Source organism: Diabrotica virgifera, chromosome 7 (assembly GCF_917563875.1).
Source record: "Diabrotica virgifera virgifera chromosome 7, PGI_DIABVI_V3a".
NCBI lineage: Eukaryota > Metazoa > Arthropoda > Insecta > Coleoptera > Chrysomelidae > Diabrotica > Diabrotica virgifera.
The window spans coordinates 137,993,168-138,099,331 of record NC_065449.1 but is presented as its reverse complement, the minus strand read 5'-3'; the positions used below and the strand labels follow the sequence as shown (position 1 = coordinate 138,099,331).

The 106,164-nt window shown below is 31.8% G+C and overlaps 2 protein-coding genes across 2 annotated transcripts in view; both read right to left on the bottom strand.

The window, feature by feature from the left end:
- Positions 1 to 14,966: 14,966 nt before the first annotated feature.
- On the bottom strand, positions 14,967 to 103,241 carry LOC114331038 (uncharacterized). Its single transcript, XM_028280501.2, has 6 exons — positions 103,096 to 103,241; positions 102,898 to 103,027; positions 62,780 to 63,210; positions 49,620 to 49,739; positions 44,851 to 45,130; positions 14,967 to 18,438 (listed from the first exon to the last, which is right to left on the bottom strand). The coding sequence occupies exons 1-6, from the start codon at positions 103,149 to 103,151 to the stop codon at positions 18,184 to 18,186; spliced, it is 1,272 nt and encodes a 423-aa protein (XP_028136302.2). The 5' UTR covers positions 103,152 to 103,241; the 3' UTR covers positions 14,967 to 18,183.
- Positions 103,242 to 104,762: 1,521 nt separating this feature from the next.
- Positions 104,763 to 106,164, bottom strand: part of LOC126888053 (uncharacterized) — a 3,559-nt gene continuing 2,157 nt past the window's right edge. The window contains exons 1-2 of the mRNA XM_050656061.1: positions 105,597 to 106,164; positions 104,763 to 105,510 (exon numbers count right to left, since the gene is read on the bottom strand). The exon at positions 105,597 to 106,164 is cut by the window's right edge and continues 2,157 nt beyond it. Of these exons, the coding sequence (XP_050512018.1) occupies positions 105,317 to 105,510; positions 105,597 to 106,164 (762 nt within the window). The 3' untranslated portion in view covers positions 104,763 to 105,316. The remainder of the gene's footprint in view (positions 105,511 to 105,596) is intronic.

Genomic DNA, 106,164 nt, shown 5'->3' with positions numbered 1-106,164 from the left:
AAGGATCCCAAAGGATTGGGAAAACAATTTAATACTACCAATATATAAGAAGGGCGAGGAAACTCTTTTTGACAAGTATAGAGCAATCTGCCTAGCTCAAGTAACTTATAAAATATACACAAAAATATTGGAAAAAAGACTTAAAGAATATGTCGAACTAAATCTGGAAGAAGACCAAGCAGCATTCAGACCTGGAAGACAGACTAATGACAAAATATTTAATTTGAGAAGACTGATAGAGAGAAAAATAGCAAAAGGACAAGAGTTGTTCTTAACATTCATAGACTTGAAAGTTGCCTTCGATTCAATAGATAGAGAGAAAATTTGGAAATGCTTATAGACGGAGAGGCAGCGCTGAAAAATCTATTTGAATTTACTAAAGCTAGATTTTTCACAGTTGATTACTGTGGGTATGTAGAGAAACATACTGCGGTCGGTCAAGCGAAACGTAGAACAGGGGTTACTGAGGGGGTATCAAAATTGCTTTCCTACGAAGGTAATTATTTCCATTTACTAAGGCTGACAAGCAGTACACACATTCTAAATTAAATATAAATAAAAGTTATTTTAGTCGGTCAGCTGTATGACGGGACAAAGCCGGTCGGTCGACCCCAATAGTCGATTGAGGAAATGAAGCATTTTGGCTCGCAATTTTTTCATCCAGCATGGATTTACTTGAAATTTTCACAGAAGTTAGGAAATAGTCCAAGGATCATTTTCTATATAATGTCGCTATCATACGCTAAAACCTTGGGGGTGGTTGCCACCCCATCTCGGGGGTGGGAATTTTTTATTACATTTTAACCATGTAATTCGATGGAAAATGTGATTCTAAGAAAAAATGTTTTTTACATTTTCTTCGTAAAACTAATATTTTTCGAGTTATTCGCGCTTGAAAATAACAGTTTTTCGACGAAAAAATCGACTTTTTTAGTGGGTTTTTTGAGAATACCCCGAAAAATATTCTATATATTTTTGGCGATAAAAAGTTTCTTCAAAAATGATTTAGTAGGATTTTTAAAGAGCTATAAGACTTTGTAAATTAAATTCCGTAAGATCCCTTAGTTTTTAATTGGGGCGGGTTTAAAAGGCTCGAACAAGGGGGTGTTTGCTGGTAAATAGAGGTTTTAAACAGCTATATCTGGCTAACTATTCACTGTGATGAAAATCTATGCACAGGGTAATTTTAGTCATTAAAAAAGCTATAATTTAGTCGTTTACAATTTTTTTCGGATCTTCAGTATTTTCGGAGATATTTTGAAGTAAAAGGTGAACATTACCAAATTGCAAAAAATCAATTTTTCTTTAAACTCCAATTTTTCCAAAATTAGGCATTTTAAATGTGTCAAACTCCGTAAGTGTATTGATAATATAAATATAAAAGGAACTGCAGAAAGGTGAAGACCAATTTTGAATTAGGAAGGTAGTTAGGGGGTTGTTTTCACTGATTTTTTCGTAGAGAAAAGCAGGTACCGACATTTTTTTGATTATAAGTCGCTTAATTTTCATGCTAAAAACTTTTTAATTTTTTTTTTGAAAAGTCTAATTGTATACTTGAAAAAAGATTATTTAAGTTTTCCTCGACAAATGCAAATTTTTCCCATTATTTGGCTTTGAATATTTCAAATTATGCATTTGACGAAAAAAGCGAACTTTTAACATGCCGTATCTCGGTTTGTGTTGGTCTTAAAGATATTATAGGAAAATAATTTGGTTTGTGTTACTAAAAGATACAATTTTAATATCTACAGTTTTTTGATTAAATGCATATTTTTCGAGGTATTCTCAAAAAACCCTCTAAATAAGTCGATTTTTTCGTCGAAAAACTGTTATTTTCAAGCGCGAATAACTCGAAAAATATTAGTTTTACGAAGAAAATGTAAAAAACTTTTTTCTTAGAATCACTTTTTCCATCGAATTGCATGGTTAAAATGTAATAAAAAATTCCCACCCCCGAGATGGGGTGGCAACCACCCCCAAGGTTTTAGCGTATGATAGCAGCATGATATATAAAAAGATCCTTGGACTATTCGCTACCTTCTGTGATCAAGTAAATCCATGCTGGACGAAAAAATTGCGAGCCAAAATGCTTCATTTCCTCAATCGACTATTGCGGCCGACCGACCGGCTCTGTCCCGTCATACAGCTGACCGACCATAATAACTTTTATTTATATTTAATTTAGAATGTGTGTACTGATTTTCAGCCTTAGTAAATGGAAATAATTACCTTCGTAGGAAAGCAACTTTGATACCCCCTCAGTAACCCCTGTTCTACGTTTCGCTTGACCAACCGCAGTATGTTTCTCTACACACTCACAGTAATGAACTGTGAAAAATCTAGCTTTAGTAAATTCAAATAGATTTTTCAGCGCTGCCTCTTGGTCTATTAGGACTTGGAAGTACCCACAGAATTAAGATTATCAAAAGTACATAGGTACGACGTAATGAAAGCTAAAGTACAAATTGGAGGTCAGCGGTCAGAACAGTTTCTAATGGACAAAAGACTAAAACAAGGCGACAGTCTCAGCCCCTTACTCTTTGTAATAATAATGGACCGAATAATAAAAAAATCAGAGCAAGGGGACAAGAAGTTAACACCATAATCGGCTACAGAAATTTGCAACCAGTAAAAATAAAAAGTTTACTATACGCAAATGATATAGTGCTTATAACCAATAACAAAAATAAAATGCAGCAAAACCTTAATATATGGACTGAAGAAATTGAAATGATGGGAATGAAAATAAACATAGACAAAACCAAAACAATGATAATAAATAACAAGGAGGACCTACACAACAAAAAGATAAAGTGCAATCAGATAACATTAGAAAAAGTATTAACCTATGAATACCTAGGGAGTATAATAACTGACGACGGGAGAATAGACGCTGAAATAGCAAACTGAGGAAACAAATCGACACGAATATTTTATGCCTTAGCCTTAAATAAACCCATACTAGGACATAAAGACATACAAATGGAAGTGAAAAGGAAGATTCACAATACAATAACAAGACCAGTAATAACCTATGCAAGTGAAAATTGGACAATACAGAAGAAACATGAGTCAAAAATAGAAGCCATGGATATAAAACACTCAAGAAAGATCGCAGGAAAATCAAAATGGGATAGAATAAGAAATGAAGAAATAAGAAGAACGGAAATAGAGCCAATATTATATCACATCCAAAATAAACTAGAATGGTATGGACATTTGATAAGAATGAAACCAGAAAGGATGTCCAGGAAAATTCTGGAAATGGGAAACACGACAAAAAGGAGAAGAGGGCGTGCTTAAAAGAATTGGAGGGATCAAATAGAGGACATAGAAAATGCACGAGGGAAAACGAAAGAAGAAATGAAACGCCTAGCCAAAAACAGAATAGAGTGGAAAAAATGGGTGAAAGAAACAACCGACCATAATTCGACGCCGTAATAGGCATAAGGAAAAAGACAAGAAGAAGAAGGGAGACGAACGGTTCAAATAGTAAATTGTGACAGCTTTGCTTGGCGGTGACTTGATTGTATCCATGCATTCAATATGTAAAGAATTACGTTTCTTGATTATCACGACTAAAACTAGAAGAACTAACTGAACCAAATTTAAGCAGACAATGACTTAAACTGCCAATATAAGAAGGGGGATTTCTTGAGTTCTTTATTGTTTAACCTGATCATAGATGAAATAATAAATAAAAAAAGTGAGAACTAAAAAATGATACTAAATGGGAGAAAAACAACTTATGCAGACGACGCAATACTAATCTCTCAAAGTGAAGATGATTTACAACGTATGCTGTACCAATTTAATATAACCGTCGGAAAATTTAACATGCTAATCTCCCCATAAAAGACAAAATGCATGGTTATAACGGCAAATCTACTAAGATGTAAATTAGAGGTGGAGGGTCAGATAATAGAACAAGTGACTTTAAATATCTAAACATTACACTATCTACCTACGAAAAGCTCGAAACGAGTGAAAAATCACGTGAATAATTATTGAGCAAACAGAGCCGCAAGTTGCCTGAATGAAACAATATGGAGAGAAAAATATCGGGAAAGAAACGATAGGCAGAATTTACAAAACAGTGATTATACCAATAATGATCCGATACAATGAGGACAAAAATAATGCTAGAAACAGCAGAGATGAAAGCGATTAGAAAAATGGGTAGGCAACTATGGGACAGAGCTAGAATTCCATATATACGACGGTGATCTTGAAATGGGTAATAAATACAAGAGTAGAATGAAATGATCATATAAGCCGAATGGCAACAAATAGGATAGTAAAGATGCCGAGAGAAGGTTCCCCAATAGGAAGACGATCAGTGGGAAGACCATGAAAACGATGGTACAACTTACTGAAGGCTCATTGAAAAACAGACGTAGTTATGTCTATACAAAACGAAGAAAAAGATTATCATGACTAAGCAGAATACCAATATTCGTGGGCAAGGTGACGAATATTGCAAATATATTGGCCAAATCGGATAAGTAACAAGGAACTTTGGAGAAAAACTAATCAAGAGCCGATAGCCAAAACGATAAATAGACGCAAATGGAAGTTTATTGGACACACATTAAGGAAAAATGAAGATGATATAACCAAACAAGCCCTGGATTACCAACCAACTGAAAAAAGAAAACAAGGCAGACCAATGACATACTGGAAAAGAAATATTACCAGAGAGCTAGAAGACAATGGGTTAACATGGAAAGAAGTGAAAGCCCTGGCCAGAAACAGAGGAGAATGGAGGGGGACTGTAGAGGCCCTATGTTCCAAATGGAATCAAGAGGAGTAAAGTAAGTAGTAAGCAGAATACCAAAGTTATACTTCAGTGTCATAAAAAACTAAACTACAGTGGATCCCAAACCCTTTTTTCCGTGCGTCATAGTTTGTCGAATTCGCTCTAACTCATTAAGCTCTAAGTAAAAAAACGTACATCCGTGATTATTATACATACAACTTCGAAAACTATGTGTTCGTTGGAAGGGTATTTTCATATTAAAGTGACTTATACTTGGAGATGTATAATTGGTTAACAATTACAGTACTCTAAATAGATAACAAATTCATGATGCGAATAAAGATAATTTTGAACAAAATTAATCTATCGTGACGGTACTTTTACAATATTAATGGATAAAATGACAATTTTGTAATTCTAGGTTAGGAATTTGTCAACGTCGTAAATATAAATATTTTATGTCATTGGTATATTCGGACATTGTGTAGTGAATATTGTATTTTATATTTATTTATTTTTTCCTTAAAATATTTTAAATATTAATATTCTGGAAAATATTTTTATAAATATTGATATTTATATAAACAAATATAAAATATTCTGACAACTGAAGACATAAGTTTATAAAGGTCATATGTCACATTTTTTGGGAAAATTGTTTTATTAGGTTTTTGTTATTCTAATATGTTGTTTTACCTTTTAAAATTTTAAAATAACCTATTTTTAGCTAAACAAAAAATAACAGGAAGGTATTAAAGCAATATGTCCCACTAGATTTTCGAATTCTAGTGGATAAAGGTATTTTGTCCAAAATTGCATTTGGACATAATACCTTTATCCATGTGAAATGTGTAAATATGGAGAATTTTTTCTACTACTTTGAAGATATGCTGACGAACCTATATTTATGTAAAAAGCAAACAAACACTTCAAATCAAAAGGTTAATTTTCGTGTTCCGTAAAATGGATAAGGGTGGACGAATTTGATTCTATCTCTATAAGACATAGATACCCTAATGACTACATGTCATTTCAGCAAGTAGATTTAAGAAAAAAAAAGTACAGCACATCTGACCACAACTGAATATAGACCAAGAAGACTGGAAAATAAAACTGGTAGTTTGAGTTTGGAAAAACTGGGAAATTTAAGAGACAGATTAAAATTTGTTCCCGAAGAGTATAGATGGTTTTATGAATACGCTATAGAGGAAAATAAAAAAAAATCCCAAAAAGAAAAGAAGAACCTACTAAAAAATATGTTTTTATTAATTTTGCAGTTTGTATTGCAATTTTTTTGACAATAAATGCTCATTTTTATACTAACTCTTTTATCCACTTAACCCTAATATTTTTTAATTATTTTTACTATGTGGATAAAGGTAATATGTCCACAAAATTTAAAATATTAGGCTTAAAGTAACTTTTTTTAAATTCAATTTAAAGTGTGAAAAAAGTATCTTCAAATACCTGTTTAAAAAAGTGTAGCAATGCAAATTTACAAAATAAATAACTAACTTGGAACAAAAGACACTAAAATGCTCATTACTCAAAAACATTATTTTGTGACATATGACCTTTATCCACGTATGTCTTCAACTGTCAGATTTAATAAAATGTCATGCAGCGATTCTCGGCACGATTCTCGAAATTAATGACGCACTGAAAAAAAGGTTTGGGGGTTAACTGTACTTCATTTATCCAAATACCGTGGAATTGTAGTATTATTAATACAATAGTCCAATAACTGGCAAATATAAAAATTGTTGTTTTTAAACACAAAATCGTATATTCCTGAATAGGGAATTAAAGCGCTACCTTTTTGCATTAAAAAAAAATTAAAAAATTATGGGGGAGATAAATCGTTTTATTTAGAAAGTGTAATCTTAGAACTAAAAATCGAATCTAATTGAAACCATAATAATAAAGGACAGTATTATTTATATTATATGTATTATATTACATTATAATATATGATATATAGATAACATATAATATATATTTAATATATAATATATAATGTATATGAATTTATATATAATATATATAAATTCAATTATGGTAGCAAAAAACTTTTCTAACATTAAGTTTAAAAGTATTTTTTTCTACAATATAATTGTACTGCTATTAATTTTAAATCTAAAGCGCATTAAAAATATATAATAGAGCGCAAATAAATTTAAATTGGCAATTTGAAATTATTCTGATTTAATCTCGAATATTTCTCTTATTTTAAGTTAAAACAATATTTATTAATTAATTTTATTTAACTTTAGAATACTTTTTTACAATATCTAACAACAATTAAATTCGATCAAAGATAAGAATTATTGTTTTTACTTTTAATGCTGAATGCAATTTATATGTAAGAAAATAAGATCAGTGTGGAAAAATTATCTCATTTTAAGCTTAATGAAGTACCAATGTGATCTGTTTTACCAATTTTTTTAAATTTGAATTGTGTTAATGAGTAACTACTTTAAAATTTTCGTTTCGTTGTAAATATAGATAAAAAAGGCTTTTTTAATCGAGATTATTTAAATAAATATAGAAATGTAACCTATGATGACATTGAATTACACGTTTTTCTTTTTCACTGAAATGATTAGTGAAAAGTAAAGAATATTCGCAACAATCCATTTTGTACACACTGTAACAGGATAATGTATGGATCAAACAAGAAAACATAGTTTAAGTTGAGTATAGCTTTATAATATAAAGCCTATATTGGCAATGTTGCACTTTAGTTTAGTTTAGATGTATGGAACTAAACACAGCAATTATATGTTTAGAACATTTTAAACTTCAAAATACAGTGAACCTTGGAAAATTCGAATCTCAGGGGACCGTTAAAAAAATTCGAATTATCTAAAAATTCGAATTAAAAAATATATCTACAAAAACAAGGAGTACCTACAAAAACATCTGCAAATAATGATAAATATCAGTAGTTGATCAGCAAAAAACAGTAGTTGATCATTTTTATCGCTGGAAATGTTTTTGTTCCTATTCTTACCCGAGTTTTGTTAACCTAAAAAAATGGGCCAACAAAATTCGGACAAAAATACCAATTAAAACATTTGCAAGCTATAAAAAGGACCGACTTTATTTTTTTCCAAAGAGGTCCGAAATTTTTAGCTGCTTTTTAGAATTTAGCTTCTCAGTAATGACAAAAGATTCTAAGATATTCAGAAAATATAGTAGAAAAGTTCGAATTATCCAAAATAGAATTCGAATTATTCACGACTTTTGACCATTACTTATATAGGAAATGCTAGGGACCAGAATAAAAATTCGAATTAAAGAAGATTTCGAATTATGGAAGTTCGAATTAAGCAGGTTCCACTGTATTATAATTAAAGGTGCTAGTAATAGCATAACATTTTATTTCTTTAATTTTAACAAACATTGAAATACATAAAACTTTTATTTCTTTAAATAATTCTGATCTCCATTCTTTAAATTGTACCAATAAATTAAATATTTTGAAAGGATTAAATAGTGTTTAATTACAATCGTAACACTGTAAAAACGGGTTAAAATATACAGCATTTTGAACAATTAATTAATTCAAAAATGAAAATAATCGGTTTCGTTTTGATTCAAATCGAGTCTCTTGCCATCCTCTGACACCGTGTTTCGGGATCTACCCTTTATCAAAAAGGCTTCGTTATAGACATTCAGTTCACTCATTTCAATTAATTAATTTCTAGTTATTCAATGATTTTACATTTTCACACAAAAATATATTTTATAGAAAATCCAAAGATTTGTGATCGTATTTTAGTAACGTAATCATAAAAAATGGTACATACAGATATGCCGGTAACGGTATTTTTCGTAAATGACGTTATATATATGTATGTGTTATATTATTTGAAAGTTACTGTGTCATTCAGTATGTTAGGTACTAGAATCGAAGAGTGTCAGATAAATTTTCTCTACTCGGTGGTTCCCATTTTAAAAAGAATCGCACAAAAATCTAATATTCTTTTTCTCATGATCATCTTTCAGTGCATCACAGTTTTTCGATTTCTCTCTAACGCATTAAATTGTATGTGACAGAAAAAAAGGCACGTCTGTGAATACTTTGGTAATTATTCTAGTTTGGTGATTATTCTAGTTGTCGATAGATGGCGCCATAATCAAAAAAGAATTATTTATTAAATAAAATAATATTATTATCAATATAATCTGTACAATTTATAAGACTATACAAATGAAAGAAAATACCATTTTATAAATGCAATAGACACAATTGATTTGGTTTTATTCCAAATTGAAAATAAAATTTGACAACTGTCAGATTTAACTAAAATGTCACGTTAGAATAAATGTCATAAATGTGTATTATCACGGACTTACCTTTTTTTCTATAATTTGTGACGCACTGAAAAATGTTCATGAAAAGGAGAATAGCATACTGAGTGACTGAAGATCTTTCAAATCACGAATCATGTGCCATATATTTTATTTTACAAAAATGTCGATGAAGTTATTAGTTGGGTTGAAAAGTTCATATTCTAACATAGAAAAAAATTGTTTTTGATGAAATTTCATTTTATTATTTAATATAGTTACCTTCGAGGGCGATACAATTTGCCTTTAACCTCAAAATATGCCTCAGTTTCGGCGATTACCTCTTCATTGGTTCTAAATTTCTTTCCAGCGAGTGTTCTCTTGAGCCATATCTGGTGAATACAGTGACTGTCCAATTCGTAAAATTAGAGGCCAAATTCGTAAAATCTTACCATTGTTTTCATTGATTTGTGACACGGTCTGTTGTTTTGATGAAATAGCACTTTCTTCTTCTTCTTCAAATGGGGCCGTTTTTTCGCGATTTCGTCCTTCAAACGTTCCAGTAACGCAATATACTAGTCACTGTCAATGGTTTTTCCCTTTCAAGGTAGTCGATGAATATTATATCATTCGCGTCCCAAAATACTGATGCCATAACCTTGCCAGCCGACTGTTGCGTCTTTCCACGCTTTGTAGTAGGTTCATCATGTGCAGTCAACTCGACGGACTGTCGATTGGATTCCGGTGTAAAATGATGCAGCCATGTTTCATCCATTGTAACATATCGACGCAAAAATTAGGTTTTATTACGATTGAACAACTTCAAATACTTCTCAGAATCATCAGTTCGTTGTTGTTTTTGATCAATTGTGAGCTCTCGCGGCACCCACTTTGCACAGAGCTTTCGCATACTCAAATATTCATGCACAATATATCCAACACGTTCTTTTGATATCTTTATAGTCTCAGCAATCTCGAGCAACTTACTTTACGGTTATCCAAAATGATTTCGTGGATGTTTTGATGTTTTCGTCGGTACAGTACAGATGATTCCAAACCCTTTTTTCAGTGAGTCATAGTTTGTCGAATTCGCTCTAACGCATTAAGCTCGAAGTGACAGAAAAAAAAACGTACAAAACCGTGATTATTGTACGTAGAACTTCGAAAATTATGTATTCGTTGAAGGGTATATTTAAAACTGCTTATACTTATAGATGTAAATTGGTTGAGAATTACAATACTCTAAATACATAACTAATCCATGATGCGAATAAAGATAACTTGAAACAAAAGTAATCTATGGTGACAGTAGGTTTCACAATTTTGACAATTAAAATGACAATTGGAATTCTAGGTTAGAAATTTGTCAACGACATAAATATAAGTCCAAGGAGAATATCAAGCCGGTTTTAGGCCAAACAGATCCACAATAGATCAACTATTCACACTGAGACAGCTTCTAGAAAAGGGATGGGAGTATAACAGACCCATACACAATCTCTTCATAGACTTTCGACAGGCATATGACAGCGTAGAAAGAAGCCAAGTATGGAATGCCATGGCGGAGTTCTCAATACCAAAGAAACTCATTCGGATGACTAAAGTCTGTATGGAGGGTGGAATATCAAAAGTACGTGTAAATAATAAACTGTCTGACAGCTTCGAAATCAACAGTGGACTCAAACAGGGTGATGCATTATCTCCACTACTTTTTAACCTTGTATTAGAGAAAGCCATGAGGTCGGCCGAAATAAAAACAGAACTGCTATCGGTTCAAGGTCCCAAGTTATTACTAGCATACGCAGATGACATTGATCTCGTTGGAGACTCCATCCTATCCACAAAAGCCATTTTCAACAAGGTGGAAGGAGCAACAAGCGAAGTAGGGCTGAGGATTAATGAAGAGAAGACGAAATATATGTGTATAAATAGAACGACACGAAGAGACAGGATAGGACAAAATGTGACGGTCAACACCTTCGATTTCGAAAGAGTACAACGTTTCTGGGGACCGTAATCACAGCTGACAATTATGTTACTGAAGAAATAAAAGACAGAATTCAATCAGCAAATCGCTGTCTATTCGCACTGGATAAGCTTATAAAATCAAAAAATCTTACAAGAAGTTCTAAGATCAAAATCTATAAATCCATCGTCAGACCTGTACTAACATATGGTTGCGAAACGTGGACCATGACCAAATCAAACGAAGAAAAGCTCAGACGTTTTGAACGAAAAATACTTAAAAAAATTTTCGGACCTCACCACGACATTAACACAAACCAGTATAGGATCAGAACCAACTTCGAATTAAAAGAACTCTACAATGACACCGATATTGTCCAAGAAATTAAATCACAGCGGCGAAGATGGGCAGGCCACATGCACAGACTTCATAACGAGAGGCTTGTAAGACTGGTATGGAAGGAGATTCCTACAGGCAAAAGACCACTCGGACGTCCCAGAATGCGATGGAGAGATAACATCCAAGCAGATCTCCGAAAAATGAACATCCCATTTGACCCAGGGTTGTAGCGCTACGTGATGATGATAAATATAAACATGTTGTCATTGGTATATTCGGAAATTTTATAGTGAAATTGTATTCTATATTTATTTTTTCCTCAAAATGTTTTAAATATTAATATTCTGGCAAATATTTATGTAAATATTAATATTTATATAAACATAAAAAATATAAATATTCTGACAACCGTCAGATTTAACTAAAATGTCATGGCTCGATTAGCGACATTCTTAAAATCTTATATGACGTCAAAATTAATGACACACTGAAAAAAGGATTTGGTGTCATCTGTACACACTATATGTAAGTTTGTTTTTTCAAACCGTACAATTAAAAAACAGTCGAATTTAATTATATACTGTACGGTGATTCTATTTTTTACTTACTCACCGAATAAAGGTTCGGAGTCAACTGTAGGAATACATAATAATTTACACAATCGCCGTTGAATATCAAACGAAGGCTATTTGAAAATTCGCGACAGAATCCCACAATAATCTACAAAGCATTGAATTGTACATTTTTTATAGATACTAATAATCGAATACTGTCATAATGTGCAAAATGGGAAAAATGAATTTACCTCTCTAAAAGTTTTCCATAACAGCTAAGTACTACCCTACGCTACTGTGTTTAAACAACTTTATTTCCTCTCGGTCTAATAAGAGATATACTTATTATGTTGCCTGGTCCGAGAATGGGAAGAGGTATAAAAGGTCCGCTTCTGCTTTGGGTAGGTATTGATGTGACGATTTCATTAGTGAAAAAACCAACATCAAAATTCAAAGCAAAAATTACTCCATTAATACGTATCCACAAAAAAAAACAGCCCTGTGCACCGTTTACCATTTCGCAATATCTTAACACATTAATGAACTTCTTTAGACTCAACGAAAAGCTCGATTACACCGTATTGTAAATGAAAATTAGAACTTCTACTACGAATCTCGTAAACAGAAAAACAATTTTCGGGTGATAAATTAATGCCCGGAAATATTTTCTTCCATCCGTGTCTAACATTATGTTTTTAATGATTTTCTGTTTCTTTTATTATTTTATTATCTTATTATATTATTCTATATCAAACAATCGAGTAGGTATAAAAATAATTTCCACAAAGATTTTTTTTTCCCATAATCATCACTACGATGATGATTATTACAATTACAATCTGGTCATACTTGACCAATGAGCAATTTTAATCTAACCTAAATTATTACTGTTCCTTAAAATTAAGAGCTTGCCCCATAGCGTCCCTTATCTAACCTAACAAGATAGTGCACTATTCTAGCATACACACTAACGCGCACAAGCACTATGCTCTGCTTTTCACTATCACCTATCACTTAAACTAGTTCATAAGGTTTTGTCCTCTTCAGTCTTCTAACTTGCCCAGTAGTATCGAGGAGCTGGATTGCCTCAATATTCTCGTGCATGTGAAGTCGTTGCTCGTGACTTCCTGCCATCTTCTTGATGATTATCTCCACAGTTTCCATTCCTAGGTCCTTATGGAGATCACTGTTTGTAACATACCAAGGAGCATCTACAATATTTCTTAGTATTTTGTTCTGGAATCTTTGTATTACTGTTATATTACTTGGTCTAGTACACCCCCATAGTGGGCATCCATAAGTCCATACAGGTCTCAATATTTGTTTGTAAATTAGTAACTTATTATGTATCGACAGTGTGGAGTTTCTTCCAATTAGCCAATACATTTTTTTATATCTTATATTTAGTTCTTCCCTTTTTTTCTTAACATGCACCTTCCAGCGTAGTTTTGCATCTAATGTTATACCCAAATACTTAGCAGTATCTGCATATGGTACTTGGATATTGTTGATTATAACTGGTATATATTGTATTTTTTTGTTGGTGAAATTAACATGGACAGATTTAGCTTCATTTAGCCTCATTCTCCATTTTTGTGTCCACTTATAGATTTGGTTAACTGCTATTTGGACCTTGTTGGTCGCCTCTTCACTTGTCGTCCCTACTGCTTGAATAGCTGTATCATCAGCAAAGGTGGCAACTGTGTTGTTTTCCAGTACAGGTATATCACACGTGTATAGTAGGTATAGGACCGGACCCAACACACTGCCTTGTGGAACACCTGCTCTAATTTCTTTTAAGTCTGAAAAACAGTCTTCTTGCTTAATTCTAAAATGTCGTTCTTTTATGTATGACTGTAAAAGTTTTGAGTACTGTATAGGTAAAAAACATTTTAGTTTGTATGTTAAACCTTCATGCCAGACTTTATCAAAAGCCTGTGCAGCATCAAGGAATACAGTTGAACAGACTTTCTTTTCTTCTAGGGATCTTTCGATAATATTTGTGATTCTGTGCACCTGGTCAATTGCTGAATGCTTATTTCTAAATCCGAATTGAACTGAACTGAACAAAGATTTGAACTGATTTTCAGTAGTAATTGCACAAGAGCTCTAAAATTCTATATTAATTTTAGAGATCGAGTGCAATTTGTTGCGATTATTTCATGAATAAAACTGTTCAAAACCAAAATTTTATTGTAATTTATTTATGTAAGTACAAATTAGTTCAACTAAACACACAGTTGTTATAAATATTTTACGGTTAAAAGTCATCACTTTTATAATTTTTAAAACATTAATTGTCATTAATGTCACTGAATGTATTTTTTCGTAGCAACGAAGGGCAGCTGACGTAATATACTTGACGACGGACAATTATCAAAAATTATCAATTTAATTTAGATTTCTGTAGCTTTCTATTGGTCAGAATCTCCTATGAATGAAATAATCAATAAAGTTATGGTTGAAATATTTTAATTTTGACTATTATAGTTCAAGGAATTGTAATACACCAAATTAAATATTCCAAAGAAATAAAATTTTTATTTACTATTTTTATTTATTTTATTTATAAGTAAATAAATGCTGATTATTTTAACTAATACATTTTAATAACATAATATAGTTTATAATATACAATTTTATGTTTGCAATAATAATTTTAGGTTATTTTTATAAAATAAGTCTATTTATTACCTTTATTTTTCAGTAACCTTCTTATTATATATTTATGTATTTTTTTTTATAATTTGTCACGAGTAATCATTATTTTAAAGTTCCATTTTAAATAATTATTTTTAAAACTTTGTAGGTACTGTTTACTTCTTTCAGATGTAATTAAGATATTATTTACTATGTTTCATAACACAAAACAGTCGGTTTATTAAACTAAGTTTTGATATTTAACTTAAGAGGGTAGGCGAAAAATCTTGTTTCAATGCTATTTAAATGCGTTAATTTTTTCGAATCCTGAGAAAACTAATAAGTATTTTCGAAAAATTTAAACGCAGAATGAAAGATTGCATTATTACCGGGGTCCCTAAAAACTTCTATGTTTATTTTAATAAGTTACAGGAGTGAAAAAAGAAAGAAAATTTGGTGTGATTTTTAATTTCAAATATTTCATTCAAAAGAAACTTTTTGTTTATTCTAAGGGACTTTCGGCCCTGGTTAATCTTTTATTCTGCGTTTAATTTTTTCAAAAATATTTATTAGTTTTCTCAGGATTGGAAAAAAACGAATGCATTTATAAAAAGCATTGGACGAAGATTTTGCGCCTTCCCCTTAAATTTTATGTATAAGTGCAAAGTTTTTTTTTGTTTTCTTTTTTGGTCTAAAAGCAGTTAGTCTTCCATTGAATTGTTTTCATAAGGTAGTGCTCTGTACTAATAATTATTTTTGACTATCTAACTATACAAAATTAAATTTGCACAATTTAGCTTAAGGTACTAATACACTTTATAAGACCAGAAATAAGCATTTTTTCAAGATTTTTTTCTCAGAACCTTTATTAATAATGAACATAAAACTTTTTACATGTTAATACTTAACTCTTAGAGAATACAAAAAATATATCTTTATGCGCGTACACTAATATTGTAGGGGATGCAAAAAAATAGTTCCGATGGCAGACAGTTAATCTCAGGATTGGGATCTCCGAAAAAAGAAAATCTTACGTCATTTAAAAAAGGAAGGTTCTTTACGTGATAATTTACCACCGTTAGTAAAAAATTCCGCAAAAAAAAGATTTTACGGAAATTTGAAAAAATTTTGTGAAAAAATCGCTTGTTTTTCTTTAGTTTTTCATCGTTAAAAATATTTATTTTTTATTTTTTGGTCAAATTGTGGTAAATTGTCACGTAAAAAACAGTCATTTTTCAAATGCAGTACGATTTTTTTGTTTCAGATATCCCAATCCTGAGATTAACTGTCCTCCATCATTTTTCGAGGCCTTGAGTTTTGCGCCCTCTACAATATTAGTGTACGTGCATAAATGAAAAAAGATTTTTTTTTATAATCTCTAAGAGTTATATAGTAATATGTAAAAAGTTTTATGTTCATTAAGGTTCTGAGAAAAAATTTCTTGAAAAAATGATTATTTTTGGTCTTCTAAAGTGTACTAGTACCTTAAAAGACCCCGGCACTTTTTTTTTTTGTAAAAGTGGTTTCAGGTAAATTGCTGAAACTGTGCAGGTAGGTAGTTTTGGTCATGCTGATCAAAAGTTCTCAGAAAAGAAACGATAGCAACTGAACAATTCATCCAGTGAAGCGGGACGAAGAAAAATCTTTATTGGGCTAAGATAATGACAAATTAAAGGAAACATCCTGTGTTTCTAACATTTAATGTGCCTGTCCAGCATTCAGTCTTACATGATTCTAAGCTGATCTTATTGCGGTTTTATAGAATTTTCCCCTCAGTTTCATTGGAATCTTTCTACCACACAACACATTACGGGCTTTCTTCCACTTCAGTCCATTATAATTCTACTGCAAGCATTTCTATACATTTCCCCATTACATGAAATAACTTCTTCTTCTGGCAGTACCGTCTCCTATCGGAGGTTGGCTACCATCACAGCAATTTTAACTGTGTTGGCTGCAGCTCTGAACAATTGTATTGAACTGCACCCGTAGCACTCCCTTAAATTTCGCAACTAGGAAATACTTCTACGTCCCACATTTCTCTTTCCCGAGATTTTTCCTTGGATTATGAGCCTTAGCAGGGTGTACTTTTCACCTCTCATTATGTGGCCTAGATATTCCAGTTTTCTCGTCTTTCAGTCTTTTCAGTCGTTTTCAGTCTTATTTGTGTGGTACCTTTAAAACATTTTTAAATATGTACATTATTATGATTGTGTTTCCATTTGCTTCCTTCTTTAGTGATGTCTTTTCTGTGATTACATGGCCTTTCCTTCCTTTTTGCACCTTGTTTTTACTCCATTGAAGTCTATGTTGATAGATATTTATATAGGTTATCTCCAGTAGCCATGAGAGAGTAATAAGGGGGTTATGGATAAGACTAAATGCATGATGATGACTAAATCAGCACACGCAAACATCCAATGACTATTGAAGATACTGTAATTAAGAGTTTGTATAACTACAAATACTTGGGAACATGGATAACATCAAATATAGACCAAACCAAAGAAATTAAGACTAGTATTGAAATAGCACGTGCATCATTCATTAAACTTAAAAAAGTTACTTTGTTGTTGGGATATAAGGTTAGAACTACGTCCAAGAATGCTTCGGTGTTACGTGTTCTCTACTCTTTTTTATGGCTTGGAAGCGTGGACATTAAAACAAGTCCATCTGAATAAGTTGACCGCCTTTGAATTTTGGTGTTACAGAAGAATCCTACGAATATCATTGATTCAAAGAATGTCAAACGTGGAAGTAACTAGAAGGATAGGAAATAAAGCGGAAATAATATTAACTATCAAAAGACGAAGATTTGAGTACTTAAGACATGTAGATGAGAGGGCAAAAATACTCATTATTACAACTTATTATGTAAGGCAAAATTCGAGAAAAGCGAAATGGTGGATAATGTGGAAGAATATCCTGGCTTAAGAACTTAAGGAAATGGTTCGAATGCTTAGAGCGGCAGTCAACAGGATCCGCATTGCCATGATGGAACCTAAAGAAGAAGAAGGATAAGACATAAACGCGTCATGCAATCTCAAAAAATTCCGTTTATAAAATATTCGGCACTTTGTTCAGATCTTTTGACACTTTGATTCTAGTTATATAGACTCATGTCAATACTTTTGCTCATTTAGAACCCTTTGTATAAGATATTCGGTTGTATTTAAACTTCAAGTGTTAAGATCCCAAAAACCAAACGAGAATAAAAGTAAATCTTTGTAATGAAAAAATGATGTACCCAACTTTTAATAACACTACCTAATAAAAGTTGATGGTGAATTTATTACGTCCTAAAACTAATGTTGATCGTCAATTCCTATCTGACATTTTAAAATAATCTATTTAAAATGGAACTTCATAATTAAAAAATGAAAAATTTTATTTTGGAAAAAAAACTTGTTTCGGTACTAATAATTTATACTTAAGCTTATAAGATTTTCAGTTGGCTGTGTGATGTTTGCAATTTTTCATTCCTGAAATATGAATTTAATATTATGTATATAATACTTTATCACAATTAAATTCATACATATATTTTGCTTATTTATTATTCCCCACCACTTTGAACTTAATTTACTATAAAACGAACTATTGTTTTTTATCACTAATCGCTTTACATTTTAACGGTTGGTGAACTCTACATATTTTGCAATATCATTTTTTTTTACGGTTACATTGATACTGTCAAAAGCGTTCTCCAAGTCAGCGGGTTGAGCACTTCTAGCTCTTACAGAACAAGGTGGTAAATCATAGAGTTCGCTACAAATTATATCTTCTAAATCGAAATCATGTGATTCAATGGGTTCATACAAGCCGTCAGATGAAGGTTTCCAAATTTTTTTATCTTCTAATTCCAGAATTGGCAAATTTAGGGCCTACAATATAAAATTATTATATTATATATTATATACAGGGCGTCCCCGAAAATAGTGTGTTCCTTAAAGGTATAGGTAGAAAGCACAATGTAGAGCAAAAAAGGCTTATAACATTTTTTTTCTAAATTCAGCCGTTTGACCAAAAAACGAAAATATATGTTGATATGCAAATTGAAATCTGGCAACAACGTGTAATACAAAAATCTAAAGGTAGACAGTTACAATTAGAAATAGTAGGTTTGTAGGCCAATTGTATCTGGTAGGTAGTAAAGTAATAATGTAAATATCAACCAAACGCATGGGTCTAGTGTTTACATTTTTTTCACTCCGTCCGTGATCGTCCCCTCACATCAAACAAACCAGGAATTTGGTTGATGTTATTGATATTGGATATTTGGTATAATTGGTTAGTTTTACTGTACCAAAAGAACACGAGGCATTTGTAAAGGATACAGAAAGGATAAAGGGTGCAATATTTTATGAATTACTAGCACGAAATATAAATACATAATACCTACTAGTTTAGTTAAAAGATAGTGTTTCTTATTGTAAATAAATGACATTTTATGAATTCGTTTAAAATATCCCATATTTCAATATATTTCAGAAAAACATTAGGTACAGATCATTTTTCCTAGGTGCATTAATTGCATTAGAGGAATTAAACCATAGTTACTTACGTAAAAGTTATAATTTATGTAAAATTTCGAGCTTTAATCCAAAACCTTAAGTAATTCAGATAGTTGCAAAAATGCAACATTTTTAAAGCAAGAAATACTTATTTTGCAGGTAAGTAGCTTTGGGATGTCAACAACCCTAAAAATCACACCTCAAATAGTAAAGGGGTTGGATTAGGTTAAATTTCCATAGTCACAAACAAGTTCTACGTTCTACCATGTTGCCAGGTCATTTAAATTTATGAAAATAAAAATTCACTTATATTATAGAGAACAATGTTTTTTTTTTTTGGAAACGGTTAACTTTAGAAAATATATATGATTTTTTTGTTCTAAATTGTGTATTATATCCATACCTTAAAGGAACGCACTATTTTCGGGGACACCCTGTATAGTTTATAGTGCATGTTTTAATAATATTTAGTTTATTCAAATTAATAGCATATTAATTAAAAACATATTTTGGATACTTAATCAACTTGTATCAGCTATTAAAAAATATTTAATACATATGTAAAATCATGATAATTACAAGAAAAAAGAAAGGTAGACAAAATACGGTTTTGGTTTAAAAGAGATTAGGAGAATTTTTCTAGCATGTTGTTAAATATTTTAGAACAAGTATAGAATAGAATAGAAATATGCTTTATGGTCATGGAAAATTTAACAATTTTATAGACAAAGCTTACAAGAGTCATAAATAAAAACAATAACAAATACAATTTACTAAAATTATATAAATCGTCAATATAAATAAAAAATAATGAAGTGAAACAAAAAACAACACAATCTATTGCAAAATTAAAAAAAAATAAATTGCATAAACTACCTTAAGCAATTTAAAAAAAGTTAAGTTAAGCTACTGCATATGCCACTCAAATATAGATTAAAATTCTACTTATACATAAGAATACTGTAATTTCTTAGTTATTGGTTAAGAAACTCTGCTACTGTATAATATGGTCTTTCAGATAGGCTTTTGTCATTTTACGGAACTTTGGGAACAATGTTGCAGTTATTTCTTTACTAACTCAGTGGACGGAATGGGTAACTAGATGTTGTCAAAGGTAGAATTTCTGGTGGAATAGTCATGAATGGGTCTTGCTGGAGAGACATGTAGATGTTTACGAATTAATCAAACAGTTTCTATAATATATAAAGAATGCAGTGTTAGAGTCCTGTGATCTTTGAAGTAGCTTCTGCAATGTGTTGTTCTTCTGATGCCAAACAGATATCTTATTGCGCTTTTTTGTAATTTAAAAATAACATCGGATTGGGCAACTGTATCAGAACCCCAAAAAGGAAGACCATATCGAAGATGCGACTCAAAGGATATTAGAACGATTTATAACGAATCAATTATTTTCACCGTTTATATAGACAATAATAATCACGGGTTACTTCAAATTCAGACCAAACATGTTCTTGGTATCTGAGTCCGAAGTCTTGGTATCTGAAGATGTTGTTCTCTGCTCTCCTTGGCTGTAAGTAAGAGACTTACAAGAAGTCTAATCATCTTAATAGTTATAAATTTAATCCCGTGTAGTTGCTTAGAGATGTTAACTTTCTTATTATCCGTGATATAGAAGTTTATTCCAGTAAATGAGTCTAATATGATGGTATACCGAAAATATATTTTTAGTTGTGTTTTGCCGTTTTTTAGCTGTCGCTAAGTCGCTATATACATAAAAATGTATATCCCACTTTCATTAACAATCATCTTGGCATCGCTGTTAAATACAATATTATCCACAATTAAATACATAATTTGAGATGAAATTGTGTACATTTATTTATACTCTCCAGGGTCATCTTAACCATACTACCGTGCTTAGCGAAAACGCCGTATCTGCAAAAATCCGAAAAAATTAGATTTATACATTTTTCTAACCCAAATGTGCATTCAGTCGGAAAAATGAAAGAATATCCATGAACGATCACATCAATCACTTATTTTGTATTTGCTGTATTTTTCTATAAATAACAAACGTTTGTTATAGAAAAAGAAAGCAAATACAAAATAAGTGATTGATGTAATCGTTCATGGGTATTCTCTCATTTTTCCGACTGTATCTATCTTATTTGCTTACTAAAAATGACGTAAGTTAAGCCAAAATACATTAAACACAACGCATTTTATGCCGTATCTGCAAAAATGTTCATGAATACTTAGAATAAATGCGTCATCTGAAAAATACTTAGACAAAGCGCCGTATTTAAATGTCACTTGCCGCGTTTATCCTAAGTAGGCACTAGATGCGGCGTTCTACCTAAGCATTTGACAGATTTTTACAGCATGTGTAAAATTTTTAAGAAGGTTAGTTTGTTGCCATTTTTCAACGAGAACGGTTGTTTGATATAATTTTTTAAATATGTCAAATAAAACAAAGTTAATACTGCAGAAGGCTATTTCTTTATCAACAGAAAATCTAAACACATATGTTTGAGTTGTTGGTGATCAAGAAATAATGTGTGGTTTTAGAAACAATGCGGTACTACTGAGACAAATACTTCCATTAAATGTGGAGTTTCCTGAGGTACATATAGCGGAGTTTCCTATATTAGGGAAGTCAATGAGGGTAATTTGGCTCCGAATTCCATCCTACCACATCGATTTACTTGATATTTTCACAGTAAGTAGGGAATAGCTCAGGAAACAAAGTCTACCCTATGCCGATGTGCGCTTTTTTGGGGGTGGTTCCCAACCCTTCTCGGGGGTGAAAAATGTTTTGGTTAAAATAGCCACGGAAAAGGCTAGAGAACCTAATTTTAAGCAATAACTGTTCTATAATTATTTTTTGAAATTGAGTTATTCGTGGTTGAAAGTTGTCCATTTTCATTGAAAAATTACACATTTTCGGACGGATTTTTGCGAATACCTTAAAAACTATGCATCCAACAAAAACACTATATAAAATATTTCTGTAGGTTATAAAAAAACAAAAGATTTGTTCCTTCATAAATCTTCTAGTTACAATACAAAGAGGGGTATGGTAGGTAAGAAGAGTTTGTTTTTTTGCTGCATGCCCAAATCGGTTTATTCAACTTGAAATAACAGAGAAACTGTCGACTTTAGGTGTATAATTGTACTAATAACTTTTGTAGGGCTTGAAAAGACCTTTAAAATGAGCAATACTAAATGTCTATCACATTCAAACTAAGCGATATATTCTGCAAAAAAGTTGATGACTAATGTATTTTAAGAAGAAATGAGAAGTATATTTAACCCCTCATGCCTCAGAACTTAAATACATCGTTTTCCTTCTACAATACTTTTTATTATAGTGTTATTTCTATGTTCAAAAAGTTGGACTGGATTAAAATGAACGGTTTTAAAAAAAATAAGATTAAATTATATTTAAAAAATATACATTTTTAAATTTTCTTAAAAATCTTCCTTTTCCTCCATGTAACTCGAAAAAGATAAGATATACAAAAAAAAAAAGATACCACACAAAAATGTAGGACTTTTTCAGATATAAATTTCCTTTTTATTTTTAATTACTGCATCTCCTATCATTTTCAAGTTACATGGAGACAAAGGAAGATTTTTAAGAAAATTTAAAAATGCGCTCTATAATTTGATCTTTTTTTTTTCAAAAACCATTCATTTTAAACCCGTCCAACTTTTTGAACGTAGAAATAACACTATAATAAAAGGTATTGTAGAAGGAAAACGATGCATTTACATTTTGGTGGATGGGGGTTAAAATTACTTCTCATTTTTTCTTAAAATACATTAGTTATCAATTTTGTTTGCAGCATATCTCGCTTAGTTCTATAATCAATGTTTTAATGTAATTGACCTTTAATATAGCTCATTTTAAAGGTCTTTTCAAGCACTACAAAAGATATCAGTAGCATTATACACCTAAAGTTAACTGCTTCTCTGTTATTTCAAGTTGGAATACACCAATTTGAGAATGTACCAAAAAACAAATTATTTTCACCTACCCTACTCTTTTTGTATTATAACTAGAAGATTTATGAAGGCAAGTGTCTATTTGTTTTTTATAACCTACAAAAATGTTTAATATAGTTTTTTTAGTTAGATGTATAGTTTTCAAGGTATTCGCAAAAAACCGTTCGAAAAGGTATTGTTTCAATGAAAATGGCCAATTTTCAACCACGAATATCTCAAAAAGTATTGAGTTTTCAAAAAAAAATTATAGAACAGTTTTTGCTTAGAATTAAGTTCTCTAGCGAATTCCGTGGTAATTTTAACCAAAAATTTTTCAACCCGTAAGAAGGGGTGGTAACCACCCCCAAGATAAAAGCACACACCGGCATAGGGTAGACTTTGAATTAGCAGATAAGTAGAGGCTAGGCCCAAAATTTCATTAAAATCCATGCAGTATGATAGAATTTGGAGGTAATATCCTATTCTTGCTCCCATTGACTGGCGTATATGTATGTACATTGTTGTTGATGCGAGATTCTATTACTACGTTACATCAGGCATTTTAAACAGCGCAAATTTTATAAAGTTTGTTCGAAATACGAATTTTGATACGAAGTATTTTGGTCGCCGTAGGTCGTAGAATTTCCACATAAAAAATGTGTTATAAAAGTACATAGTTAAATCAATGTCTAATAATTAATAATTAAAAATAAACTTCATTGTAAATATTAATCGTTTCTGGAATGTTTTTAATTTTAAAATGCAAGAAACGCCCCTTAGCGACAAACTTATGAATTCCAAAATTATTTTCAGCACTTTTTTTGTCCATTTTCATGACACACTTTTATAAATAATTTTTTTTATTCTCCGTTTTCATCTTTATATTGTATTTATTATACCGCAGACTCCCTCTATAACGAGAATTGAAATGGCAGACTAATTACCTCGTTATTCGCGATCTCGTTAAATTAGACAACAATAATATTGTGCATACAAATGAATATTTATATAGTTTTCTAAAATATTAACTTTCTATAGTGAAGCCACTCGGAGCAATATAAGATGCTAGATATTGTTTCCTCGACAATAAGGTTTCGCCATCATAAATTATAATTTTTTTTCAATATTCAGTATCGGTCAATAGACAAACAGAACAGGAAGAAGTTTATTATAGGTAGGCTGTGGATTTTATTACAGCACTGCCCTCGATAAGCGCACAGTAGTTGGGGTATTTACTTATAGCCATTACAGCGGTAAAAATAGATAAAGAATAATAAAGATACATATTTTACGATTTCATTTTTCCTCGTTATATCTAAATATGCCTCGTTATAGAGGTGTTTAGTTCAATAGGAATTTCATAGGATATCTAGTGTACCTCGTTATAAGCGAAACCTCGTGATAACCGTGTTCGTTATAGAGAGAGTCTACTGTATTATAAAATAAAATGATTAGCACAAATGCAGTACTGCATTCTTCCTAAGTAGGAAGAAGTTAATTTATGTAGTTACTTAGAAAGAACTCAGTAACATGAGTTTTTAGAGTAAATAAGATATATTTTACCAATCTTATGTATAAATATGAATTCTATGATATTTATTATGTATATAAAGTAGAAAACAAAAAAAAATCTAAATAGTTTTCAACGGCTAGACATTTAAACAAAAACCGATTTTACTCGAATGTGATCTCTCAGCAGATATGGCGTTTTGGCTAAGCACGGCAGCATAACACAGCAATGTAAATGCAGTGAAAAATCTATTTTTTTTTCTTCATAAAGATAGAGGCTGTTTTAAGTGTTGACAAAAAAAAAACAAAAAGAAAAATAACATTGACCCAAAATACCGATATCAAATTGATTTAAATTAGTAATTAAATTAATTAAAAATATTAGTAAATCACTTTTTTACACATTTTATATAAAAAGACCCTTATTCAACTTCATAAACGCTTAAAGCCCAAAGTATTTTGATTTACGTTACAAGTAGTTTCATTCAATTTTGATAATAATTGGCAGTTTTCGCCCTTAAAAATAATGAGCGTATCGTTCATTTGGAAGAAGAGGGTTATAACTAAGAATTTTCACTTTTTCAGTAGAAACGTTTTAAGATTCATATTAGTTTATTTCATTTATTTTGTGCAGTGTTTATTGATATTATAGGATTTAATTATTGAGTATGATAGATTTCTGATCTTTTTATCGCTCTGACAAGAATTTTCTTTTTTAAGATATCAGGTTTAGAAAAAAAACTTAGATATAACCTTCTTGAATAAAGAATTATTATCTTTTTAATACACTATGTTTGCTTATAAAGTTATATTTTAGGAAATATATTAATAAAGTATTATTAAAAATGCCATTATATCAATTATGATTTAATAAAACTTATTAATAAAACATTAAAAAAAAACTAATTAAATAGTTCACAAAATGAAACATAAAGCAATAATAATAGTACCTAATAATTGTTTTTCTTTACAAATTTTTGTGAAAACTTAAATAGTACTCAGGACAACATTGCGTTTCTTTATTAAAGACAACAATAATTTATTGTTAAATTAAATTAATCCTTAAATAATACTACAGTTTAATTTATAATAATTTACCCAATGCAAAAAAAGATAATTCACATACCTATAACAAAATAACTATGGAGAATAAGGTTACATTTCACAAAACTACTTTTTACGCACATTATATTGCTTCTTTTTATGATGAAGTATCCAAAAAAAGTTACAACTAAGAAAGTATTCTTCTTTCAGAACATACTGTTCACTTTTAGTGTTATAACTTTTAAGAAAAATGGTTATATCTTTACTTATAACTCTATATCCCAAAAATAAATCACCCTTTTAATTAAATTAACTTATTTTTGTCTATTATATTCCAAGATATAACTGTTTTCGTTAAAGCAAACAACGTTCTGTAGAGAAAGTTAGGGAAAAACCAAAGAGTTACATCTGCCATCTCTCGGATACTACTGTACTTACAAATGCAACTATTTTTTCCATAGTAGAAGTCATTATTTGGAAGGTATTGATGCAATAAAAAAAACTTTTGAGATGTAACCCTCTTCTTCCAAATGAACGATATATTGGCATAGGGTAGACTTTAAATAAGGAGTTAAATATAGTATATTCCAAAAATTTCATCAAAATCAATGCATTAAGGGCATAGGCGCAAAATGTCGCCTGTCAATGTTCAATGTGTTTTACATGTATTCATTTTTTTCGAATCCTGAGAAAACTAATTAGTATTTTTGAAAAATTTAAACGCAGAATGAAAGATTGCATTATTACCGAGGGCCGAAAATCCCTTAGAATAACCAAAAAGTTTCTTTTGAATAAAACATTTGAAATTAAAAGTCACTAAATTTTCTCTTTTTTTTTCACCCCCAACTTATTAAAAACATAGAAGTTTTCAGAGACTTTCGGCCCTCTGTAATAACGTAATCTTTCATTCTGCGTTTAAATTTTTCAAAAATACTTAATAGGTTTCTCAGGATTCGAAAAAAAAAATAAATACATTTAAAACATATTGAACATTTTGACAGGCGACATTTTGCGCCTTTAAGGATAGAAATTGAAGTTATCATATTTTTGCTCTCATTTATTGACTTTTATTTGTAAAGAAAATTTCTGAACATGGATTGGAAAATCTAATTTTTAACACTGTAGGGAAGAGTGTTGCATCTTTGGGCGCTTGTACATCTGGACACTGTCGTTAAAATTGTTGTTTTCTCCGTGTTGGAAAGAATTTTTCTTCAACGTTCTGCTATTGACCACTAGAGGTCGGTACAATAGTTTCGCTTCATAAATATAAAGACTTTGGAATTTAGTCAGGCTTGTGAATTTTTCGTGTTAAAAGTAAATAATTAGCGAGAACATAAAGAGTCAGTGTGTTACAAAGTTGTGGCTGGTTTCATCTATAATTTCCCAGGTAAGAAATATATTATGTTTGCTATTTAAAACTTGTGTTCACCAATCCATAAAGTTTACATAACTTTAAAAAATTAATGTGTTTTGGTAGTCGTAAACATTGTTGTACCTTGGGACATTACGTTTGTTGTACCTTTGGCCTGGCCAGAGGTACAACTGGCAATGGCCAAAATACAACAAAACATTTTACTTTTTCTACTAGACACTAAAGTAACCGTAATAACACCAAACATTCTATGTATGTTCCTAGAATGTACACACAGGACATTGAAAACATTCCTGGAATGTCCTCAAAAACACAAGAACGTCCCCTAAATGCCCTGTGTCAGCATTTTAAACATTCCTTGAATGTCTTGTTGCAACATTCCATGAATGTCTACGAATGTTCTTTGGAAATTCACATTATATTTTTTAGACATTCCCTGGATATAGTCTCTGATGTGATATAATACCTCCGATTTGTTTTTTCATGAGTTTTGTAAGAGAGTCTAAAAACTTTTTTTACAGTCACCTCCTGTTTTCATATGATATTTTTTGAGATGTTTTGTAGTAAATTCAACTATCTATTTACTACAAAACATGTCAAAATTTACATGTGAAAACAGGAGATGACCCTAAAAATGGTTTTTCGTCTCCTACAAAATTCATGAAAAAGCAAATAGGAGGTATTGTCACATCACCGACGATATACCAGAAGTATATGTGGACATTGGTGGTTATTTAATAATATCTACTACATCCTTGATAAATATAAACATTTTTATTGCACAAAATATTGTCATATATTTTTTTCCATAATCATCACTACGATGATGATTCATTGTATTGAATTGTACATTACAATTACAATCTGGTCATAACTGACCAATGAGCAATTTTAATTTAACGTAAATTACTAGATACTGTTCCTTAAAATGAAGAGCTAACCCAATTGTGTCTCTTATCTAATCTAACAAGATCGTGCACTATTTTAACATACACCGGCACACAGGCACTCTGCTCTGCTTTTCACTATCACCTATCACTTAAACTAGTTCAAAAGGCTTTGTCCTCTTCAATCTTCTAGTTTGCCCAGTAGTATCGAGTAGCTGGATTTACTCAATATTCTCGTAGTTATGAAGTTGTAGCTCGTGACTTCCTGCCATCTTCTTGATGATTATATCCAGGTTCCATTTCTAGGTCCTTATGGAGATCACTGTTTGTCACATACCAAGGAGCATTTACAATATTTCTCAGTATTTTGTTCTGGAATCTTTGTATAATTTTTATATTACTTGGTCTAGTAAGTATACCCACATAGTGGGCATGCATAAGTCCATACAGATCTTAATATTTGTTTATAAAGTAATAACTTATTATGCATCGACAATGTGGAGTTTCTTCCAACTAGCCAATACACTTTTTATATATATCTTTCTTTTGCCTTTCATAGCCACAAGGCTATACGTTTCCTTCCTGTTTTTTTGTAGACCACTTTCAGCTGATTCTAAAAAAAATAAAAATGAATGGTAATTTTTCTATTCTTTACAATTAAAAATCAAAAGAAATAGGTACTATTTACAGGTAATAATATGCATAAATAATTCGTTTCATAAAGAATAAACAAAATTGAAAACGGATTTTATAATACTTACATAATTGATTAAACAAAAGAGATCCAGCCAGGGCAAAACTAACATACAGAACAGCAAAAAAAGCCACTAATTCTAATTTCCATTTTCCATCCAATCATAAATTTTTAGGTTATCATGAAATGTGAAAATGTGATGACCACGCGGCACGCGACCATACTTAATAGAACACGCGCGGCAAATTTGAAAATGAACGCAAATTAAATAGTAAATGGCCTCACTTAAAATATAGAACATTGGTAGTATGTTCATAGAATGTCTTGTGGTAATACTCCACCAATAATTTAATCAAACGTTCACCGAATGTTCCTTGAATGTCCAGGACATTCAAACTTTAATAGAACTTTGATAGTACATTCCTGGAATGTTTTGTGTTGTTAGGGAAGGCGAAATCGGCACTGACGTGTGTTTTTAATGCATAGGCAATAAATAATTTTCAAATCAGAGGAAGCTCAGTGGTCTCTTTGCTTTAATATGCATTGCGGCATTAAGGCAATTTTTATCGCTCATGTGATTTATTAACCTCACTGCACTCAGCTAATAAACTCTACAAAATTGAACTTTAATGCTTTTTTACTTAAATAACAAGTAAACTGACACCAAGCTTCTTTACAGAAAAAATGCCACGAAGCAAAAATGGAATAAAAAGAGACAAAGTGGATGTAGGTGCTTTGCAGAAAGCTGTCGAAGACGTCCTCGAAAATAAGATTCTGGTTCGACAAGCTGCCAAAAAATATGATATTTGTCGATCAACTTTATCTAATCATATTCGAATTCGTGTAAACTCCGAACGTCCTACATTCGAATACAGCCCGAACAACGGTGTTAAAAAAGTGTTTTCACTTGAACAAGAGTCACAGTTGGAGCAGTACTTGACACAGGCAGCGTCGTTTCATTATGGACTCACAAAAAAGGTGCAAGAATCTTAGCATTTCAATACGCACGTGAAAACAAGATAATAACACCAGACAGTTGGACTTCAAATGCAACTGCGGGCAAAGAATGGATAAGACACTTCATGAATCGACATCCATCATTGTCATTAAGCAAACCCGAGGCTACAAGCCTGCCAAGGTCAACTAATTTTAACAAAGAAAATATCTAAGCTCTTTTTAACAATCTTAAAACAGTAATGCCACCCTATAAGTTTTCCCCTGCCAATATCTATAATTTAGATGAAACAGAGAATTCTTCAGTCCATGCCCCACCTAAGATAATAGCCTTAAAAAGTGTAGACGAAGCAATGAAGCACTAAAAAGTCCAAAACATAGGAATTTTGTGCAGTAAGATGGATCGTCATGCAACTTTTTGCATTTGATTCTAGAGAGTGTCAGGCAATTTTGTGAACTAAATTGATCACCGGCAAAAATTTTGTGCATGAGAAAGTGAATTTTCAAAGTGCACCTCGAAGAGATGGAAAATGAAAAATTTAGAACTCGGGAAATATTGACGGAAATAGGTTCAATTTTTATATTTGTAGGTTTTGGAGGTTACTGAACACAAATTTCATGACGGCGATGGTCTCCAAGGTACCTGGTGCCCAGGGTGGAGATCGTTGCCTGGGACAATCGAATAATTCGAGAAATGAAGATTGGATCGAAAAACTGAAAAATACGTGTTCAATATTTTTCAGAAATCTATCGAATGACGCTAAAGAGGACCCCCACTCTACCCCCTGGAGGTGGGGTGGGGGTAACTTTAAAATCTTAAATGGAAACCCCCATTTGTTATTACATATTTGGATTGCTTGCGTAAAAATAAGCAACTTTTATTCGAGACATTTTTTCGAATTATGGATAGATGGCGCTATAATCGGAAAAAACGATTTATCGTGATACCTTGGTGTTCGGTGACCATAGGAAAATTATAGAATCGGTCTAATATCTCGAGGAGTACACTTCCAAATGAAAGACCAAAAGTATGTGTTTAATATTTTTCAAGAACCTATCGAACAACATCAAACACGACCCTGGAGGTGGGGTGGGGGGTAACTTTAAAATATTAAATTGGAATCCCCATGTTTTGTTGCAGATTTGGATTCCCCATGAAAAAATAAGTAACATTTATTGGAAACATTTTTTAGAATTGTTGATAGATGGTGCTAATAAATAGTGTTTTTCCGATTATAGCGCCATCTATCCATAATTCGAAAAATCGTCTCGAATAAAAGTTGCTTACTTTTACGTAAGGAATCCAAATTTGCAATAAAAAATGGGGGCTCCTATTAAGATTTTAAAGTTACCTTCCACCCCACCTTCAGCCCACCTTCAGGGGGTGGAGTGGAGGGTCGTGTTTTATGTTATCCGATAGGTTCTTGAAAAATATTAAAACTTGCTTCTTGGTTTTTTATTTGGAAGTGTATTTCTCGAGATATTAGACCGTTTCTATAATTTACGTATGGTATCACGAAAATATTGTTTTTTTTTTCGATTATAACGCCATGTATCCAGAATTCGTAAAAATGTCTCGAATAAAAGTTGCTTACTTTTAAGTTACTGCAATAACAAAAATGGGGTTCTGTTTAAGATTTGAAAGTTACCCCCGCCCACCTTATGGGGTGATTAGTGTCATTCGATAGATTTTTGAAAAATATTGAACACGTGTTTTTCGGTTTTTCGATCCAATCTTCATTTCACGAATTATTCGACCGTCCCGCGACTTATTCGGTCGTCCCAGGCGACGAGTTTCACCCTGTGCACCAGGTACCTCGGAGACCATCGCCATCATGAAAATCGTGTTCAGTCACCTCCAAAACCCCCCAAGGTTAGAAGTTAAACTCATTTCCGACAATATTTCCTGAGTTCTAAATTTTTTATTTTCCATCTCTTCGAGATGCACTTAAAGATGCATTTTCTCATGCACAAAATTTTTTGTCGGAGATCAATGTAGTTCACAAAATTGCCTGACATTCTATCGAATCGAATGTAAAAAGTTGCATGACGATTCATCTTACTGCACAAAATTTCTAGGTTTAATGCTTCGTTGCCTCGTCTAGTAAAGCAAACTGGGTAGTATGACATTCGGAAAAAGAAGGATCAATGCAACTTTGATTGCTGCGGTTAATGCCATCGATAACCATGTACCGCCCATGTTGATATTCCCTCGCGTGTTTTTCAAGGACCTTACATGGTGCACCACCGGGTTCAATTGGAGGCGCAAATCCATCAGGATGGTCAAACAAGAAGCTCTTCTTTTACACTACTTGCAGCATTGTATAGCCCACGTTAAGCCGAGAGAGCAAGAAAAAGTGCTACTAATACTCGATAATCACGAGTCCCAGATTGATTTGGCGAAGGCAAATAATATTGTGCTATTAACGTTGCTGCCACACACCTCGCACAGAACTCGACCTCTTGACTGGACTGTTTTTGGACCATACAAAACCTACTACTACACCTTAGCTAATGAGTGGATGATGACCCATCCTGGACATCCTATAAGCTTGTATGACGTAGCTGAACCCGTAGGCAAGGCATTTGCAAAAGCATTTACTCCTGCAAACATTGTCAAAGGATTTGAAAAAAACAGGGATATGGTCTGTTAATGAAAATATATTTGGCGACCATTGAATGTCGTCCCATGTAACAGATCGCCCAAATCCAGAATCGGAAGAGAATCCTAATGCGGCATCTTGCTCATCTAGCATCTAGCTCAGGGGTTCCCAAACTTTTTTGTACCACGCCCCCTTTTTTGAAAGAAAGCTTCTCGCGCCCCCCTTACAGTAAATTGTATGCGCCTAAATAGGAACAAAACAAAAACAAATAAGTATTAGCTTGAAAACAAAACATTTATTTATTCTGCCATAAGATACAACAATATCAGTTTCCATAAAATACAAAAATTATTAATAAAAGAAAAATAGATTATGTTGCTTAGTGAGATGAATGTGCTTGCATTTTATTTACTAGTATTCCTATTCGTGGCTGAGTTTTAGTAAGTGCACAGCACAAGTCACTAGCAACATCAAGTTTATTCCGATACTTTGTTTTAATTGCCACAAGTGTTGAAAATCGCACAAATAGTTACTTGAAAAAGGCAAATATAAATGAAGAGCTTCCCGTGATACACTAAGATACACTTTGAAATATTTTAACCAAAATGAAGGTTTGGCCATTATAACAAAGTATTTGGCAGAGGAATCGTGCAAAAAATCATTTGGATTTATTTGCAAAGCATCTTCTTGAAGTGATTCATGCAGGGAGTCTATGTTGACATGGAATGGATCAGTTGACATTCTGTAAATAAAATTGTCACAGGTGTTTGGGAAGTATTTCTGGAACTCTTCAATTAGGCTCTCCAAATGGTTTGATATTTGGATTTTCAAACTTGATCCTTCATAAATGTCCTTTCCTCTGCGTGCTTCTTCTGAGATTGGCTCTACTTCAGAGAAATTTGAATAATTTCAGGGGTTTGCTGATATTTTACGCCTCCAAAGTGGAAAGCCTCCATCACAATGAGTAACTACTATATTTGAGTCTCCACCCTGCAGTTTTAGGTTGAGGATGTTCAACGAGTCAAAGATGTCTGACAAATAAGCCAATATTACTTGGATACAATGTTTTTTGAAGGCCATGTTTAGCTCATTTTGCTTTTGATGTTTCAAGGTGATTACTTCATCTCAAAGGTCAAATAATCTTGCCAACATGTTTCCTTTTGAGAGCCATCGTACTTCTGTATGAAGTAGCAGTGTTTTGTGATCACTTTCTAAATTTTCACAAAGCGTTTTAAACAGTCGAGTATTCAACGAACTCTTTTTTTATGTACTTCACTACTTTAATACACAACTTTAAGACAGCCATACGTTCATTTGGAAGGGGTTTTGCTGCCAAGGCTTGTCGATGTATAAAACAATGTATCCCAATCACACCAGCATTTTTCTCTATTACTAATTGCAAATAGCCTGAGCGAAAACCTAGCATTGAAGGTGCGCCATCTGTACATAAACTGATCAGTTTTTGTCAAGAAAGTTCATGTTTGTCAAAAAACTCTCACACTGCTTTCATAACATTAATAGCTTTTGTCGTGGTCTCCAGTCTCCAACTCTGTAGAAAAGAGTAGCTTGTCTTTCATTCTTTCGTTTTGAATATACCGAACATAAACAATTAACTGATAACATTGTGCTATGTCAGTACTCTCGTCTAGCTGAATAGCATCAACTACCTGGTTTTGTACGTCTTCGGTCATATCATTAATGCGGTGTTTCATGCACAGTCTTGTCAAAAAGAGGTATTTGAGATAACTTTTGCTTACTCTGCGCTACCAGACACAGTTTGACAAGCGGTTAATATTGAATTTTAGAAAAATATAACTAAATTTATTTTAATGTTCAACTTGTCTCGCGCCCCCCCTGATATGTTCTCACGCCCCCCAGTTTGGGAACCGCTGATCTAGCTCATCAACTATCCGCAAATCCATCAACGTCAAACTTGACACCCGCACTTCCACTGCAGTCTAATGACAACAAGGCAAATAACACTGACTTCAAAAGCCCGTTTGTAGCGCGTCCATTCTCCAAAGCCGCAGCTCGAAAGACTTCTCAAAAGGGACGAAAGCGTGGTAAAACAATAATTTTGACAGACACCCCGAACAAAGAGGAACTATTGTAAAGTAAGGTGAAAACACAAAAGTCAGTCAAAAGGAAGGTTCTCTGCGATAGTTCAGACGAATCTGATGAAGAGATGAAAAATATAACAAAGGATTCAAGTGACGAGGATTTCATCAACGGTAGATTCAGCACAACTGTCAAAAGAGCTTGCACATATCCTGGAGCAGATGTGCCTTCTGACCATGTACTATTAGTGGCCGTCATAAAGATCGCTCTTTCATGCAAAAACAAGCCTGAAACTCAACAACAGATCGCATTGGATAAACTGAAAGATCCAATGATACAAGCAGAAATAAGTAATGAAATAAACACACAAATTCAAATATTGACGACAAATATTACCGAAGATCTAACACCAACATGGAATACGATTACAAGTGCTGTAACAGACATCATGAAAAGCAACTTGGGGTACAAACCAAAGAACAAGAAGCAAAAATGGATGACAGAAGAAATACTATTACTAATGGATGAACGACGACGACACAAGAATGACCCAGATGGCAGCAATATGTATAAAAACATTAACAGGCAAATAAAAGCAAAGATAAGAATAGCAAAAAATATGAATGGCTTAAGCAACAACAATGTATTGATCTAGAACATTTACGACAGCACCACGATCGGAATTTACATAAAAAGCTTAAGGAGACTGCTGGAATATACAGAAAACGAAGACCAACTATTATAGTTAATCAGGATAACCAGGTAGTGCTAGGTGAAAAAGAGAAAATTCATATATGGGAAAACTATATCCAGGAGCTCTTTCATGACGAAAGACCCATGAGTGAAGTTTATACAGACGACCAGCTGACTGGCCCTTCAATCACTAAAGAGGAAATAGAAAAGGCAATATTATATTCAAAAAACAATAAGGCACCTGGACCTGATGAAATCTCTTCAGAAATACTCAAACTACTAGATGAAAGGGGAATTTCAGCACTACATAAAATATTTAATTTTATTTATGAAACTGGTTGCTATCCTCAGCAGTGGTTGCTCTCTACATTTATTCCCCTACCCAAAAAAGTCAATGCAAAAAGATGTGAGGATCACAGACTCATTAGCCTGATAAGTCACACTTTAAAAATATTCTTAAAAATACTACATCAAAGATTATACAAAAAATGTGAATGGGACATCAGTGATTCTCAGTTTGGGTTTAGGCAAGGTTTGGGAACAAGAGAAGCAATAGTAGCAACACAGGTGTTGGTCCAAAATTGTTACGATCAGAGGAAGGACGTATTCCTGTGCTTTTTAGACTACGAGAAAGCGTTTGATTGTGTCCAACATCACAAGTTAATGCAGATCCTCAAGAAGCTTGATATAGACCAAAAAGACATAAGATGCATTGAAAACTTGTACTGGTATCAGGCAGCACAAATAAAAATAGACAATTCTATATCCAAATCCATACATATAAGAAGGGGTGATCGGCAGGGATGTGTGCTTTCCCCTCTTTTATTTAACATTTATTCGGAAGCCATATTTCAAGAGTCTTTGGAAGATGCATATATGAGAATCAAAGTGAATGGAGTATTGATCAACAACATACGATATGCTGATGATGCTGTCTTAATTTGCGACAACATAGCAGATCTTCAACAACTTGTCACTATAATCGGAGAATACAGTAAGCGAATGGGATTAGAGATTAATACCAAAAAGACCAAATTCATGATCATCTCCAGAAACTTGGATGCATATTTGAAAACTCCACCATAACACTGAATACTAAGTCCATTGAGAGAGTGAGCAAATTCAAATACCTAGGAACGTGGCTTTTTGAAGACTGGGCATCGGACAGGGAAGTCAAATGTCGCATTGAGCAAGCTCGACAAGCTTTCGTAAAATTCAGGAAGGTACTGACCTGCTCAGAGTTCGACCTTACACTGAGACTAAGGTTTACTAAATGCTACGTGTGGTCGGTGCTGCTATATGGCATAGAGGGCTGGACACTCAAAACGAGGGATATAAACAGATTAGAAGCCTTCGAAATGTGGCTTTATCGCCGTATCCTAAAGATACCATGGACGGCGAAAGTCACAAATGTGGATGTCCTTAAAAGAATCAACCAAGAACGTCAGCTTTTCGAAAACATCAAGAAAAGAAAATCGGCGTATTTGGGTCACATCATGCGAAACGAAAAATACCAGTTCCTTCAACTTATAATCCAGGGTAAAATTAAAGGCAAGAGAGGAATAGGACGCAAGAAAATGTCCTGGCTCCGAAACATAAGGCAATGGACAGGGATTAACGACATACAATCTCTGATACACATTGCAAGAAACAGAGAGTTAATGGAAAATGTGATCGCCAACATCCACTAGTGGATTTGCATTTGAAGAAGACGAGGATTTAGAAAATTTTCTGGCAAACGAAAATGAAAATTATTCGTTAGAGCAACAGGAAAGTGAAGAAATACTGATTCTAAGTTAAAAGAAGGTGATTTTGTTCTCGTAAAATTGGCCAGTAAAAAGAATATTGCACAATATGTTGCCAATATAGTTGAGGTTTTAGATGACGAATACATGGTCAAATATTTAAAAACAGTTACTGGAAACAATAAATTGGTTTATTCAGATGAGGAAGTCTCTTGTGTCTCCGAATGCGACATAATAAAAAAACTGCCTTCACCAGATTTGGTTGGAACATCACAACGTCAACAAAATATTATGTTAAATTTGATACATACAATGTAAAGTAATCATGTTTGTCATATTATAATTCATGTAATAAATAAGATTTCGTTCGTTTGTGTTCTGACCACAGGTAGAACGTAATGTGGACAGAGGTACAACATAGTGTCGTACCTTTGGACGCCCAAATTTCAAATTTCAATTTTTTTTTAAAGTAACTGAAACGAATCCATAGACGTATACTTTGTGATTTACAGATAAAGGTTGTATCTGTTTCTGTATGCTTCAATGGTCGCTATAAAGCAATTTTTAAACATTTTTAGCCAAACGACATGAAATTTGCCCAAAGGTACAACACTCTCCTCTAGTTTTTTTTTTGTAAATTTTAACTAATTTTTCTTAAAATAGCTTTTAAATTAATTTAACTTCAATTTTCCTAATTTACTTCTATTTTAGTATTAATCTTAAATTTTGATTTTTGTCAGTTTTTCCCGTTGTGAAAAATCATTAAAAATCCTGCAATACGATTTACATACCATTCGACATAAATAGTTTTGCATACATAGTGAGTTTTATGTAAGGAACGCCTTAATTATCTCATACAAGACTTGCAAAATTGTTATAGATTTGAGTGAATAAGGGTCTTACGTGGCATTTTTGTCAGATTTCCGTTTTTCTGGAAATCTATTGAACTTTCTTACTTAAAATGGAACACCCTGCATATTTCACCCCAAATGCCGTAATTTAGGGGTTATTGCTACATTTATTTTTTTAAACATTTTAAAACAAATTATAAAAATCAATTTTTTGGCCTAGGCAGACATTATTTTAGGTTCTTTGAATCACTGAGAACAAAAAAGGTCTTTTGTAATTTTTTTTCTAAAGTTGATCGTTTTCGAATAGACAATTTAAAATAAAAAAAAAAAACGAAAAATGACGATATTCAAGGCTCAAAAACACAAGTAAAACATAAAATTTTTGAAATTACGAAGTGCCCAATTTCAATCTCAAACCTTCTTCTATCAGCTCCCCATAAGAATCTTTGTCATGTTTTATTTTAAAACATTGTTTTTTAATGAAGCGCTTATGAGAGGACTGGTGATCGAGCTGCGTTAACAACTAAAAAACTCAAACTAAAATTCCCTCCTCTTCCTTAGTCTCAGCATCCGTTATGGCTTGCAAATTGTAGAAGCCTCGGAGGTGTAATGGTCCAAGAGCTGTGAGACATTTTTGAGTAGGTATTTAGGCAACCTGAAAATTTTTCCATTTCCATTTCCATGATAGCCTAATACAAAAATGCCGGTCTGGCTGGAGGATAGCGGTTATTTTCCCCAAAAATCCCCCCAAAGTTAAAAAAAGGGTAAACATTGTTATTACAAAAAATATCAGTGACGTGACTTTAAAGTAAATTTAAATATTCAAATATAAAGAAAATAAACAAGCCAGGCGATTTGAGGGCGATTTTAACTCTGCAAGATACTTGCATGGGCGTCCCAGGATTATTTTCAGGGGATGCATCTGAACTTCAGAAGATTTCATCTGAATCTGTACATACTATTAACGAGTATAAAATATACAACTATACATACATAGCTATGTATATTTCTTCCGGAGAGGGAGGTGCAATTGTTATTTTGACAGGGTATTTTTTAATATTAAAAATAAATATTCTAAAAAGACAAGTTTTTTGGTGAAATTTTCCAACTGCCATGTCATCAAACAAATTACGCGTGCATATAAATGAAAAGCGCTATAGGTAAGCAGCACTGTGAGAAAGGGCGTATACCGATAGCTGTTTGCGTCCTCTGTTCTAGCGGAGCTAGTCCGTTTGCTCGAGAAAAATCACGTGACCTGGCGATACCCATGTTGTTGTGCCTCGAAACGTTAGAGTAATTATTATATATTATAGTTTTTTAAGTAACTTTTTCTTAATTAAAAGAAAATAATACGTACTATACAATAGATTTTGCAAATATGATAGAAAAAGACAAATTTATTATTATAAATATATAATAAAGCTAAATAATAAGCTAAATAAATTCGGTGTCCGAATCTTGTACTTCTTCTTTAAACTCCTCATCTGAGCTTAAATATTCATTCTCTTCTTCTTCCTCCAGACTCGTCAGTCGAAGCCTGCACAATCACGGGCGCATCTGAAGAAAGACTTGCCATTGTCGAGATGTGGTGTTATCGAATAATGTAAAAAATATCATGGACACAACACGTAGCAAACACGGAAACATTAAGAAAGATGAAAAAGGAAAAAGAAATACTCAACACTATGAAGGAAAAAAAATGAGCTACTTTGGTCATATACTAAGAAATAAAAAACCTGATATGATTGGTTATATAAGGAAACGTATTAAGTAATGGTTATATTATAAGTAAGAATACGTAGCAACTCAATTAATTAATCACTAATTAATTTTTAATTAACTCTAAATACATATTACAACTATTTACAGATCAGGTAGAAGAGGAATGTGAGTCTCGAGGGGTGTCTGACGAAGAAAAAGAGAATGAATATTTAAGCTCAGATGAGGAGTTTGAAGAAGAAGTACAAGATTCGGACACAGAATTAATTTAGTTTATAGTTTTATACTTTTTTACCTATATATTTATAATAATAAATTTGTCTTTTTCTATAGTAATTGCAAAATCTATTGTATAGTCCGTATTATTTTCCTTTAATTAAAAAAAGTTACTTACAACAACATGGGTATCGCCAGGTCACGTGATTTTTCTCGAGCGAACGGACTCGCTCAGTTACAACAGAGGACGCAAACAGCTATCAGTATACGCTCTTTCTCACACTGGTGCTTACCTATAGCGCTTTTCATTTATAATGCACGCGTAATTTGTTTGATCACATGGCAGTTGGAAAATTTCACCAAAAAAAACCTGTTTTTAAGAATATTTATTTTTAATATTAAAAAATACTCTGTTAAAATAACAATTGCACCTCCCTTTCCGGAAGGAATGTACATAGCTATGCATGTATAGTTGTATATTTTATACTCGTTAATTGTATGTATAGATTCAGATAAAATCTTCTGAAGTTCAGATGCATCCCTTGAAAATAATGCTGGGACGCCCATGCAAGTATCTTGCAGAGTTAAAATCGCCCTCAAATCGCCTTAGTCAAGGCGGAAACGGCGGGTTCGTTGGGAAAAATATTCCCATGAGATATTTTTGCATAATCACATTCGTGAGACATCCTAGAATAAGGTTCAAGAAGTCGCCCACGAGAAAAGTGGGCCAATTTTTTTTAACAATTTTTTTTAATCAAATTGCAAAAATCAATATTTTGGCCCGGACTAATTTTTTATTAGGTTTTTTGGACCATTCTGGACAAAAAAGGTCTCTTATAATTTTTCTCTAAAGTTGATCGTTTTCGACTTATAAGCAAGTTAAAATTTGAAAAACGCGAAAATACCCATTTTTAAGGCTTAATAACTCGGTCAAAAATTATTATTTTGAAAGTCAGAAATTGACTAAATCAAAGTTTAAAGTCGCCGTTACATGATCCTGAAGAAATCTGTGTCATTAATTTACTACTAAGCTGTTATTTTTAATTAATAACAATGAGTGGTTGTATCGTATTGACGCTGCTGTAAATGTGAGTGCGAGTAAGATGCACAATTGGACTGCTGGAATAGCTTCTCTCTCGCACTCAGCATTTACAGCCCCGCACACGTGCATGACGCTTATTATTATTACTTAAAAATAACAGCTTAGTAATAAAATAATGACAAAAATTTCTTCAGGATCTTGTAGGGGGGGCTTCAAACTTTGATTTAGTCATATATTGACTTTCATAATAATAACTTTTAACCGAGTTATTAAGCCTTGAAAATCGCCATTTTTCGTTTTTTTCAATTTTAAATTGCTTATAAGTCGAAAACGATCAACTTTAGAGAAAAATTATAAGAGATCTTTTTTGTCCAGAATGGTCCAAAAAATTAAAGAAAAAATTGTTCGGGCCAAAAAAATTGATTCTTGCAATTTGATTAAAAAAAAATTGTTAAAAAAATTGGCCCACTTTTCACGTAGGCGACTTCTTGAACCTTATTCTGGGATGTCTCACGAATGTGATTATGCAAAAAAATCTCATGGGAATATTTTTCCCTTCGAACCCGCCGTTTTCGCCTTGTCTACCTGGCCTGTTTATTTTTTTATATTTGAATATTTAAATTTACTTTAAAGTCACGTCAATGATATTTTTTGTAATAACAATTTTTACCCTTTTTTTTAACTTTGGAGGGGATTTTTGGGGAAAATAACCGCTACCCTCCAGCCAGACCGGCATTTTTGTATTACGATATCATGGAAAAGTCACCTGAACAATTTTCAGGTTGCCTAAAATACCTACTCAAAAATGTCTCACAGCTCTTATACTATAACCAGAGAAGGTTCCCATTGTTTTCAGTCTGGTGGGATGTAAAATAACATTACGTTGTTTTATATGCCATTGGATTGAAAAGTTAGTCTTTTGCTAGCAGTTGCCGCTAGGGCATCTATGCCATTTCGTTCGTTGCAACCCGTGACTGCACGCCGGGGTTTGTTTTGGTTGGATCAGAGAGAGCAGCATATGTGCCTCCTGATGAAAGACTAATAAGTTTCGAAACCGGTAGAGGTGCTTGCTGCACTCTCTGATTGGACTAGAATATGATGCGGCTGTATTTTCGTTTTGCAAATAAATTGAAAATGCTTATTCATTTTTGAACTAAAAAACTGTTTTTAAAATTAAATAAGACCAAATTACTTATCGGGAACTGATAAAATAAGATTTGAACTTTGGTACTACTTAATTTCAAAAAATTTTTACTTGTGTTTTCGAGCCTTGAACATCGTCATTTTTCGTTTTTTTTTTACAGTTTTTAATTGTTTATAAATCGATAACGATCAACTTTAGAAAAAAATTACAAAAGACCTTTTTTGTTCTTAATGATTTAAAGAACCTAAAATAATGTCTGTGTGGGCCAAAAAATGATTTGTATAGTTTATTTTAGATAAAAAAAAATAAATTTAGCTATAACTCCTAAATTACGGAATTTAGGTATAGGGAATATTACATGAAAAATAATCAGTATTTCTTAACGACTTGAAAACACAAAAAATATAATGTAGGGTGTTCCATTTGAAATAAAAAAGTTCCTTAGATTTCCAGAAAAATGGAAGATCTGAGAACAATGTAAATACCACTGTATTATCGGCCGTATTAGAAGACACTTACCAACCAAAATCTATAAAACTCGTGCAAGCCTATCCCGAGATAATTGAGGCGTTCTATACATAAAACTCACTCTGTATTCGCCGTGTGCAAGTACTTGGAGGGGATACGAGAAACGATCGCGCGCGAATAGCGGAGAAATCTTGCAACTTTCTTAAATAATTCATTGTCAATTAAAATTGTCAAATTGACGTATGTTTCATATCTACTGTCAATGAAGAAGAAAAATTATATGTTGCTCCACAATATTGATATGATATGCAATTATTATATAAAAGTAAATTTAATTAATTGTATTTTGCTTGTAGTAGTGCATTTTAATAATTAATTTTATTTACTACATACAATTGTTTACCTTTTAATAACATAACCTTAATATTATCTTTTCTTCTTATAATTTTTTTGGGCTATGGACTTGACAATTGTCCAGTAACCAGGACCAATATGATTGGCTAATATAATTAAAAGTGCGAAAAATGTTGGCGAGCTATGAAATCAGGTGTCGCTTTTCCGAACTTGCACGGTCCCATAGCCACATTTACTTTACAAGCCATGAAGAGAAAAAGGCAACGTCGCAATTGATGACGTCGGTAGTCTGACTTTCGAACTACCGCTTTCGAAACTACTATTTTAAAGTACAAATTCTGGTAAAATTTATAGTATTTTTTGAGTCGAACAAGAAAATATTAATTAGAAGTTTGTATAAAATAATATTAAAAGTAATTCCTTGTAAGTAACGTTCATTATACAAAAAAAAAACCAATAACAAGAATATAAACGGGATTCATTTTCTTCGTATAATAAGAAAACTAATAAGTATTTTTAAAAAATTTAAACGCAGAATAAAAGATTACGTTAGGACCGAGGGCCGAAAGTCCCTGAAAACTTCTATGTTTATTTTAATAAGTTACAGGGGTGAGAAACCAAGAAAATTTTTTATTCATTTTAAGGGACTTTCGGCCTTCGGTAATAAAGTAATCTTTCATTCTGTGTTTAAATTTTTAAAAAATACTTATTAGTCTTCTCAGGATTCGAAAAAAATGATTACATTTAAAATACAGGCGTCAAAATTTTGCATTTTGTTCCTTTCCACTTAAAGTTTGTCGCACTTATTTAGAAACACCCTGAATTGATAAAGAACAAATATAGTTGTTAAACATAAGCGAATTAATAAAAAAAACAGAATGTTAAGAAAACCGGAGTCTATAGTTGGGTTTTAATTTCAGTATTTTATAAATGCCCGGTACACCATAAAAATTTAACTGGTTAGCAACAATATTATTACAGCAGTATTGTAAAAGAATTAGGCTATAACATATAACATATTAAAAAAATCACTTAAATCTGCCAACAGGTTTAGGAAATATAAGACATTAAAAACGACAAAATTTTTAAGTGTACGGATTTCTATATGCACGCAAGTTTATATAAAAATATATTATATTGAACTAAAATCATCTTAATAACATACCTTTTAATGTTCTTTATAATTTGGAGCACGAAATATTGTAAAATATTTCAGTTTCTCTGTAAATACAGTGAAAATTATTTAAAAACAAATGAGAACTGTCAGAATTAATCGGTCTACCAATATATGTTTCCAAATTTCAACTTCATGGCTTGTTAAGTAAGGGCCGGTACTTTATGTCTTGATTAACAGCCCGTTAGTTAACGGAGGTTTAATCGGGACCTGTTTAGGGTCTTTTGCGTTGTAATAAATGCAATTATAATTATTATTATACTTATTTATAATTATAATAATACTTGTAATTTGTAATTGCATTTATTACAACGCAAGAGACCCTAAAGAGGTCCCGATTAAACCTCCGTTAACTAACGGGCTGTTAATCAAGACATAAAGTACCGGCCCTAAAGGTGGCTATGACGGTCCCAATATCTACATACATAGTATCTAATTCCTATCTACAGTCCGTCTAATATACTTACCGTTGCACGTCATTATCTAAGTCAGAGATCTGAGTTGACATTGTTGCCCAATTACAAAAAATTCTTGAATTCATTTTAAATCAAATATATCACATAATTTTTGCGGAAGTGGATTATACAACAAAACAAATTAATATTCAATGTAAATAAATAAAAACTTTAGAAATAGAAAATAAGAATTAAGTTATAATCTTACGTTAAAGTAAATAATAAAAACAGTAAATATAATAAAACAAATACTTATAGTAAAGAATAAAAACAAATATGAAGTGTCATCACCGCAACTGCCAAATAAATGTTACCAATTTATGCCAAAATATCACCTTCGTTCGATTACAGTTACAGTGTGTTCCAAACAAATGTGCTTCATAAAAACGCTTTATAATTCATTTATACAAATTAAATGAAACATATTATTGTGTATTTCTTTAAGTTAACATTAATAGAAATCTTCAAATATTATTTCTACGCGTACATAATAAAATATGTCTATCTATCTCTATCTAATCAGCCCTAAACATCCATCCTTGGATTTAGGCCTCCTCTTCCTTCTTCCATGCCTCTCTATCTTGGGCAATTTGCATCCATTTTGACCCAGTGTGTTTCTTCAGGTCATCTGACCATCGCATCTGTGGCCTTCCCCTTTTTCGTTTGTGATTCCATGGTCTCCAAAATATGTCTAGTAGCTGTAATTCCAGTGTACTCGGCAAAATGATTCTAAAAAAGAACACATCTATCGCCTAAATATTTCGTGTTGGTATCATGTGACATCACGGGCTATGACGCGGATGACGTGAGACGGTAAGTAAATTAGATGAAGTATAGAACATATTCACTAACCTGCTGTACTAGGTCTGATATGTCAGATCCAGAGAAACCTTCTGTTTTGTGAATCAAATGTGCCCACATATTAACTGACTTTTCAAGAGGTGTACCACTTGTAAACATTCTAAATAAATCTCGCCTTTCTAAATGATCAGGTAAGGGAATGTACATACGTTTTTGAAATCTTCGTAAAAACGCAGGATCGATATCCCACGGACAATTGGTAGCCGATATTAAGAACACATTGGAATTTGATTCTATTTTACCCATTTGACATAGTAGTTCCGTTTTGATCCTACAAAAAAAGAAAATAACATATACAGTGGACCCCAAACCCTTTTTTTCAGTACGTCATTAATCATTCAATTAGTTGACAATTACAGTACCTACTCTTAATATATATCCAATCCATGATGCGAATAAAGATAATTTGAAACAAAAGTAATCTATCGTGACGGTACTTTTACAATGTTAATGGATAAAATGACAATTTTGTAATACTAGGTTAGAAAGTCAACGACGTAAATATAAATATTTTATGTCATTAGTATATTCGGACATTGTATAGTGAAATTGTATTCTACATTTATTTATTTTTTCCTCAAAATATTTTAAATATTAATATTCTGGCAAATATTGATATTTATATAAACATAAATATAAATATTCTGACAACTGTCAGATTTTACTAAAATGTCATGCGGCGATTCACGACATTCTTAAAATCATATATGACGTCAAAATTAATGACGCACTGAAAAAAGGGTTTGGGACAAATGTAGGTAACCTATAAATCATGATATTATAATTTTATTAATTAATCAAGAAACGATTAACATAACTGCAGTATTCATTAATTTTAGTTAACATAATTAGTATGTTCATTGTCCAATGCGTGTTTAAGTACATATTTGAGATCTGCCACGTTCTCTATTTTTAAAACAAGATTGATGTTCACTTATTCTAACGCTTAATGTTCTTGACGTTTCACCCAAATAAAAATGTTCGCATTTACAAGGTGTTTCATAAATACAAATCTTTGTTTTTTGTTGTTCATTGTTTATGAATGAGTCACATAAAATTAAATTATTAGAAGAATTTTTATCAAGCAATAAAAACAAATTTGTTAAATTTATTAGTGTTTTATCTTTTGATAACGATTTTCGAAGTGGAAATCGAAACGTCAAACTTAATTTCATAGCAAAATTGTGGCTTAATCGCAAATAAAAAAGTAAATAAATAAAAAGCTGAAGAAGCAGGTATGGGATATTAATTTAGAAAGGAAAACCGCGAAAATAGTAACTTGACATAAAAATACTGCCGGATATAATATCTATTTTTCTAATGTTAAACAACCTAAAAGAAAAAAAATACATTTTCAGGTATCTCGCAATCGGATCCACAACAATCCAAATAAAAGATGCTCCCCATAATCTAGGCGTATTACCAATGAAATTTACCAAAGTCTCAAAAGACTTACCAAAGTTCAAAAATCTAGGCACACATTTGTTCATTACTACAATTTAAATCCACGTTTAGAATATCAACGTTATAATATACAATATGATGATCTAAAGTCCGAGAATGTTTCCTAGCGGAGCTAGAGTTCTTTAAAGAAAGCTTCTTGTAATTAGTTTTATAAAATGACTCCAGAGCGCTTCTATTTGGAAAAACGAAAACTTTTTAGTCTTGTTTCACACACTAAGAATTTTGACGGTGCGATGGTTGAGATGTACATAGTGGCTCGAGCAATCATATTATGGAATCTTTCTCCCTTCACTGAACGTTTCAAGCGGTGAAGGGAGAAAGATTCCATATGATTGCTCGAGCCACTATGTACATTTCAACCATCGCACGGTAAAAATTCTTAGTGTGTGTTTACGCTTATTTATCTTCGAGGGATAAATCGATTCCATCGGTTGCGACTTTCTAGTACCGGCTATAGGCGTCCGTATTGGGTAGGACAGCGGTTATTTTATCGCATAGCTTTTTTGTGTTTAACTTTTAAACATTTCTGACACTTATTGTTAAATTGTGATATATTCTAGTATTAAAAGGTACTTTTGCTGTAAGTCGCTGAGATACACCGTTTTCTAAAACAATCAATTTGGAAATTTTTCCTTCTTTGAATTTGAAAAAAAATTTCAAAATAAAACGGTCTATTTTACCGACTTAAAGTAATAATAACTTTTAGTACCAGAATACCTCAATTTAATAATCTAGTGTCAAAATTGCTTAAAAATTAAAGACAAATAAGTTATGCGATACAATAACCGTTGACTTATTCCAAACGGACGCCTATGATCGGTACTAGAAATCGATTAATCTCCTGAAGATAAATAAACACACCAGTTTTCGTTTTTCTAAATAGTTGTTTTTGTGAACATTTTTTTCAAATTCAAAAAACGAAAAATTTTCAAATCGAGTTTTCTAGAAAACGGTGTATCCTACCGACTACAAGTAACAGTACCTTTTAGTACCTACTAGAATACCTCATAATTTAATAATCCAATACTTAGAAGTTAAAGACAAAAAAAAAATAATGCGATAAAATAACCGTTGACCTACCCAAAACGGACTAGCAATTCGCAATTGATGGAATCGATTTATCTCTGGAAGATAAAAAAGCGTACAAACAAGTTTTCGTTTTTCTAAATAGAACCGTTCTGGAGGTATTTTGGAAAGATTAATTACAAGGCGACGTCTTTAAAGAGCTCTAGGTACTTAGTTAAATTGTCTTAAAATTATCCTAGGAATCTTCGGTCTTCGTTTGTCGTGAGAGTTTCTGGACACCCTGTATACAGTGAGGATGTTTAGGTTGGAATAAATTAATGTTCTCAAGAATGGGCGATTTTGAAGGAAAATCCCGAAACGGATCGATTTTGAAAGGTTATTTAATTCTCTATTCAGTAGTATAAACGTTGACATAATTATTTATACAGGGTGTCCAAAATTTTTTATGATTAATATAATGGAGACAAAAAGAGGAATGTATGTAGTTCATTTAATTCAAAAAACATTTTAGTGCCGTCAAAAAACAGAAAGAAATGTTATTTGACAAATAAATATTGTTTATCGCTTAAAGTCAATGTTAAAGCTGCCGTCCACCTGTCTCTTAGTCTCCGTTTTTTTGACAGCAGTAAAATGTATATTGATTTAAAATAATTGCTTACATTCGTCTTTTTGTCTCGATCAATTTACTCGAAAAATTTTTTTTGGAAACCCTGTATAAATAATTATGTTAATGTTTATGTTACTGAATAGAGAATTGAATACCCTTTCAAATGAACTAGCACACGACTCCTATTCTCATTTAAAAAAATAATCGATTACGTCATTACGCCTAAATTGATGACGTCAATAGTATGATATACTTGCCAAAAAATCATAATTCAAAAACAAAAATCGACCTGCTTCGGGATTTTTCTCCAAAATCGCATTGAAATAAATCGAGAAAATGAATTTATTCCAACCTAAACGTCCTCACTGTATGTGTGATATAAAGCTGATAGGGCGGTAGTTTTTTTAGATCTGTTATGTCTCCTTTCTCGTGTAATAAAATAATGACTGAATTGTTCCACTGAGAAGGGATTTTTTCTTGGTAGATGCATTCGGTTAAAAGTTTGGCCAAAGCCTGGATAATTTTATTTCTACTTTGTTTGATCGCCTTAATCACTACTCTGTCATCGTCATGGGATTTGTTATTTTTCATTTCTGGAAGTGTCTTTTTGACTTCGTATGGTATTATTTCTGGCATTAATTCTGATCCCTGGTTTGTGATTTTGGGCAGGCGCTGATCTTGCATTTCGTTGGTGCTCTCATAAATTTCACGATAAAAGGATTCGACAATCTTGAGGTCTTTTATTCTGTACATATTTTTGTTGCCAATGTTGTTCGTATTACGCCCCAAGACTTTTAGACTTATGTTTTCTTAAATTATTTTAGTTATTTCTGTTGTTTTCTCTTGTGCCTTTCCGGATTGATCGGTGCATATCTTTATTCAATTTCTTCAGTATTGTGTAGTTGCAGTCATAGTTTTGTGTCAGCTGTATTCTTTTACTTATTGGTTCTTTGGTATTTTGTCTTAATTTTTCTTTATGGGTCATGATGGTCGAGCAGCACTCCCTTTCTGTTTCTTTTAGTCCCTTCTTTATGACATTATTTGCTTGTTTAATATCTTCTATTTCGTTTTCTAAGTCTTATATGCCTGGTTAGTGTATCTTCATACAGGCTATTGTTTTCTGGGGGAATCCATTTCCTGTTCGTGTTGTTAAGATCATCTTGGGTCTTTCCAAGTTGGCATTTAATCGTGTGTTTGCACAGATTAATCTGTGGTCGCTCTTTATCGAAAATTTGTTGAATACTTCAATGGTTTTAATTATTTCTTTTCTGTTCGTCATGATAAAATCTATCTCATTTTTGACACTACCATCTGGGCTTCATAAAAAAAAATTACACGCATTATTCTTGCTGTGTCGAATAGTTTAATTCAAAAACATTTTTTTGGACACCCTGTATAAATAATTATGTTAATGTTTATATTATTGAATAGAGAATTGACTAATATTTCAAATGAGCTAGCACACGACCCATATTCTCATTAAAAAAATCATCGATTACGTCATCACGCATAGATGGATGACGTCACTAGGATGCCAAAAAAATCATAATTTAAAAATAAAAATCGACCTGTTTCGTGATTTTTTTTAAGTTACCGGTTTACGAGATAATGAATTTATTCCATTTGGCTTTGTCACACTGTATAATATTCAATATACTCTTACCTTCGTGAAAATTCTTGCTCAGCATTCGCTCGTTTTCTACAAAATCCATCTACCTCATCTATGAACAATAGCGAAAATTTATTCTGGCTTTGGATATAATCAAATAAAAATTTAATTTGCCTATAAAACAATATACACATATAAATTAAAAGATGTTTAATAAAGTTATGGTATTAAATTTTATAAAATCGAAATTGTATATTCTATTTCTTATTATGTATTTGTATGTAAGATAGATACGGAATTATTATTATTTTTATTTTTATTCGATTTGCACATTTTGGTGAAGTTAATATTAATATCAATCTTTAAGTCAATAAATAACTATTAGTAACTTTATTACATTAAAAAAAACTCTTATTTCCAATCAAACTATGATTTAAAGTTTCACAGTTTTTGATAGGTAAATCGTGAAGGAAGAAGAATGAAGAATTTTCATTACGTTTCTTTGTAGTTACCGTGTATAGTCAGAATGAGTTATACCTATTAAAAAAACAATAAATGCTGTATAAAAGGTATATTTAAAAAACCCTCAAAAGGGCCACATCAATTCACATAACTAGTTTTCGACTGGTTTACCAGTCATCATCAGTGCTTACGTGCAATGTACATGTTAGCCACCAAAATGCTATTTTACAAAAATATGTGGGTCAAAGCCCATTTCAAGTAGTCCGTTAAGGAAACATAAGTATAAAAAGCTACCTTAAGCCTTGATGTTTAAAATATAATTTAATTTGCCCTAGGTAACATCTGAAACTTGGGTGTGACTTGTTCACATGTTGGAAGTTTGACGGCAAGTGAAGTTACTTGCCGTCAAACTTCCAACATGTGAACAAGTCACACCCAAGTTTCAGATGTTACCTAGGGCAAATTAAATTATATTTTAAACATCAAGGCTTAAGGTAGCTTTTTATACTTATGTTTCCTTAACGGACTACTTGAAATGGGCTTTGACCCACATATTTTTGTAAAATAGCATTTTGGTGGCTAACATGTACATTGCACGTAAGCACTGATGATGACTGGTAAACCAGTCGAAAACTAGTTATGTGAATTGATGTGGCCCTTTTGAGGGTTTTTTAAATATACCTTTTATACAGCATTTATTGTTTTTGTATCACATGGTATACAGCCAACTACAGGAAAACTTTTTTCCTTGTGGATTTTTATACCTATTAGGATATAGACCATAGACTACACGCAGGGGTGGGCAAAAGCCGGCCCGCGGGCCGGATGCGGCCCTTTTACTTACTTTATCTGGCCCGTTGAGAAATCCCGCAAGCAATTTTTTTAATAGCGTACGCGGAAAATTTCGGGCAAATGGTTTTTAAATGCATTAATTTTTTCGAATCCTAAGAAAAGTAATAAGTATTTTTGAAAAATTTAAACGTAGAATGAAATATTACGTTATTACAGAGGGGTGAAAAGTCACTGAAATCTTCTATAATGTTTATTTTAATAAGTCACAGGGGTGAAAAAAAAAGAGAAAATTTAGTGTGATTTTTAATTGCAAATACCTATCTCATCCAAAAGAATCTTTTTGTTTATTTTTAGGGACTCTCTGCCCTCCGTAATAATATAGTCTTTCATTCTCCGTTTAAAATTTTCAAAAATATTTATTAGTTTTCTCCGGATTAAAAAAAAATGAATGCATTTAAAAAGCATTGGTCCGAAATTTTGCGTCTACGCTCTTAATCTCTTTTATGAGATTTTGTTGGAATCAACAGTATTAGTGTTCGTAGTATTCATATAAATAATGAATCTCCATCTTCTGCTTTTCTTAAAATTGTCTGTGTGTTTAATCCGGTCCAGGCGCGAATATTTTTCGGCCACGGCATTTGTCGTCTACCAGGACCCCTTTTCCTTCGATTTTACCCTTCATAATAAGCTGCTGTAACAATTTACAACAAGGTACTTATGATTTCTAAGTATGTGCCCTTTCTCCTTGCTGTCTTTCTCCTTTTAATAAAGGTCAAAAGGTATCTAGTCCTTCCCCATTCTGTGTAACACCATTTTGTTCGTAAAATGATCGGTCCATGGTATTTTCAAAATTCTCCTAAGCCACATCTCAAAAGCTTCCAGATTTTTCATTAAGTCAGCATTAACAATCCAATGTTTTGCTGAAGATGGGGAAGGAATGCGAAGTCATAAAACCATACAAACAAGATAACTGGAATATCTAGACCACATAATGAGAGGGGAAAAGTACTTCCCGCTAAAGAATTGGTTTCCTTGAAGCGGCACCGACAAACTGCGACTGTACCACGCAAAATAATAGCAGTGGTTTCCAAGGGTGCGTTGGAAGCCACCGCTTGCTGAGTTGACACATTTCATTGCCGCAGTGAAGAACCTTGAATTTTTCGCCGTAATCTGACGTCATTCATCGCAGTGTTACGGTCGCAGTTTGACGGTGCCACTTTCGAGGAAACCCAGGTTTAAGGCTCATAATAAAAAAAAAAAATCTCGGGAAAGAGCAACGTGGGACGTAGGAGGATTTCCTGGTTGCGAAATTTAAGGGAGTGATACGGGTGCAGTTCAATACAATTGTTCAGAGCCGCACCCAACAAAGTTAAGATTACTGTGATGGTAGACAACCTCCGATAGAAGACGATACTGCAAGAAGAAGAACAATCCAATAAAGAAGAATAGAGTGGACATAACATTTTTATTATTATCCCGGTTTTTCATGGCGTTCTCCGCCTTCCGATTCCCATTTTCCAGCTTCATCGGTTGTTGCATTCGCCAGGGTGAAGGATCCTTTCCGACATTGCCTTCTGAATGCCGTCAGGATTGTTTCGGCCTTCCTCTCTTCCTTCTTTTCCTTAGCGTCCATTTTAAAATTTGTTTTGGCAGCCTGTCATCGTCCATTCAAGATCAGTTGTCTCCTTTGAATTTCGTCTATAGTGGTTGACTTGACATCATAGATTTGCAGATTGAATCTCAGAAATTTCTTATTATTTACTCTATTCTTGATTGAATTTCTGAATTTCATTTTTATCTGGATTTTGGTTATGGCTTAATATAGTGGACCATATTAAAAATTTTGTAATTTTACTGGCTGGGCATAAATTGTTCGCATATACACCAAAGTAAGACAATTTATTATTACTATTATTTATTATTAAGAGGAAACAGTAGCGATCAACAGGTAGCGAAAACGCGTTCCAAGATTGCGGCTGTAATTTTGAATATTTTTTCGAGATATTTGGCACACGTATTCGTAATATAATAAAGAATGGCGGTACAGAGCCCAATTTGAAAAATATATTAATATGTGGAAATTACTCTGTAATTAAATTCAATATTAAAAAAACGAGCCTGTACCCAGGGCCGCCGAGAGGGATGAGCGGGCCCCGGCAAGAAGTGACGAACGGGCCCCCGGCAAAAAGTGAAGAGCGAAAAAAATTGTTCAACTTTTATAGAAATAAAATTATCAAGAGGAAAAATATGTAATAAGAAACATTTCAAATATAAATTTTATTAAATTTTGATTATATTCATAATAGTGAAAATACTTATAATACAGGTGCTTTTCGAGTTTTCTGATTGGAAAAGATGTCTATAACTTTCGAAAAATCACATGATTTTACCAAATAATTCTCAATGCACAAAGTGATAGGCGAGTTAACCAATCCTGTTTCATTGTAGATATCACAGCCTTTATGAGGGAAAGAAAACTAAAGGATCTTTTCGCTTCTGCGACTGTCACCGGCAATCTGCAAAATATTCTTAACGCAATAACGACGTTAGGAAATAATGAATCTAATTTGAGATGTTTAATTTTATTAAGTAAATCTATTGGAGAAATTGCAGGGAAAGATTCAAGGAAGGCGCAGCATAGGTAGAAGAAAAATGTCCTGGCAGAGAAATCTCAGAGAATGGTTTGGATCCAGCTCAACAGATCTCTTTCGGGCTGTAGTATCAAAAGTTAGAATAGCAATGATTATTGCCAATCTTCGTTCGCGGAGATAGCACGTAAAGAAAAATGGAGAAAGTTAAGATTTACCAATATTATTCTTGTATATCGCTCTGAAATGAAAAATTTCATGTATCAATTTTTCACTGATGTCTTCTTTATAAAACTCGCGCAATATATCAATTTTTTTCTGAATATTCTCGTCATCGTCATCTCGGAATGTCCACAAAATGTTAAATGGCGAATGAATTTCATTTGCCGCATTAAATATTGTGGTTAATTTGACAATATTAAATAGTTCACAGCGAAATATTACGTCGGGCTCAAAATTATCAGTAGTAATTGCACAAGAGCTCTAAAATTCTATATTAATTTTAGAGTTCGAGTGCAATTTGTTGCGATTATTTCATGAATAAAACTGTTCAAAACCAAAATTTTATTGTAGTTTATTTATGTAAGTACAAATTAGTACAATTAAACACAAAGTTTTTATAAATATTTGACGATTGAAAGTCATCACTTTTATAATTTTTAAAACAATAATTGTCATTAATGTTACTGAATGTATTTTCGTAGCAACGAAGGGCATCTGACGTAATATACTTAACGACGGGCAATTATCAAAAATTATCGATTTAATTCAGATTTCTGTAGCTTTCTATTGGTCAGAATCTCCTATGAATGAAATAATATCACATCACTACTAGGCCCAGACAATCATCAAAAAATCTCACAGGCTTCTTGCGCCGCTTTTCTTTATTTGATGTATTCTATAATTGCTGGTAACTAATTTAGATTCTTCAACAATGGAAGACCTGATCACTTTAGATTCTGGCCCTTTATATTCTTCAATCAATTTTTGATTTTTTGTAAATCTTCTAGAAGCCCTGATATATTTTTAATCTCCATATCCATAGTTATCTGACTGCACTGCAGCATTTGACTTCTGTGATTTATTGCTGTTAAAATTTTACACCAAATCAACTAAAAGTCATGTTAAATATAGCCGAGGATTAATTAAACGTATTATGGACATAAAGTGAATAGCAAAAAAACGGGAAAAATTACGTCTATGGTCTGGTCGACGCCGGGCCCCTTACATCGCCGGGCCCCGGTAAAATGTACCGGCTGTACCGCCCTCTCGGCGGCCCTGCCTGTACCGCCATTAAGAAGAACAAAAAAATACACTTTCTTCAAATAAACTTTTTTATCCGATGCCTAGATTTTGTGTCATTTTAGAACTACTAATGAAATAAAAAAATTTAGTTGTTCCAAAATGACACAAAATCTAGGCATCGGATAAAAAAGTTTATTTGAAGAAAGTGTATTTTTTTGTTCTTCTTAACGGCGGTACAGGCTCGTTTTTTTAATATTGTATTTAATTACAGAGTAATTTCCACATATTAATATATTTTTCAAATTGGGCTCTGTACCGCCATTCTTTATTATATTACGAATACGTGTGCCAAATATCTCGAAAAAATATTCAAAATTACAGCCGCAATCTTGGAACGCGTTTTTGCTACCTGTTGATCGCTACTGTATCACCTTAACAGTAAAATGTACTTGTCCAAATGTTTTAAAATGATACTTATAGCATTTTTGCCAAAAAATTTCTTGGGCAGAAAAAAACTACCAAAAACATTAGCTTGTGCGTAGAGTACATACTGGGTATAGTCCTCCGGCCCGGGAGACATTTTGAAAATTTCATTTTGGCCCGCGCATAAAAGAATTTGCCCACCCCTCGGAGTGACTACAGCATTTTTATGTAATATTGGTACTCTTGTTTAATAAGATAATTATTTTAGAGAAAAACTTTTTTTGGACACTCTGTATAAATAATTATGTTAACGTTTATATTACAGAATAGAGAATTGAATATTATTTCAAATGAGCTAGCACACGATCCCTATTCTCATTAAAAATCATCAATTTCGTCATCACGCCCAGGTAAGGCGCCATTAAGATTTACAGGATACCATACTGTATGGTAAAATAATCTCAGGTAAGGTATTCAACGTCAAATAATGCTTTTTATAATGCGTTTTATAACATAATAAATGACATTACTTATATCAGAAAAACTAAAATGGACATTTTGGTAAGTTAAGGGAACTAAGAACCAGAGTCAAAAAGGCTAAAATAATGTAGTAGCCTGAAAAAGGGAACTAAACTTTTATAAAACATTTTAAAATGTGAAACAAGAAGTGTACACTGAATTGATACTGACAGCTACCTATAAACCAGTTTAAAGAAAAAGAACAGCCAAGGAAAATGTTGATATAACAGTATTCAACGTCAAATAATGCTTTTATAACATAATAAATGACATTACTTATATCAGAAAAACTAAAATGGACATTTTGGTAAATTAAGGGAACTAAGAACCAGAGTCAAAAAGGCTAAAATAATGTAGTAGCGTGAAAAAGGGAACTAAACTTTTATAAAACATTTTAAAATGTGAAACAAGAAGTGTACACTGAATTTATACTGACAGCTATAAATTAGTTTAAAGAAAAAGAACAGCCAAAGAAAATGTTGATATCACAAAGAATTCAAATTTAATGAACATTTGAAACAGATAATGAAAAAGTTGGTAGAAATGGACTGTGACTATAAAAATCTCGATCATAGGGAACTTGCATAAAATTTTAAATTCAAAAAATGCTATAAATCACAATAGAACAAAATTTAAAACATATATCAAGGAAAAACAGTTTTTTTGTCTTTCGTTTGGCCCCTTCTTCTTCTTAAGGTGCCTATCCGTTCCGGATGTTGGCGATCAGCATGGCTATCCTAACTTTGCTTGCTGCTGTTTGGCCCCTAAAGACGATTAAAAATTCAAATTATAGCAGCCAGCCCAAAACGCGCCCTCATTGGTCGTGACGTGATATCATTGTAGTATTGGATGTCCTCGCCATTAGTTCATTAGGTTTGGAATGGCATTCGTTTTGACACTGACACTCAGTTTTATAAATATTTTGATAGTTGCTATTTCTGACTAATATTTGAGTGTTTTTGTTAAGACAATTTCGAACTAATATTTAATTGTTTTTGTTAAGATAATTTGTAATTAATAGTTACGTAAGTATTTTTATTACTTAAGACAATTTTTTTAAAATGACCGAAGAGGCTTTTTCTAAAGGCCAGTCTGATAACTTATCTATACCTAGTAAATATGTCTATGGCGGCCACATATTTTCAAAAGGGTGAAAATTTTTCCGTTGGAGAAATTCGGGGAGTTAAAGCAGATAAGTAAGTACATAATATGTATATTATACGCTGTTTTTTATCGGCTGGTAATCCAATAAATATTTTATTGGGATTTTTAATAGTTGTACTTTTACAAAATGGCCCTAAACAACATTTATAGTACAGGAACTAAAGCTTTTCACCTAAAAATGTTTACAGAATGGATTGATTTGCTTGAAAATTTGAGAATAAGTAGTGGATAGTCCAAGGATCAAAATCTATATGATGTCGAAAGGCGCTTTTACCACGGGGATGGTTGCCGCCCCATCTCGGGGTGGAAATTTTTTATTATATTTTCACCACAAAATTTGATAAAAACATTTATTCTAAGCAAAAATTGTTCTATACATTTTTTTGATAAAATTAATAGTTTTCGATTTATTCGCTTTCGAAAGTGTTAGTTTTATATCGAAAAAATCAATGTTTTTCGATATTATACTCATTTACGATTCACTAAATTTTTGCCGTAGGAAAAATTTTTTCACACCAAGTTCTTGGGAGTTAGGTAAATAACCTACAATTTCATATTAAAACTTCTTTTCGTATCTCTGATACTAATCTTTCTATTCAGAAAATGGCATTTTTTACCAAACTACAAAAATTCGTTATTCGCTTTTAACTCCAGTTTTTTTAAAAACTAATCATTCTAAGCCAGTCAAACTTCTAGAATCTGTTAATAATATATAAATAAAGAAGAACGAATAAGGTTAATGACTAAAAACAGCGCCAACTTACATTATTATGCTTCCAATTGGATTTCTCCTTTTTTTTTTCAAAAAATATATTGACTTTAATTTCGTTACTTTTCATTTTTTATCTTAGAAAGTTTGGTAATAAAGAATTTTGTAGGTTTTTGCAAGATCTATAAGGCTATTAATATTATATCCTTTTAAAATCCCCAGTCGCAAAAAAAGCTGACTTTGAAAGAGTTGGTAAAGGTGGTTTTTGCATGTTAATACAAGGTTTAATTGTCAATAGCTCACTCAATTTTTGGCGTAGAAAATTTTTTTGAAAACCAACTTCTTGGGAAATAAATAAGCTACAATTTTATGTTTAAACATTTTTTTGTATCTCTGATGCTAACCTTTCTATTCTGAAGAAAAAGCATTTTTTACCAAACTACAAAAATTCGTTATTCGATTTTAACTCCTTTTTTTTAAACTAATCATTTTAAGCAGGTCAAACTTCTAGAACCTCTTAACAATACATAGATAAAGAAGACCAAATAAGGTCAATGACTAATTTAAATTAGGGTGGTGATTAGGGGGTTGTGTCGAATCACTTTTTCGCTGAAAAAAATAGGGACTGACATGCTTTTCATTATAAGTCACTTAATTTTTGAGATAGAGAACTTTTTTATTTCTGGAGATAGATATTTTTAAATACTTTAAACTATGTAGTTTAAACAAGTTATCCTCGAAAAATGCATAGTTTTCCCATCTTTTGACTTTGAAACTACAATATTTAGCATTTGATGAAGAAGAGCTACCATATTATAAAGTATAGCTCGATTACTATTAGTCGTAGAGAAAATTAGAAAAAACGGTTTTGTTTATTTTTTCAAGAGCTACATTTTTGTTAAGCAAAGTTGTTTTGATAAAACGAAAACTTTTTGAGTTATTAGCAGAAAACTGATTAAAAACATTGATTTTTTCGATATAAAACTAACATTTTGGATAGCGAATAAATCGAAAACTGTTCATTTTATCAAAAAAATGTATTGAACGTTTTTTGCCTAGAATGAATGTTTTTACCAAGTTTGCGATCAAACTATAATAAAAAATGTCCACCCTCGAGATGGGGTGGCAACCACCCCCATGGTAAAAGCGCCTTTCAGCATTATATGGATTTTGATCCTTGGACTATCCACTACTTATTCTTAAATTTTCATACAAATCGATCCATTCTGTAAAAATTGCGAGGTTTTGTCCTGTTTTAAGCTTCATTACTTTGGACTATTATATTATAATGTATTCGATAAATGTCATAAAAATGTAAATATAACCATAAACATAACATAAATAAAATATAATTATGTGACGTCACGGGTCGTTTGAAATGGTTTGAATACACAGAATATTTTAAATTTGTACTTCTAAGTTATTATGAGTTTTTGAAGGGCGAAATTTTGGAAATCTCATTTTTAAACAAAACTGACCATTATTATGCAATAAAAAAATGTGCAAGCTCCCTATACGCTGTGAGCTCGTACGTAGAGGGGATATTTAAAAATTCGCGAGCGACAGTAGTGACAAGTCAGTAAACGTTTACTGGAAATTTGACATAAATGTCAAAGTGATTAATTTAAAATTAAAATTAAAAACATTAATTATAAAAAATATTAGTTGGTCAAAGCTGTGGTATATATTTTTATCTTAAATATACTTACGTTTTAAATACTGAATTTAAGTTTTTTTAATGTTTTGTAATATGCAATTATAAATTAATCTATTAATCAAAAATGAATAACCATTTTCAATTTCGTTGCAAAACGAAAACACAGCCGAACCATATTCTAGTCCAATCAGAGAGTGCTGCAAGCACCCCTACCGGTTTCGAAACTTATTAGTCTCTCATCAGGAGGCACATATGCTGCTCTCCCTGATCCAACCAAAACAAACCCCAGCGTGCAGTCCCGGATTGCAACGAACGAAATGGCATAGATGCCCTAGCGGCAACTGCTAGCAAAAAGACTAAGTTTTCACTCTAATGGCATATAAAACAACATAATGCTATTGTACACCCCACCAGAATGAAAACAATGGGAACCTTCTCTGGTTACACCTTCGAGGCTTCTACAATTTGCAAGCCATACGGATGCTGAGACTAAGGAAGATGAGGGAATTCTACAATTTATAATTCACGTCCCATCTGCTCAGCGTGGTAAAGTTCCAACGAGAATGGTTCCCTTCATACTCCACATAGAGTAAATGTAAATCAAAAATGAATAACCATTTTCAATTTCGTTGCAAAACGAAAACACAGCCGAACCATATTCTAGTCCAATCAAAGAGTGCTGCAAGCACCCCTACCGGTTTCGAAACTTATTAGTCTCTCATCAGGAGGCACATATGCTGCTCTCCCTGATCCAACCAAAACAAACCCCAGCGTGCAGTCCCGGATTGCAACGAACGAAATGGCATAGATGCCCTAGCGGCAACTGCTAGCAAAAAGACTAAGTTTTCACTCTAATGGCATATAAAACAACATAATGCTATTGTACACCCCACCAGAATGAAAACAATGGGAACCTTCTCTGGTTACACCTTCGAGGCTTCTACAATTTGCAAGCCATACGGATGCTGAGACTAAGGAAGATGAGGGAATTCTACAATTTATAATTCACGTCCCATCTGCTCAGCGTGGTAAAGTTCCAACGAGAATGGTTCCCTTCATACTCCACATAGAGTAAATGTAAATCAAAAATGAATAACCATTTTCAATTTCGTTGCAAAACGAAAACACAGCCGAACCATATTCTAGTCCAATCAAAGAGTGCTGCAAGCACCCCTACCGGTTTCGAAACTTATTAGTCTCTCATCAGGAGGCACATATGCTGCTCTCCCTGATCCAACCAAAACAAACCCCAGCGTGCAGTCCCGGATTGCAACGAACGAAATGGCATAGATGCCCTAGCGGCAACTGCTAGCAAAAAGACTAAGTTTTCACTCTAATGGCATATAAAACAACATAATGCTATTCTACACCCCACCCGAATGAAAACAATGGGAACCTTCTCTGGTTACACCTCCGAGGCTTCTACAATTTGCAAGCCATACGGATGCTGAGACTAAGGAAGATGAGGGAATTCTACAATTTACAATTCACGTCCCATCTGCTCAGCGCCATCTATTAATCGCTAACAGCGCTAATCTATTAATCTTAGCGCCATCTACACGATAATTGTGAAAGTATCCGAAGTAAGAAATTAATATTTCATCAGTAGAACGTCAAAATGATTAGAAAAATCTTAAAAAAATCGATTACAATTTAATTACTTTTTTGTGTTGTAAATATTAAGCGATAACAATTAAATAATAAATTTAAAAATTACCGGTGAAAGTTGCATTAGTAATCCGCTAGGAGCGACACCAGCGAAGCTCAGAGCATATAGTCTGTTACTAATGTTTCTTCTTCTTTAAGTACCGTGCCCAAATTTTAGGCGTGGGTAGCTTCCATAACAATTTGCCGATATCGTTCTCGATCTTGCGCGGCATGTTAGGGAGAGGCTTGTACCTTGGGCCAGCTTGTACCATGGGCCACCCCATTTTTTTTTATTTTGCGCGCGAACTGTCAATGTTTCTTATTTAAATTTCTTCTACAATCGTCGTCTTTCTGTGGATAGTTGTTGAACGTGATTTAAAATCGTTTGCGGCTATCGTAAAAATATCGTGTTTTATTTCGTGAACAGTAACTATTTATAGTATAGAAAATTTTATTTTCTAATTTTTGTGTTAACAGGTATCGTAAATTAAATCACAAGGTGTGTATGTCCCTACTAAGTAATAGGTAGTTAAACAACATAGAGAGAAATATAACACAACCGTTTTATTATGTTAAATTCACATTTTGTTATCTTTTCGGCCGAGTCTTGTACCTTGGACCGCTATCACGTCTTATACGTTGGACCGTACAAAATTAATGGGAAAAAAGAAGACAGTTTTATGTTGCACAAGTAACTGCTGTAAGTCCCTACTTAACGGTCCAGTATCTGAAGAGAATTCTGAACAGCAACAAATATTCAGGCCCAAGTGGTGAATCAACAATTTGACATTGACATTGAAGATGTTTTGCTCAAACTTAAAGAACCAAGTCTGACTGGTTTGTCTGAAAGGCAAAAAGGATTACATGTTTTTGACTTAGATTTTGAGAGGTTTAATGTTAAATAACACAATTTTTTTTATACAGTGTCAGTCAAAAGTCCGTACCCCACCTCTTATCTTTTGAACGGTTATACCTATAATAGTAAAATTTGAAGGGAGGAAATAAACAGACGTAAGTTTCTTAACTAGTCATGACAGCTGACGTAATAGTGACAGAGGACGTTACAGAGCCACTGTGACCGATAATTTTAAATGGGACCTTATAGCAAGTGATACCTCGTTTGAAAGGTATTCAAAATACCTATTCAGGCATGCTATTTTTTTGGGTTTAAGTTGATTTTGATTTTGGTGAATAAATTAAATAAATATAATATTGTAGTTTCGCATTTAATTAATAAAAATTCAAAGGTCCGCCTATGTTTTTTTTGTCAAAAAAGTTGACGTTTTTCAATTCTTTAGTAGTTTTTACGTCAATATCAACCTTTTTAACAAGTTATCAGAGGCGGAATTTTGAATTGTTATTAATTAAATGCGAAACTACAATTTTATATTTATTTAATTTATTCATCAAAATTAGCTTAAACTCAAACAAAATTAGTATGACTGAATAGGCATTTTCGATACCTTTCAAACGAGGTATCACTTGCCATAAGGTCCCATTAAAAATTATCTGTCACAGTGGCGCTGTAAAGTCATCTGTCACTATTACGTCACCTGTTATAACTAGTTAAGAAGCGTACGTCCGTTTATTTCCTCCCTAGAAATGTCACTATTATAAGTATAACCGTTCAAAATATACGAGGGGGGGGGGGTACGGACTTTTGACTAGCACTGTATATTTTTAAAGGTTTACGGGTGGTTCAACGTACAGGACTACGTGGTTCAAGGTACAGTACTGGTTTGTACCTTGGACCAAATTAGCTCTAATAAATAAAATTCTAAAAAATGTGTTTGGTTTTGTTTTATTAAAATGACCTTTTAATATAGTATACAATGGTGTGTAAACTACAAGTTGGTCCAAAAATTATTCCTTGAAATTTAAAAACTTAAATATAATTGAGCTTTGAAAAAATCCGGTTCAAGGTACAAGCCTCTCCCCTACTAATGTTTAGGCAACAGAAAACAAAAAAGTCTAATTTTAGGTATATCTGTAATGATTTACAACTTACTTTTCTGACTGACCAACGAGAGGTGATAACATATTTCCTACAGTGACACAAAATAACAAGGCTCCAGCGTCATGAGCTAATGCATGCACAAGGTGCGTTTTACCTGTTCCAGGTGGACCGAACAGTAATATGCTGTTAAAGCATTTTCTATTTTCAAATAGTTGAGGTTGAGTTTTTGGTAAAATTACAAGATTTTTTAACAATTTCTTCACTTCCCAAAGACCTGCCACCTCATCGAGCCCTTTGATTCTAGGTGTTTCGATTACAGATTTAATAACTCCTAACAGTGTCTTCTTTTCTGTATCTTGAATATTAGTCGATTGTAATTCATACGGTTTGTTTGTTTTAATAGTGGTATATATTACTGGTCTTTCATTCTCTACAAAGGCAAGTAACACAACAATATGTTCCTTTAACAGAAATAGGGGTACCTAAAAGTGCACATTTGTTAATAATTCGATAAAAAATTTGTAGAATGTTTTATGAAGGATAAATATTAATAATCACTGATCGACAAAGTGTTACTTTTTTGTAACGGTATGATTTTCTTGTAAAAGGAAATTAAAGATTAGGAGTTTATTATTTAATAAATTTTTCTTGTGTTAGTTTTTGGATGAACTGAGTAGCTCTACAATCTACAGCCGGTTACAAGCCCGGAAAAAGAGGAGGGATCAAGTAGTAACCCCTCTATAAAAGACCAACGTTCAGCTGATCCGGCTGATAGTGAGGGTCCGTTGTCTAGTGTTATAGACGAAGACCAACAGCAGATGAAGCAGATAAATTTCTACCCAATGGCCCTGAAGGTGGACGTATATTAAAGGGAAAACCGATCTCTCAAGTCCTGGAAGACAATCAGTATATGGAATGAACACCCTGAGAAAAAACTACCCGGCCCTCCAGCTCCAGGTAGGGAGTTAAGACATTGAGTCTGACTCCCAATACTTACAAAAAAGTTATGGCAACGGCGATGGAATACTTGGACGACGATCACGGCGACGAAGCAGGACAATGAATTTTGTAACATGGATACAAGACAGGCAAGGTAAAACGAAAGACGTTACTACAGGACTACAACAACAAAAAATATCGATATATATATTATTACAGTAACAAAGAAAAATGGGAATCACACTAACTGGAAAATGTGTCCACATTTTTAGCGGAGCACTAAAGGACAAAAGAGCGGTCAAAAGGGTGTCTATATTTATTGAACAAAAACTAAAAAACAAAATAAAAAATTGGAAAGCATTTAATGAAAGGGTAGGGGAGAGTTGGATAAAATGGGATAGTCGGATAAAACGGGATACCTAGCCTAGATACCCAACTATGGCTGCTATCAATCGGACAACGACGAAAACTTGTTCTCAGTTATCATTTTAACATTCTCACTTCGTATTACCTCGATGCCATAATTTGATGAAAATTTGTTGTGTTTAGAATTGTTTGACTCTATTTTTTTGGTACTTTGTACTTTTAAGTGCGTTGTTTTCTACATTATATTGCCTACATATCTAAACATATAATTCCGGTGACTATTACATTTAATTAAGCACTCATTAACGAATATTCTCATGTGTAGTCTATCTAATTTTACTTTCACGTTTAGGTAGGAGCCATTTTTGTTTTGAAAAATGTCTGAGTTGGACAAAACGGGACACTTCTAAGTTGGATAAAATGGGATACAGTTTTTTATGTACCGTTTTATCCACGTATTTATTTGTTGGCCTATTAATTTTTTAAATAGCTATAAAGCTTGTTCTCATACTGCAGAAAAGAACAACAAACAACATAAGAACAACAATTTCGACTTTTGTTCTGATATACGCACCAAGTCCTAAATAAAAGGTCTTATTTCTTATTTCCCATTTTGCAATAAAACATAAAAAGGCCTATTTTTAAGTTTCTGACTACTGAAGATATTGTTTTTTCAGAGGTAAATTTTGCTTTGCAGTCTTATATCTACTTAAATATAGGTTTTAGATAATTTTATGCAAAAAATTAAATATTGTGAACCTATCCCGTTTTATCCAACCATGGTATGCTAAACGGGATGTGCAGGACTTTAATAAATATTTTTTTTACTATTTTCCAGTCATTAAAAATAGCTAAAAATATGTTTTTTGTGTGATTCAATAAATGCTATACCTATAAAAAATAATAATATGATTATTTCTTTAACATTTTTTCCGTAATAAAAATAAACAAGAATGGTATCCCGTTTTGTCCAACTCTCCCCTCCTAACTACGAATCTAAACATCTACGGACGCAAAATTACTATATTTAGCCCAGTAAATGAACGGAAAATACGGCGATACCGTGTAATTTTCAGGGGCAACTCCGAATTGCATGAAAATTTGGATTTAGGTTCTACTTACCCTCCACTTCAAAGTTGAAATTGTGCCGTTGGTTGCTTATACTTGGGGGGTAACAGTCACCCCTTCTCGGGGGTGCAAAAACATACGTTCAAGATAAGACCGGAAATTGATTAATTGACTGATTCTAAGCAACTTTCGTTCTATAGAGTTTTTTATGTAAGTCAATACTTTTCGAATTATTTGCGATTGAAAATGTTTATTTTTCGACAAAAAAACTACGTTTTCAGACGGGTTTTCGCAACTAACTCAAAAAGTAAATATTTTATCGAAAAAAAATCTATAGCAAAAGTGTAGCTTATAAAAAACCGAAAAAAATGGTGTATAAGTTAAGAAGTCTCTAAATCGAGTAGAAACAAAGTTGTAGCTCATGAAAAATACGTTCTTATTCGTCTTATTCCAAATCGAATATTTCAAGGTGAAATCACCGAAAAAATAAGCACTTTTCGGGAAAAACTCACTTAAACTTTTTTAAAAGTGTTTAACAAAAGCTTTATTTTAGTTTATAAAAGTTTTTAGAATTAAAAATAGTTACACTCGAGTTACGCTCAAAATAAAGTTGGCCCCCTTTTTTTGGTAAAAAGCTCATGAAAATTCAAAAATTTTTAGAATTTGTTTTTAATATATAAAACCAAATTTTTTCAAAAATAAGCACTTTAAACCAATCAAACTTACAGATCATATTATAAACAATACACATAGAGTTAAAGTAAATGGTAAAGCGGTAACGATTAATTTTATTTAGGGTGCTAAATAGTGGGAGATTATCACGATTTTTTTTACCAAAAAAAGAGTGCAACTTATTTTTACAGTATAACTCGTTTATTTTTGATGCTAGAAACTTTTGTAAAAAATAAATATAAAGCTTTTTTTGAATACTTTAAAAATGCTAATAAGCTTTTCCCGAAAAGTGTTTAACTTTTTGTGATTTCACGTTAAATTATTCGATTTGGAATTAGACGGATAAGAACGTATTATTCATGATCTACAACTTAGCATTTACTTAATTTATAGACTTTACTGATACCATTATATTTTTTAGACATTATAGACTTTACCATTTTTTTATAAGCTACACTTTTACTAAGAATACTTTTTTCGATAAAATATTATTTATTTTTTGAGTTATATGCGAAAAACCGTCTGAAAACGTAGTTTTTTTTTGTCGAAAAATCAACATTTTCAATCGCGAATAACTCAAAAAGTATTGACTTACATAAAAAAACTCTACAGGGTGATTGATTAGTAGGGTAAAGCTCAATAACTCCGCTATAGTAATATATAGCAATAAAAGTTAATAACAAAAATTTTAGCCACCTTTGAGCTTCACAATACAAAATTAGTTAGAATGTTACAGGGTGTTCGATAACACAGTGGCATACCAAACTTATGTTTTTTTTTAAATGGAACACCCTATATTTTATTTTAAATTAAAAATCCTGTTAACTTCTCCATCACAAAAATATAAAGGTTTGTTATGTTATACAGGGTATTTACAAAGTTATAACCAATTTTATATGAAAATCTTAACAAGTTCAACTCCCTGTATAAATAAAAATAAGCAAAATAACAATGGTTTATTAATGCCATATTTTTTAACGTATTGTCAAAATTTTCAAGAATGGTCGATATTGCTAATTTTCTTTATATCAAGTACAGGGTGAGTCAAAACGCAAGTACATTATTTTCTCAGTAATTTTAAATGGAACACCCTGTATTTTATATCACTATTGAAAGTACCATTACCGTACTTTAATTTTTAGATAACATTCCCTATGTCTAAATTTATTAGTTTTCGAGATATTTTCATTTTTCAATGGACCAGTAGCCTGGCCACCCAAATCACCAGAATTTAATGAAGTGGACTGCTTTTTTTGGGGTTACGTTAATAATGAAGTTTATAAAATACCCCCAACAACAAGGGATGAGATGAAAAATAGAATACAAAGTGTATTTCGATGTGTTAATTTACAAATGCTCCGTAGAGTAAGTAGCTCATTCAATGATCGTTTTTATGCGTACATAAATGTGTTAGGAGATAATTTTGAACACCTTATGTAATTAAATATTAAAAATATTTTATTAAAAGTAGCTTCTAATTTTTTCAAACATGTTTTTTTGCAAAATGTATTACTGATAAATTATGTTTCGTTCTTTATTTGTTACATTGTTACATTTACATACAAAATTAGTGTTTAATTGTCTTCACAAAATATTGTATTTTGTGTTTATGTGTTTTTGTGTAAAATTTTTTACTAATTTTCTTTGTTTATTTGTTGCATTTACATAAAAAGATAGTTTTTAATTGTTTCAAAAATGTTGCATGTAGTGGTTGTGTTTTTGTTTGTAAAATGTATTACTAATAAATTATTTTTATTTCTTTATTTGCTACAGTGTTACATTGATTACCGGATTGATAATCGGTAATCTTCAATTGTCAATTCAGTCATGGCTTACTTAAAATTTAGATAAATTTAAACACCTAAAATAATTTGCTCTGAAAAATGAAAATATCTCGAAAACTAATAAATTTGGGCATAGGGAATGTTATATAAAAATTAAAGTACGTTAATGTTACTTTTCAATAATGATATAAAATACAGGGTGTTCCATTTAACATTACTGAGAAAATAATGTACTTGCGTTTTGACTCACCCTGTATTTGATATAAAGAAAATTAGCAAGATCAATAATTCTTAAAAATTTTGACAATAAATAAAAAAATATGGCATTAATAAACCATTGCTGTTGTGCTTATTTTTATTTATACAGGGAGTTGAACTTGTTACGATTTTCATACAAAATTGGTTATAACTTTGTAAATACCCTGTATAACATTACAAGCCTTTATATTTTTGTGATGGAGAAGTTAACAGGATTTCGAATATAAAATAAAATATAGGGTGTTCTATTTAAAAAAAACATAAGTTAGGTCTTCCACTGTGTTATAGAACACCCTGTAACATTCTAACTAATTTTGTAATGTGAAGCTCAAAGGTGGCTAAAATTTTTGTTATTAACTTTTATTGCTATCTATTACTATAGCGGAGCTATTGAGCTTTACCCTACTAATCAATCACCCTGTATAGAACGAAAGTTGCTTATAATCTGTGAGTTTATCCATTTCCGAGCTTATTTTAAACACGCGTTTTTTGCCCCCTGAGAATGGGTGACTGTCACCCCCCAAGTAAAAGCAACCAACGGCACAAATTCAACTTTGAAGTGGAGGGTAAGTAGAAGCTAAATCCAAATTTTTATGCAATTCGGAGTTGCCCCTGAAAATTACACTTCAAAACGGTCATTTATTGGGCTAGTTAGGCGTATATACTCCCAATGAAAATACATCAGTACATGAAAAAGATACGTTCCACTAACAACTGGAAGATATACTCTCAAAGGTAGGCAATCAGCAAGAAATAATAACGATAGGCGACATGAACGCAAGAACTGGAAGAAGACAAAATAATCCAGTATAGGTAACATCGGCGAAGAAGTGACAAATAATACAGGAAAAATACTTATAAACCTATGTACAAAATTTGACCTGAAAATCATGAATGGCTTCTATCACCACAAAAATACACATACTTAAATATACTTGGCATCAGGACACAAGACAATTAAAAGCAGTCTGATTGACTGCTCTTGACCTTATCGTTATAGACGATCCGGTATAAATTCGATCGGGAGCGATCCGTTTAATGGATAAAAATTATTGGGGTGTCCGATCTAATTTTGTTCTGACTGTAATTAGCATAGGCGTCATTTCGCGAATTTCATTGGGGTGGCAAAACCTACTGGGGGGTTTGGTGGGTACCCCCCAAGGGAAAGGGGGGTCCGGGGAAATTTTGTAAATTTTGATGCAAAATAGAAGGGTTTAACGCAATTTATACACTATTTTTTTACCACCACAGCAAAAAGCCTGAAACTTTGATTTTTTTACATAATTTATTTATAAAATTTAGTTTTATGGGTCAATCTCACGGTACACGTACAGACGGTATGCCGATTTTGGCGCCTAATTCCGTCCGTTTCGCGCACGACGTCAGCTTCGAGGAACCCACACACTTGCCACTTAACTTGCAGATACATTTTTACATGCATTTGTGAAGTTCTTTACACCTGATAGTTTTACGGACCGGAGAATATAGAATATATTTTGTTACTTTTAATTATTAGACATTATTGAACGTATTAATATTCAATTTATTATTTGTATTTTTTTTGATATCGTGTGGGTCTGGCATAAATTTACAATGGCGAATTGTGCCGTATATAATTGCAAAAACTATAATCAAAGTACAAAAGGTACGAAAATAAAATACTTCAGCTTTCCAAAGACAGATAATTTGTCAAAACAATGGATAATCGCTTGTCGCAGAGAAGATATAATAAAATTAATTTAAAAAATGTAAGTTTGGAATTAATTCTAAAATGTATATTTATAAGAAATTGATATAATATCAAAAATAAATAATAAGAAGATATCACAAAAGAGCTGTATTAAATAAATATTTATATTTATAATAATATATTTTATGTAAGTATAAGTAACTTTAACTTTTTTCAGTAACGATTTGCAGTAACGATTTATTTTGAAGAAAAACATTATGAAATTCCTCTGAAACAAAGGCTTTTGAATTACTCTCCAAAGAATGCTCGTCATTTAAAGGCTGATGAATCTCTACAAGGTTCAGTACCTACTCGAAAACTTACCTGGAGGCTCATCAAATACTGATCTAAAGCGAAAATCTGAGGAAAGAACACTGAGAATCACAAAAAGAAGACGTAAAGAAGAGGTGGAAGATATTATAAAATCATCAAACAGTAATTCAAGTTGTACATTCGCACATAAAAAGAACAGAGACGATTACTGAGGAGTCACAGCTTCCAACATTTGATGCACAATTAATTTCAACATTAATAGAGACATGAATAGAGCCCCTGACTGGATACAAGCTGTCTCTAGAGTCTAGAGGTTCTCATTTACATCCAAATGATGATTTGTGAGAAGTGGCTCTGAAACTGGAGACGGAGTTCCATAAGATGCATGGTCTATCTAAAGAGGAGAACATTTTTCACAAATTAGCTGATAAAACAATATCACAAATAGCAACTACATCAGTGCCTTACGAAGTTGTCCTTTACTTCGCTAAAACTCGAAGTTATATTAGACTACGCGAGTTAAATAGAAAAATTAGTTTAAAAATGCTCAAGAGCCTAGAGAAGAAAATATCAAAATTAACCAATTTTAATATGATAGTATTTTATTTTTTTTTGTTCTTTTGCAATAAAATATTCTATAAAATGTCTGCATTTTTTCTTTCCTTTTTTTGGTAGGACGATATAACTAACATAATTATTTATAACATCAATGTTTTCTTTTCTTGAAAATATTTTTTAATTACCTGGCAATTTAAAAGAGAAAACATTTCATCAGGTTATTAAGATAATACTGCAAAAAAGTATTTATCGTATTCTTGAATTAATAAAAAAGGCTTATTATTTGGACGTATTTCCTCGAAAATCATTTTCAAATACATTTTTAATAAACAACGTTTAGGTGGACATATTTTACATCCATAGAAATAATATTAGTACACAAAACTATTTTCTCTTATAATCATTTTTAATCAAAAAATCAGACGCTATCATTTTAAATTCGATAAAACTGGAACGTATCTCCTAAAATGATATGCATTTTCAAAACATTCTCCTCTCTCCTGCTGTGACGTCACAGCAGCGAGAGAGATGCGCCTCTGCATACCGTCTGTACGTGTTACCGTGGGTCAATCTTTGGGGTGGCAAAATGGGAGGATACAAAACTTTGGTTGGCAGCTGCCACCCCTTGCAACCCCCGAATTACGTCTATGATAATTAGGTAATTAATAAATGATGAAACAATTGCAAGTGTAAGTCCATAAACGCAATGAAAGAAAATCGTCAATACTTACAATATTATCCTTTATTAATGTTAAAATATTGACTACCGGTTTCGGGACTTGTAATTTATGTCCCATCATCAGGCCAGAATAAGAGGTCAAATTGCTTATTGTTAAAACAAAATCATAAGCTAAAAACATGAATACAGACAATTAAACATAAACAAAAAACTAGCGTTAAAATTAGAAATGAAATAATTAAGCAAACAGCTATAACGTCAGCGAAAGTAAGTGTTAGATGACTCTATGTGGTATGCATTTGGACATGCACAAACATGGTTTGATATAATTTTTTTCAATTTTTAAAAACACTCACAACTAACCAAAGTCCAAACCTAACACCTGACGGAACGTAGTCCTATCGTGAGGAGATGTTGACTTTGAATCCATTTACATACCTTTGCTGTAAGCCTACTAGGAACTGATGTATGCACAAGCTTAATTTAATTTATTTCTATAATGTACTCAGGGTTGCACCGATATGTGTACTTTAAAATTCATTTTTACATTAAAAAATATTTTATATATCAAAAATCAATTAAATATTTCATAAATTAAATATACAACACATTCTTTTAACATAAGGATATCCATAAATTTACTTGGTACCAACATACACGTGGACTTAAGTCAATCATTGACCATCTAATCTCGAGACAAAATGCAAAATTTAGCATCCAGGATGTTAGAGCTTTCAGAGGGGCTGATTGCGGATCAGACCACTGCTTAGTAATCGGTAAAATTTATGTTACATTTATACCAAAACAAAATAACTCCGAAGAAAAAGAACACAAAAGGAATTCATATGATCCAGAAATAGAAAAATATAATATTAACAGCTTACAACATGAAAGTACACAATATCTGTACCGTAACAGACTTGAACAGAAACTAAGTCAAGAACAAAGAACAACCGAAGAAGAATATAATCACATAAAAACATGCATAAAACAAACAGCACAAGAAGCACTAGGAAACTTGAATGAAACTAGAAACCAGAATGGTGGGATAAAGATATCGAGAAGAAAATAGAGAAGAAAAAACAACTTCACCTACAACGTCTACAAAATCAGGAAAACGTTGAGATTCAACAACAATACAGGGACCTAAATAGAGAAGTAAAAAGAGAAGTGATTAAAAGAAAAAACGCAACCTGGATCAAAAAATGTGAATACATAGATCAACAATTAGGAGGAACTAGCAGTTCAGAAGCATGGAAGATGATAAGGAATGTCAGAACATCACATAAAGGTGGGCACACAATTAAGAGTATATCTGATGCCGAGTGGGAACAACATTTTAAGGAATTATTGGTAGAAAAACGACCACAATACATAACAAGAATACAAGAAAAAGAAAATGATATACAGAGTGAACACGAAATAGAACTAGATGAAACCAAAGTGGAAGAAGCTATTAAAACTATGAAATCCCGGAAAGCACCCGGAGCTGGAGGAATTAATACTGAATTAATAAAATATGGACACCCAAACTATGGGATATGCTTAAAAATCTTTTCGCAAGATGCCTGAATGGAGAAAACGTACCAGATGAATGGCTAACATCGCATATTACTCCCCATACATAAGAAGGGACCTAAAAATAACCCCAAAAACTATAGGGGAATCGCCGTCATCAGCACCATTGGAAGATTATACTCCAGGCTATTAAGAAATGAAATAAAACAAGAAATTCAAGGAAAGCAAGCTGAAGAACAAGCTGGTTTTCGTGCGGGACGTTCAACGGTAGATAATCTCTTCACTTTAAAAATAGCACTAAAAAAAAGAATACAAAGAAATCAGGAAACCCACATCGCTTTTATTGACCTAGAAAAAGCATATGATAATGTCCCCATAATAGAGCTATGGAATTCAATGAAAGACATCGGTATCGATGGAAAACTCATACAAGCAACTAGAATGTTGTATGAGACCACTAACACTAGAATCAAAAACGGCAAAAATTTCACTGAGGCATTTAATACTTCAAAAGGCCTCCGACAAAGATGTTGTCTATCTCCCACTCTCTTTAAAATATACCTTGACCAATCCTTACAGAGGTGGACAAAAGCAGTAAAACCGATGGGACTGAAAGTGGGAGACGACTCCCTATTTACATTATACTTTGCGGATGACCAAGTTGTTATAGCCCAAGATCAAGATGACTTAAGCTATATGATACGGAAGCTAAATGAGCATTACCAACAGGCAGGATTAGTAATAAATATGGATAAGTCAGAATACTTCATAGTGGGAAACGAAGACATTGAAAACCTACCATTGGAACAAGGACATATTGTTGGTGTGAAACAATGCAAATATTTGGGAGCTATATTCAACAAACGAGGAAATAGTGAAGATGAAATACAACACAGAATCAATAAAGGTAGAAGCATCACTAGATCCCTCAATTTAATTTTATGGGACAAAGATATCATGAAGGAAACAAAGAGAAGAATATATGAAAGTGTAATGAAGAGCGCTACAATCTACGGTGCAGAAGTTTGGGACATAAGTGCAAGAAATAAAAAGAAGCTATTTAGTACAGAAATGGACTTTTTGAGGAGAAGTTGTCAGGTTTCGAGATTAGAACATATAAGAAATGAAACAATTAGAGAACGTATGAAGGTGGAAAAAACTATAATAGACGATATTGAAAAGAGACAGCTGACATGGTTCGGTCACGTTAAAAGAATGAATGAGACTCGCTGGCCGAGAAAAATATTAGAGTGGGTCCCACCGGAGAGAAGAAGAAGAGGACGACCAAGGAGAAGCTGGAGGGACAATATTCAGGAGGCAATGGATTCGAGGCAATTAGATGAGGATATGTGTTACGATAGAAAAAATTGGAAGCTGGGTATGGAGAGGCGGCAACAGCCGTAGAAATCCATTATATATATTAAATATTTGACTCGGCTCTCATTAGACTAGTGATAATACAAGCGTAAAACTGTCCAAATGCATACCATATAGACTAATCACTAACGTTATAGCTGTTTGCTTAAAAGCTTTGAAAGGTTATTCTTTTCTCTAAACGACGCTCTTTTTTTTTAATTTACGTAATGAGTTTGAAGATAATTTTGGACTTAACAAATCTATTATAAATTTGTTAAGTCCAAAATTATCTTTAAAGTTATTCCGCAAATTAAAAAAAAATAGAGGGTTCTGTAGAGACAAAAAATACCTTTCAAATGTTGTGCCACTCGACCACACTTGCTTAAAAAAACTGGAGGTTGATGCGGGGCAGGGAAAGGGGACGAATTTTGCATGAAAATTCGTCCCCCTTTCAATACAAATTGACATGTTTTTTTAAATTCTGAAGAAACTCTTGGTTCCTGAGTTACTGGAGATGGGGTCAAATTTTCATTGGAACACTCTGTATTTATGTTTTGGCTTATGATTTTATATTAACAACAAACAATTTGACCTCTTATTTTGGCCTGATAATGGGATATAAATTATAAGTCCCGAAACTGGTAGCAAATTTTTAACATCAATAAAAGGAAAATATTGTGAGTATTGACCCTTTTTTTACCTAACCATTACAATTAATTAATAATTAATAATGACTTTTTTTTTATAAATTTAAAGAAATATTTTTCGACTCGTGCAGGTTTTATTTCAGAATTCTTGGATCATTCTAAATAAAAAAGGTCTTTTGTAATTTTTCTCTTAAGTTGATCGTTTTCGAGTTGTAAACAATTTAAAATTGAAAAAAAAGAACAAAAGCTGACGATTTTTAAGGCTCGAAACACAAATAAAAGATATCATTTTTGAAATTAAGAAGTACCTAAATTCAAGTTCAAACCTTCTTCTATCAAGTTCCGATAAGAATGTTTGCCATATTTTATTCTACAATATATTTTTTTAACTGTTAATGAGAAAGGTTGCCGGCGATCATTAACAACTAAAAAACAATATTTGAAAATGAAAGCAGTCCAAAATATTTATCAAGAACTGATAGAATGAGGTTTGGACTTGAATTTAGATACATACTTCGTAATTTCAAAAATATTTATTACCTATGTTTTTGAGCCTTGAAAATCGCCAATTTAGATTTAAATTGTCTCGAAAACGATCAACTTGAAAAATTACAAAAGACCTTTATTGTCGATTTTTTTTATTTATAAAAAAAGTCATTTTTTATTTATTAATTTATTATAATCAGAACAAAATTAGATCGGGTACCCCTTGTTTTTTATAATAATTACATATATTACAATACAATACTTTTTATACATTTACCAGATCGATTCAGATTGACCTTATATCATGTTTTAGACTATCTGGCAAGATATCAACAGTGAAAATACAAAATCAATCAAAACTCAACCGAAACAACTGAAAGAAAAACAAAGTCTAATATAAACAGCCTTTACGATGACAGCACATGAAAATTATATCAGAACAGACTAGACCAGCTTTCTTTTAAACCTTAGACCAATGATAGGAATATTAATTACAGGCTCTCTTCTCAGTAAACCACTCGGCTAATGTCTTTTCGACGTCTGACTCTTTTTCCCTGCGTTTTCGTTTTTGAGTTAATTTTGAATTAGCTCATCAATCGTTGATAAAACTGTCTTGGTTTTTTAAAAGTTTGCTCACCTGAGCTTCCAAAATTCCAAACTTTTTAGCAATTTCGATAGAACTGCACTTGGATTGTTTCGCGTATTCAATTACATATTACATTAATAGTGCGGCAGATTCGTGCAATATATTATAAGAATTGCACATTTAATGATACAAGCGTATAATTTGGTCCACATATACTGCACAAATAAAGGTTCAAATTTAGATATGAGGCCATCTCAGATTTTGCCTTTTACAAAAATGGCGGTCATTCAAAATGGGCGACTATACATATATGACTAATAGCACGATATCTTTTGAATGAAAAGTCCGATTTCAACCAAATTTGGTACGTAGGTTCGTTTTGTGATTTACAAGATCGATGCCATAAACTGGAAGAATCGTTTTACCAGAAGTTTTGTTTTTCCTGTTTTTTTATGTAAAACTATTTTATATTATGTAAATAATATATTTTCAATTTTTTCACCCTGTATATATTAATTTTTCAAAATGGTAATACCACTATTGAAAAGAGCGTAAGAATATGTTTTAGGAAATATTTTGAACTTTGTAGTTATGTTAATTATAATTACCATTTAATAAATATGCATAACGTATCTTCATATGTACCTACATGTGTCAGATTCGTGCAAATATTATAAGAATTATTGTACATTTAATGGTAGAGTCATATAATTTGGACAACATATAGTACACATACAAAAGTTCAAATTTAGATATGAGGCCATCTCAGATTTTGCCTTTTACAAAAATGGCGAGCATTCAAAATGGCGGCTATACATATGTGACTAATAGCACGATAACTTTTGAACGAAAAGTCCGATTTTAGCCAAATTTGGTATCAAGTTTCTTTTTTTGATGAATAAGATCGAGGTCTTGAACCGGAAGAATCGGTTTACCAGAAGTTGTGTTTTTACTGTTTTTTATGTAAAAATATGTTGTTGTTTTTTTCAATTCTTTCACCCTGTATATATTAGTTTTTCAAAAAGGTAATACCGCCATTGAAAATAGTGTAAAAATATTTTTTAGGAAAAATTTTGAACTTTTTAGTTATGTTAATTACCATTTAATAAATGCATAACGTATCTTCACATGTACCTATGTGCGGTAGATTCATTTTGAATGCCTGCCATTTTTGTAAAAGACGAAATCTGAGATGGCCTCATATCTAAATTTGAATTTTTGTATGTGTAGTATGTGTGGTCCAAATTATATGCTTTTACCATTAAATGTACAATAATTCTTATATTATTTGCACGAATGCGCCGCACATAGGTTCAGAGGTACATGTTAAGATACGTTATGCATTTATTAATTGGTAATTAATACAACTAAAGAGTTCAAAATATTTCCTAGAAAATATTTTTACGCTGTTTTCAACGTCGGTATTAACTTTTTGAAAAATTAATATATACAGGGTGAAAGAATTGGTAAAAAAACAACATGTTTTTACATAAAAATCAGGAAAAACACAACTTCTGGTAAATCGATTCTTTCGGTTCAAGACCTTGGTCTAACACATCAAAATAAGAATCTATATAACAAATTTGGTTGAAATCGGACTTTTCATTCAAAAGTTATCGTGTTATAAGTCACATATGTATAGTCGCCATTTTGCATGCCCGCCATTTTTGTAAAAGGTAAAATCTGAGATGGCCTTATATCTAAATTTGAACCTTGATGTGTGTAGTATATGTGGTCCAAATTATATGCTTCTACCATTAAACGCACAATAATTCTTATAATATAATAAAAAGGAAAAGATTCCTCTCATTGGCTGTATACCATAATAAAAAACTTAATAATGAAGTAAAAACCTCACGTGTAGGTAGATGGTATATAATTTATTAAAAATTTTTTTCTAAAATGATCCAAAATAGATAAAATCACACAAACGTTTTCGGACCAATCAGTCCATCATCAGGTGGTAGAAACTTTAGATCCAAAGTAGTTGGAACTAGCTACATATTTAGGTCAAAAGACCTTAATATTATAATAATTATGTCTACGTATTTTTTATGGGAAATAAGCCACAATTTTACTAAAAAATGAATTTATTAACGTTTCGAAGCCCAAATCGGGTTTCGTTGTCAAAATACAAAATACTATTAAAATAAAACAAACATGTTGTTGCTAAGTAAAAAAATTCTTCTAATAATTTATTTAATCTGACTCATTTATATTGGCAATTCAGACGTATATTATACATTTTAAAGTAGAAGACTTTAAAATGATATCGCCAATATTTATGAGTTGCGTTCCTGGGACGACTTTACTAAAAGATAGTTCATTCGATTACATGAAATCAATCCCAACTCAAGAATATCCGCCGCAAAAAAATCATAGCATGTGATCTGTCTTTAAAAAGACAACCAAATGCAACGATGACAGTAAAATTCTCGCGTTAGAGATTCCATAGTAAATCACGAGGGAAAACCAGGAAAAAACCTCGTGATACTATCCCGACATCGTAAGTATTTGGTCTTACATTTAATCTACCTTCAAAAAACTAATACCAAATTCTGACTTTAATAGGTTTAAATTATAAATAATATTAATATTACATAGATATAAAATAAGTAATACTAAAATATAAAACTTGTACTAACTCGATATGTTATTCACTTACTAATCGTGGTATTTTCTTTCTATTGACTTCCTCTTTCAGTATGGGTAACCACATCCTACTGCATTCTACCGAAGAATTTGCGACACAATTGGTTTCATTTAGCATAATTAGAGCCGCTTCTTTGATTTTTCTCTTTTTACTATCTGATAAATTATTATAATTATCCTTTATTGTTTATAAATAAGGAATTGACAAGATTAGATCGAATGGAACACAACAACTTAGAACGGGATCCTACAACATTCACAAGAAATAATACGAGGAAAATAACAATACCATATATAAAAGGACTATCCGAGAAACTTAAAACGATAGGAAATAAATTCAACATTTCAACAACATTCAAAACAACAAACACATTGAGATCTATTCTATCTAAAACTAAACCTAAAAATGAACAAGAAAGAACAAAGAATTGCATTTATAGAATACCTTGTGAATGCGAACAATTTTATTTAGGTGAAACATCAAGACCATTAAACGTTAGAATAAGTGAACATCAGTCTTATATTAAAAACAGAGAATTTGATAGATCTCAGATATGTCAACACGCATGGGATAATGAACATAGAGTTCAGTGGAGAGATTCAAGTATAGTCCTGAAAGAATCAGATAGTAAAAAGAGAAAAATCAAAGAAGCGGCTCTAATTATGCTAAATGAAACCAATTGTGTCGCAAATTCCTCGGTAGAATGCAGTAGGATGTGGTTACCCATACTGAAAGAGGAAGTCAATAGAAAGAAAATACCACGATTAGTAAGTGAATAACATATCGAGTTAGTACAAGTTTTATATTTTAGTATTACTTATTTTATATCTATGTAATATTAATATTATTTATAATTTAAACCTATTAAAGTCAGAATTTGGTATTAGTTTTTTGAAGGTAGATTAAATGTAAGACCAAATACTTACGATGTCGGGATAGTATCACGAGGTTTTTTCCTGGTTTTCCCTCGTGATTTACTATGGAATCTCTAACGCGAGAATTTTACTGTCATCGTTGCATTTGGTTGTCTTTTTAAAGACAGATCACATGCTATGATTTTTTTGCGGCGGATATTCTTGAGTTGGGATTGATTTCATGTAATCGAATGAACTATCTTTTAGTAAAGTCGTCCCAGGAACGCAACTCATAAATATTGGCGATATCATTTTAAAGTCTTCTACTTTAAAATGTATAATATACGTCTGAATTGCCAATATAAATGAGTCAGATTAAATAAATTATTAGAAGAATTTTTTTACTTAGCAACAACATGTTTGTTTTATTTTAATAGTATTTTGTATTTTGACAACGAAACCCGATTTGGGCTTCGAAACGTTAATAAATTCATTTTTTAGTAAAATTGTGGCTTATTTCCCATAAAAAATACGTAATTATAAAAATGCCACAAGGAAATAGCTTCAGAACAACAATAATTATGTCATTTCCGCTACAAAAATGTCGACAATAAGTCGATGTCACAAGAAATTAAAATGCAGCGGTATTACAGAGTATAAATTATATACCATCTACGTACACGTGAGGTTTTTACTTCATTAGTAAATTCTTATAATGTTTGCACGAATTTGCCACACATAGGTACTTGTGATGATACGTTATGCATTTATTAAATGATAATTAACATAACTAAAAAGTTCAAAATATTTTCTACAAAATATTTTTACGCTCTTTTCAATTGCGGTATTACCTTTTTGAAAAATTAATATATACAGAGGGAAAAATTGAAAAAAAAAAACATATTTTTACATAAACAACCAGTAAAAACACAACTTCTGGTAAACCGATTCTTCCGGTTCACCATATCCCTCTTGTAAATCAAAAAAAAAACCTATATACCAAATTTGGTTGAAATCGGACTTTTCGTTCAAAAGTTATGGTACTATTAAACACATAAGTATAGCCGCCATTTTGAACGCCCGCCATTTTTGTAAAAGACAAAATCTGAAATGGCCTCATATCTAAATTTGAACCTTTATATGTGTAGTATATGTGGTGCAAATTATATGCTTGTATCATTAAATGTGCAATTGTTTCACATATCGGCCACACTATAACTTTTTCTTTCAAAGCAAGATTTTAAAACAATTTTAAAATTTAAAACAGTTTTAAAACAATTTCTATCTAAAAATTCTATAATATACAGGGTGTTTCATTGGGAAACGGAAATACTTGAATGGTGAATAGAGGTCACTGAGGCGGTTCTAGATATACCACATTTATTGCCTTACAGATTTTTATAACTGAGTTACAGGGTGTTTTATCGATTTTGCTCATTTCTTTCTGGACCCATAACTTTAAAACCACCCTGTATATTTTTTTGATATTTGGTACACATATGTCTCATTTAAAACAAACCATCCAACTACTAGTCACAAGAAAAATCCAGGTCCGGACTAAAAATAAATTATAAATTCTTTGTGACCTTGAAACAACACCCTGTATATTGAAATTTTTAAAATCCGTTTGCATATTTGAAAAGAGCACAAACAACTAAGTCTAATGATTTGCTTAAATTTTTCGGCCAGACAATTTAATGGCTTTAATTTTGAAATCATATTTAAGTTTTTAAGAACTCTTAGATTAAAAAGCAGGTATTATTAACTTTTAATAATAAATTATTAAACTTAATGAACAAATACTCATTCTAAAAATAATCAGTACTTATTTACTATATTAGAACGATCCTTTTACTAATCACAAGAAAAATCCAGGTCCGGATTAACAAAAAAACATAAAGTAATTGTGACCTTGAAACAACATCCTGTATATTGAAGTTTTCCAAATTGGTTTGCACATTTGAAAAGATCACAAAAACCTGAGTTTACAGGTTCGCTTTAATTTTTTTCACAGAAAATTTAGTAACTTTAATTTTGAAATTAAATCTATTGAAATTTTTTATAACTCTGAGATTAATAATCAGGTGTTAGTAACTTTTAATAATAAGTTAATGACTAAATACTCATTTTAAACGTAATCTGTAATCATTTACTACATTGGAACGACCCATTTACTAATCACAAGAAAAATCCAGGTCCGCATTAAAAAAAAATATGTAACTTCCATCAAGTAACGGTCGAATCCATCAATTAATTAAAAAAAATATGTAATAGTCACCTTTAAAAAACACTCTGTATATTGAAATTTTCAAAATCCGTTTAAACATTTGAAAAGAACCCAAAAAGTCCTGAGAGTTCTTAAAAATTTCGGCCTAATTTCAAAATTAAAGTCATTAAATTGTCTGCCCAAAAAATGGAAGCGAACCATTAAACTTAGTTTTTTGTGCTCTTTTCAAATGTTCAAATTGACTTTGAAAATTTCAATAACAGGGTGTTTTTTCAAGGTCACTATAACTTTATATTTTTTTGTTAATCCGGACCTGGATTTTTGTTGTGATTAATATGTGGGTCGTTCCAATGTACCTAGTAAATAAGTATTCATTATTTTTAAAATAAGTGTTTAGTAACTTTATTAATTTATTATTAACAGTTACTAATGCCTGCCTGCATTTTAATCTCAGTACTGTTTATTTTGCCGCATACTGTACAAATCTATTCCATGAATATACAACTGTTTCGGATAATCGCTACAACGAATATTTTATCTACTGCTCAACATAAAAAATACGAAAGTAGATCTATACAGGGTGTTTGGTAGAGAATGGGCCAATACTTAACATTAGTTTAAAATAGGTCGAATTAAGCTAACTTACCTTAGTACGAAAATTGATAGTAACAGAAATACAGGTTGTCAAAGTTAAACTTTTATTTTATTTATACTTGAATATTTCCTAATGTTGTTCTGAAGCTATTTTCTTGTGGCATTTTTACAATTTTAACTATTTATAATGGGAAATAAGCCACAATATTATTAAAAATGATTTTTATTAACGTTTCGACGCCCAAATCGGGTGCCGTTGTCAAAATACAAAATACTACTAACATAAACAAATGTTGTTGCTTAGTAAAAAATTCATTTAATTTGACTCATTTATATCGGCAATTCAGATACATATGATACATTTTAAAGTAGAAGACTTTAAAATGATATTGCCAATATTTATGAGTTGCGTTCCTGGGACGACTTTACTGAAAGATAGTTCACTCGATTACATGAGATCAACCCCAACTCAAGAATATCCGTCACAAAAAAATCATAGCATGTGATCTGTCTTTAAAAAGACAATCACATGCAACGGTGACATTAAAATTCTCGCGTTAGAGATCTCATAGTAAATCACGAGGGAAAACCAGGAAAAACCTCGTGATACTATCCCGAGGTTTATATAATAAAATATTGTTTATGTTAGTAGTATTTTGTATTTTGACAACGGCACCCGATTTGGGCGTCGAAACGTTAATAAAAATTATTTTTTAATAATATTGTGGCTTATTTCCCATTATAAATAGTTAAAATTGAATATTTCCTGACAGGCATGAGATACACGAAATTTGGTAAGTGGCGGTTTATTGGAACGAGAAATCTAAATTCCCCACCAAAAATTATATATTGCCCAGAGGGCGCCACATATGTCTTTCCGCGCTCATTTAATACGTTAAATTACTTTTATTCCCCACTCTATATAATTTTGAGATCAAAAATTTTATTGTCCTATTATTTTTGATTAAAAAAAGGTTGACTACATCCATCTCGCCGAACTCAACGGTTTTCGAGATAAACGCATTTTAAATCTACCATGCAAAATTCAATTTTTTGCATTTTATTGTAGTTACTAAAAACCATTTGATACCCTGTCATACTTGGCAGCAGTGGCGTAGCGTGAGTGTCGGCTGCCCGGGGCGGAAGACAATTTTGCCGCCCTCTTTTTAGGTATTTTAATTTAATGTATATGTTTTATACATTACATACATTAATTATAGAAAACTTTTCGCCGAGAACAATCATCATTATTTTGCAATATACAGGTTAGATTTTAAATAAAAAAGTTTTTCTAAGTTTTACTATAACGTTTATTAATACAAAAATTCTTTTAACTACTCTATCTCATATTATGTATAAGTTTTTAGTTTGTGAATATGTCATTATAGATATCAGTGCGTGAAGAATTTAAAGTGTGCGTGAAGTAACAATGTATTTTAAATGAGATTTACTTTTTCGCACTGTTTTTTGACACATTTTCATATATAATCAAATATCTTTAACTTTCGCGGTGTCATGGTGATGAAATATGAGTAATAAATTACAACAAAAGTTTTGACAGTTTTGTGGTTTGAAAGAAGTTAGAATTTTTAAATGTCAAAGTTCTAAAAATTGTAGAATAGAAATGAATTCCAGTGACGAAGAGTTACAGTTTTTTTATTTGTTTATCGTAGATAAAATATTGTATGAAACTGTGCGTGAAGTACTTTTTGCGAACTTACGCGATGTATGGCACTCGCTCCGCTGTCGTTCGTGCTCTAAACATCGCGTGCGTTCGCAAAAAGCATACTTCACGAACTGTTTCATAAATAACTATTACTTTAACCAATTAGATACAAATGGTTTTTCATTCACAATCATTTGTTTCTAGTTTCTGTTATATGTCGTTTAATCCGTGTATATTAATATTATACACAGATTATACAACACAAAGCCCTAGAGGGCTTTTCATCGATTTGTTTCGAGCTTCTGTCATGTGTCACATAATCTTAATATATCTACATCATCTTATCATCTACGTCATAATATCATCATAATATATCTACGTCTATCGATCTTTGGTTTGTAAGTATCATTGGTATATGGTATATACCAATAACGGATGACGTAGATATATGTATTAATATTATGTGACACATGAGAGAAGCACGAAACAAATGACTGTGAATGAAAAGCCCTATTGATATAACTTATGTACCTATCACTTAAGATTAGGTACACCTTGATGATCGACAAGATTAAATAAAATCAATTTTTAATTAGAACTAGAACAATACTAAAGGGTGATTCATTTAGGGCCGGTTGTTCGAACGCTAATCAGCAATGATCACTATCAAATATTTAATTACTGTCACCAACTGTCAATGTCAACTTTGATTGGGTTGCTGAAAACATTATTGATTATAATTATGAGACTAGTTAATCAATTAACATAACAATTATTAACATAATGGATTAACTAATTTCATAATTGTAATTCATAATTATGTTTTCAGCAACCCAAACAAAGTTGACATTGAAAGTTGGTGACAGTAATTAAATATTTGATAATGATCATTTTTTATTAGCGTTCGAACAACCGGCCCTTAGAGGTACTTTTTTTGGCGGGGATTGATGGGAGATTGTGCATGAATAGTATCGCTTTACAGGGCGTTTTTATTCAGTATTATTGTTTGACATTTCATCCAGAAAAGACTTAGCTCAACACAACGTCTAGAAATTATTCAGTTGTATTACCAAAATAGACGTTCAATGAGGAATGTGTTTCGTGAGATTACAGCAACTTATGGTCCACATAACTGACCTACCGAAAGCATATTTCGCTATACCATCAGTTTGGAACCCACTTTTCATTATTGGATAACACGAGGCTAAATAGATCACATTCAGCACGCATTTAAGAAAACATACCGGCGGTAGCGGATGGTGTACGCGAAAATGACGAAGAATGGATTCGTCACCGTTCCCAACAGCTTGGCTTATTGTATTCAACAACTTGGCGTATATTACGTAAAGATCTTGGTTTAAAAGCCTACCAAATTCAATTAGTGCAAAATCTGGGCCGAAACCACCTTCCGAGTTGTCACTGTCTCAGTCGAAATGCTCTTGATAAGTTTGCAGAAGATCCACTGTTTTCGAAAAAAAAAAACATTGTTTTCTGATGAGGCTCATTTTTTGGCTTAATGGGGACGTGAATAAATAAAATGCTCTTCGGGTTGATGTTGATGTGTAACCAGAAGAGATTCAAGAGTTGTTATTATATCCAACAAAAACAGCTGTTTGATGTGGTTTATGGGCCGGTGGAATTGTCGGTCCATATGTCTTTAAAACAGAGGCCGCGGCCGGCCAGAATGTTACTGTGAATGGAGACCGTTAACGCGCCATGATAACGGACTATTTGACGGACTATTCCTGTTTCAGACCAGTGAATTGACCGTCTATATTTTGTGGCATCACAACTCTAGAAGTTCTCCTTTGGGGGTATCTAAAGTCCAAAGCCTATATGAATCAACCGGCTACGATTGAGATATTGTAGGCCAATGTTACTCAAGTTATTGGTCTAATAACAATCGGAATGTTCGAACGCGTCATCGAAAATTGGAACTTCAAAATGGACCATCTTAAACGAAATCACGGTCAACATTGAAAGAAATTGTCTTTAAGAAGTAATTGTAAGGAATGTTTCTTTTGTATGACAATAAATATTTTCAAATTAAATAAATTTTTTCATTGTTTTTTCTTTTTAAAAAAAGTACATCTAAATGAATCACCCTTTTTTTGTGTGAATTTGATGGCCTTGGCCGAGCTAATTAGCCAGACATTTTGTTATTTTAAAAACAAACAAATTTGATTTTTCAATCAGAGGAATTTTTTCTGTATTTCTAACTCTAAATACATAACAAACTAACATTATTATCTACAATTATTATCTAAATATTACTGTTTTGGTTGTTCATTTTTTTTTGTAAATTTTTATTTTTTTTTGTATTTCTTGTTGTATGTTTTTTCTATTGTTAATTTGTTTTTTTTATCATTTTTTTTATTTTTTTTATTGTTATTTTTTATAAATTGTTTTTTTTTACTACAGTAAGACGTAAACCCGATTCAACCTCGCGGAGGTTTACATCTTCTTAGTTTTTTTTTCTTTTTTTGCCTTTTTTTCTCTTTTTTGGTTCTTTTCTTTTTTCAACTATAATATACAATAATTACTTAAATCTACAGAGTTAAAAAAAAATAACAACAAAACAAACATGCCTGCTTTGTTTTAACAAAATTTCTTAAATACAGGGTAAATTTTATTGCTACAATCTATATTTACAGTTTTTGATATGTTCGTAAATTGATTTTAATATATTAATATCTTCAGAAAATATCAAATTGTTCAGGTAGACGGGAAGTGGAATTTTTAATATATTAAGATTATCATAAAATTTGTTTATATTTACTGATTGATGTGAACATTCGAGGAGAATATGTAGTAGATCACCTTCTTTTCCACACTCACAGTTAGGTGACTCTGTGAGACCCAAACTGTACATATGAAGGGGGGTAAGAGCATGATTACATCTCAATCTATTTATAACTCTTATGAAATGGCGATTTGATACAGAATGAAACCATCTTTAATGGGAATTTCAGGCTGCATTTGTTTGTAATTACTACCAGTTCTCGTGTTTCGATAATACCTTTGCCAATTTTCTTTTTGGTGTCGTCTACTAATAATATCAATATCCGAAATGGGTAATAAGTTCATGGAAAGTTCTTCGCCTATTTCTAGGGCGGATTTGGCTAGCCTGTCTACTATTTCGTTACCCCTAATGCCTGCGTGTCCCTTTATCCATGATATAATGATGTTTTTTCCTAAATTTGCAATTTTATTATAAAGAGTCATAATATCCAGTTCTATATGATTGAGTTGTTGGGACTTATGTACGTTAGTTAGTCTATCAACGACACTCTTACTGTCTGTAAATATTATGCAGCTATAGGGTTCGTTACTAAATATGTGTCTTAAAGCAAAAAGTATCGCTATCATTTCAGCGGTGTATATCGATGATTCACAAGGCAATTTGAATAATTTTTTAAATCCACTTTGAATATTGATTATTGCACATCCTACTTTGTTTTGTACTTTGGATCCATCTGTATAGTAAAACTAATAATGTGGCCATTTATGAAGTATAAATGATTGAAAAACGGCTGGATTTAAATTAATATCCATAAAAAAGTATTAATTTATTTTGAGAAAATTTCTTCTAATACATGGGAATACATAGGTGAAACTTGATTTTCATAAGTATAGAAAGTACTTCGGTATTGAGATATTTTCAAGTAACTATCTACAAGAAGGGGACATTTTTTCTTTATAATGTTATACTTTATGAATCACCCTTTATAATGTTATATTTTTATTTTTATTGAAAAGTGATATGATTATTTGTTATAATTAAAAACAAAACTTCCGTCTTCAAGTAAAAATCAAAAATATGCTTTCTTGTTATGCGCCTCCGAGATTTTATGGAAATTTCAAGTTCTTCACACATATTTTTTTATTCTCATTCATTAAATTAAAATTAAAGGCATTAAAAAAACTGTAACCAATTAAATGTTCGAACAAACCACCCTCTTGCAGTGAACAAAAACCTAATCGATCATACAAAGCAAGTCTCATTGCATTCAACTGATCTGGCTGTACCTGACTCCAGAGTTGAACAATTTTTTCTTGCAATTCTTATTCAAACAATTAAGTGTTTTCTTTGTTCCACACACTGATTAACGTATAGGGTAGTAAAATAATTGCCGATGTATGTAATATAAGTCATTCTCGCTGATTGTTAGTCATAAACGGGGAATTCCCACAAGTCAGTATAGACGTTGTTGCCAGTCGCTACAAAATATCATTCAAAGAAAAGTAATTCCCCGAATTCGTCACAAAATAAGTAATGAAAAATTCCGTGCTCCTTTCAGTCGGTCCAAATTTGTAGTTGCAATAAAAATATAACATGGTTCAAATATTTACAAAATATTTTTATTATTTATTGTTAAATTTTACCGCCCCCTAAAAAGTTCTGCCCCGGGCGGGCCGCCCCTGCTGCCCCCACTACGCTACACCACTGCTTGGCAGCAATTGTAAGCATTGTACACGCTTCTAAATTGTATTAAACAAACGTTTCTGGCTACTACCAGAGGCGTACGACGAGGGAAAGGGGAGGGTCAACTATTCACTTTCCCCTGTCGTACGCCGCTGGTAGTAGACGGAAACGATTATTTAACATAATTTAGTAGGGTGTACAGTACCTACACTTTCTGCCGAGTACGACACGGATGTGTCAAATAATTTTAAAGTATTATTTTTTTTTAAATAATTTATTCTTTATTTAAAACGTTTATAAGGACTATTTGTACCCGGTACTGTAAAGCTATTTGACACATCCTTATCATACTTGTCAGAAAGTTCAGGTATTGTACACCCTACTGAATTATGTTAAATACTCGTTTCTGGTTACTATCAGAGACGTACGACACGGGATAGTGAATGGTTGACCCTTCCCAAATTCTACGCCACTGACTAAACTGCTATTTTAGCATAATTTTTTGATTATTCAATACTTTCTATGAAAATAATATACTCCTCCTTCTTAACGATAAAGTCATTATATTTCGAGATATTTGAAGTTAAAAATGAAACGGCACAGTTAATTTCATTAATGTATTATACCGCTTCGTTTTTATCTTCGAATATCTCGAAAACTAATGACTTTATCGTTACGAATGAAGAGTATATTATTTACATAGAAAGTATTGGAGAATCCAAAAATTGCAAATCCACTAAAATAGCAATTCTACTAGTGGCGTAGAATTTGGGAACGGTCGACTTTCACTTTCCCTCGTCGTGCGCCTCTGGTAGTGTAGTAGCCAGTAAAAGAAACATTTGTTTAATACAATTTAGTAGGGTGTAAAGTATTTACACTTGCTGCCAAGTCTGACAAGGAGATATCAAATGGTTTTTAATAACTACAATGAAATTCAAAAAATTGAAAAACTTACTAAGGAAGTAAAACCTCACTTGTAGGTAAATGGTATATAAATTTATTAAAATTTTTATCTAAAATGATCCAAATTGGATTGAAGTGGGTACATCTATAGTACAAAAATCACACAAACGTTTTCGGACCAATCAGTCCATCATCAGGTAGAAAACTTTAGATCCAATGTAGTTGGAACTAGCTACATAGTTAGGTCAAAAGACCTTAAAATTACAATAATCAGGCCATTTCGGCTACAACAATGTCGACAATAAGTCGATATTTAAAGCTTTAAACATCGACTTATTGTCGACAAAAGTTTTTTTATTATGGTATACAGCCAATGATAGGAATCTTTTCCTTTATATTTCAAAAAATTGATTTTTGCATAGTAGATTTGAAATGCATTTATCTCGAAAACGGTTGAGTTTATCGAGGTAAATGTAGTACACCTTTTTTAAGTAAAAATAATAGAGCAATAAAAGTTTTGACCTTAAAATTATGTAGAGTGGGGGATAAAAAAAATGAACATATTAAATAAGCGCTGAAAGATGTATGTGGCGCCATCTGGGTAATATATAATTTTTGGTAGAGAATTTAGGTTTATCGCCCTAAAAAACCATAACTTACCAAATTTTGTGTAGTTATCTCATGCCTATCAGGAAATATTAAAAAATGAATAAAATAAAAGTTTAACTTCGACACCCTGTATTTCTGTTATTATCAACTTTCGTACTAAGGTAAGTTAACTTCAATCGACCTATTTTAACCTCAGGAATCTAAGGTTAAGCTATGGCCCATTCTTTACCAAACACCCTGTAGAATAGATCCTTTTTATTGGAATAATTACTAGAGCAATTTACTTTCGTACTTCTTATGTTGCACAGTAAAATATTTTTGTTGTCGCGATAATCCAAAATAGTCGTATATTCATGGAATAGACTTTATTACTAAGGGTCGGTTGTTCGAACGCTAATCAAAAATGGAATCAACTGATCATTATCAAATATTTAATTACTGTCACCAACTGTCAATGTCAACTTTGTTTGGGTTGCTGAAAACATAATTGATTATAATTATGAGATTTATTAATCAATTATATGTTAATAACTGTTATGTTAATTAATAAGTAATAACTAATTATTCAATCAATTATGTTAATTATCATAATGATAATTAACATGATTGATTACAATCAACTGATTGACGTACGAATGAGGGGTGTTATTATTTGATAGTTGTTAAGGGGACTTAATTATAATCAACTTCTTGATTAGCGTTCGAACAACCGGCCCTTAATGTATTTACAAAGAAAAATATATACAGTGAGGACGTTTGAGTTGGAATAAATTCATTTTCTCGAGAATAGGCGACTCTGGAGATAAATCCCGAAATAGGTCGATTTTTATTTTTAAATTATAATTTTTTGGCATATACAGTATGTCCCTGTAAGTTGTATCCATATGGAAAACTTTTTTATTATTAATTTTACGAAAAAAGTTATTCTTCATAAAAAGCTCTGCATGGTCCAAAACCTAAGATTTAACCATAAAATATCATTTTTTTTTAATATTATACGAGGTATGTCAAAAAGTTTGAATTTCACTCAAGAGTAAAGTAGCTTTATTTTTCACAATATTGAAAATTGCTATTATGAGAAGTTGTTTGGAATTAAAAACTATATTCTAGTATGCAATTACATCCTTCTAATTGAAAAAAAAAAATTGATACATTTAGGATAACTAACATTATTTTCAGTTATTTCAATTCAGATAACTCTTTTATTATTAATTTTACGAAAAAAGTGATTCTTAATAAAAAGTTCTGCATGGTCTAAAACCTAAATACAACCATCTTATGTCAAATTTTATCAATTTTATACGAGGTATGTCAAAAAATATGAATTTCACTCAAGAGTAAAATACGTTTATTTTTCACAATATCGAAAATTGTTATTATAAAAAGTTATTTAGAACTAAAAACTATGTTTCAGTATGTAATTACATCCTTCTAATTGAAATATTCTGAACTATAAAGGTACTTTACTTTTGATCTAAATTTATCATTTTTGACATACCTCGTATAACATTGATAAAATTTGATATAAGATGGTTGTATTTTAGGTTTTAGACCATTCAAAACTTTTTATTAAGAATCACTTTTTTCATAAAATTAATAATAAAAGAGTTATCAGAATTGAAATAACTGAAAATAATGTTATGTTATCCATAATTTTCAAAAACAATTTTTTTTCAATTAGAAGGATGTAATTGCATATTAGAATATATTTTTTAATTGCAAACAACTTTTCATAATAGCATTTTTCAATATTGTGAAAAAGAAAGCTACTTTACTCTTGAGTGAAATTCAAACTTTTTGACGTACCCCGTATAACATTTATAAAATTTGATATCTGATGGTTGAATTTTGGGTTTTGGACCATGCAGAACTTTTTATAAAGAATAATTTTTTTTCGTAAAATTAATAATAAAAAAGTTTTCCATATGGATACAACTTACAGGGACATACTGTATATCATACCAGTGACCTCATCTATCTGAGCGTGATGACGTAGTCGATGATTTTTTTTAATGAGAATAGGGGTCGTGTGATAGCTCATTCGAAAGGTTAGTTAACCCTTAACTAATCCGGTACTGTAGCAGTAGCGTAACTGGTCCGGCGTCGTCTGCGAAACTACTGTTTTCAAGATAGCAAAACAACACTCAAAAATAATTTTTTTATTAAGAATAAAAAAATGCTACAAACATACCCTGATATATTTATATAAAAGTGAACGTATTAGATTTGGGCGTTATTTGGGTTAAGAAAAAAATATTAAAATAAAACTGAAATCTGTACAAATATTTGTGAAAAAGTACATGGTTTTGTAAAGTAAATAAAAAAATATATGAAAAACAACATGAAAAAAAAATGTATTGCTAGGATAAATGTTCAAACTGCATACTAAACAAAAAACTAGGTAAAATAAAAATCGATAAAAAATGTTTGTTTCCATCATCACTCAAACTTTACCAATTTTATATGCAATTTTTACATAGGTAGTGGTTTTGTACAGCCGGTTCCAAAAAAAAAACTGATACGACTCTTAAGGCTATGGGTACATAATTCGCAAATATGTTACGTGTATCCCTACTTTTTCTGTCTTTACACGTCAAATTACGTGTAGTAAAATTCACACTGGTATGGATATGTAAACATTAGGTACTAGAATGTCATTCTACTTGAAAATGTCACCATTAATTTAAAGAGATGGGTTTTGAATGTTCTTGGATAACTGTTATTTTTATAATTGCAAATTATTAATTCAGTTAATAAATGTGATAATTTCTTCACTAACTATGTATTCAGTGATTGTAATAATTTATTTGTACAACAAAGACTAATACTCAATCGAGAAAAGAGGAAAAGTGTTAAGTGATTTTTTAATAATATATTGCTATGGAACGCTTACAATTTTGAACATCGCTTTAACAACAAAATACTTGGATCACAGAATATATTATCCTGATGTATTCTCTGCTTGGATCTTCCAGAAATAATACACAATAAATAACTTTTTATTAAGTTCACGTCTTAAATCAATTATTTATCAAATACACTATACGCTCTGAGCTTTGTTGGTGTCGCTCCTAGCGGTTATTAATTCAACTTTTACCGGTAATTTTTAAATTTATTATTTAATTGTTATCGCTTAATATTTACAACGCAAAAAAGTAATTAAATTGTAATCGATTTTTTTAAGATTTTGCTAATCATTTTGACGTTCTATTGATAAAATATGAATTTCTTACTTCGGATACTTTCACAATTATCGTGTAGATGGCGCTAAGATTAATTTATAATTACATATTACGGAACATTAAAAAAACTTAAATTCAGTATTTAAGACGTAAGTATATTTAAGGTAAAAATATATACCACAGCTTTGACCAACTAATATTTTTTATAAATAATGTTTTTAATTTTAATTTTAAATTAATCACTTTGACATTTATGTCAAATTTCCGGTAAACGTTTACAGACTTGCCACTACTGGCGCTCGCGAATTTGTAAACATCCCCTCTACGTACGAGCTCACAGCGTATATATCAATAATATTTAATTAATAACTCAACATATTCCCGATGCAATGTCAAATATTTAAAATTGCCACTGATTGTCAGTTTGATTGACAATATATGCTGACAACATTATATTCGGCTGAGTGCGTTGTAAGACAAAGATAGATTTGGAAAATATTACCACGACATTGTGTTCATTTTTTTCGAATCCTGAAAAAAGCAATAAATATTTTTGAAAAATTTAAACGGAGAATGAAAGACTAAATTATTACCGAGGGCCGAAAGTCCCTTAGAATAAATAAAAAGTTTATTTTGAATGATATATTTGAAATTAAAAATCACACTAAATTTTCTCTTAGTTTTTCACCCCTGTAACTTATTAAAATAAACATTATAGAAGTTCTCAGGGACTTTCGGCCCTCGCTAATAACGTAATCTTTCATTCTGCGTTTAAATTTTTCAAAAATACTTATTAGTTTTCTCAGGATTCGAAAAAAATGAATCCCCATTTGAATAGCACTGCAGCCGAAAATACGTACAGATCCTCTTAGGCGTATTTTGTAGAAAATTGAGCAGTGTACTTTCTTCTTCTTCTTCTTTTTGTTTTTGGTCTCGCTGCAAGGCAATTACCAGCACGATTTATAGGCGATCTTGATGTAGTCTGGCTCTAAGCCATATCAAAATCGCTGACTATGTTCTTGTAAAAAGGTTTTGATGAGGTGTGATATAATGAATATGACTTTAATTATATTTAATTTACTAAATTTTGAAGGATAAATACTTATTATTTACATAGTGTTAAGGCCGCGTCTCACCATCAAATAATTTGATCAAACAGTTTGAGCAAACTTGACGTACTTGAGGAAGTACGTCAAAGTGACGTCACAATTGCAGTTTTTTTTGAAATTCTAAAAATCTGTGCTCTCACTATCAGTCTAGTTTGATCAAATTTTTTGTATTGACTTGTCTAACTTGTTTGTACTTTATTTAAAATTAAAATTTTTCATTATTATCCACAATGAACACTCAGGATGTGACGTCACTAACTGTCACTTTCTTGTCACTTTCAGTTTGCTCAAACCAGTTTGATCAAATTATTTGATGGTGGGACGCGGCCTTTAATGTCACTGCCAAATCTTAAAATTTATCAGATAACTTCAACCTAAAAAAATGGCCGTTTGTTTGTTTATTTTATTATTTGTCTGTCATAATAAATATAATATAATGTCAGATCAATCATACACTGCTCAAAATGATCAAATCTTACCAAGAGTCGTATCAGTTTTTTTAGGAACCAGCTGTACATCCCAAACAAATAGGCTTTCTGCATCGCAAGCACAGGTATTTTGTCATCCTGCGATTTCTACTCGGACATAAACTGCAAATCTTTGCATTTTTCTGAAATAACAATATCAATCTGATTGTCCTCTTGTTCTTCTTGAACTCCAAGTATGAACACAAAAAAGTAACACAAACGGTCCGGCGTCGTCTGAGAAACTACTCTCCCCATAACTGTTGCGACAACTTTTTAGGAACTGAGAGAAACTTGTCTCAAATACATCCACTTGTCAAGCTTCAGTAATGTGGGAGAGAGGGGATATGACATAAGAGATGCTCTCGTGTTTACTAAAGGTTTGTTCCAACATAAACTTTTGGACGGTCCAGAAACCGTCACGAAACTACTTGTACCGTTTGTTGTGCGCATGTTCGTAATTGTATCGCCCAGTTATCGTCCCATGACGGTAATTTTGAAACCGATGTTGGAACGGTTACCTGATTGATAACTGATTTATCTATCAATATGTATATTGTTGTTGGTATATCCAATGATAAAAGCTAAAGACGTATGCCGTAGATATATTAATATTATGTGACACATGACAAAAGCTCAAAACAAATGACAATCAATGAAAAACCCTATTTCCCGATTACTGAAATGGTCATCACGAAACCACCACTAAAAGATCACAATTCTTGTTGGAACAGTGGGAAGGACGATCCGATGACGATCATATTTTTGTTGGAACGGATTTTGTTTACTGCGCAGGAGCGTTACCGTTTCGTGACGGTTCTCGGTCGTGTTGGAACAAACCTTAAATGGGACCACTTGATTTGACACTTTTGGGAAAGGCAATATGGCGGCGGGCAGGTTTTTTATGTTATACGTGGAATATATGTTGTTAGTTAATTATTAAAATTATTAATTATATATATATATATATATATATATATTCTGCCTTGGCAGAACATGTGATTAATGATGATCATGTTTTCATGTTTCAAGAAACCACAATTTTAGAAAGGGAAATTAATTTACGCAAAAGAGAATTTAAAGAAATGGTTTGGATAAAAAAATCAAATTGCATTAATAAGAGATCTGACATTGATAAATTAAGTATCATTTATAATAACATTTTGTCTTATTAAAATTTGTTGAAATATTACTAATAATTCTACCTAAAATATATTTTTTTTATTTCTTCTATCATAAATTACAACAAATTATGTCATTAATTTCTTTCCCAACCCATCGAATTATTATAGTAGTCCAACGACATTTTTTTGAGTGATGTCGAATTGACATACTATCAAAACTTTTACGTTTACATATTACTTTTAAGAAATTTTCATGTTTTTATATAAGTTGTATAATTATTAATTTGTAACCACGAGCAGTAAGTTAAGTTTTATTTTTTGAGTTTTATCTAAATTTAAACATTTTTATTTGTAGATAGTCTTGATAAAGAAAATAAAATTTTCGAAAGCTCGACTAATAAGTTCAAAGTGTTTCACTGAATAGCCCAAAAATTTATTGACTGCATTCCCCAAAAAAATTTTTATTACAATTCCAACAGTCATTACATATTAACAATTATATATATATATATATATATATATATATATATATATATATATATATATATATATATATATATATAAACAAACAAGTGGTTTATTAGGGTTGCAGTCAGAAGTTTGGCCAGGATATCAAAGAAACACTCTTTTGACTTTTTGTCTAGCTTTCGGGGTTGTTTGACCCCTTTATCAAGACTCTGTAATATAAAACAAAAATGTAAGTATTTTAAAATATTACATTGTTTTAGTAAACCCACTAGTCGTTGAGATTATTAAAAAGAAGCTTGATGATGCTCAACATTTCAAATTAACACAAATATTGACAACAGAAAACAAAGGACACAATACATTTTAAAATTTTTGAATAATTAGCAGAAATACAATAATTATTCTGTCATGTTAACCTACTGATAATGTAAGTCAAAAACTCTAACACATAGAGAACAGAAAGAAGAAACAATCAAATTAAAAAGTATCAAATAAAAAAGTAATTAAGTGTTATGATTATTGTGGTTCTTTTTAAAACATCAGAGGCCCATACAAGGTGTGTTTAAATTCACTAACTGTACTTAAGAGTATGCAACTCATTATACGTCCATGTGTGTTTTGTAAAACAAACAAGTATTTTTATGTTTTGGTTTTTAGTGTTGCGCAAGTAGATAACAATATATGTTGCTAAGTTTTTCTATATCTGATTTTTTATTTATACATGAGTTGCTAGATTTTATGCAACACATTTCCACAAAAACGCGTTTACAGTGGTTTGTTTCCCTTGCCAAAATACAGGAACCCTCGAAATTGAACTCATGTTTCAATGCTATAGCATGTTCTGTTAGTGCACATGCATTTATTTTGTTAACTTTTATGTCACTACGGTGACTTGTAGCTCTACTATGGAAATTACGAGATGTTTCGCCAATGTACACGTTGTTACAATTGAAACAAGGTATAGAATATACAACATTCGAAGATTCCTGTATAGTGAAGGGATTCTTAGTTTTTGTGTATAACATAGACACCGTTTTCACATTCCTTGTTGCGATTTTTAAGCCATTCACATTTTTGAAAATGTTGAATAGCTTCGGTGTCAGATCAGGAATGTAGGGCAAGGAACCAAAAGTTATTTTGGGTGGTACTACTGATGTTTTGCCTGTCAGTTGTCGGACTTCATTATTATGACAATTTCGTCCGTCAGCTGATTGACAAGAAGGAGAACCAAAAATAAGTTTGTTTAGAAGCCCTATGGGATAAGAATTTTCTAATAATATGGATCTCAGCTTTTTTAGTCCCCTATCCCTAAATTCCAGGTGCGACAATTTAGTGACTCTACTTTTTAAGGCCAAAAGCTATTCAATATTTTCAAAAATGTGAATGGCTTAAAAATCGCAACAAGGAATGTGAAAACGGTGTCTACGTTATACACAAAAACTAAGGATCCCTTCACTATACAGGAATCTTCGAATGTTGTATATTCTATACCTTGTTTCAATTGTAACAACGTGTACATTGGCGAAACATCTCGTAATTTCCATAGTAGAGCTATCAGTCACCGTAGTGACATAAAAGTTAACAAAATAAATGCATGTGCACTAACAGAACATGCTATAACATTGAAACATGAGTACAATTTCGAGGGTTCCTGTATTTTGGCAAGGGAAACAAACCACTGTAAACGCGTTTTTGGGGAAATGTGTTGCATAAAATCTAGCAACTCATGTATAAATAAAAAATCAGATATAGAAAAACTTAGCAACATATATTGTTATCTACTTGCGCAACACTAAAAACCAAAACATAAAAATACTTGTTTGTTTTACAAAATACACATGGACGTATAATGAGTTGCATACTCTTAAGTACAGTTAGTGAATTTAAACACACCTTGTATGGGCCTCTGATGTTTTAAAAAGAACCACAATAATCATAACACTTAATTACTTTTTTATTTGATACTTTTTAATTTGATTGTTTCTTCTTTCTGTTCTCTATGTGTCAGAGTTTTTGACTTACATTATCAGTAGGTTAACATGACAGAATAATTATTGTATTTCTGCTAATTATTCAAAAATTTTAAAATGTATTGTGTCCTTTGTTTTCTGTTAACAATATTTGTGTTAATTTGAAATGTTGAGCATCATCAAGCTTCTTTTTAATAATCTCAACGACTAGTAGGTTTACTAAAACAATGTAATATTTTAAAATACTTACATTTTTGTTTTATATTACAGAGTCTTGATAAAGGGGTCAAACAACCCCGAAAGCTAGACAAAAAGTCAAAAGAGTGTTTCATTGATATCCTGGCCAAACTTCTGACTGCAACCCTAATAAACCACTTGTTTGTTGATATTGACAGTCACTAATATCCAGTATTTTTTGTATATATATATATATATATATATATATATTTATATAATATAATACAATTTTATAATTATATACTTTATATAGAACAGAATATACTGCTAAAGAGTTGTTCCGCCATATTGCCTTCCCCATTTAGCCCGTGAAAGCGATCCCATCTACTTCACCTCATGTCACATCCCCTCCCTCCCACATCACTGTCAAGCTTCAATATGGCTTTTCATTCACAGTTATTTGTTTCGAGCTTCTGTCATGTGTCACATAATATTAATATATCTACGTCATACGTTATTGATATAACCAATGATACAAACCAAAGACGTATGACGTAGATATATTAATATTATATGACACATGACAGAAGCTCGAAACAAATGACAATCGATGAAAAGCTCTATACGCTGTGTACTCGTACGTAGAGGGGATATTTTAAAATTCTCGAGCGCCAGTAGTGACAAGTCTGTAAACCTTTACCGGAAATTTGACATAAATGTCAAAGTGATTAATTTAAAATTAAAAATAAAAACATTAATTATAAAAAATATTAGTTGGTCAAAGCTGTGGTATATATTTTTACCTTAAATATACTTACGTTTTAAATACTGAATTTAAGTTTTTTTAATGTTCCGTAATATGCAATTATAAATTAATCTATTAATCTTAGCGCCATCTACACGATAATTGTGAAAGTATCCGAAGTAAGAAATTAATATTTCATCAATAGAATGTCAAAATGATTAGCAAAATCTTAAAAAAATCGATTACAATTTAATTACTTTTTTGCGTCGTAAATATTAAGCAATAACAATTAAATAATAAATTTAAAAATTACCGGTAAAAGTTGTATTAATATTCCGCTAGGAGCGACACCAGCGAAGCTCAGAGCGTATAGTGTAAGGATTAGATAGAACAACTTGCCTGTCGGGCGGTGCCAATTTCCAATAAAAAATAATTAAAAATATTGAATTGTCTGTCAGACGATGACGCGCGACGCAGGACCAGTTAAGGGTTAATTCTCTATTCACTAAGATAAACACTAACAAAATTATTTATACAGGGTGTTCAAAGAAAAATTTTTTGAATTAAAATAATTGAGAGAAAAAGAAGAATGTATGTAATTTATTTAATGCAAAATATACTTTACTGCTGTCAAAAAACAGAAAAAAATGTTAATTTGCAAAATAAACATTGCTTTTAGCTTAAATTAAATGTTCAAACTGCTAAGAGCCAGGTGGGTGGTAGCTTTAATATTGAATTTAAGCGAAAAACAATATTTATTTTAACAATATAACAACGAAACCCGATTTGGGCTTCGAAACGTTAATAAAATCATTTTTTAATTGTGGCTTATTTCCCATTAAAAATAGTTTATTTTTTTAATATTTATTTATCAAATAAACATTTTTTCCTGTTTTGGACAACAGTAAAATGTAAAGGGTGATTCATTTATAGGTACTTTTTTAAAAAAGAAAAAACAATAAAAAAAATCTATAAATTAATTATACAAAAAATAAACTAAACCGTCTATTTTTGTATTTTTACTAATGCCATACTCTGTATGAGAGTACAAAGACTCGTTTCATATAGTTTCTCTGAACCGCATTTTTGGAATATTTCCCAGCGGTGCCTTTTGATATTTTGATATCTAGGTCAACAGAAAACTAGAATCGAGTCGCCATTTATTTCACTTATTCCCCGTTAGAGGGCGTTCTAACCTTACTCCGGTATAAATAGTTTTATTGTATACCGAGAACTACGGAAGTTTTGATTTAAATTTGTCTTCTTGCATAGCCTCCTTGACAAAAGGTAGACCTAGAAATAGCGCTATCGGGGGATGGCAGGAGACAGATTTAAATCAAAACTAAACCGTCTATTTTTGTATTTTTACTAATGCCATACTCTGTATGAGAGTACAAAGACTCGTTTCATATAGTTTCTCTGAACCGCATTTTTGGAATATTTCCCAGCGGTGCCTTTTGATATTTTGATATCTAGGTCAACAGAAAACTAGAATCGAGTCGCCATTTATTTCACTTATTCCCCGTTAGAGGGCGTTCTAACCTTACTCCGGTATAAATAGTTTTATTGTATACCGAGAACTACGGAAGTTTTGATTTAAATTTGTCTTCTTGCATAGCCTCCTTGACAAAAGGTAGACCTAGAAATAGCGCTATCGGGGGATGGCAGGAGACAGATTTAAATCAAAACTAAACCGTCTATTTTTGTATTTTTACTAATGCCATACTCTGTATGAGAGTACAAAGACTCGTTTCATATAGTTTCTCTGAACCGCATTTTTGGAATATTTCCCAGCGGTGCCTTTTGATATTTTGATATCTAGGTCAACAGAAAACTAGAATCGAGTCGCCATTTATTTCACTTATTCCCCGTTAGAGGGCGTTCTAACCTTACTCCGGTATAAATAGTTTTATTGTATACCGAGAACTACGGAAGTTTTGATTTAAATTTGTCTTCTTGCATAGCCTCCTTGACAAAAGGTAGACCTAGAAATAGCGCTATCGGGGGATGGCAGGAGACAGATTTAAATCAAAACTAAACCGTCTATTTTTGTATTTTTACTAATGCCATACTCTGTATGAGAGTACAAAGACTCGTTTCATATAGTTTCTCTGAACCGCATTTTTGGAATATTTCCCAGCGGTGCCTTTTGATATTTTGATATCTAGGTCAACAGAAAACTAGAATCGAGTCGCCATTTATTTCACTTATTCCCCGTTAGAGGGCGTTCTAACCTTACTCCGGTATAAATAGTTTTATTGTATACCGAGAACTACGGAAGTTTTGATTTAAATTTGTCTTCTTGCATAGCCTCCTTGACAAAAGGTAGACCTAGAAATAGCGCTATCGGGGGATGGCAGGAGACAGATTTAAATCAAAACTAAACCGTCTATTTTTGTATTTTTACTAATGCCATACTCTGTATGAGAGTACAAAGACTCGTTTCATATAGTTTCTCTGAACCGCATTTTTGGAATATTTCCCAGCGGTGCCTTTTGATATTTTGATATCTAGGTCAACAGAAAACTAGAATCGAGTCGCCATTTATTTCAATAAAAAAAATGAATTTTATTTGAAAATCTTTATTGTCGCAAAAAAGAACCATTCTTTACAATTACTTCTTAAAGATAATTTCTTTCAAATGTTGACCATGACTGCGGTTAAGACGGTCCATTCTGAAGGTCTAATTCTTGATGACGCGTTCGAGCTTTTCGATTGGTATTTGACCAGAACTCGAGTAATACTGGCCTCCAATGCCTTAATCGTAGCCGGTTTATTCATGTAGACTTTGGACTTGAGGTAGCCCCAGAGGAAAACGACTAGACGTGTGATGTCACAGGATATAGGCGGCCAAGTCACTGATCCGAAGCGTGAAATAAATTGCTCACCGAACCGTTTTGTCAGTAAAGCCATGCTTTCACGGGATGTATGGCAGTTGGCGCCATATTTGTGGAACCAAATGTCACTTAAACTACGAACTTCAATTTCTGGTACCAAATAGTCTGTTACCATGGCGCGATAATGGTCTCCATTCACAGTAACATTCTGGCCGGTGCCGGTCCAAGACATGAACCGACGATGACACCGGCCCATAAATCACACCAAACAGTGTTTTTTTTAATGTATTGGCAACTTTTGAACCTCTTTGGGTTGCTCACCATCAACCCAAATACGGGCATTTTGTATATTCATGTCTTCATTAAGCCAAAAACGGGTCTCATCGGAAAACATTTTTTTTGCTCTAAACGCACGAAACACATTCCTCATTGAACGCCTATTTTCGTCATACAAAATAATTTCTAGACGTTGTGCCGAGTTATAAGTCTTTCTAGGATGAAATGTCAAACAATACTGAATAAGAAAACAACTTTAGGTGATACCATTCATGCACGATCTCCCAACAAATCCTCACCAAAAAAAGTACCTCTAAATAAATCACCCTTTATTTCGAATTAAATAAGTTATATTCATTCTTCTTTTTGTCTCATTAATTTAATTCAATTTTTTTTTTGAGCACCTCGTATAAATAGTTATGTTAATGTTTATACTTATATTAGTGAATAGATAATTGAATGACCTTTCGAATGAGCTATCACACGACTCATATTCTCATTTAAAAAAATCATCGCCAGACGGATGGCGTCACTAGTATGATATGTAGCCAAAAAATCATAATTTAAAAATAAAAATCGATATGTTTCAGGATTTATCTTCAGAGTCGCCCATTCTCGAGAAAATTAATTTATTCCAACTCAAACGTTCTCACTGTATACCTATACTTGTTTGCAAATATTTAGGTAGTAGGTACTATTAACTACAAATTACGTAAATATTAAAATTTTCATTGATGTTTAGTTTTGTTTCACTGCACTTATGTTAAAAATAGGACATGAATGTATTTATAACATTATTATCAGTGAATATAATTTTCAACAATTTTAAACAATTGTAAAGTGTAACCGCACTGCCAGATTTATAGAATCTTCGAAGAAAAAAATATACCTACTTAAATAAAATTTCACTTTCTAGTGCTACACATAGTCTTATGTTTAATTGTTAAAATAATGTATTTTACTTACCAGGAAGGAACATTTATTATTTTCGCTAAAAATTATATTCTCTATGCTTTTGCAACAACGTTGTAATCCCGCATTTACGTTTTTATAATCCAAGTTTTCAGAGCCAAAAAGAACTTCCACCTCTTCATAACTTGAAATAATATAGGTATTAATAATGAATGAGATAATTATGTTTATTTTAGGTATACCTATACTTACCAATCTATTGCTGAATAATAGAGTGCCAAAATTTTGTCGTTTTCTTCTTGTGACATATTATCGGTTTTTAAGTAATGAATAAATAAATACAAACTGTGACAGATTAATAATTAATTATTATTTACATGGACATAAATATGTAGAATATTTTCATATTATTTTATTTTAAAATACCAATGATACCAATTTGGTATTTGACTTTGTACCAACTACCAACTGTCAATCACTTGTAAGGTTTTCTCATAGATGTCAGCCGTGGCCATGATATAAAAAGAGAGCAGATAATTACAAAAAATATTATAATAATCGCTAAACTAAATAATATACATTTATATGCGAATAAACGGTATGTTTTTCGCTATTTATTATTATAAAATACTAATAGATAGCGAAATAAAATTATAAAACTTCAGTATTTATATTCTCTGACAGTTATACAACCAACAATACATGAAATGTAGTTTATAAGGATATTTGTGGGACTTCTTGTGGGAGTAACAAAATTATTGGAGAAGAAAACAAGAATCTTGCTACATACTTCATCTTTGTTGAAAACGTCTCCAGTATGAATCCATACACATTATAAGTTCATCTAAAAGTAAATCACAAAAAGCTTACAACCATTTTCTATGGTAGTAGAAATAGAAGGTAGTAAAAGTAGAAGATAGAAGGTTGCGCACTCCCTTGAACCCTGTTTAATTTAGCCCTAAAAAAGTCATAAGAACTTCTGGAATCAACACGAACGGAATTATATTTTGCAAAGACAAGTATTCTGTTCTGAATTTAGTGAATTGGTATATCTTGGTTTACCTAGTTGCCGATATATAAAAAAAAAAGAATAACCAAATCAACAGACGACGACTCATCCTTACTAACATATATATGCTACTTTGGCCTATCAAACTATCAAGGAATTCCTTAAGAAGTACTTACAGAATTTGAAATTTCTAATTAGAATTGTCATAATACCAGTTTGACATACTATGGCTTATGTAGGTACTATTACAGTCGAATTACGCTTATTAAGTCGAATTTTTTCTAAAAACAGATCTTAACATTTTGAAAGAAATTTCGATATTGCCATATTACCGACTATGATATATGTAATTAGACTTATTTAATTCTACAAAATCAAGATAAAGCAAATACTATAATAAATAAAAAATTAAGTAATATTTTGCAACTTTAACAAAACAGGGTGCCACTCCTTTGGGAAACAGGCTTGTTTCCATTGAATTATAACACAATGGACATCCTGGTTTCATTTGTGTTCAGTGCATAAAGCTATCATCGGTTATTTAAACTCTAGTTAACTTTCGGAAGTAATGCTATTCTGTCTTAATATATTAAAAAATAATGTATGGCAATTATTTAAGCTATTTTGGTTTTAAATAATTATTCTAATTGGGAAAAAGCCACAATTTAACTTGAAAAAATAATTTTATTAACGTTTCGACTTCCAATTCGGACGTCGTCGTCAAAATACAAAATATTAATAAAATAAACAAAAAAATTATTTTAATAATTTAATTTAATTTGACTCATTCATATCGGCAATTCAGACATAATATATACATTTTAAAGTAAAAGACTTTAAAATGATATTGCCAATATTTATGAGTTGCGTTCCTGGGATGACTTTATTGAAAGATAGGGTAAGTGCACTAGTAATGGACACCCAAGAGAAAATTTTGTACTATTTTTATTCGTTCTAATGAAGTATTTGACTTACAATTTTTTTTACTGTGCTAGGATACTAAGAAAGGTATATACTTTCATATACATCCAAGTAAATAACTAAAAAAAAATTGTTTTTCCAAAAAAATATTTTTTGCTACACAAATGCCAAAATCGCTAGTAATGGTCACAAAAACTCTAGTGATGGACTCTCGATAATTTAGTAATGGACACTTTATCAAATATATTTTTATATAAGCTTTTCACTGCGGTACATTGCTGAAATTTTTAACAACCATTCAAAAAAAACATAGCAAAATGTAAACTTATGTCCCATGGGCGTAGCCGGGGGGGGGGTTTCGGGTTTCAACCCCCCCCCTAAAAATTAAATATTAAGATTTATAAAATTTTTCTTATGAATATAAGGGTTATTTTATGTACTTTTTGTCGTTTTATTTTCTTAAACCCCTCCCGAAACTAAAACCTGGCTACGCCCGTGATGTCCTACAAAAAAATGTTTCACTTAAAAATTGTATAACGCACTTTAAAGAAAACTAGATAGTTCTGGTACTGAGTAATAACCCCGTTTGCCTTTAACTAATGGTTCCCTTATAATCTTTTTAATGTCCTCATAAAAATAAAATAATACATCTTCTTTTTCTGGCCATTTCCAGTCATAGCCTGCTTTTTCCATTGACGAAACTTCTGCTCCTTCCTGGTTAGCTTTTATCACTTTTCCTAGAACAAAGAAAAATTTTGATCATTAAAACATAATTCTGTTAGGAGACGTAAATAACAAATATATTATAGTTATAGAATGTTACCTGGATAAAGATTTCCATTGTATTTGATAATAACAAAATCTCCATCATGAATATTCTTGATCGTATAATTTTCAACATCACTCGCATCTAGATCTTCATCACAGTAAGGAACATCATCGGCAGAAGATTCAGATTCGCTTATTACTTTTCTCTTTACTGCAGGCTTTTTTATTTTAATTTGTGATTGTTTTGAAGGGCCACTTTTAGACGTTATATTATCATAATGGGCCCTGTAAAGTGTAGTGGATACAACTGCTGGAAATATTTTTCGTTTTCTGTTGGGTGGTTCTTTTTCAGGAGTCTTAGGAAAAATGAGACATTTTTTGAAAGGAGTGCTAACCACATATCCTTGGTCTTCTTTGTCCTTATACAGCGCAACGTTTTCTAATTTATCCGGTGAAAGAAATGACTCTGAAACATTTAGTGAAGTAGTACTTTTATCTTGTAAAATAGTGCTGTTCCCGTTCTGTGACTGTTCGTCATTTGGAAGAATTACACTCTCTTCTCTCTGCTTACCGTTTGGAGTTGAAGTTGACGCTGTTGGAACTGAAAACGATATTGACATTTC

Excerpts from the sequence above, each read along its gene's own strand:
- LOC114331038 (XM_028280501.2), bottom strand. The coding sequence starts at position 103,151 with ATGTCACAAGAAGAAAACGACAAAATTTTGGCACTCTATTATTCAGCA. Across the intron at positions 49,740-62,779 it reads CTCGTTGGTCAGTCAGAAAA|GCAAATTAAATTTTTATTTG; the intron begins GTAAGTTGTAAA and ends ATTGTTTTATAG. Across the intron at positions 45,131-49,619 it reads GAGCAAGAATTTTCACGAAG|GATCAAAACGGAACTACTAT; the intron begins GTAAGAGTATAT and ends CTTTTTTTGTAG.